The 136,234-nt window shown below is 57.1% G+C and overlaps 12 protein-coding genes across 15 annotated transcripts in view; 8 read left to right on the top strand and 4 right to left on the bottom strand.

Moving 5' to 3' along the window:
• Positions 1-4,382, top strand: part of ANKRD65 (ankyrin repeat domain 65) — a gene marked incomplete at both ends in the record, with an annotated part of 12,182 nt that extends 7,800 nt beyond the window's left edge. Inside the window, 5 exon segments of the mRNA XM_080692709.1 lie at positions 2,470-2,696; positions 2,777-3,311; positions 3,956-4,304; positions 4,307-4,333; positions 4,336-4,382. Of these exon segments, the coding sequence (XP_080548835.1) occupies positions 2,470-2,696; positions 2,777-3,311; positions 3,956-4,304; positions 4,307-4,333; positions 4,336-4,382 (1,185 nt within the window).
• A 3,006-nt stretch (positions 4,383-7,388) lies between these two features.
• Positions 7,389-11,755, top strand: MRPL20 (mitochondrial ribosomal protein L20; the record flags this gene model as incomplete). Its single annotated transcript, XM_080691038.1, has 4 exons — positions 7,389-7,475; positions 7,553-7,663; positions 8,715-8,792; positions 11,582-11,755. The coding sequence occupies 4 exons, from the start codon at positions 7,389-7,391 to the stop codon at positions 11,753-11,755; spliced, it is 450 nt and encodes a 149-aa protein (XP_080547164.1).
• Positions 11,756-15,401: 3,646 nt separating this feature from the next.
• On the top strand, positions 15,402-26,083 carry CCNL2 (cyclin L2; the record flags this gene model as incomplete). 2 transcript variants are annotated; one of them, XM_080690994.1, is made up of 11 exons in its annotated part: positions 15,402-15,692; positions 16,085-16,159; positions 16,373-16,482; positions 17,511-17,631; positions 21,067-21,131; positions 23,668-23,767; positions 23,923-24,027; positions 24,115-24,256; positions 25,243-25,351; positions 25,440-25,526; positions 25,744-26,083. In XM_080690994.1, 11 exons carry the CDS (start codon positions 15,402-15,404, stop codon positions 26,081-26,083), a joined length of 1,545 nt encoding a protein of 514 aa, XP_080547120.1. The 2 variants fall into 2 exon arrangements, with proteins under 2 accessions (XP_080547120.1, XP_080547119.1); XM_080690993.1 differs by having other exon boundaries at positions 25,723-26,083.
• Positions 26,084-35,090: 9,007 nt separating this feature from the next.
• AURKAIP1 (aurora kinase A interacting protein 1) lies at positions 35,091-37,059 on the top strand (the record flags this gene model as incomplete). The annotated part of the gene is made up of 3 exons (XM_080693148.1): positions 35,091-35,142; positions 35,434-35,879; positions 36,958-37,059. 3 exons carry the CDS (start codon positions 35,091-35,093, stop codon positions 37,057-37,059), a joined length of 600 nt encoding a protein of 199 aa, XP_080549274.1.
• Positions 37,060-59,090: 22,031 nt separating this feature from the next.
• MXRA8 (matrix remodeling associated 8) lies at positions 59,091-63,267 on the top strand (the record flags this gene model as incomplete). Its single annotated transcript, XM_080692708.1, has 13 exons — positions 59,091-59,197; positions 59,478-59,577; positions 59,726-59,771; positions 59,931-60,059; positions 60,120-60,140; positions 60,261-60,563; positions 60,639-60,740; positions 61,187-61,669; positions 62,474-62,632; positions 62,717-62,756; positions 62,824-62,900; positions 62,974-63,054; positions 63,242-63,267. 13 exons carry the CDS (start codon positions 59,091-59,093, stop codon positions 63,265-63,267), a joined length of 1,674 nt encoding a protein of 557 aa, XP_080548834.1.
• Positions 63,268-67,229: 3,962 nt separating this feature from the next.
• On the top strand, positions 67,230-77,654 carry DVL1 (dishevelled segment polarity protein 1; the record flags this gene model as incomplete). 2 transcript variants are annotated; one of them, XM_080690754.1, is made up of 15 exons in its annotated part: positions 67,230-67,399; positions 72,820-72,889; positions 73,089-73,210; positions 73,363-73,466; positions 73,714-73,852; positions 73,940-74,033; positions 74,106-74,175; positions 74,255-74,394; positions 74,475-74,551; positions 74,730-74,797; positions 74,934-75,011; positions 75,460-75,591; positions 75,662-75,829; positions 75,900-76,106; positions 77,278-77,654. In XM_080690754.1, 15 exons carry the CDS (start codon positions 67,230-67,232, stop codon positions 77,652-77,654), a joined length of 2,016 nt encoding a protein of 671 aa, XP_080546880.1. The 2 variants fall into 2 exon arrangements, with proteins under 2 accessions (XP_080546880.1, XP_080546879.1); XM_080690753.1 differs by having other exon boundaries at positions 74,934-75,083.
• A 1,559-nt stretch (positions 77,655-79,213) lies between these two features.
• On the bottom strand, positions 79,214-82,423 carry TAS1R3 (taste 1 receptor member 3; the record flags this gene model as incomplete). The annotated part of the gene is made up of 6 exons (XM_080692707.1): positions 79,214-80,193; positions 80,376-80,496; positions 80,614-80,817; positions 80,939-81,742; positions 81,826-82,126; positions 82,233-82,423. The coding sequence occupies 6 exons, from the start codon at positions 82,421-82,423 to the stop codon at positions 79,214-79,216; spliced, it is 2,601 nt and encodes an 866-aa protein (XP_080548833.1).
• A 3,300-nt stretch (positions 82,424-85,723) lies between these two features.
• Positions 85,724-86,590, bottom strand: CPTP (ceramide-1-phosphate transfer protein; the record flags this gene model as incomplete). The annotated part of the gene is made up of 2 exons (XM_080692853.1): positions 85,724-86,246; positions 86,469-86,590. The coding sequence occupies 2 exons, from the start codon at positions 86,588-86,590 to the stop codon at positions 85,724-85,726; spliced, it is 645 nt and encodes a 214-aa protein (XP_080548979.1).
• A 3,082-nt stretch (positions 86,591-89,672) lies between these two features.
• INTS11 (integrator complex subunit 11) lies at positions 89,673-99,720 on the top strand (the record flags this gene model as incomplete). 2 transcript variants are annotated; one of them, XM_080690837.1, is made up of 17 exons in its annotated part: positions 89,673-89,700; positions 90,564-90,661; positions 91,018-91,091; positions 92,461-92,689; positions 96,225-96,323; positions 96,397-96,431; positions 96,667-96,805; positions 97,197-97,261; positions 97,753-97,942; positions 98,044-98,127; positions 98,487-98,576; positions 98,654-98,816; positions 98,907-99,014; positions 99,088-99,149; positions 99,231-99,373; positions 99,440-99,569; positions 99,655-99,720. In XM_080690837.1, the coding sequence occupies 17 exons, from the start codon at positions 89,673-89,675 to the stop codon at positions 99,718-99,720; spliced, it is 1,803 nt and encodes a 600-aa protein (XP_080546963.1). The 2 variants fall into 2 exon arrangements, with proteins under 2 accessions (XP_080546963.1, XP_080546964.1); XM_080690838.1 differs by lacking the exons at positions 91,018-91,091; positions 92,461-92,689.
• Positions 99,721-99,798: 78 nt separating this feature from the next.
• PUSL1 (pseudouridine synthase like 1) lies at positions 99,799-102,913 on the bottom strand (the record flags this gene model as incomplete). The annotated part of the gene is made up of 8 exons (XM_080692706.1): positions 99,799-99,830; positions 100,524-100,695; positions 100,780-100,834; positions 101,678-101,848; positions 101,932-102,081; positions 102,245-102,432; positions 102,523-102,580; positions 102,837-102,913. 8 exons carry the CDS (start codon positions 102,911-102,913, stop codon positions 99,799-99,801), a joined length of 903 nt encoding a protein of 300 aa, XP_080548832.1.
• A 677-nt stretch (positions 102,914-103,590) lies between these two features.
• Positions 103,591-114,981, top strand: ACAP3 (ArfGAP with coiled-coil, ankyrin repeat and PH domains 3; the record flags this gene model as incomplete). The annotated part of the gene is made up of 24 exons (XM_080692602.1): positions 103,591-103,637; positions 106,977-107,034; positions 107,412-107,531; positions 107,740-107,793; positions 108,799-108,857; positions 109,397-109,580; positions 109,847-109,891; positions 109,963-110,058; positions 110,134-110,208; positions 110,628-110,639; positions 111,255-111,367; positions 111,451-111,502; positions 111,685-111,785; positions 111,857-111,968; positions 112,208-112,416; positions 112,495-112,564; positions 112,669-112,763; positions 112,837-113,039; positions 113,176-113,283; positions 113,884-113,982; positions 114,059-114,291; positions 114,456-114,565; positions 114,633-114,743; positions 114,834-114,981. The coding sequence occupies 24 exons, from the start codon at positions 103,591-103,593 to the stop codon at positions 114,979-114,981; spliced, it is 2,514 nt and encodes an 837-aa protein (XP_080548728.1).
• Positions 114,982-117,334: 2,353 nt separating this feature from the next.
• On the bottom strand, positions 117,335-130,315 carry SCNN1D (sodium channel epithelial 1 subunit delta; the record flags this gene model as incomplete). The annotated part of the gene is given in 20 exon segments (XM_080692705.1): positions 117,335-117,477; positions 117,577-117,651; positions 118,155-118,389; positions 118,530-118,653; positions 118,655-118,761; positions 118,898-118,952; positions 119,036-119,114; positions 119,206-119,323; positions 119,608-119,706; positions 119,802-119,965; positions 120,052-120,140; positions 120,347-120,537; positions 120,627-120,834; positions 121,392-121,768; positions 122,130-122,254; positions 122,499-122,628; positions 123,298-123,400; positions 129,026-129,555; positions 129,626-129,913; positions 130,274-130,315. Coding segments are annotated over 20 exon segments (3,282 nt in total).
• Positions 130,316-136,234: the final 5,919 nt, after the last annotated feature.

Raw genomic sequence — 136,234 nt, 5'->3', positions numbered from 1 at the left:
CAAGAGAGGAAAAAAAGAGGGAGAGGGAGGGAGAGAGAAAAGAGAGAAGGAGAGGAGAGGGGACAGAGAGAGACTGACAGAAGAGCTACGATGGATTGAGTTTTCCTGTATAGAAATCTTGGGAAAGGCTGAGCAGTGAGCCTGGGCTGCGGTGGGGTACGCGGATACGGGTGCTGGGCAGAGACCGTGGGTCTCCCCGTGCCCACAGCATCTGGCGGGAGGTCTGAGCCGAGCCCCGGCCTCGGGAGGGTGGGGACTGTGGAGTTTTGGGTGTAAAAGCTATTGCCTGTCCATTCGTCTCTTTTTATCGCATCTCCCCTTTCCTTTCATTTTTCTTTTGAAACAGGTCTGGCTAGGTTGCTGAGGGTCTTGGTAAGTTGCTGAGACTGACTTCAAACCTGTTCCTGTCTCAAGGCTCCCAAGTACTGACATTACAGGTATGCCTGTATACTTCAAGGGGGTGGTGGAGGCCTTCCAAAAAATAGAAAAGGAGGCTTGGGGTGTAGCTTGGAGGTAGAATGCCTCTAGATTTGATTCCTAGTAACACACACACACACACACACACACACACACACACACACACACACACACGCACACACACGCCCCCTGCTGGGGAGCACCTGAGCTGAGTGTGCCAGGGCAGATGTGTTACTGGGTGATAGGTTTCCCTACAGCTTTTTCTACTTTTTGGTCTATGTAGTACTGGGGATTGTACCAGCGAACTACAACCCTAGCTGTCTTTTATTTATTTTTGTGGCACAGAGGACTGAAACCAGGGCAGTACTCTGATCTACATCCCTAGCCCTATTTTATTTTTTGCGGGAGTGGGGGGGTAGGTTGCAGTACCGGGGATGGAACCCAGGGGCACTCTACCTCCAAGCTACACGTCCAGCCCTATTTTTTTATTCTTTACTTTGAAACAAGTTCTCACTGAGTTGTGGAGGACCTCTCTAAGTTGCTGAGGCTGGTGGAAAACCTGTGATCCTCCTGTCTCAGCCTCCCAAATACTAGGATTCAAGGAATGTGCCACCACATCCTTATTATTTATGTTACTTGTTTTTAAATTTATTTTGCAGAACTGGGGTGGATCCTGGAGGCATTCTACCTCTGAGCTACACCCCTAGCTCTGTCTTGTGTGTGTGTGTGTGTGTGTGTGTGTGTGTGTGTGTGGTACTGGGGGTAAAACCCAGGGGTATGCTACCTCTGAGCTATGCCCCCAGCCCTATTTTTTATTATTTATTTATTTATTTATTTATTGTCGGTACTGGGGATGGAACCCAGGGGCATTCGACCTCCGAGCTACACCCCCTGCCCTATTTTTTATTCTTTATTTTGAAACCTGGTCTCTCTGAGTTGCAGAGGGCCTCACTAAGTAGCTGAGGCTGTCTGTGAACCTTGATCCTCCAGTCTCAGCCTCCCAAATGCCGGGATTACAAGCGTGCGCCACCACGCCCGGCTCAGCTCTATTTTTATTATTTATCTTGAAACAGGGTTTCACTGAGTTGCCAAGGGCCTCACTAAGTAGCTGAGGCTGTCCGCAAACCCGGATCCTCCTATCTCAGGCTCCCAAGTACTGGGATTACAGGCGTGCACCATCACACCTGGCTTTTTTTTTTTTTTTTTTTTTTATTCTTTATTTTGAAACAAGTTCTCACTAAATTGTAAAGGGTCTCACTAAGTAGTAGCTGAGGCTGGCTTTTTTACCCTGTGATCCTCCTGTCTCAGCCTCCCATATGCTAGGATTATAAACTCCCAAATGCAAGGTCTCACTAAGTTGCAGAGGCCCTCACTAAGTAGCTGAGGCTGTCCGCAAACCCGGATCCTCCTATCTCAGGCTCCCAAGTACTGGGATTACAAGTGTGTGCCACCACACCCGGCTTATAGTATATTTTTGAAACCTCACAAAATTGCTGAGATTGGCCTTGAACTTGGGATCCTCCTATCTCAGCCTCCCAAGTACTGAGATAACAGGCATTCATCACCACACCTGGCTTCCCCAGAAATGAATATTATAGGGTCATACTGTCTCTTCCTCAGTTCTTGCTTCCTGAGAGAACCATTTCAAACAGAAAGCCCAAACAAGGAACCTAAGAGGCCTACTAGGATGTGGGCACAGTAATAAAAGGGGGCCAAGATAGAGGGAGTTACATCCCTGAGAAAGGCTCAGGTTGTGAGAGTCTGGAAAGGGCTGCTTCCCCAGGATGAGAAATGGCGGGGACCGAAGGAGCTGCGTCCAGAAGGGGGGTCTGAAGCGGCCGGTTCTGGGAGTGGGAAGGGCACGACGTCTCCACGTGCGGACTTGACCTCCGCAGGGCACACAGGGCACACACACAGCTCAGCCTCGCGCACTCAGCCCCCTCCCCAGGGAGGTCCCCGCAGGTGCGCCTGGCGATGCCCCCGAGTCGATTCTCATCTAAAATTAGGTCGGCTGAGTTTCTTCCCTCAGGGGCAGCCACCTGACCCATGCAGGCCCCTGCTGCCCCCGGGGCCGCCAGGCCTGGGCCTGCGGAGCGGGCCCTGGCCGAGGCCGCGGAGCAAGAGCTGCGGTGGACGGAGCTGGGCTCTGAGGTCCCGGGAAGCCCGACGCAGGGGCCGCGGGCCCCCCGGGCCTGGGGGCGGCTGCTCCAGGCCGTGTGGCACGGCCGGGTGGGCGTGGTGCTGCAGCTGCTGCGGCAAGGCGCCGGCGTGGACGAGAGGTGAGCCGGGCGGCGGGCGGGCCTCCCCGGGCGGGCGGGGCGGGCGGGAGGCCGGCCGCGCCCATGCCCGCTCCCCGCAGGGACGCCGCGGGCCGGACGCCGCTGCACCTGGCCGTGCTGCGCGGCCACGCCCCGCTCGTGCACCTGCTGCTGCGGCGCGGGGCGCGCGCGGGCGCGGCGGACCTGGCGGGGCGCACGCCGCTGCACGAGGCCGCCTGGCACGGGCACGCGCGCGTGGCCGAAATGCTGCTGCGGCGCGGGGCCCCGGCGGCGGCGCGCTCGGGCGCGGGCCTGGCGCCGCTGCACTGGGCGGCCGCGCTGGGCCGCACGCTGCTGGTCGAGCGCCTGCTGGCCGCGCCGGGCCCGGGCGCCGAGGCCGCGGATGCCCAGGGCTGGACGGCGGCGCACTGGGCGGCCGCGGGCGGGCGGCTGCCGGTGCTCCAGCTGCTGGCGGCCGGCGGCCGCGGGGACCTGGACGGCGCCCTGCAGGTGGCCGCGGTGGCCGGGAGCAGCGAGGCGCTGCGTCTCCTCCTGGCGTGCGGGGCGCGGGTGGACGCCCAGGACGGCGCAGGGGCCACCGCGCTGAGCCTGGCCGCCAGCCTGGGCCGCTGCCAGGTACGGCCAGCCTCCCCCGCGGTGACTTGGTGGCCGGAGGGGGACACAGGGCCGGGAGCCTCATGGCGGCGCCAGCCCCATCCTGGCGTGGGGTGGGGCGACGCGGGCCCGGAAAGGTGCAGGAGGGAGAGTGACTGTAGTGAACAGACCGAGTGCTGGTCGCTGGTGTTGGCCGTGTACCCTGGGGCCCGGAGAGGACGCCTGGACTCCCCTGGCTGGTGGCCTGCAGCCACAAATGCTGGGCCAGCACTTGGAGCCCCCCCACCCTCAGGCAGCAGAGGAGGGCAGCGGGTGTTGCAAAGGCTTAACTTTGATCCAAGAACCATTAGAGACCCAACAGCGCAGCGCATGGAGAAGGGTGGAGCTGAGGGGTGATGGGCACTCCCAGGAGCCAGGGGCCATCCCAGGTCCAGCCACAGGCCAGTGACCAGGTCTTAGCCCCCGCCCTGGCAGGGCTGCCTTAAATTCTAGTGCAGTTATCAGAGTGGTTGGAAGGCTGAGACAGGAGGACCACAGGTTCAGCAACCCAGATAGACTCTCATTAACCTAGTGAGACCCTGTCAGGCCAAGAAGCCTCCTGGCCCGAGCCCCTCAACCATGAGGGCCAAGGCCAGCCCCTGCCCCCTCTCCCTCTCCTCCTCCAGGACATTGAACTGCTGCTGGGCCAGGGGTCAGACCCAAGCATCAGAGACAGGCACGGCCGCTCCGCGCTGCACAGGGCTGCCGCTGGTGGACATCTGCCTGCTGTCCAGCTGCTGGCAGCCTCCGGGGCTGAGGTGGATGCTCAGGACTCACTGGGCCTCACACCCCTGCATTATGCGGCTCTGGGAGGACACCTGGCCGTTGCCAGCCACCTCCTGGACAGGGGCGCACAGGTCAACACTGCTGGCTGGCTCCACACGACGCCCCTGCACCTCGCAGCAGAGCGTGGCCACAGCCCTACCATGCAGCTTTTGCTGAGCCGAGGAGCCAGCGCCACCCCGACAACACAGTGGGGGAGACGGCCCTGATATCCGAGGGGTCCCACCCTGTGCGCTGCCTGCCCTTGGCGGGGCGCAGAAGCTGGGCTAGGGATGCTGGACCCGGCTGCCCCCCCAACACGCCCAAACTGCCGCCTCCAAGGCCACGGCAGCACAGAAGGAGCTGGGCTCCTCCTTCCCTGGATGAGAACACCTGTCTGGGTGGGGGGAGAGCCACTGAGAGTTTCTGGGGGTGAGGGCTAAGACCTGGTCACTGGCCTGTGGCTGGACCTGGGATGACCCCTGGCTCCTGGAGGTGCCCGTCACCCCCAGCTCCACTCTCTTCCATACGTTTTGCTGAAGATGGAGTCATTACAACAGCTCTGACCAAAATCTGAACGTCTTCCCTTTGTGTGTGTGTGTGTGTTATTGGGGATTGAACCCAGAGACATTCTACCTGGAGCTACACCCTCAGCCCAATATTATTTCTTATTTGAAAACAAGGTCTCACTCACTAGGTTGATGCAAGTCTCACTACTTGCTGAGGCTGTCCTTGAACCTGTGATCCTCCTGTCTCGGTCTCCCATGTAGTACACCACCACACCTGGCTGTATTTGTCTATTTGGCTTCCATCATTTGGCCAAACTAATGACCACAGTTGTTCTCATCTCCCCCTGCACCACACCCGGGCGCTGGACTGCTTGCATCGCTCCTGCAGGCAAGTCGGCTTTCCAGGGACAGCTCCTGTGCAGCGGGCGCAGGGGGTATCAGACCAGCCAGGCTAAGCTGTTTGCTGGCCTTTCCTCTAGAGACCTCGTGAGGCGTGGCCTTCCCTGCATTCCCTCTGCTCCTGACCAAAACCTGGTGCTTCCGTGAGCTACCGTGTGCCGTGGGATGCTCCCATCTCAGAAAAATTAACAACAAAGAAATCTTTCAATGGCATTTGCTTCTCCAGTCTTCACTCTGTCATCTCTGTAAATTCTTTTTTCCCCCCTCAGTACTGAGGATGGAACCCTGGGGCATTCTACTTCCAAGCTACACCCCCCAGACCTATTTTTTTTTGGGGGGGGGTGGTACTGGGATTCTTGGAAGCCATTCTACCTCCGGGCTACACTCCCAGACCTATTTAATTTTTATTTGGAAACGGTCTCTTAGGCCAACGCGGCGGGCTTTGAACCTGAGCAATCCTGTCTCCGCCTCCCAAGCGCAGGGATTACAAGCGTGCGCCACCATGCCCAACCTCAGACCTATTTTTTCTTTATTTTGAAACGGTGTCTCGTTGAGTCGCAAAGAGCCTCACTAAGTAGCTGAGGCTGGCTATGAACTGTGATCCTGTCTCAGCCTTCCAAATGCTGGGATTACAAGTGTGTGCCTCCACTTAATCTTTATTTTTGGAATGGCCTCATTAAGTAGCTAAAGCTGGCTGCAAACTTGTAATCCTCCTGTTTCAGCCTCCCAAATACTGGGATTACAATCCTGTGCCACCACACCCAGTTTATATTATTTGTGGTACTGGGGATTGAACCCAGGGACATTCTGCTTCAAAGCTACACACTACATTCCCCCAAGCTTTTTCTTTTGGAACTGGGGACTGAATCCAGGGGCATTACACCTCTGAACTACACCCCTAGTGCTGTTTTTTATTCTTTATTTTGAAACAGGGTCTAAGTTGTAGAGAGCCTCACTAAGTATCTGAGGCTGGCTGCGAACCTGCGACCCTTTTGTCTCAGCCTCCCAAATAAAGGAATTACAAGTGTGTGCCATCAGACCTGGCTCCACTTCATTATTGTGGCAAATACACACTTCATAAGCCGGGTGTGAGCCTGGTGTGGTAGCGCATGCTTGTAATCCCAGCATTTGGGAGGCTGAAACAGGAAGATCCCTGTTTGCTGCTTAGTGAGGCCCTTTGCAACTCAGTGAGACTTTGTTTCAAAATAAAGAATAAACCTGGCGCAGGTTCGGAGCCAGTTGCCGCTGGCTTAAGAGACCCTGTTTCCAAATTTAAAAAAGTATAAAAATAGGTCTGGGAGTGTAGCCCGGAGGTAGAAGGACTTCCAGAAACCCCAGTACTACTAATAATAATAATAATAATAATAATAATAATAATAATAATAATAATAGGGCATTCAGGAGGCTGATACCAGAGGATCCCGGTTTGCAGATAGCCTTAGCCTTAGCTATGCAGTGAGGCTCGCTGCAACTCAGTGAGACCCTGTTTCAAAATAAAGAATAAAAAACAGGGCAGGGGGTGTAGCTCGGAGGTCAAATCCCCCTGGGTTCCATCCCTAGTGCTGAAAAAGTAAAAATAAACCGGGTGTGGTGTCCGTTGCTTATAATCCCAGTTACTTGGGAGACTGAGGCAGAAGGATCTCAAGTTTCAGGTCACCTTGGGCTACTAAGCAAGAACTTGTCTTAAAAAAAAAGGGCGGGAATGGGTTATATCTCAGTAGTAGGGCGCCCCAGGTTCAATCCTCAGTACAAAAACAAACCCCCTGTGGAGATTCCTCTCCAGGACTTGGGAGAGACCTGAAATAATGACTGGGACAATTGCATCTTATTCTCTAAAACTAAGTTTTTTATACCCTTCTCCAGTTAGGTTAATTATCAAATCAAGTGACAGAGTAAATACCAAAATACAAAGGGGGGTATTAGAGGGTATGTAAATGCTAAGACACAATCATAGGCAAGACAAAGGACCTCTGAGACTTCTCAGGAGCTGTGATTAAGATCAGCCTCCTGCTCCCACTGGTGGGCCTTCGAGGGCCAATTCCGGAGAGCTCAGGAGTCACACCCAGAGTTTTTGGGAGGATGCCACCTTTCTAGAATCTCCTTTAACTCTTTCGGAACCTTTTGCTCCTCGGCCTTCGTCCAGTCCTCCGTCAACCCCCGCACTCCAGAGCCAGCTGCACCCCGCGGGTGGTGGCCAGGCCTCCAGCGAGGACCTGCAGCCCGGTCGCGCTCCCCCCGCCCGGCCCGGGCCCCGCCCACTTCCGCCCGGCCCGGGCCCCGCCCACTTCCGCCCGCGCTCCGCCCCGGAAGTCGCGCGGCGCCCGCGAGGGCCGCAGTGACCGCTGACCCGGAAGCAGTCGGCGCGCCGCTCCGGGCTCCGCGGGTCGCCATGGTCTTCCTCACGACGCGGCTCTGGCTGCGGAACCGCGTCACCGACCGGTACTTTCGGATCCAGGAGGTGCTGAAGCACGCTCGGGTGAGTGCGCCGCCCGGCCGGGGCGCGGGCCGGCAGCCTGCCGGGCCCTCACCCCGCCTTTCCCGCTTCTCCACTAGCACTTTCGGGGGAGGAAGAACCGCTGCTACCGGCTGGCCGTCAGGGCGGTGACCCGAGCCTTCGTGAAGTGCACTCGAGCCCGCAGGCTGAAGAAGCGGACCCTGCGGACCGTAAGCCCCCCCGCCCCGCCGCGCGCTCCCGCCACCCCGTAAGGGGCGGCGTCGCCGAGGCTCTTCCGTGGTGTCTCGAGCCCTAACCCGGACCAGTAGCGCTTTGTAGGTAGCGTCTGAATGAACCAAGGCGGGTTCAAGAAACGAGTTCTGAGCCCTTAAAACCAGAAAGATCAGCCGGGTGTGATGGCGCGCGCTTGTAATCCCAGATCTGGGGAAGCGGAGATAGGAGGATTGCAAGTTCGCCGACAGCCTCAGCTACGTAGTGAAGCCCTCTGCAACTTAATGAGACCCTGTTTCAAATATAGAATTAAAAAAAAAAAAAAGGCTGGCAGAGGGTATAACTCAGAGGTAGAACGCCCCTGGGTTCCATCCCCAGTTCCACACACACCAAAAACTCAGAAAGGTCTTAGCCATAGATTGGGGTCCCGGCACGACAAGCTCCCTGCTCATTTTATGGCTGTGCAGGTTTGGGGTGAGCTTTCCAGACTCTCTCCCCATCCTGATCACATTTGAGGGAAGATGGTACTGCCCCTCAGGACCCTGCCTGAAACTCCATCTGGTCCACTGAGTGTGGAGGTGCTGAGTATACGGGAAGTATTGGGTATTTGGGAAGTGATGGGAGCCGTACAGGAGAGCTGAGGTTCCTAGGTAGGTGGTGTCTCACCTGAGGACTTGTTAGCATTGTACATTCTCAAGTCCCACCCCAACTCCAGAAGTTGTGTATGTGCGCCTTATGGTGCTGGGAATCGATCTCAGGAGTAATCTGCCTCTGAGCTACACTTCCAGCCATATTTTATTTTGAAACAGGGTCTCCCTAAGTTGCTGAGTGCCTCACTAAATTGCCCAGGGTGTCCTTAAAGAACCTGAGATCCTCTTGTTTTAGTGTCCCGAGTGCTGAGATTCCAGGAAAGCACCACCACACCCGACGTACTCTTCTAACTTTTACAAGTACTTTGTAGTTTGCTTAGTGAGAATCTTTTATGGAAAGAAGGTATGGACAGAACACCCAGAATCTGATGTTAAGCCTCTCAATATTTTCCTATTCCAGCTCTGGATTAATCGGATTACAGCTGCCTCCCAGGAACATGGCGTGAAGTACCCAGCATTCATTGTCAACTTAGTTAAGGTACAGTAGAGGTGGGATCGGGTCCTGAGCACCTGCAGAAACCATCCCCTCAAGCATGAGCCAGCCCGGCTCTGCATAGCACATCACTGCAGCCTGATTGGTTTTCCTCTTTTGGGGTGAAGCTCTGGAAGGTTTGGTGGTCTGCCACCTTGTTCTGGTAGCAGAGCATGTGGTACCGAGGCACACAGTACCAAGATGTGAGTCCCATGTTTTTCTGTTGAGGAAAAAAGCTAGAAAATCTTGGCTTTAATTGTAAAGTGTAATTTAGAAGTTTAACAGTGGATGATTTTTTTTTTTTTTTTTTTTTTTTTTGGTGGTACTGGGCATTGAACCTACCTACCTCTGGGCCATACCCCTGGCCTACCTATTTTTTATCCTTTATTTTTCTTCTTCTTTTTTTGGTGGTACTGGGGTTCCTGGAAACCCTTCTACCTCTGGGCTACACTTCCAGACCTATTTTTTATATTTTTATTTGGAAACAGGGTCTCTTAGGCCAGCTGCAAACCTGCGCGATCCTCCTGTCTCCGCCTCCAAAGTGCGAGGGGATTACGCCCGGCACTTAAATTTTTTAAAATTTTGAAACAGGGTCTCTTAAGTCAGCGCGGCTGGGTTCGAACCTGCGCGATCCTCCTGTCTCCGCCTCCCAAGCGCAGGATTACAAGCGTGCGCCACCACGCCTGGCCTTTATCCTTTATTTTGAAACAGGGTCTCACTAAGTTGTGAAGGGCCTCAGTAGCCCAGGCTGTCCTTAAACCTGTAATCCTCTTGTCTCAGTTCCCTGAGTACTGAGATTATAGGTGTGGGCCACAAGGCCTGGCTCCCCCTTTCCTATTCCCTTCCTTCTACACCTGTTTGTCCGACCTTCCTTCCTTTTTTTCTTGGTACTGGGTAGAGGTTAAACCCAGGGCCTTGTGGTAAGCACTCTGCTATTGTCCTTTTATTTTGTTAAATATTGAGGGGTAAGGCATGGTGGTGCACACCTATAATCCCAGTACTTGGGAGGCTGAGACAGGAGGATCATAGGTTCAAGGACAGCTTCAGCAAGTAGTGAGACTTATCAACCTCACAAGATCCTGTTTTGAAATAAAAATATAATGGGGCTGGGAGGGTACCTCTAAGGTAGAATGCCCCTGAGTTGAATCCCCAGTACCTTTTTTTTTTTTTTTTTGAGCCGGGCTTGTTGGCAGATACCTGTAGTCCTAGTACTTTGGAGTCTGAGATAGGAGGATTTCAGGTTTTGAGGACAGCCTCAGCAGCTTAGTGAAACCCTGTTTAAAAACCAAAAATAAGCTGGGTGTGGTGGCGCACACTTGTAATCCCTGTGCTTGGGAGGCTGAGACAGGAGGATTGTGTAGGTTTGAAGCCAGCCTCAGCTACTTAGGCTTTCAGAAACTTAGTGAGACCCTGTTTCCAAATAACATATAAAATAGTTCTGGGAGTATAGCCCGGAGGTAGAAAGCTCCTGTGTTCCACCCCGAGTACCACCAAAAAAAACAAAAAAAGTCAGGTGTGGTGGTGCACGCTTGTAATCCCAGCATTACAAGCTGAGACAGTAGGATTGTGGTTCACGGACAGCCTCAGCTACTTAGTAAGGCCTTTTGCAACTCAGTGAGACCCTGTTTTAAAATAAAGAATTTAAAAAAAAAAATAGGGTTGACGGTGTCGCTCGGAAGTAGAATGCCCCTGGGTTCCATTTCCAGTATGCACCCCCCCAAAAAAAAAAGTGTGTGTGTGTGTGTGTGTGTGTGTGTGTGTGTGTGTGTGTGTGTATATATATGTATGTATGTATAGCTTGGAGCAATACTTAGTACCGCACCCCAATTATTTTTTTCTTTGTGTGTTTGGGGATGAAACCCAGGGGCATTTGACCTCAGAGCTACACCCCCAGCCCTATTTTTTATTCTTTATTTTTGAAACAGGGTCTCACTAAGTTGCAGAGGGCCTCACTGAATAGCTGAGGCTGTCCGCGAACCGTGATCCTCTGGTCTCAGCCTCCCGAATGTTGGGATTACAAGCGTGTGCCACCATGCCCAGCCCAAGCCCTAATTTTTATTCTTTATTTTTTGGGGAGTGGTGGTACTGGGGGTGGAACCCAGGGGTTTTTTACCTTTGGGCTCTACTCCCAGACCTATTATATTTTATTTGGAAACAGGGTCTCACTAAGTTGCTGAAAGCCTAAGTAGCTGAGGCTGGCTTCAAACCTTGCTATCCTCCTGTCTCAGCCTCCCAAGTGCACGGATTACAACTGTGGGCCACCACACCCAGCTTATTCTTTATTTTGAAACCAGGTCTCACTGAGTTGCAAAGGGCCTCATTAAGTAGCTGAGGCTGTCCGTGAACTGCCATTCTCCTGTCTCAGCCTCCCAAATGCTGGGATTACAAGTGTGCGCCACCACGCCAGCTTCTGTTGAAACTTCTAGTTGACTTACAAGGTTGGCCCATGCCAGGAGTCCTAATTGTCCAGGTGATGAGTACTGATCCTAAACAAGATCCTTGGTTCCTCGGGCTGGCTTTGACGCCCAGCCTGCCATCTCCTGATAGCCTCCACAGGTGCTTTCCCTCTCCTTGTCCACATCCTGCTGTGTTTCCCTGGCAGGCTTCTATGGCACTCTCGCTGTTAACAGGCCCTTACCCAGGCCGACTTCCCTGGGGTCAGAGTGCGGGTGGGACTGGGGTGATCCCCAGAGGTCTCAGCTACATTTTTCCAGCCCAGTTCACCATGGGGTCTTTCTGCATGCCACTGAAAGTTTCTGATGCTGACTGCAGGCTCTGATTTTTTCTGTTCCTAGTGCCAAGTGGAGCTCAACAGGAAAGTACTTGCGGATCTGGCCATATATGAACCAAAGACTTTCAAATCTCTGGCTGCTCTGGCTAAACGGAGGCGAGAGGAAGGATTTGCTGCTGCCTTGGGGGATGGGAAGGAGCCTGAGGGCATATTCTCCAGAGTGGTGCGCTACCATTGAGCCGCTGAAGAGGTGGCGTTTTCCTCATGATCTTAACTAAGATAGGAGCAAAGTGATAATTTAGCTGTTTGTAAATCTGGTTTATCATTGTATTTATTTCCCTTTCAGTACCAGGCCTGAAAGGCCCTGTCTTTTCTCAGTGGGATAGTAAAAAAACCCCTGTTATTTAGATCATGCGCATAAAGCTTTGGCAGGGGTCTGTTTGTTGTGTTTTCTGTCATCAGGCAAATATTTTGGGGTGCATTCTGACTTTGAGGTGTCTGCATAGCTGCCATCAGTGGCCACATGGCATGATGGGACAAGAGTCTGGTGGTAGGATGCAGCTAAACATGACACTTCCTTCTGCTAATTGGAGATATGCACCAGACCAATTAACTTTGGGCCCTCTAGCTCCCTGATCCATCCCGTTTCCCACTTCCTACTCATCCTGCCTGGAGTTGACCTCCCATACCATCTCTTTGAGCCCCCTGCCACATCCGATTTTCATTCCCATCTCTGGAGCTCACCTTCAGATATCCCCATTCTGATTTCCACTGCTTGCTTTCTGCTATTGATTCTGTAGTTGATCCCACCAACCCTCAAGCTTGCACCAAAGCCATCCCTCCTGAAAATAGAAGGTAACAGACACTGTGGTCACCAAGGGTTTCACCTTTTTCTCCCTTCCCTCATGTACACCGCTCCAGGAAAGCCTGTGAGGCCCATGACCAGTGGCTGCCTCCTTGCTGGTGACCTCTGGGTTTGTGCAGGTGATGCATGCCTATGGCCCTGGACTGCTTGCCTTGCCGACTCTGGAGGGGTCTCTCTGTTACAGGAGAACCCAAAGAGCACCTGTCTCCCCTCCAGTTTCAGTCACACTGTCCTGTAGTGGGGCTCTTAGGCCACCAGTTGCCTTGGGATCATTTGAGATTCTTCCCTTGGACTCTGCTTACCTCTGGCCTCACATGGCAACAGAGTGGCCACCCATCTCCTAGCAGTCTCTTGGATATGTCTATTTTTGCCCATCCTCACTGTAGATCCAAGTTTCTGGTTCTTATGACATTCCAGACCCTACATGGCCATTCCTCCTGGCTTTTGTCACTGGTTTAAGGATGGCCACTGCATCGTAAGCATTTGGGTTCCAGGGGCTGACCTGTCCTGTGTCCACACACATAAGTGCAGGGCCTGGCTGTGTGTACAAGTGCCCAATGTACACCACTCATCAGTAGTCTACCGAAGAAACAGAGGACACGGGCCCTGTGGTGCAGGGCTGAGCTGCTCTCTACACTTCATCTGAACAAAGACAGGGATGTGGCAAACCCTTGTGGGTTGCACCCAGAGGCTCTACTCTAGCCTAGGTTTCCCCTCCTGGTGGCAGAAGCTTGGGTGCTATGTCCCTAGCTCCAGGACCTGCTCTGACTGGCTAGAGGTAGGAAGGACCCTCTTCTACAACTCTGTCTACCTCAGATTTATACCCCTAGCCCTATTATTTTTGTTTTGGAACAGGGTCTCACTAGGTTGATGAAGTCTCACTACTTTTTTTTTTTTTTTTTGCGGGTTTGGGGATGGAACCCAGGGACATTCGACCTCCGAGCTACATCCCCTGCCCTATTTTTTCTTTATTTTGAAACCGGGTCTCACTGAGTTGCAGAGGGCCTCAGTAAGTAGCTGAGGCTGTCTGTGAACCGCGATCCTCCGGTCTCAGCCTCCCAAATGCTGGGATAAGCGTGCGCCACCACGCCCGACTACGTCTCACTACTTTCTGAGGCTGTTCTCAAGCTTGTGATCCTCCTGTCTCAGCCTCCCAAGTACTAGGACTGCAGGTACACACCACCACACCTGGCCAAAGTAAGTTTTTTGTGGGTTTCCAGAAGAGAAAATTTCAGAGGTGACATCTTGGGGATAAAGATCAGAGGATTTGCCACCGTCTTGCCACAGCGGGCATAGAGAGAAACTGGATCTGAGCTGACACTGTTAGAATTGCGTTTGGGCCAGTCCCAAAAGGCAGCTCACAGCTGGAATCCGGTAAGAGCCAATGGCAGTCTAGATTTGAGTAGGGGCATATCCTACCCCCCTCCTTCCCACCAGTCTCCCTGACGGTCTCGCAGGAGTCATCGTGAAAGCTCAAGATAACAGCCGTGCAGCACAAGGAACTAATACCATACCACGCACACTGGTGCTGAAACGGCCGGCGACGGCCTGAATGGGGGTTCCGTAATGTTTCACAGATGTAGCCTTGTAGGGTCAAGCAGTCCCCTCCACCTTGCCTAGGGCCTCACGCCTAGCTTTCTCGCTCCGGCCCTATCGCACTCGCGATAGGCGCTTAGTAGAAATCGTCGAATGCGACGTTCCGGTGGGTTGTTTTGAAGTGGAAACCTGCGGACTCTGAGGCTCACATTGAAATGGGGGTTTCTTGAGAGCGAAGAATGACCCGCAGACCTCAGGAAGGGGAGTAAAAGGTTTGTTGGAAGCAGCAGGGAATGGGGCAAGGATGGCTGAACACCCCCAAAGGGGCTGGAACTCTGGGTCCAGCAGCTGCCTTCAGGACAATACTTGAGAGTAGCCCAAGCCGAATTGCCTTCAGGTGCAGGCTGCTTTCTTCCGGAGTCCGCAGATCGGGTGTCGGAACTCCGGGGTCCAGTAGCTGCCTTCAGAGACACTACCCAAGTGTCGCCCAAGCCAAGTACCCATCAGTTGCAAACTTTCTCCCCCGAGCCACGTGCCCTCAGAAGCACTCTGCCTTCTCTCAGGGCCAACACGACGAGAGAGAGAGAGAGAGAGAGAGAGAGAGAAGAGAAGAGAAGAGAAGAGAAGAGAAGAGAAGAGAAGAGAGAAGAGAGGAGAACAGCTCCCCAAAAGGGGAGGGAGTCCCAAGCGGGAAGTCCCCCCTTTGCCATCTGACTGGCCGCTTGCAAGTCCGTTTGTGGTTAGGGTGACTTTGAGATTCCAAGGAGAATTTGCATAGGACATTTGCAATTTCTTTGAAGGGTCTCCTTTCAGGAATGCCAGACTTGCTCGGTGGGTTTGTTGATTAGGAAACTCAGGATGGCTTTGTGAAGCTTTGACCTTCTTATCTCTGAGCCTTTAGAGTTTCAGGTATCTGTTGTCTCTCAGGAAACTCAGGATGGCTTTGTGAAGCTCTGGTCTTATCTCTGAGCCTTTGGAGTTTCAGGCATTTGTTGCCCCTCAGGGAACTCAGGAAATTAACTTTTTTCTACCAAGGCCTTTTCCCTATCTGCCTATTTCCTTTCTATCTCCTCAACATCTGCTCCCGAAATTGGAGTCAGCCGTGTAGAGGACAAACTAACCAGGCAGCCGTTCCGACTCAGTTCCCGTCGTCCGGCTGGGGGACCGTCCCTTCCCGGAGCGCCCTCTCCACTCCCCAGCTTCGGAAGTGCGAGTCGCGACCGCCGGCCTCTCGCTTCTCCGGCAGATGCACTTCCGGGTCTGGCCAGGCAGTGGAGAACCCTGGGTAACGAGCCCATTGCGTTCGCGCAGAGTTCCGACGTCGGCGCCTGACGCAGCGCTGACGGGCAGGTAACTCTACCAATAAAGGAGAGGTGGCGGCCGGGAGCAGCCAATGGGGCTGGATGGGGCGGGGCGAGGCGGTGGGGAGCGTCGCGCGGAGCCGCCCTGCCGGGAAGGTCCCGAAAGTAGTCAGCGGCACAAAATGGCGGCGGCGGCGACGGCGGCCGGGACTCCGGGGTCGGCCGTTCCCGCGGCGGCCGCCGCCGGCGCCTCCAGCTCGGGGAGCGCCGCGCCTGGGTCGCAGGGGGTTCTTATTGGAGACAGGCTGTACTCGGGCGTGCTCATCACCTTGGAGAACTGCCTGCTGCCCGACGACAAGCTCCGCTTCACGCCCTCCATGTCGAGCGGCCTCGACACCGACACGGAGACCGGCCTCCGCGTGGTGGGCTGCGAGCTCATCCAGGCGGCCGGTATCCTGCTTCGCTTGCCGCAGGTGAGATTGCGGCCGCGAGCCTCGGAGGTAACCGCCGGCGTGCGGGGCGGGGCCGGGCCTTTGTTGGCGGGCCTGGCCTGCGCCGCCCCGGCCGCCCCAGGCCCAGCCTCGCCCGGGCTGCGCTGCCACCCGTACCGGACCTCCACCGCCACGGAGCCCGGTCGCAGCCCCCGCCCCGGACCCCATTCTGCCGGGAGCCACAGATCCCTGGCCCCCAGCCCCAGCCAGGTCGCGCAGCCCCCCAGCGGCGGGGACTAGGACACAGAAAGCGGACTCTGGGGACAAAAAAGAATGCATTTTGGGTCCTGTAGGGAGCCCCACGAAACTTGGTGACTTTCAGCTGCGAAAGTATTGAGTTTGCATTCAAAACTGATGGAAACTCTCATCTCTAGGTGGCCATGGCTACGGGGCAGGTGTTGTTCCAGCGGTTCTTTTACACCAAGTCTTTTGTGAAACATTCCATGGAGGTAAGTCGTCCTTCGTTTTCTCCCAGGAAAAGGTGCCTGAGCGGAAACGTGGCCTGCTCTTCCTCTTCCCTGGGCTGGCTGTCATGGGCGGCTGGGAAGTCTCTGTGCTGTGCTGTCTCCCATAGGCTTCAGACGTCCCCTTGCTCCACGCTTATCATCCTTGGGGGGCCCTTGGGATGGGCACAAACCTGTGTGGAAATGCTTCCGTTTCAGCACGTGTCAATGGCCTGTGTGCACCTGGCCTCCAAGATAGAAGAAGCGCCACGTCGAATCCGGGATGTCATCAACGTGTTTCATCGCCTTCGACATCTGAGAGAGAAAAAGTGAGTCTCATCAGAGCAGTCATGTCTGTGGCGGTCACACTGTTGTAGTGCAGAGCTCCACGTGAGGGTGTGATCTTGTGGATGCTTATGCATGTTCCCATGAGCTGGGCTGCTCCGGGTTCTGTCTTGTGAGTGGAGGACCTGCACTCAGCGAGGAAAAGGACAGCTCCCGTCCTGCTGGCTCATTGGTCTCTTGTCTCCTGTGGTTCTCTTCCTGAGTGCTCCAGGAACTCAGCCTTATCACTGTCAACATCTGGGCTGGATAATTCTTTGTTAGGGAGATTGTCCTATCTGCTATAGGTTTGAGACCCTGTTTCAAAACAAAGAGTTAAACTGGGTGTGATGGCGCACACTTGTAATCCCTGCACTTGGGAGGCTAAGACAGGAGGATCACGCAGGTTCGAAGCCAGCCTCTGCTGGCTTAAGAGACCCTGTTTCCAAATAAAATATAAAATAGGCCTGGGAGTGTAGCCTGGAGGTAGAAGGTCCCTGGGTTCCATCCCCAGTACCAAAAAAAGAAAAAAATTAGGTCCTACACAACATGTGGCGACGCTGTTTCAAAATAAAAAAATAGGAGCTGGGAGCCAGGCATGGTGGCACACACTTGTAATCCCAGTATTTGGGAGGCTGATACTGTAGGATTGCGGTTCACAGACAGCCTCAGCTACTTAGGTCCTCTGCAACTTAGTGAGACCCTGTTTCAAAATAAAGAATAATACATAGGGCAGGGGCTGTAGCTTAGAGGTCAAATGCCCCTGGGTTCCATCCCCAGACCCACAAAAAGAAAATAAAAAAATAGGGCCAAGAGTGTATCTCAGACTTACAGGCTCCTGGACTCAATCCCCAGGACCAAAAAACAAATTAAAAAAAAAAAAAAAGAGGGAGGGAGAGCGAGAGAGAGAAGGAACTAAGCCTCGTGGCCCTGTGTGTGTGGTGGTGTGCGTAGGCGTTCTCTAGGTGGTCGTAGTGGGATTGGAAAGGCCCTGTGTTGTCTGGCCCTTATGTGAACAGGTGGTTTGTCCTGATAGGAAACCTGTGCCTCTGCTCCTGGATCAAGATTACGTTAATTTGAAGAATCAGATCATAAAGGCGGAAAGACGGGTTCTCAAAGAGCTGGGCTTCTGTGTCCATGTAAAGCACCCTCACAAGGTGAGTGTGCCAGACTTTGTCTCTGGAGAGCGCTGTGTCTCTGACGCGCTATTCCCGTCTGCTACTGTGATCTCAAAGTACTCCTTCATGCGTTTGCCTTCTTGTGCTATTAATTTTACTCACTTCATTTTTTTTAAATTGTGGAATTAAACCCAGGGAGATTTTACCTTTGAGTTATACCTTCCAACACTTTCATTTTGAACCATGGTCTCTCTGAGTTTATGAGGCTGGCCTCGAACCTGTAATCATCCTGTCTCAACTTCCCAAGAACTTTTTAGTCAGTGTGTGTGTGTGTTACTGGGAGGTGAACCCATGGGCATTCTACAGACCTCTGAGTTACACCCCAAGCCCTGTTTTTTATTTTGAAACGGCCTCACTAAGTAGCTGAGGATGGCTGGAGACCTGCAATTCTCTCGTCTCAGCCTTCCAAATACTGGAATTAGAAGTTTGCACCACCATTCTCAGAGTAGTCATATTTTTACAGAATTAGAATCTTTTAGGTTTCAACTTTCAGAAATAGTGGTGATCAAAGTCACCTCAGGCCGGGCGTGGTGGTGCATGCTTGTAATCCCTACGCTTGGGAGGTGGAGACAGGAGGATTGCGCTGGTTTGAAGCCAGCTGTGCTGGCTTAAGAGACCCTGTTTCCAAATAAAAATATAAAAATAGGTCTGGGAGTGTAACCCAGAGGTAGAAGGGCCTCCAGGAACCCCAGTACCACCAAAAAATAAAAAAATAAAAAAACAAAGTCACCTTAGGCCGGGCATGGTGGCACACACCTGTAATCCCAGCATTCAGGAGGCTGAGATAGGATCGTGGTTCATGGACAGCTTCAGCTACTTTTTTTGTGTGTGTTGGGGGGGTACTGGGGGTAAAACCCAGGGGCTTTTCTACCTCCAGTCTGCACTCCCAGAACTATTTCATACTTTATTTGGAAACAGGGTCTCACTAAGTTGCTGAGATCCTCACTGAGTAGCTGGGGCTGGCTTCGAACTTGTGCGATCCTCCTGTTTCAGCCTCCCAAGAGTGGGGATTACAAGTGTGTGCCACCACGCCTGGCTCCAGCTTCAGCTACTTTAGGAAGAGCTTCACTTTCCCTGTGGGAGAATGGGAAGATTCTAAACCCTTTTCCTTGAACATATGAACTGAAGCAGTTTTCAGAATGCATTTGTTAATTATGAGCATGCTGCTATAGTTTAAATTTACTCAAGGTATTGTGGGCATCTCATGTGCCATACATAAACAAACAAAAAGCCTGCCTGGCTTGGTGGTGCAGGCTTGTAGTCCCAGGATTTGGGAGGCTGAGACAGGAAAATCACAGGTTTGTGGCCAGACTCAGCTACTTGGTAAGGCTCTCCACAAGTTAGTGAGATCTTGTTTCAAAATAAAGAATAAATAGCCGGGCATGGTGACACACGCTTGTAATCCCCGCGCTTGGGAGGCTGAAACAGGAGGATCACACAGGTTTGAGGCCAGCCTCAGCTATTTAGTGAGGCTCTTATCAACTTAGACTCTGTTTCAAAATAAAGAATAAGCCAGGCGTGGTGGCGCACGCTGTAATCCCCACGCTTGGGAGGCGGAGACAGGAGGATTGCGCAGGTTCAAAGCCAGCCTCGCTGGCTTAGAGACCCTGTTTTCAAATAAAAATATAGGTCTGGGAGTGTAGCCCAGAGGTAGAAGGGTTTCCAGGAACCCCAGTACCGCCAAAATAATAATAATAATAATAATAATAATAATAATAATAATAATAATAATATAAAAATAGGGCAGAGGGTGTAGCTTGGAGGTAAAATGCCCCTGGATTCCATCCCTAGACCCGCAAAAAAAAAAAAAAAAATAGTGCTAGGGGTGTACTTTGAAGGTAGAATACTCATGGGTTCGATCCCTAATACTCCAGAAATAAAAATAAAAGCTGGACGTGTAGGCACACACTTGCAATCCCAGTAAATGGGAGGATGAGACAGGAGGATTGCACAGGTTCCAAGCCATCCTCAGCTACTTAGGCTCTCAGCAACTTAGTGAGACCCTGTTTTCAAACAAAATATTAAATAGGTCTGGAACTGTAGCCCAGAGGTAAAAAGCCCCTGGGTCATCCCCAGTAACATAATAAATAAATGAATAAGTACATGAATTTATTAATTAAATGAAAACAGAGCCAGGTGTGGTGGTACAGATTTGCCCTCCCAGCATGTGGGAGGCTAAGACAGGAGGATCGCAGTTCAAGGACAGCCTCAGCTACTTGGGCCCTTTGCTACCCAGTGAGACCTGTTTCAAAATAAAGAATAAAAAATAGGGTTGGGCATGTAGCTCGCAGGTAGAATGCCCCTGGGTTCAATTCCCAGTACTGGGGGGAAAATATCGTTTAAAAAGATTATTGTTAAGACAGGCATAGTGACACGCCTGTATCCTAGTACTTGGGAGGCCGAGACAAGAGGATCACAGGTTTGAGAACAGCTTCTGCAAGTAAGAAGAGTCTCAGTTGCGCTAGTGAGACCCTGTTTTCAAATAAAAGTAAAATTATGGCTGGGGGTGGAGCTCCAAGGTAGCATACCCCTCAGTTCATTCCCCAGTACTGCAAAAAAAAAAAAAAAAAAAAAAAAGATTTTTCTTGCTGGATGTGGTAAAATATACCTGTTATCCCAATACTTGCACTCAGCAGCTTTGTGAAAGGCTTTCAGCAACTTGGTAAGCCCTTGTTCCCAAATTAAAAATTAAAATAGGGATAGGTGTAGCTTGGAGGTAGAAGGGCATTGAATTTAATCCCCAGTACCACAAAAGAAATAAATACTGTTTATACTTTTGTCTTTTTTTTTTTTTTTTTTTTTGATACTGGAGATGGAACCCAGAGGCATTCTACCTCCAAGCTACATCCCCAGCCCCCCTGTTTTTATTTTGAAACAGAGTCTCACTGAGCTGCAAAGTCTCACTAAGTAGCTGAGGCTGGCCGTGAACCGTGATCCTCCTGTCTCAGCCTCTCAGAATGCCGGGATCACAAGCGTGTATCACCACGCCCAGCTTTTCTCTCTCCTTTTTATTGATGGATATCTTTATAGCTTCTCTCTTGCTTCTTGATTCTCTGGGGTTTATTCAGATTCTTGGTAAATTTCCCACCAAAGATTTAAGTGCTTTTCTTCACATACTGAGAGCATAAGCTGGCCTGTTCTGCATAAGGTTAGGGCAGGCTGACCTCACTGGTAGAAGAGGTATTGGTGATGAAAATGCAAACAGGCCACCTGAGGAGCGCGGCCTTCCACACGGGGTGCAGCCTTTCCTCTTGTGCACGTATGCTTCCTGACTGCCAAGCTCCCCACCGTGGAACGAGACCAGGAGCCATCCCTGGGATCTAGCATGAGAGTCTTGCTGCGTGGATACCCACAAGATCTGAGTTACTTCCTCTCAAAGTCCTGGGTAATAACTTTCCAACCCATATCTTCCAGATAATCGTTATGTACCTGCAGGTGTTGGAGTGTGAGCGTAACCAACACCTGGTCCAGACGGCATGGTGAGTTGACCTTCCTTGTTTCATGAGAACAGCAAGGGCAGTGCAGGGTGTATTACTTAAGGCAGCTGGGTGCGGGTAGTCGGTCCCATGACCTGGTTGTGGGCTGTAGTGGTCCAGTGCCCAGTGAGTGAGCTGCCAAGTAAATGCTGGCAGCCTCCCCAAGTGACAGGCACTGGTGTGACGGTAGGTGGCCATCTCGCCCCTGGATCCCTGTGTCCCCCAGCTCCAGAAGAGCAGTCATGGGCTTCCCAGGAGCTGTTGACTGAGCACAGGGAAGTTGCAGGCAAAAGGTCTTCTGTTTCCTGAGGGAGAGAGTGGGATGAGGTTGTGATGATATAGGCATATGCTAGTAGTAAAGCCTGAAGTAAGAGTCGTGTGCGGGATATTCCTATGCCCTCTGCCCCACAAGTTAAGTCTGTAGGGTCATATTGCTGACTGAATTGTCTGGTGCTGTGACTGCTTCGCAGAGAACCCATTTTGACTTTTCTTTTCTGTACTCTTTCAATCAAAGGGTAGCCTCTGAGGGTAAGTGACTAAGACTTCTCCTCTGCTGTCCAAGCGCTTTGGTGCAGGGACAGCGGCCGTCTCCAGCCAACCCAGTGCAGGCTCTCCACCGAAGGCTGGCTCTAGACTGGTGGTATGCGCACCATAGTGTAGTCATGGCCAACTGCTGCTGGTGGTTCTCTGACGATTGTGCTTCTTGTTGCTCCTGTCGTGCTTTGGTAATTGTATCTATTAGAGTTGATAACTGTCTTGACTTGGATTTTGTTCCTTTTAAACTGCTGTACTTGTACAATAAAGATGCAATACCTTTCTCTAAAAACCTAGGGAAGCCATAAGAACTGAGAGACAGATTGGCTGATGGGAATTCAGGCTGTTGGTATGGGAATATGTCATATTTCTTGAAGTCCTGACTTTGCTCTCTTCAGCAGCTAAGCTGGACTCATTCCAGTACAGGTGTGCATCTTTAAAATACTCCTTGGACACTTGTTAAAATAAAGTAACTTGAGCCGGGCGTGGTGGCACATGCCTGTAATCCCAGTACTTGGGAGGCTAAGACAGGAGGATCGCAGGTTTTAAGACATTCTCAGCAACTTAGCGAGATTCTCAATAACCTAGCGAGACCCTGTTTCAAAACAAAAAATAAAAGGGGGCTGAGGGGTGTAGTTAAGAGGTAGAATGCCTCTGGTACCCTAGTACCACACACACACACCAAAAAAAAAAAAAAAAAAAAATATATATATATATATATATATGTATGTATGTATTATAACATTTGAAATATAGCGTTAAGTTTATGTTTTAAGAATTTCATTTGTTTTTTAACTTAAAGTTTAATGGACTAGTGTTATCACTGTTTGAATACTGAAAATATTTTACTAGAAACAAAAAAGTTACTAAAGATTATGTTTACCAAAGTTTGAACTGTTTATCCCCAAAGTTGCAGTTGCTCCTGGGACATGAGACTTTGCCACCACACTAGCTTCCCTCTTGCTGACTGGGGCAAGTGCTCCCAGATGGCTTTGAGCAGTGCCTTCTCCAGGGCATATGCAGGCAAAGGTGCCAGGGGCTGGGCAGCTGACTCCAGGGCCTGCCACCTGCCAACACTGGGTGTGTCTGCAATGAATGTAATCTTGTCAACTGTTTTCTCATGGAATTACTTGTTTTTGCAATATTGATAAAGCTATTATGAGGTTTGAACATAAACTATAAATCAAAGAAATATATCTAAAGGAAAACATTGAAATATAGCCTGTTTTTAACCTTTTAACTTTTTAAAGATGCAAAGTTTTGTAGTCATGTCTCTTCTAAAGTATGATAAAGCCTTAAAAATGTACTTGCTGTGATGAGACTTTCAGTATTTGTTACCTGTCTGATTCTATGAATGTTCGTTTTAAGACTCCTTGTTGAAATGGGACAGTTTGGAAACATTCTTTGATAAGCCCAAGAAGAAGACTCCCTTGGGAACGGGCCTCTGCATGACGCCGCATGCACCTGAACTGCACCGAGGACCTTTCCCTTTTGCAAGTGGGCTCCCTCATGGAAGCTGCGGCTCGGTCACCCAGAGAAGACCAGGCTGCAAGATCTCTTCGTGGACAAGGAAGAGGGGGATAGCTGGTCTCGAGCCACAAGGCTTCGTGCTCAGTCCGTTCATTTGAGTTTGCATGTTTCTCTGCACTATGGATTTTGAGCATTTAGATTTCTTTAATCAAGTACATTTTAACCACTACGTAGTGTTTTCTTTCTGAGGCATTGTGCTTTGCATGATAGCAGGCCAGAAGGCGAGGGAAAAGTCAAGTTAAAGTTGGTTCTCGTTCATAGCAACCATATTTTCTGACATTCAGCCAGCTTTTTCCCCCTAGTAATTTCTCCTTCTGTCCTATACTCAGAAAGAGCAGCTAGAATGTTCCTTCATTAACTCCTGGGTTCACAGGACTGCCCTAGTGGTAGGTGGTTTAGAGGAGTAGTGACCTTGTCGTGCGCACGGTGCCGGGATGGCCTGGCACGCTGCAATTCCTCTTGCACTTGGTCCTAGGAACTACATGAACGACAGCCTTCGCACAGATGTCTTCGTGCGGTTCCAGCCTGAGAGCATCGCCTGTGCCTGCATCTACCTCGCTGCCCGGACGCTGGAGGTCAGTGTGCTGCCCTGTGCGCCCAGAGACTTGTCCCCTCTCTTCCCACCTCTTCCTCTGTGCCCAAGCTCTTGGTCTTCAGTTGCCTTGAGTCTTCTTTGCCTTGAGATCGTTAAGATAAGAAAAATGTAACCTGGTGGTGTTTGTATTCACAGATCCCTTTGCCCAATCGTCCCCATTGGTTTCTTTTGTTTGGAGCAACTGAAGAAGAAATTAAAGAAATCTGCCTAAAGATCCTGCAGCTTTATACACGGAAAAAGGTTCTTCTGTGTGTTTTCGTATAATGTGCATTTGTGTTTGGTCAGAAGCAATTGGTTCTGAATAGGTGGTTGCTGCTGGCTTTTTAGGCTGACCTGACACTCCTGGAAAGTGAAGTGGAAAAGAGGAAGCAGGCCATGGAAGAGGCAAAGGCCTACGCCAAGGGCCTGGTGCCAGGGGCTGCGCCGGTCCTGGATAGTACTGCAGGGTTCTCACCTGCCCCCAAGCTGGGTGAGTGTCAGGGCTGGAGTCTGCTGTCCAGGGGTGGAGGTGGCGACTCTAGCTTCACCTTGGGCGTGCTCCAGCCCTCCAGATTTCTCTTAGAATTGAGCTTGCAGGAGTTCTGGGCCTGAAAGATTTTGTCTTCATATTCTTTTGTGTGGGTGGGGGGTGGGTACTGGAGGTTGAACCCAGGGACACTCTACCTCCAGGCTACATCCCTAGCTCTATTTTCTATTCTGTGTATTGAAACGGGCTCACTGAATTGTAAAGGGCCTACTAAGTAGCTGAGGCTGTCTGTGAACCCATGATCCTCCTGTCCCAGCCTCCTGAATGCTGGGATTACAAGCATGCACCACTAATACCCAGCTTTTATTTTTTCATTTTGAACAAGGGTCCTAAGTTGCTGAGATTCTGAGTTTCTGAGGCCGGCCTCAAACCTGTCAACATCCTTCTGTCTTAGCTCTCAGGTAGCCTGGGCAGATTTTCTGAAATATGTTTGTTTACCTGCCCAGTTAGCTGGTCATTTGATGACAATTTTATAATCCAGTACAGTAGATCATATTGTTAGATTCCAGCGGTAAGTGTGATGTTTATCACACAGACCCTGAGGAAAAATTACCTAGACAAAGAGCCTTTCTCTATTTTTGGTGCAAGTGTAGGTTCTGATTCCCAGGCTGGACTTTAAAATTAGTGTGTGCTGGGTGTGGTGGCACATGCTTGTAATCCCAGCGCTTGGGAGGCTGAGACAGGAGGATCGCACAGGTTCGAAGCCAGCCTCAGCTACTTAGTGAGGCTCTCAGCAACTTAGACCCTGTTTCCAAATAAAGTATAAAAAAGGTCTGGGAGTGTAACTCGGAGGTAGAAAAGCCTCTGGGTTACAAAAAAAAAATTAGCGTGTCTCCGTCAGCCCCATACAGGTGGCTGTATCTTCCTCTGCTCATGAGATTTTTGCTGGAACAGTTCTCACTGTTGGTTTTAACATCTTGATTGGGTAGAATCCCCCAAAGAATGCAAAGGGAACAAGCCTTCCCCGCTGTCTCTGAAGAATGCCAGGAGAAAAGCAGAGAGCATGAAGAAAGCTAAGGCTGACAGCCCTGTGAATGGGTGAGACCGAGTTGCCCCAGCGGCCGGAGGGTGGCGCTGGTGGGAGACGCACGCTTCAGCTCTGTAACATTTTCGCTTGCCTTCGCAGCTTGCCAAAGGCACGAGAGAGCCGGAGCCGGAGCCGAGAGCAGAGCTACTCCAGGTCCCCGTCGAGGTCGGCTTCTCCGAAGCGGAGGTGGGTGCCTGGGCTTGGTGTGGGTCCGAGGGTGGGGGCGTCCCCAGGGTGGCAGGAGGTGATGTGGCTGCCCCTCACGACAGTGGCTCTTACCCTAAGGTTTCTTGTTTCTCCAAACCCGGAGGTTGCACCTCTGTCAGCCCCTCTGGGTGTGTCGCAGCCCGGCTGGGCCAGGCAGGCACACGTGTGGTCCCAGGTGTGCTGTCCTTCCTCACAGAAAAAGCGACAGCGGCTCTGCATCCGGTGGCTCCAAGTCGCAGAGCCGCTCCCGGAGCCGGAGCGACTCACCACCACGACAGGCACACCGCGGCACTGCCTCCAAAGGCTCCCGGAACACCAAGGAGGGCAGGTACCCCTCCCAGAAGCCCCGCAAGTCTCGGAGCCGGAGCTCATCCCGCTCTCGAAGCCGCTCACGGGAGCGGGCAGGTAGTTCTGGAAAATACAAGAAGAAGAGTCATTACTACAGAGACCAGCGGCGAGAGCGCTCAAGGTCATATGAGCGCTCAGGCCATCGCTATGAGCGGGACCACCCCGGACACAGCAGGCATCGCAGGTGAGGAGGGTCTCCAGCCACTGTGGCCTCAGACCCTTCCAGGGGGCCTCCAGGAGCTGCCCTTGGACTCTGCGCAGGCACCTTGGCTCAAGTGGCCCCGTGGCTACGATTCCTTTCCGGAATGTTTTCTGGCTGGACCATGAGTGCATCTGGACCTGGAGTTGAGGGGATGGCTCCTTGTTGCCCTGGGGCAGCCTGGGGCATGGCGCACCTGTCCCAGGTGAAAGCCGTCTCAGCCGCAGCTCTGCGGACTGCACGATGGGAAAGCAGAGGCACACATCCCTGTCGGTGTGGCTTGGTGCTATTGACAAGCTGTCCCTTCGCTCCCCTACTGATAATTACGTTAAGCCAAGAAAGATGATTTTTAGAACCTTTGCCTATATTAGGTTGTACTTATGTACATATTTTGCAGTGTTTCACAATGAGAAAATGGCCTTAATAGCCCCTTATTCTCTATCCACGTTGTAAATAAACATGTGTTTAATACAAGTGAAAGCTATATATGAAAACTCAGAACTTGAATTCTGCCAACTTAAAACTTGTGTAAAGAATTCTGATTCTTAAAATGTGAGGTATTTAGGCCTGTGTTGAAAGCCGTATATTTTTATGTGCGCGATGCTGAGTGCAGGCCACCAGCTTCCCAATAGAGGTTTCCTATATATACATTTTATGTGGTTGAATAAACACAATTCTTTTCTCAGGACTTACGGGATGTTAGAGGCTTTGTGGGTTGTTCTTGTAGCACTTGAACTGTGCCCAGCTGGCTCCGCCGTCTAGGGGCGTCTGTGCGGGTGGCTGCTCCCTGCCCTCACTGGCGCGGTTCGACTTGGTGTTGCGCTCCCTCCCGCCTGCCTATAACCACTGGCTTCTTCCAGAGATGAAAGGCTGCTGGGGGGCCGGGAGGACGCTGTAGCAGAGGTATGTAGACAGCAAGTGATGCCGGAATGTTCTTGAGCTGGAAGAGTGACTTGTTGCAGTTTTTCATGTCTTAGAAAAGTTTTAATTTGAACACATTAATTAAAACATTTTATAAGCCAGGCGTGGTGGCACACGCTTGTAATCCCAGCATTTGGGAGGCTGAGACAGGAGGATTGTGGTTCGCAGCCAGCCTCAGCTAATTAGGCCCTTTGTAATTCAGAACCTGTTTCAAAATAAAAATTTAAAAATAGGGCTGGGGCTGTAGCTTGGAGATAGAATGCCCCTGGATTCCATCCCCAGTACTACAGAAAATTTTTTTATAGCTGGTGGGGTGGTGCATGCCCATAATCTCAGTAGTTAGGAGGTTGAGACAGGAGGATTGCAGGTTCGAGGACAGCCTTAGCAAGTAGTCAGACTTTAATCAACCTACCGAGGCCTGTTTCAAAAAGAAAAATCAGGCTGGGGGTGTAGCTGGGAGGTAGAATGCCCCTGGGTTCCATCCCCAGTACAATAGAAAATACATATTTTATAAATAAATTTGCAAACTCTATAAAATGACATGCTGTAACAATAAAGATATTACCAAAAATAGCACTAAGCCTGACATGGTGGCATAAGCCTATAATCCTAGTACTTAGGCTAAGACAGGCTCACAGGTTCAAGGCCAACCTCAGAACATAGTGTAGCCCTCTGATTCAGACCCTGTTTCAAAATAAAGAATAAAAAAGGTGCCAGGCATTGTGGTGCATGTTTGTAATCCCAGTACTTGTGAGGCTGAGAAAGGATCACAGGTTGGCTGACAGCCTTAGCTGCTTAGTGAGGCCGTTTGCAACTTAGTGAGACCCTGTTTCCAAATAAAATATGAAAAAATAGTTCTGAAGTTGGGTGTGGTGGTGCACGCTTGTAATCCCAGTACTTGGGAGGCTGACACAAGAGGATTGTGCAGGTTCGAAGCCAGCCTCTCCTACTTAGTAAGGGAGGCTTTCAGCAGTGTAGTGAGACCCTATTTCCACATAAAATATAAAATAGGTCTGGCAGTATGCCAGAGGTAGAAAGCCCCTGGGTTCCACTCCCAGTACTTGAGGCTGAGACAGAAGGATCGCAGGTTCACCAACAGCCTCAGCTATGTAAGTGAGGCTCTCTGCAACTTAGTGAGACCTTGTTTCAAAAATAAAGAATAGCCGGGTGTGGTGGCACATGCTTGTAATCCTAGCATTTGAGAGGCTGAGATAGGAGGATCGCTGTTTGCAGACAGCCTCAGCTACTACTTCGGCCCTTTGCAACTCAGTGAGACTCTGTTTCAAAATAAAAAATAGGGCTGCTGATGTAGCCCGAAGGTAGAATGGGTTCCAGCCCCAGTATTGCCAAAAAAAAAAAAAAAGAAAAGAAAATGTAGGGCTGGGGGTATAGCTCAGAGGTAGAATGCCCCTGGGTTCTATCCCCAGAGTCACAAAAATTTAATAATAAGGCTTGCAGTACATTTCAGAGGCAGAATGTCCCTGGATTATTACAAACAAAAAGAGAGCTATAGGCATCCTACGTAAAAATACGTTATACATCACACAGCCTCTCTTTGTGCAAAGTTTAAGAGAATGCTGTGTAAGGCAAATCACATTGATTTTGTAGGACTGACAGCTGAACTTGGGGTGGGGCTAGCTAGGAGCACGGGGCACCAGCTGTGGGCCAGCTCCACGCTCAGCTGTACTGGCACGGGGCTCATGGCCCAGGCCAAGCTGACCCCTAATGAGACTGACCATACGGTGGTGCACCTCAGCCGACAAGGGTTGTGGGCTCTGGCCTGCCTGTGGGAGTTGGCTCAGCTCCCTCATTCTGAGGAGGATCCGTGCAGCATGGGGTACAGGGACCTCGGCTGCTGTGTCTGTTCATACACTGGCCATTCAAGACCTGGCTTGGCCACGGGTGTACTGGGGTATGCTGGTTCGGCAGGGTGTGTAAAGGCTCAGAGAGTGGCCCTGTGGCCACACAACCACGTCTGATGAGCCACTGTCTGCCCATCACTGTTTACAGTACTCAGCCTTAGGGCGTGAGTAAGTGAACAACAAGGAAGCCTACTCCTGCGATCCCAGTACTTGGGAGGCTGAGACAGGAAGACCACAGGTTCAAGGACAGCCTTAGCAGTAGTGAGAGCAACCCAGGGAGACTCTTTCCAAAACAAAAAATAAAAGGCTGGGGCTGTAGCTCAGAAGTAGAACGCCCCTGGTCTCAATCCCTAATACACACAGAAAAAAAGAAAGTGATAAGTATTTCTCTTAACTATTAAATATGGCTGTGAGCCTGTAGTACCATTATCTGGGAGGCTGAGACAGGATAAGTAGGTTCAAAGCTCCTCCTGTCCCAGCCTCCCAAGTACTGAGATTACAAGCATGTTCCACCACACCTGGCCCTATCTTTATTTATTTATTTTATTTTAATTTTTTGCGGGTGTGGGGATGGAGCCCAGGTACATTCGACCTCTGAGTTGCACCCCCAGCCCTATTTTTTATTCTTTATTTTGAAACCGGGTCTGAGTTGCAAGGGGCCTAAGTAGCTGAGGCTGTCCCCGAACCACGATCCTCCTGTCTCAACCTCCTGAATGCTGGGATTACAAGCGTGCGTCACCACGCCTGGCCCTATTTTATTTTTCATTCAGGAAAAAAGTCTTAAGGTGCTAAGGTGATGGTGCTGCAAGCTTCACTGAGTTGCTGAGGCTGGTTTTGAACCTGTGACCCTGTGGGGTTATAGGCATGTACCACCACATCTGTATTTTTGGTATTTTGGTACTGGGGATGGAACCCAGGGGCACTCTACCTTTGAGGTACACTCCCAGCCCTATTTTTTTATTCTTTATTTTGAAACAGAGTCTGGCTAAGTTACTGCACGTTGACCTTGAATGCACACTCCTGTCTCAGCCTCCCAAGTTCTGGAATTACAGGTGTGTCCCACCAAACCTGGATAAAAATTTTCAAAACCCAACAGACAGCTCTATCATGCTGAGATCTGACAATAAGCTGGCTCCAGCTCCCATGCTAGGCCCAGACAAGTGGGTGCCCTGCCTCATTCCTGCTGTCTGTGGCCTCAGACTCCAGGCTGCAGCTAAGTTTATATTGTCCTCACCTTCAACCCAGAGATGTAAAAGTTCTGTGTGTGTGTGTGTGTGTGTGTGTGTGTGTGTGTGTGTGTTATTGAGAATTGAACCCAGGGGCAATATACCTCTGAGCTGCAACAATTTTCTTTTATTCTTGTTTTTTTCTTTTTTGTGGTACTGGGGGTGAAACCCAGGGGGTTTTCTACCTCTGGGCTACACTCCCAGACCAATTTTATACCTTTTTTGGAAACAGGGTCTCACTAAGTTGCTGAGGGCCTCACTAAGTAGCCAAGGCTGGCTTTGAACCTGTGCGATCCTCCTGTCTCAGCCTCCCAAACGCTGGGATTACAAGGGTGCGCCACCACGCCCAGCTATTCATTTTGAAACAGGATCTCAGTAAGTTGTAAAGGGCCTCACTAAGTAGTAGCTGAGGCTGTCTGTGAACCATGATCCTTCTGTCTCAGCCTCCCAAATGCTGGAATTACAAGCGTGCGCCACCATGCCCAGTTCATTTCTAAACTTTTTGAAGAAAATCTTTTGTGGTGGCAAATGAGTATTTTGGGGGGAACAAATATATACGATAGTTGTGTTTGATTGAGAGACTGGAGGTTTCCTTCAGGCTCAGAGGTAGAATGCCGCTAGGGTCAATCCCCAGTACCACAAAAAACAATGAGTCAAGATGGGTATGGTGGCGCATGCTTGCAATGCCAGTACTTGGAAGGCTGAGACAACAGGATCGCAGGTTCACGACCAGCTTCAGCTGCTTAGGCCCTCTGCAACTTAGATCCTGTTTCAAAATAAAAATAAAAGGCGGGGAGCTGGGAGTATAGCTTGGAGGTAGAATGCCCTTGGGTTCAAACCCCAGTACTGTCAAAACAAAACAATTGCAGGGGAGCCCTGCTTGGTGGTACATGCATTTGGGAGGTTGAGAGAGAAGGATCACAGTTTGCAGACAGCCTCAGCTACTTAGTGAGGCCCTCTGCAACTCAATGAGACCCTGTTTCAAAATAAAGAATAAAAAATTGTGCAGGGGGTGTAGCTCGAAGGTCTGGGTTCCATCCCCAGACCCGCAAAAAAAAAAAACACCACCAACAACTGCAGGGCGTGGTGGCGCACTCTTGTAATCCCAGCATTTGGGAGGCCAACCCAGAGGATTGGGGTTTGCAGGCAGCTCGGCTACTTCATGAGGCCCTTCGCAACTCAGTGAGACCCTGTTTCAAATAAAGAATACATAGCTGGGCCTGGTGGCGCACGCTTGTAATCCCTGGGTTTGGAAGGCTGAGACAGGAGGATCAAGCAGGTTTGAAGCCAGCCTCAGATGGCTTAAGAGACCCTGTTTCTAAATAAAATATAAAATAGGTCTGGGAGTGTAGCCCGGAGGTAGAAGGCCCCTCCCTGGGTTCCATCCCCAGTACCACGGGAAAAAAAAAAAAATTCAAATAAATACAAAATAGAGCTGGGGGCGTGGCTCGGAACTGTGTTCCATCCCCCAGGACCGCAAACAGAACAAAACAAAAGAGAGCCAAAAAAAGCAGCTGTGAGTCAGCTGGTGTGGTGGGGCCTGCCTGTAATCCCAGTTGTTTTCTTTTCAGGTCTGGGGAGGGAATCCAGGGGCATTCGACCTCCGCTACATCCTTTGCCCAATTTTTTATTCTTTATTTTGAGACAGGGTCTCACTGAGTAGCTGAGGCTGTCGCAAACCGCGATCCTCCAGTCTCAGCCTTCCCAATGCTGGGATTACAAGAGTGCGCCACCATGCCCGGCTATAATCCCAGTTCTTGGGAGACTAAGACAGGAGGATTGCAAGTTCGAATCTGACCTCAGCAAATTAGGCTCTCAGCAATTTAGTGAGGCCCTGCTAAGTAAAACAGTCAGGGGCTGTAACTCAGAGGCAGAGTGACCCTATCAATCCCCACCTGAAAAACAAAACAAAACAGCCCTAGAGCCCACTTGCATGGATTTCCTGCCATTCAGGAGGCTGAGGCAGAAGGCTCTCAAAATCAGGCCGCACGCTTGTAATCCCGGCGCTTGGGAGGCTGAGACAGGAGGATCGCACAGGTTCGAAGCCAGCCTCAGCTACTGAGTGAGGCTCTCAGCAACTTAGTGAGACCCTGTTTCCAAATAAAGTATAGGTGTGGGAGTATAGCCCGGAGGTAGAAAGCCTCTGGGTTCCACCCCAGTACCACCAAAAAAAAAAAAAAAAGATCTTGTCTCAAAATAGAAAAGGCTAAACTGGGGGCACACGCTTTGTAAGCCCAGCATTTCGGAGGCAGAGGCAGGAGGGTGGTTCGCAGACAGCCTCAGCTACTTGGGTCCTTTGCAACTCAGTGAGACCCTGTTTCAAAATAAAGAATACAAAATGTGCTCATGTTGGAAAATTGCTTTGTTCTTAAATTTCCAAAATGTACAAAGTAGTCAGGGCCGGGGTGCCCCCTGGGAGGGGAGGCAGCTGTTACAGTGCGGAGCCCCCCTCTCTGCCTTTCCTCCTAACGATTAACGTTATGGTTTGGGAGAATATGGTTGTGGGGAAACTGTTCCCCAGGGACCCCTGCTAGGGTCCTGGACACACTTTCCCCCAACCCGTAACAAAACCCCAAACTACCAAAAACAGAAAAACCGTGGGTTCTTGTCCTAAGCTAAAAATAAATATGCATAACTTGGACAGTTGTTGAAGATTTAAAGAAGTTTATTAAAAAGATAGAAATACAGAAAGTAGTTACAGCCCCATGCCAAAATGGCATGAGGGGGAGGGTGGCCCGGGGCCAACTCACCACTCCCAAGGTACAGCATGTGGACCGGACTTTTTATACCCATGACCTCCATCTTGTTTATGTAATTCTGAGTAGTGAACCTCCCTGTAAGGTACCTCCCCCAGCAAGATGTGGCAAGGTGTCTCCTTTCATGAAGGTTGACCCCTTCTACCATCTTAGCTGGCTTATCATGAAGATCTGTCTTTAGATAGAGAAAGGCCTAGTTCTCCTCTCCTGTTGACGTGTTAATTACTTTTAGGTATGTTAATTTACATTGGAATAGTTGCCTGCTTTTAGGCAGAAACCAAGTCCTTGCACAGATTTGCCCTTCACCCAATTTTTGAAATATATTAATAATCCTAGCTTTCTCAAATCTTCCTAGGCCATTCCCAATACTGGTACAATTAACCTATAGTAAAAGCCTCAGGGTCAACTGAAGTCTTAGCCCTAAAACTACATAGAGGCAACCGGTGCCTCTGTTTACCTCCTCTCCTCTGTGACCAGGCCGGGTGTAGGAAAGGTAAACTCCATGCGCCGCTCAAAGCACCCCTAGCTGATGAGCAACCAACGCTGCCCGGTACAATAGAGGCGAAGGCCAGGTAGATTCTTGGCCCCTGCACTTAGTGAGCGGCTGTCTTGGAGGCAAAGAGCCCATTGTCTTGGTAATGGAGATCCCTTCCATCCCAGCCAGCAGGCCTTTCTTGTGGAGAGGGGTGGCACCTTGGTAACCAGTCCCCCGCAGAGGCTGCTTTTGATCTTTTCCTAGGCACACAGTCAGAGCCTGTTTTGAAACGCTCTGCATTAGATGCAAGAACTCCATCACTTAGGTGAAGGAGAGGAGAGAAGGAAGCTGTCAAGCCAAGGGCTCCAGCGGCCCTGGGACTGTTGGAGCGCACCCTGGCTCTGCCCAAGCACACCCAAAAAACTGGCGACTCTGGTGTCTGAGTGGCAGGGGCACCGACTGCGTCTCCGTCACCTTTTGTGTATGTGTGCGTGTGGGGACACTGGAGATTGAGCCCAGGGGTATTCTACCTCTGAGGTACACCCCCAGCCCTACTTCCTTATTTCTGTTCTTTATTTTGAAACAGGGTCTCACTAGGTTGTGGAGGGGATCACAAACTAGCTGAGACTGCCCTCGAACCTGAAATCCTCTCATCTCAGCCTCCAAAGTACTGAGGTTAAAGTACTGAGGTTATAAACATCCCCACAACTAATTTTTTTTTCTTTTTTTTGTGGTACTGGGGGTGGAACCCAGAAGCTTTCTACCGCCGGGCTATACTCCCAGACCTGTTTTTATATTTTATCTGGAAACAGGGTTGCCGAGAGCCTCACTAAGTAGCTGAGCCTGGCTTCGAAACTGCGCGATCCTCCTGTCTCGGCCTCCCTCCCAAGTGCGGGGATTACAAGCGTGCGCCCCCACACCCGGCGCGCCCCGCTAATTTTTTTGTTTTGAGCCAGTGTCTCGCTAGGTTGTGGAGGGCCTCACTAAGTCACAGGAGCCACCCGTCTGCCGTTCCCGCCTCCTTAGAGAGCCTGGAGCGAAGAGTCAGGGAGATCCGGCCCTGCCGCCCAACACCGGATTCCGCAGGATCCTTGTCTTTCGTGTCCCAAACGCGAAGAGGAGCAGCCCGGGCACCTCGGTCGCGCGGACGTAGCCAATTGGCTCGCTGGCCTCCAGCTCCGCCCGAGGGGTCCGCACTCGCTAGCCCAGATCCGGGCGGGGCTGCGCGTGCGCAGTGGAGACGGTGGGACTACCGGAAGTGACGTTTCCTAGCTTCCGCTCGGTCAAGGCCGTGCGCATGCGCGAGGCGGGGCGGCCCGGGGACCGGAAGCTGCTGCTCTTTGGATCCCTCCGGGACCGTTTTAGGGACGGACCGGAAGTGCTCAGGGGGCGGCGTAGTGGTCAGTTCGAGGCGCGGGGGTCTGACAGCCTGGGGCGGCGTGTGCTGCGGGGTGGGGTGGGACGGCCGTGCCGGGCCGCGCTCCCGGGCTTGGGGTCCTCCGTGCCAGCGCGACGTGTCGGCTGCCCGGCGCTGGGGCTCGGGCGCCCCGGGAGGGAGAGCGGCCGTGGGAGTCGCGTTGCTCCTCGGGGGAAGGCGGGGTTTGACCTGCCTCGGGCGTTGGAGGGAGGAATGGCGTTTGAAGCCCTCCTCTCCTGGCGGGATGCGGGGATCGCGCGGCCTGGCCGGCCCCCTGACCTCAGTGCGCATGTGTGTTCTTAGCTCCTGAGCACCTGGGGCCGTCGCCTGCCGCAGACCATGTTCCTGCTGCGCCTGACTTCGCAGCTGGTCAGGGCTGTCCCCTTGGCAGGTGAGAGGCCCCGAGGGCGGGACACTTCTGGGTTAGGAATGTGAGTCTCCGCGGCCCGGCCCACCGCAGCTGTGTGGTGTTTCGCTGCTGAGGGCCGGGACCAGACCACACACTTCTGTGAACTTTCGAGTCTCACGAAGGGAACATGTGGGCGTGAGAACATTGTAGAGGTACTGGCCAGAAATACGGGGCAGGTCATTTTCCTCTGGGAGGACTTGCTGCCCAGGCTTTGGTAGTGGCGGTGCACATTTTTATTTACTAGCGGTGACTGTGCCCTCTTGTTTCATGCAGGTAGCATTTGGCCCCGGCCTATCTTGGGGGTGCTGGGCAGCCATGTCTGCCGACCCCCATACAGCTTACAGCCAGCAGGCCCTAGTAGGGCTGCCTCCTTTCCTGGAAAGGGGGCCCAGCTGGAGCTTGAGGAATTGTTGGTTCCCAGGAAGATGGCCATCAGTCCCCTGGAGAGCTGGCTGACTGCCCGCTACCTGACGCCCAGACAGGATTCTGGGGCTTCAGCTACTGCGGCTCCAGCTCAATTCTACGAGTGTCCACCTAGCCAGGTGGAGGAGGGAGCCAAGCAGGTGGGCGAGGGGATCTGGAACACACCCCAAATACAGTGCAAAAATGTGCTGAAGATCCGCCGGCGGAAGATGAACCACCACAAGTACCGCAAACTGGTCAAGAGGACGCGGTTCTTGCGGCGGAAGGTTCGAGAGGGTCGCCTAAAACGGAAGCAGGTGAGTATTCCCTTGGGCCCTGAGAGACAGAGTCATTGAGAATGGATGGCTTTTTCAAAAATTATTTGGCCTGGAGCCGGGCGTGGTGACGCTCACACAGGGAGGCGGAGAGAGGAGAGAGAGGAGGATCGGGCAAGTTTAGAAACCCTGTTTTCAATTTTTTTTTTTTTTTTTTAGGTCTGGGGATGGAACCCAGGGGCATTTGACCTCCGAGCCACATCCCCTGCCCTTTTTTTTATTCTTTATTTTGAAACCAGGACTCACTGAGTTGCAAAGGGGCTAAGTAGCTGAGGCTGTCCACGAACCACAATCCTCCAGTTTCGGCCTCCCAAATAGTGGGATTACAAGTGTGTGCCACCACGCTCAGCTCCTGTTTCAAAAAAAAAAAAAAAAATATATATATATATATATATATTAAGTCTGGGAGTGTAGCCTGGAGGTAGAAGGGTTTCCAGGAACCCCAGTACCACACACACACACACACACACACACACACACACACACACATTATTTGGGCTGGGCCTGCTGGTGCACTCTTGTAATCCCACCATTTGAGAGGCTGTGACAGGAGGATCACAAATTCCCAGCCAGCCTTAGCTACTACTTAGTGAGGCTCTTTGCAATTCATTGAGACCCTATTTCAAAATAAAGAGTAAAGCTGGGTGTAGTGGCAGCATTCAGGAGGCAGAGACCAGATGATCGCGGTTCTCGGAACAGCTTCAGCTACTTAGTGAGGCCCTCTGCAACTTAGTGAGACCCTGTCTCAAAATAAAGAATTAAAAATAGGGCTGGGGATCCCAGCATTTGGGAGGCTGAGACCGGAGGATTGAGGTTCGTGGACAGCCTCAGCTACTTAGGCCCTTTGCAACTCAGTGAGACCCTGTTTCAAAATAAAGAATAAAAAATAGGGCAGGGGCTATAGCTCGGAGGTTGAATGCCCCTGGGTTCCATCCCCAGACCCCGAAAAAAAAAAAAAATAGGGCTGGGGGTTTAGTCGGAGGTACAATGCCTCTGGGTTTCATTCCCAGTATTGCCAAAAAAAAAAATTATTTGTTGGTCACTCACTGTGCTCTTGCAGATCAAGTTTGAGAGAGACCTGAGACGCATCTGGCTGAAGGCAGGCCTGAAGGAAGCCCCTGAGGGCTGGCAGACCCCAAAGATCTACGTGAGGAACAAATGAGCCTCATCCATCTCTCCATTCCCCCCCCCCCCCCCGCTTCATTGTTGCTGGTGAACCTTTGTAATAAACGTCGGGAGGACTCCCTTTCCCAGTCAGGCCTGGAGCCTCTTTTGCCTGATATGAACTATCAGGAGGTAGAGACCACTGCCAGTCTGTCTGTTGTAGGATCCCAAAGCCTCCAGGTTGCAGATTGGCTACTCCTGCCCCATCTGCCCTCGCTGTCTGCCGGAGCCAACCGACAAAAGTATGGGTTCTGAGTAGAGGTGTGAGGATGAAGAATTCAACTCTATGAATTTGATTCTCAGGATATTTAATTTATCCTAACATGGGGGCCTCCAGCCTACTATCTCTACTGGCCGACCCCTGCTCCTGGGTCAATATCTCTACTGGTCGACAACTGCTCCTGGGTCAGTGTTCTCTATCGGGCTGACGCTGGGTTTGTTTTTCTGAGATATTTATACAGTTACGGGTCATTCAACATCCTCATGAAGCCAGGCGTGGTGGCGCACGCTTGTAATCCCAGCATTCGGGAGGCTGAGACCAGAGGATCGCGGTTTGCGGACAGCCTCAGCTACTTAGTGAGGCCCTCTGCAACTCAGTGAGACCCGGTTTCAAAATAAAGGAAAAAAAAAAACATAGGGCAGGGGGTGTAGCTCGGATGTCAATGCCCCTGGGTTCCATCCCCAGACCCGTGCAAAAAAAAAAAACAACAAAAAAACCAACATCCTCATGCTGCCACCACCAGAATATAATAAAGACCAATCCAAAGCACATATATTACAGATAGGTTAATCAGTACCCTCATGCCATCACCATCTGATAGTCTCCCAGACCTTTTACTTTGAACTTTCCATAACCCAAACCTTGTTGACTCTGGGTGAAAGACAGTCAGCTGAGTCAGAAATACTCTTTTAGGGAAAAGCCTTAATGGCTCCCCACAACTGTCCACCCTGCCTGCTGGGTCTGTGGGAATTACAGCCTCTCCAAATAAATATGCCGAACATCCTCAGGGTTGGGGAGATTGCTTAATGTATACAAAGATGGCAGAGTGCCAAGCCAGGCATGGTGGCGCATGCTTGTAATCCCAGCATCTGGGAGGCTGAGACAAGAGGTTCATGGTTCGCAGACAGCCTCAGCTAGTACCTAGGGAGGCCCTTTACAACTCAGTGAGACACTGTTTCCGAATAAAAAAATAGGGCTGGGAGCTGGGCATGGTGGCGCAAGTTTGTAATCCCTGCGCTTGGGAAGCTGAGACAGGATCGCGCAGGTTCGAAGCCAGCCTTAGCTACTTGGGCTCTCAGCAACTTAGTGAGACCCTCTTTCCAAATAAAATATAAAAATAGGCCTGGGAGTGTAGCCCAGAGGTAGAAAGGCTCTGGGTTCCACCCCCAGTACCACAAAAAATAAAAAATAATAAAAAGTAGGGCTGGGGGTGTAGCTCAGAAGTAGAATGCACCTGGGTTCCAGGTTCCATCCCCAGTACTACAAAAAAATAAAAAAGATAGCAGAGTGCCTCAAGACAGATTGGTGGGGGGGGATGAACAGGTTTGTGTTTTTTTTTTTTTTTTCCTTGTTTGGTTTTTTGTTGTTTTGTAGTACCAGAGATTGAACCAAGGGGCATTCTTTCTCTGAGCTACATCCCCAGCCCTAGTTTTTATTTTTATTTTATTTTTTGTGTGTGGTACTGGGAATGGAATCCTGTAGCCATATTTTATTTTATTTTGAAACAGTCTAAGTTGCAGATGACCTCAATAAGTTGCTGAGGCTGTTCGAGAACCTGTGTCCTCCTGTCTCAGTCTCCCAAGTACTGGGATTAAAGCGTGTGCCCCCACGACCAGCTCTATTTTTTATTCTTTACTTTGAAACAGATTCTCACTACGTTGTGAAGAGCCTCACCAAGCTGATGCTGGCTGGAAACCCGCGATCCTCCTGTTTGAGCCTCCTAAGTACTGGGATTACAAGTGTGTGCCACCATATGCGTCTTGAATAGATTGCCTTTTGTGAATGGAGGTCAGGCTCCTGGGGAGGCAAGAAATGCCTCCGTTTCCTTGGAGATGGCAGTTGTGCCCTGCAGCCCTCTGAGCTGTCCTGCCTGGACGCAGGGCCGGACATTGGCTTGGCTGTTGGCCTTCCCAGGTGTGTCTGGCTGGGAACCTGGCCTCTCGTAGGCTCCTCAGCAAGTATCCTTGGTAGGATGGGGCTGAGAGGAAAGGGGACCTGGAGGACCCCTGAGCTGCATCCGCACGGAGGAGGCATGGAGCAGCGGGATGGGTCAGAGTGCCCAGATACTGTGGGCCTTCTCATCAGCCTTACCCCCTGAGCCCTGGCATCCGAGTGAGGCATTGGCACACAGGCATCCCTCTTTCCTGGGCTGTGGACTGAGGGCCTCAGGCTGCAGCCTTCTCCATTCTCTCTCTGTGTCTGGACTGGGCCACCTCTTGCCAGGACTGTCAGGACTTCTTGATTTTTGGCAGAGACATGTCTGGGGCTTGGGCTTAAGTGCTTGCAAACTCTGGTCTCAAGAGGCATGAGCGCTGGGCGTGGTGGGCACGCTTGTCATCCCAGCATTCGGGAGGTTGAGACGAGGATCGCGGTTCACAGATGGCCTCAGCTGCTTAGGCCCTCTGCAACTTGAGACCCTGTCTCAAAGAATTAAAAAAATAGGACGGGGGTGGAGCTTGGAGGTTTAATGCACCTGGGTTCCATCCCCAGAACCGCAAAAATAAAGTATGAGGAGAGCCAGGTGGGGTGGCACATGCTTGTAATCCCAGTACTTGGGAGGCTGAGACAGGAGGATGCGGGTTCACAGCTAGCTTCAGCTACCATAGCTTGGAGGTAGAATGCCCCTGGGTTCAATCTCCCAACCACACACATACACACACACACACACACACACACACACACACACAATGAGCTTGAGCAGCCCCCTGAAGTTTCTAGGGGAAAACAAATGTGCATATAACCCCACATTACTCCAGGAGCCGGGTGGACCCTGTCCTGTACATGTGACCAGGGATAAATAGATTTCCAAACAGCAAGGTCAATCCAGGACGGCGTCTGGCAGCCCTGGGCTTTGAAGAGGATGAGGTGCACTGGCCTGGGAGGCTTGAGGACCTGTGGGTAGTGTGCTACCTTGGTGACCACAAGGGGGCAGCAGCTGGACTCCTGGCAGCCACTAGAGCTGGGCTGAGGACCAGAACAGCTGGCAGGAAGCTCCCTGCTGGACCCCAGCAGGGGTCACTGGCACCCTTCCTGGGCCTGGCTTTTCACTCTGTGAATGGGGCTGGGGTCCTGGGGCATGGGGATCAGCAGTAGAGCCTCCCCTGGGCAAAGCGAGGCATGCCTCTCAGAGCCAAGCCTGGCCAGCCGAGCCTTCTGGCACACTCTGCCTGTCACTGGTGCTCCTGGCTGCCGCCCATCGTTGCTGAGCAGCTGCTCCTGGTATTTCCTTCTAGCCCTGCCACAGAAGCTGCCCTGTGGCTCACCCCACCCTTCCCTGGTGTGGGAAGAGAAGTGGGGTGCTGAGTTGAGCTGTCTGGAGCCTGAGCCTCAAGCTTGGCAGGTTGGCCGCTGTGGGAGTGGCAGGCCCAGCCCCTGCACTAGCCGTCTCTATACCACCATGCGGGCTGCCATGGACCGGAGCAGGCTCCAGGAGGCCATCCCGGGCTTACAACCCTCCGGGGCAGTTGCTCTTAGCTGGGCCTCCAGTCACATCTGGAGGCATTTTTGGTTGTCACCATGGGGAATAGAGCCCAGGAACTCTGCCGAATCCCTAGAAGACACGGGATACTCTTCCACAAAGTGGACCCCAAATGTCCCTAGTACTACGAGTGGGAGCTCTGCTCACAGGTAGCCTTGCTGGGTCAACACCTGGGCCAGTCCAGTCCCACTTAGCTGCCACCCTGGCCTGGAGCAGGGCCAGGGCTGCAGAGCTCGCTCTGCCTGTGGCTTGGAAGCCCTTGTGTTCTGGCCATAGACTCAATAGACAATTTGGGGGTTTTATTTTTATCTCTGCAGCTCCTCCCTGGCCAAGAGAGGCTGTCTTCTGTTCCCTGTGGGGCCTTCACCCCCGCCCAGGCTTGTGTGACGTGTGGCCCCTTCTCCCTGCTGGCTTCTCTGATCTGGGGAGAGGCCAGGTGGGGGCTGGCTGGGCAGGCTGTGTGAAAGTCTGGCTCTGAATGGCCCCCAGTAGTCGTAGCAGTAGGCGGGCATGGGATCCAGCAGGGCTGGTGAGGGTGACTTGGGGAGACTCAGCACAGGGCTGGGAGCCAGCATCTGCCACAATAGTGGCACATCTCCATGGCTCCGCGCACACCCACCCTGTATGGCCAGTGGCTAGTGAGTACTGCCTGGCTGCAGTGCGGTGCTCCCCCGTCCTCCCCTCCTGGAGCCGCCAGAGGGCAAGACACCAGTGTAGAGGCCTCATCCCGCCCTCTGGAGCCTACAGCTGGAGGGGACGGCGGAGCCTGGGAGAAAGTGAAGGATGCTGACCTGGGAGGTGGGAGCCGGAAGGACAGCACTGCTCCTAGCACAGCGGGGGCCCTGCCTGGGTTCTGAGCCTCTCCTGACCTGCCGGGCAGCCCCAACATGGGGTGCCTCGGCAGGGTCACTTCAGAGCTGGGGTGGGGGCTGGGCATACCCCACACCACGGCACAGCTGCCCTGGCAGGGCTCTGGGAGCTCCTGCCTCCCAGTATGGCTACCTCAGTTAAATCTTGTTCCCTCAGACTCACCCTCTGGACACCCTGTCTCTGTGCAGGCCCACCCGGGCTGCCCTGGCCTCTCCCTGCTCATGGGCCCTGGTCCTCAGGCACCTGTCTCTGGGTACTTTGTTTCCTGAAGTCACATCTGATGGCAGTGTGGTGAGGTATGTTGTGTGTTAATGGCAGTGGAGCTGTCTGTGGTGGCCCGAGACAGGCAGGATGGTGGCAGGGTCAAGGCCACCCTGGGCAACTTAGATTAGACCCCGTTTCTTTTTTATTTATTTTTGTTTATGGTACTGGGGATGAAATCCAGGACTACATCCCCAGCCCTAGTTTTTATTCTTGATTTTAAAACAGGATCTCACTACCGGAGCCAGCCAGCAAAATTACGGGTTCTGAAGAAAGGCAGAGGATGAAGAGGATGAAGAATTCAACTCTTAGAATTTGATTCAAAGAATATTTAATTCTAATGTGGGGGGACTGCCAGCCTACTATCTCTACTGGCCGAGCCCTGCTTCTGGGTCAACGTCTCTACTGGTCGACCTACTGGCCAATGCCTACTTCTGGGTCAATATCATCTCTCCTGGCCTCTCCACTCCTGGGGTATTTATACAGTTACAGGTCAACCAACATCCTCGTGCTGTCACCACCAGAATACAATAGAGACCAATCCAAAGCACATACATTACAGGTAGGTTAATCGGTACCCTCGTGCCATCACCACCTGATCTTCTCCCAGACCTTTTACTTTGAACTTTCCATGACCCCAAACCTTGTTGACTCTGGGCAAAGGACTTTCAGCTGAGTCAGAAATACTCTTTTAGGGGAAAACCTTAATGGCTTCCCACATCTCACTAAGTTGCGGAGGGCCTCCCTAAGTAGCTGAGGCTGTCTGCGAACTGTGATCCTTCTGTCTCAGCCTCCCGAATGCTGGGATTACAAGCGTGCGCCACCAGGCCCAGCTTCGATTCTTTTTTTTCTCCTCCTTTGTCCTCCTCCTCCTCCTCCTCCTCCTCCTCCTCCTCCTCCTCCTCCTCCTCCTCCTCTCTTTTATTGTACTGGATATTGAACCCAGGGGCATTTCAACCTCTGAGCTACACCCTCAGCTCTATTTATTTATTTGTTTATTTATTTATATTTTTATTTTCTTGTGGTACTGAAGATTGAACTCAGGGACATTCTACCTCTGAGCGACACCCCTAGCCCTATTTAGTTATTTATTTTTGTGGTACTGGTGATGGAACCCAGGGGCATTCTACTGCTGAGCTACACCCCCAGCCCTTTTAACTTATTATTTATTTATTTATTTAATTTTTTATTTTTTAGTGGTACTGGGAGTGGAACCCAGAGGCTTTCTACCTCCGGGCTATACTCCCAGACCTTTTTTTATATTTTATTTGGAAACAGGGTCTCACTAAGTTGCTGAAAGCCTCACTAAGTAGCTGAGGCTGGCTTCAAACCTATGTGATCCTCCTGTCTCAACCTCCCAAGCGCGGGGATTACAAGCGTGCGCCACCACGCCTGGCTATTTTTATTTTCTTGTGGTACTGGTGATGGAACCCAGGGGCATTCTACCGCTGAGTTATACCCCCAGCCCCTTTTTTTTTTTGCAGTACTGGGGATAGAACCCAGGAACATTGTACCTCTGAGCTACATGCCCAGCCCTATTTTTTAGTCTCTTTATTGTTGAAACAGGGTCTCACTGAGTCGGCCTCCCAAGTACTGGGATGGCAAGTGTGCGCCACCACGCCTGGCTACGACTCCATATTTTAACCACCTCATCATAGTTTTGAGTGTTCTGTGTGCATGAAGCCCTCCTGGGGAGGGAAAACAAAGGAGTGCAGGGCCTTTTTAGGACTGGACTGTGCTCCGGGGCCATGCTCCCCACTAGTGAGCACCTCACACTCAGGTGCGGAGACTACAGTGTGTCTGACGCTGGCTGTATTTGTCGTACTAGGGATGGAACTCAGGGCTTCTACCTTGGTGCTATACCCCCAAACTGACTTTATTTTTTATTTGATAAACAGGGTTTGGCTCAGTTTCTGAGAGCCTTAATAAGTTGCTTAAGCTGGCTGCAAACCTGCAATTCTCTGGTCTCAGCCTACCAAGTACTGGGATTACAAGTGTGCATTACCACTCCTGACATTTTTTTTTCCTGTGTGTGTGGTACTGGATTTAAACCCAGAGACATTCGACCTCCAAGCCACACCCCTTGCCCTATTTTTTATTCTTTATTTAGAAACTGGTCTCACTGAGTTGTGGAGGGTCTCACTAAGTAGCTGAGGCTGTCTGCGAACCATGATCCTCCAGTCTCAGCCTCCTGAATACTTGGATTACAAGTGCTGCCACACGGCTTTTTTTTTCTTTTTCTTTTTCTTTGGTGGTACTGGGGTTCCTGGAAACCCTTCTACCTCCGGGTTACACTCCCAGACCTATTTTGTATTTTTTATTTGGAAATAGGGTCTTGCTAGGTTGATGAGAGTCTCGTTACTTGCTGAGGCTGGTCTCAAACCTGAGATTACAGATGTGAGCCACCAGGCCCATTTTTGTCTGTCAGTCCAGTCACTCCTGTAGGTGGGTAACAGGGCTGACATGAGCTCACTTGTCATTCCAGTGACATTTAAGACCCTGTTTCTTTTCTTTCTTCTCTTTTCTCTTTCTTTCTTTCTTTCTTTTTTTTGTGGTACTGGGTGGAACCCAGAGGCTTTCTACCTCCGGACTATACTCCCAGACCCATTTTATATTTTATTTGGAAACAGGGTCTCATTAAGTTGCTGAGAGCCTCACTAAGTAGCTGAGGCTGGCTTTGAACCTGTGCGATCCTCCTGTCTCAGCCTCCCAAGCGCGGGGATACAAGCGTGCGCCATCACACCCGGCTTTTTTTTTTTTTTTTTGAGGTGGGGATGGAACCCAGGGGCATTCTACCTCCAAGCGACATCCCCAGTCATATTTTTATTTATTTATTTATTTATTTATTTATTTATTTATTTATTTATTTATTTTATTTTTAGTGGTACTGGATGTGGAACCCAGAGGCTTTCTACCTCTGGGTTATACTCCCAGACTTATTTTATATTATATTTTATTTTTTATTTTTTTGTGAGTTTGGGGATGGAACCCAGGGACATTCGACCTCTGAGCTATACCCCCTGCCTTATTTGTTATTCTTTTTTTGAAACAGGGTTTCACTAAATTGCAGAGGGCCTCACTAAGTAGCCGAGGCTGGCTTCAAACCTGCACGATTCTCTTGCCTCAGCCTCCCAAGCGCAGGGATTACAAGCGTGCGCCACCACGCCTGCCTCCAGTCCTTTTTTTTTTTTTTTCGGGTTTGGGGATGGAAACCAGGGGCATTCTATCTTCGAGCTACACCCCCTGCCCTATTTTTTATTCTTTATTTTGAAACAGGGTCTCACTAAATTGCAGAGAGCCTCACTAATTAGCTGAGGCTGTCCGCAAACCGCAATCCTCCAGTCTTAGCCTCCCAAATGCTGGGATTACAAGCGTGCACCACCATGCCCGGTTTCTATTTTATATTTTATTTGGAAACAGGGTCTCACTAAGTTGTTGAGAGCCTCACTAAGTAGCTGAGGCTGGCTTTGAACCTGCGTGATTCTCCCGTCTCAGCCTCCCAAGTGCAGGGATTACAAGCATGAGCCACCACACCAGGAGCATTCTATCTCCGAGCTACACTTCCAATCCTATTTTTTATTCTTTATTTTGAAACAGGGTCTCACTAAATTGCGAGGGCCTCACTAAGTAGCTGAGGCTGTCCGGGAATCGTAATCCTCTGGTCTCAGCTTCCCAAATGCTGGGATTACAAGCATGCACCACCATGCCCAGCTAAGTCCCTGTTTCAAAATAATAAATCAAGCCAGGCCTAGTGGTGCACGCTTGAAATCCCAGCATTCAGGAGGCTGTGACTGAGGATCATGGTTCATGGATAGCCTCAGCTACTTAGTGAGGCCTTCTGCCACTTAGTGAGACCTCAAAAGTAAAGAATAAAAAGTAGAGCTGGGGGCATAGCTTGGAGGTAGAATGCCCCTGGGTTCTAGCCCCAGTACCGCAAAAAAAAAAAAAATAAAAAAAAAAAATAAATAAATAAATAAATAAATTAAAAGGGTAGCCAGGCATGGAGCCACATGCTTGCAATCTCAGTACTCAGGAGGCTAAGACAGGAGAATCTCGTGTTCACGGCCAGTTTCAGCTACTTAAGCCCTCCTCAACTTAGTGGGACCCTATTTCAAAATAAAGAATAAAAAATAGGGCTGCAGGTGTAGCTCAGAGGTAGAATGCCCCTGGGTTCAAAGCCTAGTACTGAAAAAGAGATCAAAAGGGCAAAGTGTGGTGGCACATGCCTATAATCCAAGTACTTGGGAGGCTAAGGCAGGATGATCACAGGTTTGAGGCCAGCCTCAGCTACTTACTGAGACCCTCAGCAACTTAGCAGATTCTGTTTCCAAATTAAAAAGAGAAGGGGGCCAGGGATGTCGCTCAGAGGCAGGATGTCTTTGGGTTCAATCCCCGTAAATAACACATACTTAGCCTGGTGGCATACACCTCTGATTTTAGTACTTGGGAGGCTGAGACAGGAGGATGGTGATTTAAGACAAGCCTGAGCAACTTAGCATGACCTTGTTTCAAAATAAATAAGATGGGCCAGCTGAGCGTGGTGGCGCACGCTTGTAATCCAGGCATTTAGGAGGCTGGGACAAGAGGATCGAGCTTCGAGGACCGCCTCTGCTACTTAGTGAGGCCTTTTGCAACTCAGTGAGACCCTGTTTCTAAATAAAGAGGTAGAATACCCATGGGTTCAATCCCTAGTACCACGCACATAAAAAAAGAGAAGAAGAAGAAGAAGAAGAAGAAGAAGAGGAGGAGGAGGAGGAGGAGGAGGAGGAGGAGGAGGAGGAGGAGGAGGAGGAGGAGGAGATAGAGCTAGGATAGCCAGGCATGGTGGTGCACGCTCCTAATCCCCGTGCTTGGGCGGCGGAAGCAGAGACAGGAGGATCGCGCAGGTTCGAAGCCAGCTGCGCTGGCTTAAGAGACCCTGTTTCCAAAAAAAAAAAAGTATAAAATAGGTCTGGGAGTGAAGCCTGGAGGTAAAAGTGCTTCCAGCAACCCCAGTACCACCATAAAAAAAAAAAAAAGTAGGGCTAGGAGTGTATCTCTGAGATAGAATGCCCCTGGATTCAATCTCCAGTACTGGGGAAAAAAAAAAATAGGGCTGTAAGTGTAGCTCAGAGGTAGATTCTCTTGGGTTCAATCTCCAGTACCACACACACAACAATAATAAATAAAAATAAATAGGGCTGTGGGCAAAACTTGGTGGTAGAATGCCTCTGGGTTCTATCTCCAGTATCACAAATGAATAATGAAATAAATTAGTAGATTATTAGAGACAACACACACATTTTTCTGTTGTGATAGAAGACGGTCAGAAGCCGGGTGTGGTGGTGCACGCTTATAGTCCCCGCGCTTGGGAGGCTGAGACAGGAGGATCACACAGGTTCAAAGCCAGCCTCAGCTACTTAGTGAGGCTCTCAGCAACCCAGTGAGACCCTGTTTCCAAATAAAGTATAAAATAGGTCTGTGAGTATAGCCTGGAGGTAGAAAAGCCCCTGGGCTCCACCCCCAGTACCACCAAAAGATAAAAGTACTTTTAGAAGACGGTCAGAGGAGGCGGCAGCCAGAGGCTGAGCTCCAGGCCAGGAGGAGGCCGTGTGCGCCGGCCGCAGACCTGCACAGACAGGCCAAACCCAGCACCAGCCGTGCTGAGCCAAGGCAGTAGGACTCTTGGTCCCGATTTCTTGACATTTTATCAGGATAAAAGGGTTAGCTGGTCCATGAAATGATGCTTGCATATCTTTACTATTTTATTTTTTCTTTTCCTGGTCCTAGGGATTGAACTCCGGGGCATTCCACCTCTGAGATACATCCCAACCCTATTTATGTATTTGTTTATTGCTAGGGATTGAACGCAGGGTCATTCTACCTCCGAACTACACTCCCAGCCCTATTTTTTTTATTTTGGAAACAGGATCTCGCTAATTTGGAGAAGGCCTCACTAAATAGCTGAGGCTGTCCACAAACCGTGATCCTCCTGTCTCAGCCTCCCAGATGCTGGGATTACAAGTGTGCACCACCACGCTTGGCTGTCTTATTTATTTATTTATTTATTTATTTATTTATTTATTTATTTATTTATGCAGGTCTGGGATGGAACCCAAGAGCATTTGACCTCTGAGGTACACCCCCTGCCCTATTTTTTTATTTTTTGTGGTACTGGGGTAGAACCCAGGAGCTTTCCTACCTCTGGGCTATACTCCCAGACCTATTTTTTAGTATTTTATTTGGAAACAGGGTCTCACTAAGTTTCTGAGAGCTTCACTAAAATAGCTGAGGCTGGCTTCGAACCTGTGCAATCCTCCTGTCTTTGCCTCCCAAGCGCAGGGATTACAAGCGTGCACCACCACGCCTGGCTATTTTTTATTTTAAAACAGGGTCTCACTAAGTCGCAGGATGCCTCACTAAGTAGCTGAGGCTGTCCGCGAACCGTGAGAATTTTGGTCTCAGCCTCTCAAATGCTGGGATTACAAGTGTAAACCACCAGGCCTGGCCTTCAGCCCTATTTTTTTTTAACTATTATTGTTGTTGTTGTTGTTATTTTGTGGTTATGGGGATGGAGCCCAGGAACACTCTACCTCAAAGCCACACACTCCCCAACTTTCTTTTTTCTTTTTTCTTTTTTTTTTTTTCAGTACTGGGGATGGAACCCAGGGACATTCCACCTCCAAGCTACAACCCCTGCCCTATGTTTTTAGTCTTTGTTTATTTATTTATTTTTTTGAGGGTCTGGGAATGGAAACCAGGGGCATTCAACCTCTGAGCTAAACCCCCTGTCCTCCTAATATATATATATATATATATATATATATATATATATATATATATATATATATATATAGTTATTGGTGCTTTCTAGTCAAACATCACAATGAAATACAAGACTTGTGAGGATATACAAGCACACATCACCCAATTAGCCTTTATCCAATCCCCATTCCATTCCCTCCCCCTCCCTCGATCCCATGCTTGATTTAGTGATTAACTTTGATATATTTGTTTATGTACATCATGCGTTTTAAAGAGATTCAGTCTTCCCCCATCCCCTCCCCTCTGATTGGTCACCTTAATTGCTTCTCCATAGGGCCCTTTCTTCAACTAGATCTCCTATTACCCATTTCTTCCTAGTTTTTGCATATTAGGGAAAGCATCTGATTTTTTTTCTGTGATATTTCTGTGTTCACCTCATTGCAAGTTCCGATCCCACTCTTGAAGGCCCCAGCACCGGCCTGGCCACCTGGCAGACTCTGATCCCTGCCTTGCTGTCTCCAGCACCGGCCTTGCCTCATGGCAGGATCCAATCCTACCCTCGGAGGCCCCAGCACCGGCCTTGCCTTAAGGCAAGCTCCTATCCCAGCCTTGCTGGCTCCACCTATGGCCTCACTGCATGGCAGGCTCTGATCCTGGCCTTCTTGGCACCGGTACCAGCCTCACCCCTTGGCAGGGTCCGGTCCTGGCCTCGGAAGCCTCAGCCCCCATCTTGCCTCACGTCCCTGCCCAATTTTTTATTCTTTATTTTGGTGGTACTGGGGGTGGAACCCAGAGGCTTTCTACCTCCGGGATATACTCCCAGACCTTTTTTTATATTTTTTTTTGGAAACAAGGTCTCATTAAGTTGCTGAAAGCCTCACTAAGTAGCTGAGGCTGGCTTTAAACCCGTGCGATCCTCCTGTCTCAGCCTCCCAAGTGCGGGGATTACAAGTGTGCACCACCACGCCCGGCGTTTTTATTCTTTATTTTGAAACAGGGTCTCACTAAGTTGCGGAGGGCCTCACTAAGTAGCTGAGGCTGGCCGCAAACCGCAATCCTCTCAGCCTCCCGAATGCTGGGATTACAAGTGTGTGCCACCATGCCAGGTATAGTCTTTATATTTTTTGAAACAGTGTCTCACTGAGTTGCAAAGGGCCTTGTTAAGTAGCCGAGGCTTTCCACAAACTAAAATCCTTAGGTCTTGGGTGTATTCATTTTGAGTCACCCCTCCATGCCAGTCTGGTATGAAGCTGTATTGCTATTTTCTGTATTTCTAATAAACTTCTTTAAATCTTCAAAAAATAAAATAAAATCCTTAGGTCTTCACCTCCTGAATGATAAGATTACAAGAGTGCACCACCATGCCTGGATTATCCTTCATTTTGAAACAGGGTTTCACTAAGTAGCTGAGGTTGGTGGTGAACTTGTGATCCTATTGTCTCAGGTCCCAGCCTCCTAAATACTGAGTTCACAAGCGTGGGCCACCATATCTGGCTTTTTTTTTTTTCAGTACCAGGGATTGAACCCGGGGACATTCTACATCTAAGCTATACTCCCAGCCCTATTTATTTATTTATTTATTTATTTATTTATTTATTTATTGGTGGGACTGGGCATGGAACCCATGCGTTTTCAGCCTCTGGGCTACACTCCTAGACCAATTTTATATTTTATTTGGAAACAGGCCTCACTAAGTTGCTGTGAGCCTCACTAAGAAGCTGAGGCTGGCTTTGAACCTGTACAATCCTCCTGTCTCAGCCTCCCAAGCACTGGGATTACAAGCATGTGCCACCATGCCCAATTTATTCTTTTTCTTTTTTATTAAATTAAATTAATTAATTATTTATTTTTGGTGGTACTGGGGGTTCCTGGAAACCCTTCTACCTCTTGGCTACACTCCTAGACTTATTTTATTTGGAAACAGGGTCTCCTAAGCCAGCGAGGCTGGCTTCGAACCAGTGTCATCATCCTGTCTCCGCCTCCCAAGCACGGGGATTACAAACGTGCGCCACCACACCTGGCTTATTCTTTATTTTTGAAACAGGGTCTCATTAAGTTACGGAGTGTCTCACTAAGTAGCTGAGGCTGTCCGTGAACCAGGATCCTCCAGTCTCAGCCTCCTGAATGCTGGGATTACAAGCATGTGCCACTTCCTGCTCCTATTTTTTATTATTATTATATTTATTTATTTTTGCAGTACTGGGAATGGAACCCAGGGGGATTCTACCTCTGAGCTACACCCCCAGCCCTATCTTTTAATTCTTTTTTTTTTTTTGTGGTATTGGGGTCCCTGGAAGCCCTTCTACCTCCGGGCTACACTCCCAGACCTATTTTTACATTTTTATTTGGAAACAGGGTCTCCTAAGCCAGCGCTCACAGCTGGCTTCGAACCTGCGTGATCCTCCTGTCTCTGCCTCCCAAGCGCGGGGATTACAAGCGTGCGCCACCATGCCCGGCTCTTTTTATTCTTTATTTTTGATACAGGGTCTCACTGAGTTGCAAAAGGCCTCACCAAGTAGCTGCAGCTGTCTGCAAACCGGGATCCTCCTGTTTCAGCCTCCCAAATGCTGGGATTACAAGCGTGCACCACCACGCCTGTCTTGTCTTTTCCTTCCTTCCTTCCTTCCTTCCTTCCTTCCTTCCTTCCTTCTTTTTTTTTTTTTGGGGGGGGGGTCTAAGAATGGAACCCGGGGCATTCAACCTTCGAGCTACACCCCCTGCCCTATTTTTTATTTTTATTTTTTTTGTGGGTCTGGGGATGGAACCCAAGGACATTTGACCTCCGAGCTACACCCCCTGCCCTATTTTTTATTCTTTATTTTTGAAACTGGGTCTCACTGAGTTGCAGAGGGCCTCACTTAGTAGCTGAGGCTGTCCACGAACCGTGATCCTCCAGTCTCAGCCTCCTGAATGCTGGGATTACAAGCATGAACCACCACGCCCCACTTATTCTTTATTTTGAAACAGGGTCTCACTGAGTTGTGGAGGGCCTCACTAAGTAGCTGAGGCTGGCTGCGAACCTGTGATCCTCCTGTCTCTGCCTCCCAAGTACTGGGATCACAGGCATGCCTCACCACACCCAGCTCACATCTGGCTTTTAAGATCCTTTTTATAGCCAGAGGCAAATACCACTGAGGCATGTACTTGCTTGGCTGGATGGACTGAGGACAGCCTCCATGGATGACTGCAGGGGCCTGAGCAAGCCGCCTTCTGGGAGAGGAGGCCATCTGTAGTCTTTTATTTATTTTATTTTTTATTTTTCCTTGAGGTTCTGGGGATGGAACCTGTTAAGTAAAATAAAAAATATGTGAGTATGGCGGAGTGTGAAAAACACGAGAGAGGTCCGGTACACGTGGCATGTAAAGTTTTAATGGCACAGCTCTCCCGGGGATCGGGGCGAGGCACCGTGGGGCCCGCGCGTCTGTCCGAAGCTAGAGGAGGCGGGCTCTCCTTTTCAAGGTATGCATCTCGCGAGATGGGGGTTTACTCGCGGGAACGCCCAATTCTCGCGGGTTTTGGCCCCCCCTTGCCCATGCAGAGGTCATGTGATGCAAAGTCACCCGAGTGCAGGACCCAACTTATCATCCCGGCCTTTTGATGGTAGGGATAAAAGATGACGATTGGACCCTCTAGCAACTTCCTGCTGTCAAGGGGCGTCGTCAGGGGCCCCAGGCCGAGAGAAGTCGGAGTCGCAGGAAGTGGGCAGGTGGGTGCATAGCTGCAGTGAGAATTGGAGGTTACCCTGGACAGCTTAGTGATGTGCGTTTGAGGAGGCTTGAACAGGTGAGGGCTATTAAAGAAAAAAAAAAATCGTGAGATTTAGCAGGCGACCAAAAAGGAGACTGGCTTACTCACTATCCTGGGCTGGCAAAGCAGGATGGAGGTTGAGGAATCCAGGAGCCGTCAGTCTTCAGCCAGGCTGAGTAGGGCCAGCGGTGGGGCCTGGTCTGGAAAGGTGGTCCCCCTGTGCTGAGGCACCTGGGGCTCACCTTTTTTCAAGGGCACTGTTCCAGTGGCCCTCCTGGACACACTACAGGCACAGTCTGATTAGTGGGCGTGGTTTGCCCCACTTCAGGCAGGCTCCTGGAGGTAGTCGTTTGTCGTTGCTGTCCTCCACCCCTAGGTGGTGCTCCAGAGGGCTGAGCCGCCACCGCCAGCCAAAGGACAGCTACCAGGGATCTGCCTTTTGGCAAAGTCGGAGTGTATGTTCCATCTCCGCTTGTTTCTCTCTGGAATTAAAATTTTAGATAACATGTTAAGGTTCTGTCAGCCATGCTACACTCACAAAGAGTGCATCTCGGGGTGGGTACCCGGCAAGAATGGCAACGCGGACTCCCCACGGGCGGCCAGAGGGTGTCACCTCGGCCCCAGCCCTGGCGTTTTCCGCAGCACCTAGGGTGCCTGAGCGGGCCGGAGAGGGAGCCAGAAGCTGAGCGTGTTTAGGACCGTGTGGAGCTGGTCAGAAGGCTGCCCAGCAAAATTGCAGTCTGGCACGGGCCAAGATGGCGACTGTGACGTCACCAGGCAGCAACTGCACGCCATCACAAAATGGCAGCTGGCGGGAAAATAAATGGCAGCTGATGGGGGAGAGCATTTGGAGGGATACCAGACCGCTTAGAAAAGTTCCTAACTGTTCCTGGGCCACCGCAACCCATTTCCCAACTCGTATCAAGGCAGACAGGCTCTCAAGGCATCTGCTAGTTTAAAGGTTCGACTTCTCATAATTGGTTCATGGGTAGAAACAAAGAACAGGAAATGGGCGTCCCCGATCTCCCTGCTCAATTGTTCGGAAACAGAGGTTAAGAGATCGGGAAGGACATCTCCATCCCTTCTCAAAACCGGAGGATGACCTGGTCATCCTGGTCCCAGTGGACCGGGGGACAGTGGGTCACCAAGCGCTTGGATTTTGGGATCCCAGTGGACCGGAAGACCAACATCCGGAATCCGCTAACCAAGGGAAGGAGAGGCAGCTTACCGGAGTGAAGCATTGATGGCCTGGCATCTGGCGCAGGCTGGATCAACCGGTGGCACGCAGGCGGTATGGCTTGCCGGGCCTGCGGCATGGAGACAAAATGGCTTCCAGGCGTGTGCCAGACGCTGAGGCTGGGCCCCGAGGAGCACCGCCAGTGAGCCTGGCTCGGGGCGGGCAGAACGGAGTGGCAACAGCAAGTGAAGCTGCACCTGACGCAGGTGGCTGTGGCGGACACCGAGGCTGGCTGTGTGCTGCCCAATGAGCCTGGCTCGGGGCAGGCGGAGCAAACCGGCCAGAGGTCCTGGTGGTGACCGGAGCGCTGAGCTGGAATGGCGGTTTTAGGAGGTCCAAGTGGCAGGCAAAGGTCCTGGCCCGTCGGCAAGCGGAGCCGGCGCCAGCAACCCCCAAGTAGCCTGGCTTTGTGTGGGTAGGCAGCCAGCAGAGTCTGCACGTCCCGGCGGTGGTGGCCGCGGCGGTCGCGGTGGCAGTGGACGATGGCCGCCGGCTCTCTGGAAGAGAGCGCGTGGGTGGGAAAAGATGGCCACCGGCTCTCGGCAGAGCCGGGGGCAGGAAGAAGGCCGCCAGCTCTCCCAGAGAGCATGGGGTTGGGGAAGAAGGCTTACAGTCTGGGCAGGCATGGGGCGGCAGTGGCGGGAGCAACGCCTGCAAGCAGAGCGCTGGTGTGGGACCTCGCAGTCTGGGGCTCAAAAAGAGAGTAAAAATAAAAAGAGAAAAAAGAAAAAGAAAACAAGAAAAAAAAAGGGGAGGGACCCAAGAGTTCTCCCAGTTCAGCACCAAATGTTAAGTAAAATAAAAAATTATGTGAGTAAAATAAAAAAATATGTGACTACGGAGGAGTGTGAAAAACACGAAAGAGGTCCGGTACACATGGCATGTAAAGTTTTAATGGCACGGCTCTCCCGGGGATCGGGGCGAGGCACCGTGGGGCCCGCGCGCCTTTCCGAAGCTAGAGGACACAGGCCCTCCTTTTCAAGGTATGCATCTCGCGAGATGGGGGTTTACTCGCAGGAACGCCCAATTCTCGTAGGGGTTTCGGTCCCCCTTGCCTGTGCAGAGATCATGTGATGCAAAGTCACCCGAGTGCAGGACCCAATTTATCAGAACCCAGGGGCATTCTACCTCTCAGCTACACCCCCAGCCCTATTTTTCAGTCCTTTTTATATTTGAAACAGGGTCTCACTGAGTTGCAAAAGGGCCTCATTAAGTAGCAGCGGAGGCTGTCCACGAACTGGTATCCTCTGGTCTCTGCCTCCCGAATGCTGGGTTTACAAGTGTGTGCCACCACGCCTGGCCCTTCTGTAGTTTTTTTTTTTTTTTTTTTTTTTTTTTTTTGGTGGTACTGGGGTTCCTGGAAACCCTTCTACCTCAGGGCTACGCTCCCAGACCTATTTTTTATATATATTTTTATTTGGAAACAGGGTTTCCTAAGCCAGCGAGGCTGGCTTCAAACCTGCGCTATCCTCCTGTCTCTGCCTCCCAAGCGTGAGGAAGCGTGCACCTCCACGCCCGGCTGCAATTGTAGTTTTGAATCTGACATCTCACTGCATGGGTTGTCTCTCAGTTCTCTCACCAGGTCACCAACTCATGGCTGTTCCCTGTAAGCAGAAGAGCCTTTGTAGACACAACCTGCGTCTGGGGTATAGCCAGGTCTTTGGACAGGGCTCTGCAGCACGCCCACCTGTTGGTGTGGGGAATGGTAATGTGGAAAGCCATCCAGACCCTGGAAGAAGGACCAACACTCACACAAGTGACAGCTTTGAGGAAGCAGGTCAGAGCCTGCAGGACAGTGGGCTCAGGGGCTGGGGACTTAGCACACACGAGGCCTTGGGTTCCATCCCCAGCACCGCAAAACAGAAACAAGACAATCCATGGGTGGATGGTGATGCTGGCGGTCTGGGATGTGGCTGCACCACCTGGCTTCGGCCTCAAGGGTGTGATGGTCCACATGGTTCCTACTGAAACCCAGACAGACGCTCTGGCTCAGCCAATCCTCAACATAAGACCAAGGACTGGTGGACTGGTGAGCCTGCAGCTTTTGCCCCCTTCGGGCAGGGGGCAGTTCTCTGTTGCCAAGTGACAAAGCACGCGTCCCTCACACTCCTGCCAGCAGGGTCTTCTCAGGGTCCCGCCAGGTGGGGCCAGCTGTCCTGAGGGTCCTCTGCCACTGCGTTGACTTGCAGCACAGGGTTCCTGCAGCTCTGGGTGGGGGTCCAGTCTCTTCCTAGCCGCAGCCGGGACCACCCTCCCTAAGGCCAGCCTCAGGTCCTGCCCGAGCTCGCTCTTGGCAGCTGCTCCTCTCAGGCCAAGCGGGCAGCTCTCTGCATCTGCTGTGCCAGAGCCCAGCTAGTTGCCAAGCAGGACCATGCGATCTTGGTACCCAGCAGGCCTCAGGGAGGGGCTCGCAGGACGTGCACTTCCGTGGCCAGGAGAGCTGGGTGTTTGGTGGGGCTGTCTTCCTCGAGCGTCCACAAAGTCCCAGCAGCTCTGAGCTGAGCATCAGTGTTCTGTCAGCCGGTCCTGGCGCCAGGTCTCAGGCCGGACATGGTGGCACACGCCTGTGATCCCAGTACTTGGGAGGCTGAGATAGGATTGAAGGTTTGAAGCCAGTCTCAGCAACTTAGTGAGGCTCTCAACAACTTAGCAAGATCTTGTTTTCAAATAAAAAATAAAATAAAGCCGGGTGTGGTGGTGCATGCTTGTAATACCCGCGCTCGGGAGGCGGAGACAGGAGGATAGCGCAGGTTCGAAGCCAGCGGCTCTGGCTTAAGAGACCCTGTTTCCAAATTTAAAAAGATGTAAAAATGGGTCTGGGAGTGTAGCCTGGAAGTAGAAGGGCTTTCAGGAACCCCAGTACTACCAATAAATAAATAAATAAATAAATAAAATAAAGCTTAGGGCATAGCCCAGAGGTAGAAGGCTCCTCGTTTCCACCCCCAGTACCACAAAAACAAAACCAAACAAAATAAAAGAAAGAAAAAAAAACCCTTAAAAGACTAGCACACAGCTTGTGAACTTGGTGCTTGGTAAGTACTAGCTGAATAAAGAACCAATATGTGTCTTTTTATTTACTTTTAACTATCTTTTTTTTGTGTGTGTGTGGTACTGGGGGTGGAACCCAGGGGCTTTTCTACCTCTGGGCTATACTCCCAGACCTATTTTATACTTTATTTGGAAACAAGGTCTCACTAAGTTGCTGAGAGCCTCACTAAGTAGCTGAGGCTGGCTTTGAAACTTTGTGATCCTCCTGTCTCAGCCTCCCAAGCGCTGGGATTACAAGCTTGTGCTGCCTTTAACTATCTTCTTTTGGTTATCACATATTTATTTATTAGTGCTGGGTATGGAACCCACGACCTTCAGCAAGCTAGGGAGGCCTGCTGCCAGGCCCCGCCCCCACCCCGTGTGGGTGTCTGAGTCAACAGTGCGAGTGAGCCCGGTCTGTGCAGGAGTCTGGGTGCTGCTGTGTTCCTCGTGGGACCATCAAAAGAGAAGGAAAGAAACAGACTGAGTGTGGAGTGTTAAGTGTTTGAATGTTAGAGTATGTGTGCACAGCGAGTCTGGCTGGGTCTCTGTGCCTGTGGTTTTTCTCCCGATGAGCAGGGCTGCCTGGAATGTCCGAGTCACCAGCAATAGGAGCCAATGTCCATCCTTGGCTCTGGACCAGTGTGCAGGCTGACCCCTCCTCCACCCGCCCTGGAAGAGGAGGGGGCCTCTGGTGTGGCTGGGGGTGTGGCCAGCTGTGTTTTGTTCTGGCCAGTCTTCTTCCTGCCAGGAGGAAGATGCCAGGTGGGTTGGGCTACAAGACAGGCTGCGACTCACCGCAAGGAAGCTGCCCAGGGCCACCAGGGGCCTACAGGCTGGCCCAGGAAGCCGCAGGAGGGGCTGAAGCCTTTGGCTAGGGAGGGTGGGGTGGCTGGTTCTGCTGTCACCTGGGCTGCTTCCTGCTGAGGATGGGAGCAGTGGGCCGTTGCCATCTCTACTCCCCTGACCTGAAGCAGGGAGGCCTGGGCTGCAGGGCAGAGGGCCGCTCCCATGAGCCCCCTCCAGAGTTGACCCTCTGAGGCTTCAGCCCCTGGCTTGCTCAGCCCTGGCTTGAGGCTTGCAGCTGGGCAGTTAGGTTCTGTAGCCTGAGGGGCTCTGAGCCCAGGGGCCCTTCAGGGAGTGGGAGGGCCCCAAAGGGGATGGGTGTGAAACACCTCCTCCCAGCTCCTGGCTCCCTCCAGCTGCCCACCTGGTGCCAGACCCCCTCCCAGCCTCAGGGGGAGGAGGTCGGCCCTGGGCCTCCGCTGCCCCTCCATCACTGCCTGGATGTTCTCCCTCTGTGGGGAAAAACAGACTGTGATGGAGACCCTGAGGGAGGCCACAGCCCTAATGGGAACCAGTTAGAAAAACAGGGGGAGAGGCGGTGCTCCAGGACGCGGGGCGGGCCTTGTTTTTCCAGAATGAAAGGTCGGGAGAATTCCAGTTTGGGAAGAGGCCCTGCCAGGGCCTGGGCACTGCAAAGAGGTGTCCCTTAGGTCCTGGGGCTTCTTGTGCCCACCTGGCCTGTCTGTCCTCTCTCCGTCCCCCTGTTCCCTCGCCCGCAAAGCTGGTGGGGAGACTTGTCTGAGCTCCTGGGGACAGGGTGGAGCTGGGGGGAGGCCTCGCCCGGGGAGCCTAGGATGCACAGAGGGTTTCTGTGGTTGTTTTGATTCTTTTTTCCCCCTGCTTTTGTCTTGAGGTTTGCTTAACTAGCAGGAGTGGGGCTGTACACAGTGAGTGGTCTGTTATTTCACATCTGTTTATGTTATTTTGTAAGTTTTCCCAGGGCTTCAAATTTGTGCCTTCAGATGAGGGGGCACTCCCTGTTGCCCAGGGTGTGGGGTCCCTCAGAGCACAGAACCCTGTCTGGGTTCAGGGACTCCAGGCTCCGGGCTGCCCAGGGCCAGGGGGGAGCCGAGGTGGCCCACCCCTGCCTCAGAGCCTGGGGCCCCCCTGCTCAGGCTCCCTGGCTGGCTCCTCCAGGCCTTAAGGGCACTGGGCCCAGGGCCCACAGTGCCACCCCAAAGGGAGAGCTTGCCAAGGCCATCCTCAACGGAGGGCCACCTGTGCAGGGGCCAGCAGGCGGGAGACCCAGCTCCTCGGATGGGGATAATGCCAGAGAAGGGGCACGGCCTCACTCGGACTCTGCAGCAGCCCGGGAAGTGCCTCTGGCACCACTGACACCCCTTGCCTCGGGGGTCCCTACACTCAACCCTTCCCCAGGGCTGAGCAGCTAGGGAAGGGCGGCCTGGGGCAGGGTGGCCGCCAAACCCTCAGCTCCTCCCCTCCCGGCCAGCCAAGGAGGGGGCCGCCGGGGCCGAGGGGAGGGAGTGGGCGGGGCGCACCGGGCCCAGGGCTCCTCTGTCGCGGGTGCTGGGGCCGCTGTTTTTCTTGAGAGTCAGAGCTGGAGTGAGACAAAGCGGCCAAGCCGGGCTGGCAGGCGGCATGGCGCTCCCGCCTCGAGTCCTGCTGTGGAAGCTTGTGCTCCTGCAGAGTGAGTGCCAGGGCCGGGTGTGGGGGCTGGCAACTCCAGCTCAGTCCAAGCTGCCTAGGTGGGGTTGGGGGTGGGCGCCCCACCAGGGAAGGGGACGCGGCTGGGGCTCATGGGAGGGTATGATCCTGCAGGGCTTCTCCTGAGGGATGCTGGAGCCCAGCCGCCCAGAAGGTGGGGGCTGTGGCCGCGGGGTGCCTCTGCGGGGGTCCTTCTGAGCCCCACTCACGGTTGAGCTCTAGGGTCAGCCCCTCGGGGTCCTTACTTCTTCCGGATGTGGGGAGCGGGTCTGAGGAGACCTGAGAACTGCCGGGCTAGTGGGGTCTGTGCTGCCCCTCCAGGGCCCCTGGCCCCGCCCTGGCTGGCCTGCTGACCCGGCACATTCCTCGCGGAGGCTGCAGCACTGAGCCACTTCTTGGCAGCAGGAACTTGGGCCTGTGGGTGGGGAGGGGCTCACTCCCGTGTCCATTCCTGGGCTCCAGGCCCCTGATCTTGGGGAGGGCTGACTGGGCTCTGTGTCTTGGCTGTGTGGTCCGAGGGCCTCAGGACCCTCAGGACTCGTGGGGTGACCCTTGTGTGCCACCTCCAGATGAGGATGGGCATGAGGTACAAGCCAGGCAGTGGTGGCCGCGGTGGTGAGCGTGTGCCCAGGGCTGGCCTACATGGAGTTGAATCCTGACCCCTTTCACTCCCTGGGACCCGGACTTCTCACTGCCAAGGGCAGGAACTGTCTCCACCCCCAAGCGGGGTGAGAGGAAGGGTCCAGGGGGCTGAGAGGTGCCTGTCTATGCCAGCTGCAGGAGCCTCCACCGTGTCCCGCCCTCTCCACCGTGTCCCCCTCTATGGGTTACACGAGGGCGTGCGGCAAGGACCCAGCCCAGGACTGCAGGAGGGACCTGGGGGCCCAAGGCTGGCCCAGCTGGGTGGGTGGGGGCTGGCACCTGGAGGTGCCCTCTCCTCAGCCTTACTCCTTTTCCTTCCAGGCGCCGCTGTCCTGTCCTCAGGTTAGTGACCACCTCCCCCTCCCAGCTGTGGGGCCAGTCTTCCTCCCACCTCCCACCTTATGGGTGCCACAGACTCCTGTCCCTCGGTCTAGCCCCCACTGACTCCCCCTTCTCCACCAGGGTTCCCCGGGGGGCCAACAGCCGGCAGCTCGGTGGTGTCTGAATCCACGGTGAGCTGGGCAGCCGGCGCCCAGGCGGTGCTGCGCTGCCAGAGCCCGCGCATGGTGTGGACTCAGGACCGGCTGCACGACCGCCAGCGCGTGCTCCACTGGGACCTGAGCGGCCGCCCGGGCGTCCCCGCGCGACGGCTGGTGGACATGTACTCGGCGGGCGAGCAGCGCGTGTATGAGCCGCGGGACCAAGGCCGCCTCCTGCTGTCGCCCTCGGCCTTCCACGACGGCAACTTCTCGCTGCTCATCCGCGGTGCGCGGGCGGCGGGCGGCGGGGCAGGGCGGGGGCCGGGAGGGGCCGCGGGCTCACGGCGGTTCTCTCGGGCAGCCGTGGAGGACGGCGACGAGGGGCTGTACACCTGCAACCTGCACCACCACTACTGCCACCTGTACGAGAGCCTGGCCGTGCGCCTCGAGGTCACCGACGACCGTGAGTGCGCGCGCCCGGCCGCCCGGCGGGGACCTCCCTGCGCCGCCGGGGGCCGCCGGCCGCCTCTTCCTCCCTCCACCCCTCCCCTGCCGCCCCGCCGGCGCTGACCGCCCTCCCTCCCTCCCTCCCTCTCCCTCCTCCCCCTCTCTTCCTCCTCCCTCCCTCCCTCCCTCCGACCTCACTCCCTCCGTCCCCCTCCGTCCTCCCCCTCCCTCCCTCCCCCCTCCGTCCTCACTCCCTCCGACGTTCCCCTCCGTCCTCCCCCCTCCGTCCTCCCCCTCCCTCCCTGCCTCCGTCCCCCTCCCTCCGTCGTCCCCCTCCGTCCTCCCCCCTCCCCCCTCCGTCCTCCCTCCCCCCCTCCCTCCGTCCCCCTCCCTCCCTCCGTCCTCCCCCTCCCTCCCCCCCCTCCGTCCTCACTCCCTCGTCCCCCTCCGTCCTCCCCGCAGCCCGGGCGGCGCGCGCCTACTGGGACGGCGAGAAGGAGGTGCTGTCGGTGCGGCGCGGGGCGCCGGCGCTGCTGACCTGCGTGAACCGCGCGCACGTGTGGACCGAGCGGCTCCTGGAGGAGGCGCAGCAGGTGGCGCACTGGGACCGGCAGCCGCCCGGCGTGCCGCACGACCGCGCCGACCGCCTGCTGGACCTGTACGCCTCCGGCGAGCGCCGCGCCTACGGGCCGCCGCTCCTGGCCGCGCGCGTGGCCGTGGGCGCCGACGCCTTCGCGCGCGGGGACTTCTCGCTGCGCATCGACCCGCTGGAGCCGGCCGACGAGGGCACCTACTCCTGCCACCTGCACCACCACTACTGCGGCCTGCACGAGCGGCGCGTCTTCCACCTGCGGGTCACGGCGCCCGCCGCGCCCGCCGCGCCCGGGAACGGCTCGGGCCCGGGCTCAGGTGGGGGCCGGGCGCAGGTGGGGGGGCCGGGCCCAGGTGAGGGGGGGCCGGGCCCAGGTGGGAGGGGCTCGGGCCCAGGTGGAGGGGGCCGGGCCCAGGTGGGGGGGCCGGGCCCAGGTGAGGGGGGGCCGGGCCCAGGTGGGGGGGCCAGGCTCAGTTGATGGGGGCCAGGCCCAGGTGGGGGGCCCGGGCCCAGGTGGGGGGGCCCAGGCCCAGGTGGGGGGACCCGTGCCCAGGTGGGAGGGGCTCGGGCCCAGGTGGAGGGGGCCGGGCCCAGGTGGGGGGGCCGGGCCCAGGTGAGGGGGGGCCGGGCCCAGGTGGGAGGGGCTCGGGCCCAGGTGGAGGGGGCCGGGCCCAGGTGGGGGGGCCAGGCTCAGTTGATGGGGGCCAGGCCCAGGTGGGGGGCCCGGGCCCAGGTGGGGGGGCCCAGGCCCAGGTGGGGGGACCCGGGCCCAGGTGGGAGGGGCTCGGGCCCAGGTGAGGGAGGGCCGGGCCCAGGTGAGGGGGGGCCGGGCCCAGGTGAGGGGGGGCCGGGCCCAGGTGGGGGGGCCGGGCCCAGGTGAGGGGGGGCCAGGCCCAGGTGGGGGGCCCAGGCTCAGTTGATGGGGGCCAGGCCCAGGTGGGGGGGCCAGGCCCAGGTGGGGGGGCCAGGCACAGTTGACGGGGGCCAGGCCCAGGTGGGGGGGCCGGGCTCAGGTGGGGGGGCCGGGCTCAGGTGGGGGGACCCAGGCTCAGGTGGGGGGCCCAGGCTCAGGTGGGGAGAGCCAGGCCCAGGTGGGGGCCCAGGCCCAGGTGGGGGGGGCTGGCTGCTCCCTGACATGCCCCCCACCCCCCCTGCAGACCCCACGCTGGCGCGAGGCCACAATGTCATCAATGTCATCGTCCCCGAGGGCCGGGCCCACTTCTTCCAGCAGCTGGGCTATGTGCTGGCCACGCTGCTGCTCTTCATCCTCCTGCTCATCACCGTGGTCCTGGCCGCCCGCCAGCGCCGCTGTGGAGGTGAGGTGGGGAGGCCGTGCCACCCCAGCGCGGGGTCATCCTGGGGAAAGCCCACACTCCCCCAACACCAGCCTCTCCCTGCAGGCTACCAGTACGCTGACAAGAGGTCGGAGAAGTCGAAAGGGTGAGTGCCCCCTCCTGGCCCCCCAGCCCGAGCCCGGCCCATGCCCCTAACCTCCCACCCCCTTCAGGAAGGATGTGAACTTGGCCGAGTTTGCTGTGGCCACAGGGGACCAGGCGCCGTACAGGAGCGAGGACATCCAGCTAGGTAGGGGCTGGGACAGGCCTGGGCTGGGAAGGTAAACCTGTCAGGGGGCCTCACCTTGCCCTCCCCATGCCAGATTACAAAAACAACATCCTCAAGGAGAGGGCTGAGCTGGCCCACTGCCCGCTGCCCGCCAAGAACGTGGACGTGGACAAAGGTGAGCACTGTACGGGGGGCCTGCCACGCCTCAGCCTGCGTCAGCAGGACCCCATTCGGCCCACTGGCAGGATCCTGCCGCCTGGCTCAGAAGTCCCTGGGAACTTGACAGTTGAGTCCCTGTCTGCTCTGAGTTTCCCACTGGGATGGAGAAGCAGTGCAGACACAGCTCTTCCTTTGACTTCCAGAGTTCAGGAAGGAATACTGCAAATAAAGGGACCCTGGGCTCCTGGCTGGGCCAGCAGCTCTGCCTCAGAAGACGTCCCCTGACCCTCATGTGCTCACCGGGCTCCTTCCAGCGGCTGGTCCCGCTCTCCTGGAACTTGGCTGGACTGGCACAGAGTGGCTGCCTGCACTCCCTCTACCAGGAGCCACCCTTATCCTCTTACGGGAGCTCCTAGGGACTCTGCCCAGTGTGGCTGCCACCTTGCACACTGGTGGCCCTGCCCAGTTGATGTCCACCAGCCCTCAGGCACTCCTGGCCTCTGCCTGCTAGGAGTAGGAAGACTCAGGGGCTCGGTGAGGGCTGCCACTCCCTCCCTGGCAGGGCCTTTCCCGGTTGCTGGCTGCCATCCGAGCTTGGCAGGGACTGAGCATCTGCTCTCCTGGGTCCACTGGGGCTGCCCCTTGCTCCCTTCTCTGCTCTGTACCCCTTTCTCCAGCTCGTCTTCCATCCATGAGGTGCTCGACAGTCACTGGGTTCCATGTGACTTTGCTTTGTGTTACTGGGGATTGAGCCCAGGGGTGCTCTTCCTCTGAGCCCCACCCTGAGCCCCCTTTGTTAAGACAGGGCTTTGCTAAGTCACTGAGCACTGCCTCCCAAGTACTGGAATTACAGGCGTGTTACCACTGCACCCAGCTTCCATGTGGCTTTAATCCTGACACCCCTCCCTGGGCTGGAGTCTGGGGCCACATTTGACTTTGGTTTGGGCTGGGGACGGGGCTGGGGGTGGTGAAGATGGTTCTGGTGGCTCACGCTGCCGTGTCGGATACCCACCTGTGCTCCTGTTGGGAGAATTGCATGTCACAATAAAGGCCACATCTTAACTTTTAGACCTGGCCCAGGTGTGCCTCCAAAACCCCCCTTCCAACTCCTTGAGGAAGCTGAGCCCTGGGAACCTGAGCGCTCTCCTAACCCTCATCTGGAGCTCCACTGCTTCCCCTGTCTTCTAAGTGGGGAAGGTCTGGGTTCTCCTAACAACAGCAGACACTGGAGGTGGTTCGCCGTTGCTGGTGGCAGAAGGAATTTCAGTTCTCTTGAGCGTTTATTTATTCATTTATTATTTATCTATTTATTTATTTATTTTTGCAGTACCGGGGATGGAACCCAGGGGCATTGTACCTCCGATCTACACTCCCAGCCCTATTTTTATTTATTTATTTATTTTGTGTGTGGGGGTCTGGGGATGGAACTCAGGGGCATTAGACCCCCGAGCTCTACACCCACCCCATGCCCTATTTTGCTTTTTTTTTTTTTTTTTTTTTTTAGTTTGAAACAGGGTTCACTAAATTGCAGAGGGCATTACTAAGTAGCTGAGGCTGTTCATGAATCGCGATCCTCTGGTCTCAGCCTGCACCACCACACCTGACTTTCTGAGCATTTATTTGGACATGGTGTGGGGGAGCAGATGAGGACAGAGGGGTGACTGTGAGTCAGGGAGTCCTGTCTTCTTGTCTTCTTTTTTTTTTTTTTTTTTTGCAGTACCTGGGATGGAACCCAGGGGCACTGTACCTTTGAGCTACACCCCCAGACCTAGTTTTTAGTCTTTTTATTTTTATTTATTTATTTATTTATTTATTTATTTATTTATTTATTTTTTGGTGGTACTGGGGGTGGAACCCAGAGGCTTTCTACCTCTGGGCTATACTCCCAGACCTTTTGTAATATTTTATTTGGAAACAGGGTCTCACTAAGTTGCTGAGAGCCTCACTCAGTAGCTGAGGCTGGCTTCGAACCTGCGCGATCCTCCTGTCTCAGCCTCCCAAGCGCGGGGATTACAAGCGTGCACCACCATGCCCGGCATAGTCTTTTTATTTTTGAAACAGGGTCTCACTGAGGGCCCCACTAAGAAGCTGAGGCTGTCCGCAAACTGAGATCCTCCGGTCTTTGCCTCAAGTGTTGGGATTACAAGCATGCGCCCCCACGCCTGAGGAGTCCTGTCTTCTGATGAGCCGATGCTAAAATGGGCCAAAAGGAGGAAGCGGGGGAAGCAAGGCTCCCTGGGGTGCAGTAGCTGGACAGAGCAGGGAGGAGGTTCTGGAAGAAGAGCCCAGGCTGCAGGGCCTGGCCGCCTGGGCTTTGTGCTAGTCCCTCCGGCTCAGTCACTAGCCAGGAACTACCTGCGTGTTCTTGGCACAAGCGCGGGATGAGGATGGGGGCTCGGATGAGAGTGGGCACAGGCCCGTCCCCCACTCTGGCCCCTCCAGTGCCTCCCAGGACCATGGGGACGGGATGTGTGGCAGTTGCCCACAGGACTCAGTGTGAAGGTGGGTGCTGCTTGAAGAGGTGAGGCTTGCTTGACAGGCACCTCCTCCCCAGCCCCTGGCCACATGGCACTGGATAAGGTCCCTCCTGTAAGAACATCTGACCACATATCCTCCCCTCCTGGGTTCCTGGCAGGAACCCAGCCTACCCACTCAGCGTCAGCACCAGGATCAGCCAGGCCTCTGGCTGGCAGCCCTGTCCTACGACTTGGGCGAGGCATCAGGTGGACCCAGAAGGCCCCTGTCCTCAGACCCTCCTGTTGTGAGGGTCCTCAGTTCCTGCCTATTGTGCAGTCCTTGGTGTCTGGCCTGAGGGGCTCTCAGCAGGGACTGGCTTCCTCATTCCTTTGGAACCAGCAGAGAGTCCCTGTAGGGCCAGACACTTCAAGGTTCTCCCGCCTGGTGTCCTCTGGGGAAACAGGCCTGAGAGGAGAGGGCCTGTCTGCAGGCACAGGCGGCTAGTGGCCAGCAACTCTAGGAGTGGGTGGCCGCGGCGTGGCCAGTAGGCTCAGCTGACTTGGGCGGCCTCCCTCCGCTGGTACCCAGGGACGTCCGCTCAATCTTTGGGCTCTCCAGCAGTGTGAGGCCTTCTCTTGCCCAGTACCGGGAGATGGCCATAACCTGGCCGATGGGAGAGCCCCAGGCTGCAAGGGGCGCCGGGTAGCTCTTCCCCCACCACTCCAGCTGTATCCTAGGACCTCCCCCAGCTCTGGCCACACTCCTTCCAGCGGCCTTCCTCCTGGAGGGGGGCAGGGAGAGCCTTCCGCCCAGCAGAGCGGCAAGCGGCGGGATCCCTCTTAACTTGAGGGGCGCCCAGGGTCGCCCTCGCCCTGCGAAGGTACAGCGGTTCCATACACAGGGTCAGGACAGCATTTCTCAGGCTGAGCCGCCACTGTGGCACCGCGCCTGGAGTCTCTGTGCACACCCGCGTGCGTCCCACCCGAGCTCTCTACCCGCGCAGGCATCGCGCTCACTTGGCCCGAGTTATCCGGAGCTTCCGTGGTACCCACAGTGGGCACACAGCACGGGCGCCGGGTGCAAAGTTACCCATTCGCTGGCCGGGAGCCAGACTCGATGTGCTCAGCTTCCGGCGGCAGCCTGCAGCCCGCCGTGGCGAGCGCGCGTCTCTGGAGTCTGGGCACCCAGCACCCCAGAGTCCTCGGGAGAGCGCGGAGAGCCGGGCCGGCCAGCGCCGCTCCCGCGCCGCTCGGGGCTCCGGGGCGGGGCTGGCCGGGGCGGGGCCTTCCCCTGACAGCTCGGGGCGCGACGCGCAGGTGGGAGGAGCTTCCCAGGGGCTGCCCGCCGGCCGGGCGCGCGCCGGCCCAGGCCCCGCCCACCGCCGCGTGCGCACGCGCGGCCCGCCCCGCCGCGGGCCGGTGACGTCAGCCGGCTCTCGGGCGCCCCCGCGGGCCGCGCGCTGGCGGCGGCGGTGTGGAGCGGCGCGGCCCGAGGGGGCGGCGGGCAGCGGCGGCCCTGCGAGCTGCGTCCGTCGCGCCCTCTCCCGGGCGGCGGCGGATGGGCGGCCGCGGGCCGCGGGGCGGCGGCCGGGGCGCGGGCGGGAGCCGGGGGCGCGCGGGGGCCGCGGGGCGGCCGGGCGGGGCGCGGGCCGGCGGGCGGGGCGCGCGCCCCGAGTCCGAGTCCGAGCCGCGGGCCGGGCCCTGAGCGCCGCGCGGCCCACGCCGTCGCCGCGCCATGGCGGAGACCAAGATCATCTACCACATGGACGAGGAGGAGACGCCGTACCTGGTCAAGCTGCCCGTGGCCCCTGAGCGCGTCACGCTGGCCGACTTCAAGAACGTGCTCAGTAACCGGCCCGTGCACGCCTACAAATTCTTCTTCAAGTCCATGGACCAGGACTTCGGGTCAGTGGGCCGCGCGGCCTGGGCGGGCGCAGGAGGACACCTGTCCGCGCCAGACAGGGCGTGGGATCCGGGCTGTCAGCGCCTGGGCGCCTGGGACCCGGCCGCGCCTCCTGCCGCTGGTGGGCAGGGCCGGGGTCTGCGCGGCACCTCGGCGGCCCTCGCAGGTGTGTGCACCCACCTCTGTGCCGAGCCGGGGACGCGGGCTCGGACTGCCGGCCGGCGGGGAGCCCCGGAGGATGGACAGGCTGGGCCCTGACTTCCTGACCGCCTCCCTGAGCCCCAGTCGGAGCTCCTGGTCCTGTCAGGCCCGGAGCCCAGGCTGGAGGGCTGGGAACCGGGAGCTCAGGGCTGGCCTGGTGGGCGATTGGTTCAGGGGCTGGGAGCGGGGGAGTGTCAAGCAGGGAGGAGTGGGGCAAACTGGTCCTAGCACCCAGTGGGTCCCCTAGATGGGATGGGGGAAGTGGGGTGGGTGGGACAGGGAAAACTATCTGGCCGTTGGGGGCTCACAGAAGTTTCTGGCGCTTAGACCCCTCCTGGTTCCCTTCCCCAAGGTCTCCATGACAGGGCAGAGGTCAAGGGCCCCCTTGCTCTGCCCCGAGGTTACGGGCTGTGGGGCCTGGGTCCCTCCATAGCCACACAGATCTTGTATTCCTGGCGATCAGGTGGTCTACTGGCCTGAGCCAGCATCTCAGACCTGTAGAAGGGACGTCCCGCTCATGTTGAGCAGGGCCTCTGGGACAGGGAGCAGGAGGCGGCTGTGCGCTAGGGCCTGACCCGTATAGCCACAGTAACCTGAGTCCCTGCTCAGCAGCACAGTGGGGGGGTAACCCAGGCCCCATGGGCCAAGCAGGTGTGCCAGGCGCCCTCAGGCAAGCAGTGCCCTTGTGTGTGGCCACATCTTGGGACTTTGACATTGAGGCCATTTCCTGGATTCTGTGGCTGCATGGCCTTGGGCAGCCCCGGTCAGCCCGATGTGGACTGCTCTGCAGCTCTTGGGGTTAAGGGTCATTGGACAACTGGACCCTCTTGCCCTTCCAGCTCCCATCACCAGGGAGAAGAGGGATGATGGGCATCCTTGGGAGTCTGGAGAAAGTGCTCCTGCCACCTGAGGTTGGGGCTTCTGGGTGCTCTGGGTCTGGCCTGCCTTCCTCCTCTGGCTGGGTGCTCTCTCCCCATCTCCTTAACTCCTTGGGGCCTGGATGTCTCCGTATGGGCAGTGTGGAAGGGGGCTTCGGTTTTTACCTTAGTTTACTACTCTGACAAAATCGCCAAAGTTGTAGATACTCTTCCGGATGTCTCGCCACCAGGGAGTGTGTGGCTGGGAGCATGCCTGGCCCCCAGATTGTCACCTGCAGCCGTGCTTGGGGGCTCCTGACTCACTGGCAGCTGCCTAGGAGTAGAGACAGCCCGGCTCCCTGTGCGCCCTGGCGACTGCACCTTGCTGGGTGGACTTGGAGGACTTCACGTGTCCTGACTGAAGAGGGGATGGGCAGATCTGGGTCTTCTCAGGGAGACTTGGGAGTGGCCAGAGTATGGGACAGGCAGCAGGTAGAGCTTCAAAGCAAAGCTTGGAGACCTCAGGTACCTGGGAAGGTTGAGACGGGGGTAGGTCCAGGCTGGGCTGGACGGGCAGTTGAAAGACACTTGAGCAGACAGGACAGGCCTCACCTCCTTTCTTCCCTGTACTTTGATGTCCTGGAGGCCTCAGGAGCCTGGAAAAGGACCCCCTTTAGCTGTGGCCTTCTCCTCCCTGCGGCTACAAGTCCTTACAGAGGCTGTAAGTCTGGGTCTCCTGCCATGAACACTGTGTGTCAGGCCGGATTCCTTCAGCCTCTGCTCCAGACCACAGCTGGCCCCTTGGTGAGGAGCACAGCCTACCCTGGGCTGGGCCCGCTTTCCACAGGCACCTTTGGCCAAGTGGGTGAAGGGCCCCTCACATTCCCCCTTTGTTCATGTAGGTCATGTTTTTGTTTTTTTTGTAGTGCTGGGGATGGAACCCAGGGGTATGCTGCCTTCAAGCTACCACCTGCCCCCAGCCTGATTTTTTATTCTTTATTTTGAAACAGTGTCTCACTGAATTACAGAGAGCCTCACTAAATTGAGATTGGCCATGAACCTGCGATCCTCCTGTCTCAGCCTCCAAAATACTGGGATTCCGCCCGGCTGGGTCATGTTGTTTCTGACCCAGGGTTTGGGGCAGGTCCTCTGGCAGGCCCCACAGAAGTGCCCATGTTGGGTCTGGTAATTATCAATGCAGGATGGGAGCTGAAGCAGACATGTAGGGTACTGGTACTTAGTTCTTGTGGCTGAGGGCACTGATGCAGACTTGTTGGCTTGCAGGTCAGTTGATCCTGACCCGGGGACTGGGTGCCTGGACCGAGGTCTCCCCTGTGGCACAGGGGTTCCCAAAAGTTCCTGGTGCCAGTGGGGATGCATGGGGACTTCTGGCCAGCTGAGCTGAGCTGGCCCAGGCTACCCAGGTGCCATCTCGACCCTTCCTCACCATGCCACCGGGTCAGTGACGCAGCCCCTTTGTGCCCACGGGTCCCAGGCGTGGGGAGTCCAGATAATTGTAGTGTTCTCCTGGCTGTGGGACACTGAGGCCCGTGCCTGGGGAAGGACTCACCACCCCTGATGGGCCGGTGGCCCAGTGCCAGCTCAGGAGCTGGGTACAGGTGCCTGCCAGGTGCTGCTAGTGCACACCAAAGTCGAGTGGGAGCCTGACCTGCGGGGGCTCCACACCTCTGCCTGTGCCAGCTCATTCTGCCCACTTTCTGCTGGGGAGGGAGCCTGGCCTGGAGAGTACTGCAGCCCAGGGCCCTTCTGGGCCAGTCCGCGAGTCTACTGGGCTTCAAGGACTCTGCCTTAGAACGGATTCCTTCCTTGGTGGGTTGTGGGGGTGGCAGGCGGAGTCCTCAGTGCAACCATGAGTTTGAGGTTAACCAGGATCTCCTTAGGAATTTTGAGGTTGGGGGAAATGCTGGCAGGGGGTGCCCTGAGTGGTCACCCTGCCCAAAAGTCAGGGAGGCTACTTCTGAAACAGTGGTCCACCCCAGAGTCTGGCTGTAGGAGGCTGGGCTCTGGCCTTCAACCTCCACTCCTCATCCCTGTTAGGCTCCTGGGAGGTTGTGCTGGCAGCTGTGGGCAGTGTCACACAGCCCAGCTGGGTCTACTCTTGCCCTCTGCCCTGGGGCTCTGGCACCTGCCACTGTCTAGCTGGGGTGGAGAGGGCCAGGCTCTCACTGGGACGGGGTAGGTTGATACCCAGAGAAGGCAGGACTTGGGTCCCTCAGGCTGGGGAGAGCAGGGGAGCAGCCATGGGGCATCCCTGGTCACCTCGAGGTCCTATCTGTGTTGGCAGTGGCATGGGGCCACTCTGAACATTGGGTGGGGGGAGCCAGGCTCTGTGCTGTGGTGCTAGGGTTGCTCCTCTGTTCCCTATGGGTGAGTCAGACAGGGTTGGGGCCTGGGTGCGGCAGGAGAGAGGCTGCCTGGGCTATGTTGGGAGGTGGGGACTTGCACCCCTGGGCTCATCAGCTGCTGTGGGCAGAGTCCCAGGGTCCCTGAGGGCTCCCCAGCCCACTCCTGGCAGTCATTCCCCGTGTGTTGGTGGTGACAGCCCTTCGTGTGGTCTTCTTGGCCCCTGCCTGGTGTGGGCTTGCAGCCTCTTCTAGGGTGTGGCTTTGGAGTGGGAACAGAAGGCACAGGAACGTCCTAGAGATGGCTCTGACTGTCCAGCTCACTGGCCTGGGGCCTTCGGGGAACCTAGAGGGCAGGTGGGGTGTGCCCTTCTGTGTGGACCGCCTCTGCCGTCGCCTTTGTCCAGGGCCTTTTCCTGGTGGGGATGGAGGGCCAGCTCTGCATACTTCTGCCCAGGACGGGCTGGACTGCGGCCTCCCAGTCTGGTGGGACTGGAGCGGCAGCGGGGAGGCCCTGCCTGGCCTCAAGCCCACTGGGCCACGAGGCTGCTTCCTGCCAGGTGCACGTCCAGGCCCAGCTCTGTCTCCCAGCTCCTGTTTCTCTGCTGGGCCAAGTCCCGGGTGTGGAAAATCCCGCTGTGCTTGGCAGGGCTAAGTGCCAGAGGGTGGGGTATCTAGGCCCCGGAGGCTGCATTTGGGGTGTGTGGGCCACAGTCGCTGCCAGCCACCCTCCCCAATCCCTGACCCCAGGTCATCTTTGAACCCTGACTGGGGCATCTAACTTCCTTCCCAGTTTGAGGTCCCTGACCCTTTGTACCCTGCTTGGTGCCTTCTCCTCCTCCCCCATCCCAGGCCACCTGACTGGGAGCAGCATTAGGACAGACCTAGAGGGCTGGTGGGGTGCACCCTTCTTGTGGGTGGAGCCCGTCTGCCATCGCCTTTGTCCAGGGCCTCTTCCTGGGCGGGCGGTGGGCCAGCTCTGGCCTCCTTCCCAGTTTGAGCTCCCTAACCCTTCATACCCTGCTTGGTGCCTTCTCCCCCTCCCCTGTTCCAGTCCACCAGGGCTGGACATGGGTGTGTGAGTGTGTCCATGGCTTGACTGACTTTGTCCCTGGATGCTGTCTGGTCTTGGGGTTGGTAGGGTCAAGGACCCTGAGAGTTGGGCAGGTCTAGCACCTAACGTCTGTTTGTTGTCCTGGTGGGCAGATGGGCTGCACTTTGGGCCTGTGTGTCTTCTCTGCCAACCAGATGTATGTGGCAAGGGTCTGACCCCCCTTACCTTGCCAAGGCCAGCTGTGGCCAGGCTTTGCTCCAGGCTGCGGGATGCAGCCTCATATGGGCAAGGACCCCGTGGCTCAGGAGAGTGAGGTCCTGCGGGAAGGGGCTGCATAGGAACCTCCAGGTGGACCCCAGGTGGGGGTGCAGTGTGAGCAGCTTGGACCTGCTCCTCCAGGTATCAGCCTCAGGTGTGATTGCAGGCGGCGTTGGTGGAAGGGTTCTTCTGGAAAGGGCCATGGGCGGAGCTGTGTGGTGCATGGTGGACTCTGGTGAGGGGCAGAGAAGAACTGAGGTGGAGCCCTGGGCACCTGGATGGACAGAGCTGCCGCCCCGAGGCAGGGAGGCTGGGCAGCGCCCCGGAGGAGTTCTGAGTGCTGCAGGGCCTACGCAGAGGTTGAGGGAGCCCAGGAAAGGCGCAAGGTTGGAGATGGCCGGGAATGGCGACAAGGGCCAGGGACAGGCATGGAGGCCGAGAGGCCAGGCCCTCCCCAGAATCCCTTGCCCGTCTGTGCACATTCCCTTGAGGCTGGAAGCCGACACTGGCCGTCAGTGGGTTGACCCTCCACAGCGTCCACGCCACTGTCCAGTGCTGGAGGGGGCTGGGGCCAATGAGGGGAGACAGGCTGTCTAAGAAGAGGACGTGCTGGTTGGGGTACCCAGATATGCAATCTGTAGCTTGAGGCTGCAGGCCTGTGCAGGGTCTCATGCTCCTCCTGCCCGCAGGGTGGTGAAAGAGGAGATCTTTGATGACAACGCCAAGCTGCCCTGCTTCAACGGCCGTGTGGTCTCCTGGGTGAGCATGCGGTGGGCCACTGGGAAGCCCCGGGGGGCTCTGTGCCGCCCAGGGGGGCTCAGGTGGGACAGGAGTTGGGATTTTTCCCGGGGGAGGCACTGGGCATAGGACTGGGCCCTGGCAGGCTGAGTCCTCACTCAGCCTGGGGAACCTGGCTAAGAGACAAGCCAGGTGTGCTGAGTCCTCTTTCTCTTCACAGCTGGTCCTGGCTGAAGGTGCTCACTCAGATGTGGGGTCCCAGGGCACTGACTGCCACACAGACCTGCCCCCGCCCCTCGAGCGGATGGGGGGCATCGGGGACTCCCGGCCCCCCTCCTTCCAGTAAGGACTTGGGCTAAGCCCTGCCTCCTGCGCCTGCTGCCTGGTGCCCACCTGGGAGAGGGGCTGTGAGCAGGGGAGAGGCCCACTGTGGGGAGGGAGAGGAAGGCATCTGAAGCTCAGAGCCTGAGCTGCCCGTCTCCCCGTCTGCGCAGCCCAAATGCAGCCAGCAGCCGTGATGGCATGGACAACGAGACCGGCACGGAGTCCTTGGTCAGCCACCGGCGGGAGCGAGCCCGCCGCCGAAACCGTGAGGATGGTACTGTGGCTGCAGTGGCCCAGTCCTGGACCCCAGACCTCCCTGGAACCCTGTGGTGTGCCCAAGTCCCTGTCAGGACCCCATAGTGCCCCTACCCCATGGAGGCCCCTGGGGAGACCCAGGCCTGTGGAGCCCACTGCCAGACCACCCTACCAGCTCCCAGCCTGCGGGCGCCGGACGTTGAGCATACTGCCCTGGCCCTGCCACCTCCGGCCCCTGGTCAGCTCCTGCCTTGTGCCTCTCACAGCCACCCGGACCAACGGACACCCCAGGGGTGACCGGCGGCGGGACCTGGGGCTGCCCCCGGACAGCACCTCCACCGCGTTGAGCAGTGAGCTGGAGTCCAGCAGCTTTGTCGACTCGGACGAGGAGGACAACACGAGCAGGTATGGTGGCCGGTGCATGTGTTGGGAGCTGTGGCCAGGCTGGCTGCTCTACCCGTGGCCCCTGACCTCTGAGCCTGCCCCCTCCAGGCTGAGCAGCTCCACGGAGCAGAGCACCTCATCCCGCCTCATTCGGAAGCACAAGCGCAGGCGGCGGAAGCAGCGCCTGCGGCAGGCAGACAGGGTAGGCAGCGGCAGGTGGGCTTGGGTCCCCTGCGCAGGCGCTGGCGCAGCCCCTCACTCGGCCCCTCTGCAGGCCTCCTCCTTCAGCAGCATCACCGACTCCACCATGTCCCTGAACATCATCACCGTCACGCTCAACATGGGTGAGGCCCCAGGCTACAGGTGCGATGGGCTGGGGCCTGGGTCTGGGGAATGGTGGTGTGCTCACAGCCCCTCCCACAGAGAGGCACCACTTCCTGGGCATCAGCATCGTGGGCCAGAGCAATGACCGGGGAGATGGTGGCATCTACATCGGCTCCATCATGAAGGGCGGTGCTGTGGCTGCCGATGGCCGCATCGAGCCAGGCGACATGCTGCTGCAGGTGGGGCACGGAGCATGGGAGCTGTGGGGCCGAGGCAGCTCCCACGCCTCCGAGCTGACCTGTAACCCCAAACCCCCCAGGTGAATGATGTCAACTTTGAGAACATGAGCAATGATGATGCCGTGCGGGTGCTGCGGGAGATCGTGTCCCAGACGGGGTGAGGGGTCACGAGGGTGGGGGGACTGCGGGGGAGGGGAGGGAAGGGGCCTGTGGGGGAGGGACGGGTGGGGTGAAGGGAGGCCAGAGGCAGGGAGGGGCTGTGGGGGAGGGGAAGGGGCCTGTTTGGGAGGGGAGGACTGTGGAGCCTCACCCCATGACCTGCTGCTCACTCGCAGGCCCATCAGCCTTACTGTGGCCAAGTGCTGGGACCCGACCCCCCGGAGCTACTTCACCATCCCGCGGGGTGAGTGACCTGCAGGTGGGAGAGGGAGTGGAGAGGGAGGGGTGCCAGAGCCCGCCTGAAGGCCTCTCTTCTGCTCTGTGCCCTGCCTTCCCGACCCTGCCCATCTGTCTGTTGCTGTGCATTCGGTGGCTGCCAGCTGACCCCGTGCGGCCCATCGACCCTGCCGCCTGGCTGTCCCACACGGCGGCGCTGACGGGCGCCCTGCCACGCTATGGTACGAGCCCTTGCTCCAGCGCCATCACCCGCACCAGCTCCTCCTCACTAACCAGCTCGGTGCCCGGCGCACGTAAGTGGCAGCTCCCGAGAGCCCCGCAGGAAACCGAGGCCGGGCCCTGGCGCTCTCACCGCTGTCACCAGGCCCACCCTCGCTGTGCCCGCTCCCAGCCCTGGCCCTGAGGTGTGGAGGGCCGTGCCGGGGCGTGGGCAGGAGGTCTGTGGGCCCTACTCTGCTTTTCTGCCACTAACACTACTAACAGCCCTGAGCTCAAGGGGAGGGGTGCGCGGGAGGGGCCAGGAGCTGACGAGGGGCGCCTGGAGGGTGGTGGAGGTCCGCTGCCTGCCCCACTGCTGTGCCCTCCTGACTCCGCGGGTCCTCCCGTGGCCTGGGCTCCCTGGAGGCGGCCCTGCCGTGGCCGGCCCGGGCTGAGGGCTGTGCCTTGCAGAGTTGGAGGAGGCACCGCTGAGCGTGAAGAGCGACATGAGCTCCGTGGTGCGGGTCATGCAGCTGCCGGACTCGGGGCTGGAGATCCGGGACCGCATGTGGCTCAAGATCACCATCGCCAACGCCGTCATCGGTGAGGCCCACGGGTGAGGGCCGCGGCCGGTGGCCCGGAGCCGCTGGTCTGACTCCTGTTGTGCGGCCAGGAGCGGACGTGGTAGACTGGCTGTACGCGCACGTGGAAGGCTTCAAGGAACGGCGGGAGGCAAGGAAGTACGCCAGCAGCATGCTGAAGCACGGCTTCCTGCGGCACACCGTCAACAAGATCACCTTTTCTGAGCAGTGCTACTACGTCTTTGGGGACCTGTGCAGCAGTGCGTGTTGGGCCGTGGGTGGGGGTGCCAGGGGCCTTCAACCCGCCCTTACCCCCTTCTCTCCTGCCAGATCTGGCGGCCCTGAACCTCAACAGTGGCTCCAGTGGAGCCTCAGATCAGGATGCCCTGGCCCCCCTGCCCCACCCGACTGCACCCTGGCCCCTGGGGCAGGGCTACCCCTACCAGTACCCGGGGCCGCCGCCCTGCTTCCCGCCTGCCTACCAGGACCCTGGCTTCAGCTACGGCAGTGGCAGTGCCGGCAGCCAGCAGAGTGAAGGTAAGAGCTGGCCGGGATGCTCCCCGCCGCCTGGCTGTGCCACCCTGCCGCCGCCTCCCCGCGTGCTCCTGCTGTGTGCTTGGGCCTGGTGGGCTCTGTCCTGGGACCCAGCATGGGGGGGCAGAAGAGCCCGAAGCAGGGATGTGCCCGGGTTTGGGGACTTAGGGAACCTGTAGGCCTTGGTGGGCATGCCTTGTGCAGACGAGCCAGTGTTCAGGCGTGGCGGAGGCCAGAGGCCAGGAGATAACTGCAGTGGGCAGGGAGGGGTGACAGGCCATGAAGCAGGGTTGTTCTCTGGGCCCCAGGGCATGGGAGGACGGAGCCCACTCCTCCTGCACCTGCCAGGTGTGAACTGTGCTACCTGGGGGAGTGGAGAGCGGGGAGGACGGGGTCCCTGATGCTCAGTGGGCACCGAGAGGCCAGCGGCCATGCCTGCAGGTCTGAGGAGAGCGCAGGCAGCTAGCCCGAGGACCCAGAGGAGGGCTGGAGGGTGGTGGTGCCCTAGGGGAAGCTGTTGGGTTTCTGGGGGCCCTGGACAGGCTCTCGAGCCCACCCAAGCCCACCCCGGCCACGGTCAGGCCTCGCTGGCAGCTGCTGTGAGCGCCGGGCCTGCTGTGTAACTCGTGCTATTCCTTGCTTTGTGCTGAGCAAGCCTTAGACTGAAGGACTAGCGGAGTGGACCCTCGGGCCCGGTAAGCCAGGCCCCCTCCGGCGTCCCTCTCGATGTGTCCCCAGCCAGCCTGTGGCTCGGGTTCCCACCGCTTCTTGGGAGCCTGGGACAGGGGTTGAGCCGATGAGTCGGTCAAGGTCCAGGGGCTGGGTGGACAGTGGGCCTTGGTGGGGAGCTCAGGCTGAGTGGTGCACTAGCACCCAGGCCCTTTGCTGTGCCTGGGTTCCTCAGCTGCTGGACCAGCCCGCGGTTGGGCGTTGGGTGAGGTGTGGGGCACCAGCTGGTGCCGTGCCCCTGTTGTCTGCCATGCTCCCTTGCCTCTGCGGCTGCTCCTGCTTCCTGGGGTGGGGGCAGCCCTGCCCTGCATCTGCATGGCTGCCCCACACTGCACCTGCGGAGGCCCCCAGTCCTGCCCCTGGCTGCCTGGGGGCAGTTGGGGGACCCAGAAGGGGCCAGGCCTGCTGCTGACCCTGCTGTCCCTCGCTCTCCTCTCGCCCTCAGGAAGCAAAAGCAGTGGGTCCGCCCGGAGCAGCCGTCGGGCCCCTGGCCGAGAAAAGGAGCGCCGGGCGGCTGGAGCCGGGGGCAGCGGCAGCGAGTCCGACCACACGGTGCAGAGTGGGCTGGGTGGTGCCAGTTGGCGGGAGCGTCCGGTCAGCCAGCTCAGCCGTGGCAGCAGCCCACGCAGCCAGGCCTCAGCTGCCGCCCCAGGGCTCCCCCCACCACATCCCCTGGCGAAGGCCTACACAGTAGTGGGCGGGCCCCCAGGGGGACCACCTGTCCGGGAGCTGGCTGCTGTGCCCCCAGAATTGACAGGCAGCCGTCAGTCCTTCCAGAAGGCCATGGGGAACCCTTGTGAGTTCTTCGTGGACATCATGTAGCTGGCGGCCAGTGCCTTTAGCCTGCCATGGTGGGGGAGCAGGCCGGCCGGCCAGCTGTGGGCCCGAGCCAGTGGGTGGTGGGAGCAGGCTAGAGGTAATGGTCTGACCACAGCCACAGTGCTGTGATCTGGACTTGCAGACCCCCATGGGGAGACCATCTCTGTCCTTGGGCAGATCTGGCCTGATCCTTGGCGTGATCCTCAGGGACCCTCTGCCCCCTCCTGTGGAGGTGACCTCCCTCTAGGGTGAGGAAGGCTGTTGAGCCCCATGCTGCCCCTGCTTTCTGGGAGCTGTGCACAAGACCCAGCCTGAACAGGGCCACCCCTGCCACTACCATAGGCCTTGCCCACCTGGACCCAGGTGGGCTGCCTTGAGGGGTGGCACCGAGCCCCCAGGCCCCTCTGGCTGCCCATAGTGTGATCTAACTTATTTATTTATTGCCGGCCTGCCTGCTTTGGGGAGTGGCAGTTGGTCATCTGTCCCTGTTCCTGCCCAGGTGGGCAGTCCGCATGTCCCCCTCTCCTCCTGGGACCCAGAGAGAGCATGGGGACACGGGCATGTGTGGAGGCCGGCCGCTGGGGAGCCTCGGGGCAGGATGCCCTGCGCCTCGCCTTGGCTGGTGGAAGGAGGGGATGTGGCTGAAGTGGAAGGCGTCAGTGTGCACGACTGCTGCAGGCCGGGGCCTGGGCGGGCACCTGCCTGGCCCATCCTCGGGGTCACCCGCCCCAATGCTGCTGCCTTCCTGGCACATTGGGCCCCATTCTTCTGCGCTGTAGATACCGTGTCAAAGTCGAGCATCTGGGTAGTTCACATAGAGCTGCTTCTGTGTAAATGCTATTTTAAACACTAAAAAGCATTTAATTTTATGGGACTGGTGTGTGGCCTGTGTCCCTTCTCCCCGGGTGGGCTGCCTCAAGATTCAGGCCTTAGGATGGCGGATCTGAAGCTGGCCCTGGATCTGACTGCAGTCCTGCTCAGCCCTGGGGCTCTGTCCTCGGTGCTGGCAGGCAGCAGCGTTCTGTCCTTGGTGCTGGCTCTAGACTCTAGGGGTCCTGGCGCTGGCCGTGGTGCTGACCCCCACCTCTGCCTGGGCGCTGTCCACAGTGCTGGCAGTGGGCACGATCCCCCTCCTAGTGTGGCCTGGGCCAGAAAGAGAGGAGCCCTGCCCCCAGCAGGGCTTGATTTGCTGGCCCTGCTGGCCCAGGTTCCAGCTGGTGCCTAGCCTCCCGTTCCTGCTGTGCCTGCCAGGATGAGCCTCATGCTGGGCGTGGCCTCACAGCGCTGCCCTTTGAGGCCAGGGCTTTCCTGAGGTCACAGTGTGGGCTCCTTCTGGGGCAGCGGGGCCTAGCCACCTGATCAGGCCTTGGTTGAGGCTCAACAGGGTCAAGGACAGAGCTTGCCTCTGAGGCCCTGGGCTGAGGTCACAGGGCTCCTCCTGCTCACTGCACTAGGGGCCAGGGTCAGCAGGTAATGTGGGGTTAGGGATGGAGGGTCTTCATGGGGGCACGGTCTGGGAAAGCTGGGGGGATCTCTACTAGGGGTGCTTTCATGGGGTAAGGTCACTGGGTCAGGGGTCCCTCATTGTTTCCCCGAGTCCCCTCCTGGCCCCTGCTGCCATCCCTAGCTGTGACATCTCTGGTACTCCCTCCCAGGAAGAACTCAGGGGTGTTGAGCTCTGGCTTCCACAGGAGCAGGTAGCACTTGGGCAGGTAAACAGTGGCCAGGATGCTCAGGACGCAGAGGAGGATGGCGCCCATGTGCACGGCAGGCTGGTAGGCCATCGGCACGTTGGTGAGGAGGGGCACAAAGGAGACCCAGGTGATGAAGTAAGCCAGCGTGGCAAAGGTGAGGCCACGGGCTCCATTGTAGCGGCCAGGCCGGCTCTGCACCAGGAAGGTACCCAGGAAGCAGAGGAAGGCCAGCGTGGCGTTGGCAACATGCACCAGGCCCAGGCTGACCAAGGAGCGCATGGAGCAGTGCACCAGTGCCTCTGTGGGCAGCACCCGCCAGTCCATCACCACCTCTGAAGGGAAGGCTGCCAGGTACCAGGCACACAGTGCCGCTTCCACCAGAATGGCCAGCAGCACCACCAGCCAGGCCCAGGGCCCTCGCAGGCGGCTGCGCAGCCAGGCTGCCCAGCTGGGCGGCAGTTCCGACTCCACAAAGGTCTCAGCTGCCTGCAGGAAAAGTGTGCTCAGGCAGCCTGTGAGTGGGAGATGGGCTAGCGGCTGCTGGGCCAGGCAGCTGATGGGGCCTGGCTGGCCTGGGAACAGGAGGACGCTGAGGCAGACGAGGCTCAGGCAGGCCAGGCCAAAGCAGGCCAATGGCCCACCTGAGGCCTGAATCAGTGGGCTGTCCCAGTGCTGGACAAAGAGCCCCAGGGCGGCCAGCACCAGGCTCAGCGCCAGGCCCAGCAGCAGGAGCAGCAGCAGTATGGCGGGCTCCCCCCATGCCAGGAACCTGGGCTTGCGGGGGAAGCAGCGGGTGCTCCGCTCTGGGGACCACTGGTTCTGGTCACACTTGCTACAGGTGAGGTCGTCTGCAGGAGGGGAAGAGAAAAGGGATCTGGGGGCTGGTGCTGGGGCTTTGTCGCGTGGCCCTGTTATGGGCTCTGGCCCGAGTGCTGGCCTTAGAGCCAGGGTTTGCAGGCGCCCTCCCCAGGCAGCAGGTTTTTTTCCCCCTACCCCCGCTGCGCAGACCCTTGCAAGGAAGGCGGCTCACCTGGGCTCTGGCGGTAGCTGCCGGCCTCACAGTCCACACAGTCATAGCAGCAAGAGTGGAAGCCCTTTACACGGCGCACCTGGCCCTCTGTGCACTGCCGGGAGCACTGGGATACCGGCACCTGGCGCGGCGCTCGGTGTGACTCTGCTCATGGGGCACATCCCAAGACACCCCTCCCCCAAGGCAGTGCCCGGCCACAGGGCTTCTGTGAGGCTGGGCCCACGGGTTTTGCACTCACCTGATTGCCCTGTGTGTGCCAGTACATCCGTGAGGGCTGTAGCCAAAGGCTCCCGTTGAAGGTGCCCACGGTCTGCAGCTTGGGCAGTGGTCTCTGCCACACCCACATCTTCAGGTCGTACTCCATGTTCACCGTTCCGCTGTTGTCAAACTGCAGCGTCAGGCCTCGAGCGCGGAAGCTCATGTTGTACATCTTCTCCAGGAGCTGGGAGTGGGAGTAGGGGTGGGGCAGGGCTGACCTGGGAGCCACCTCCAGCCAAGCTGGGCTTTGGCTCTTCCTGGAAGCCCGGTGCTCCTGCAGGAGGCAGCTAAAACCCCACCCTCACCTGCCAGGGCCGCACAGGCTCCTGAGTGGGGCAGCTGGAAGCATTGCACTGCAGGGTGTGGTGGAGGGCCTGGGCCACGCTGTACACAGCTGCGTAGGTGGCAAAAATCTGGTGGTGTAGCTGCCCAGCCGACAGGTTCTGCAGCAGCCCAGTTGACAGATTCCGCAGAGTGATCTGGTCACACTGTGGGCAGCGTGGCCCCACCACCTGCGCCTCCAGGTCTGGCTCGGCATGCTGCGAGGCACAGAAGGCTGGGTCAGCAGCCAAGGCCAGGCGGGTCTCCACGTAGCTAGAGAATTCAGGCAGCGGGGTGCCCCGCTGCAGAAAGCCTAGCACGGTGCCCACTTTGGCAATGTTGGGTAGCGTCATGACTCGGTCTGAGGTCAGCCAGGCCTCACTGGCCACCCACACCTTGCGTGAGAGGTTGTGGAGGATGCTGTACCAGAAGAGGGCGCGGGCAGCTTGGGAGGAGGCGAACAGCACCACCACCTGCACGCTGCTGTGGTTCAGCTGCCTCAGCACCTCCAGCACCTTGTCCATCTGCTGACCTTCACCCTTGGACAGCGGGACCAGGCCTTCGTGTGCTATGCAGATGCCCTGTGCGTTGGCCAAGCTTGAGAAGATGCTCAGACCCTCCCGGCCATACTCGTCCTCGCTGCCCAAGGCGGCCACCCAGTTCCAGCTGAAGTTCCTCAGGAGGTTCACAATGGCCTCCAGCTGCACCCGGTCACTGGGCACTGTGCGGAAGAAGGACGGGAAGGTCTCCCGCTTGCTCAGCCGGTCCATGCTGGCGCCGTAGCTGACCTGCAGTGGCCGAGAGACGCCTCCTGATGTGAGGGCTCCCATGAGCAGTGCCGACTGAGGGGACACAAGGACAGTGGACTTACCTGTGGCATGAGGAAGAAACCAAAGAACTTGCCCGTGATAAGGGCGAGCTCCGACGAGTGGGGCCCGATGACCGCCAGCACACGGGGCTGGTACTGTGTGTAGTTGCAGTAGGCGGCGATGCTGCGGCTGCCTGCCTTGGCCAGGAACATGAGGCTGGGCTTCATGGTGGCCATGGGCTCTGAGCATGTGTCGAAGAGGTCGTAGCCCAGGCGCAGCCCAGGCAGCAAGGTGGACCTGTTGTTGACCTCCTCCACGGCCATCTTCATGGCCATCGCGAGGAACAGGCCAAGGGGCGAGAAACTGGAGACACACGGGGTCTCAGGTGGCTGCCGCTTTATCTCCAGGCCCAGAGCACCGCAGACCTGAGCACACCCACCCAAGGCACCCTCCCCAAAGGCCCCCGTACTTGGTGCATATGAGGCTGTGGGGCCGTGTCCTGTGGCGGAGGCCGTCCTCGTCGGCCAAGCTCAAGGGGAAGAGCCCACCCAGCACGTAGTCCCCTTGCATCCTGAGCTGCTGTGACAGGCACAGCGAGGCCCCCGTCCCAACACTCAGGAGAGCCACCAGGCCGAGGCCCAGCACAGCCAGGCCTGGCATGGCGAGCCTGTGCATGGTGAGCGGCAGCTTCCAGCAGAGGCAAGTGGGTGAGCTGGTCGGAGCCCCAGGTGTAGTGAGTGCAGGGGGGTGGGGGTGATTTGCTTAGCAAAACCAGTGCCATGCTCATCTGTCACACCCGGGGGCGATCATGCCCTCAATATGCCAAGTCCCGAAGGACTTTTATCCTGATGTGACTGCCAGGCTTTCTAGCCATAGTGACCTGGCAGGCAGGCTCTAAGTGGCCACTGACCAAGGCCTTGCCTGTACCAAGCCCCTTCAGCACCCCAACACACACTCCTGGAGAAGCTGGCAGACTGGAGGAGAGGAGGAAGCAGAAGGGTGTCTGGGCCTTGGCATGGGGGAGGCAAAGGGTGCTGTGACCTGGGGGCTTCTCATTGGCATAGAAACCCCTCTCCAGCCCTGGCTTCCAATTCAAGGTAGTGCTGTCAGGAGTTGGGGGCTATAGGAGTGGACCTCCAGGCCTGCAGATGAGCCTCTGCCTGGGGTGGGGCCCTGTGTGGGGACGGGGACTGTGGCTGACTGCCTAGCCTGCCTGCCTGGGCTGTCTGGGAGCAGGAAGACCCCTTGAGGGTCCCAGCTATTCCTCTGCCAGGGGTCTGATACAAGGAAGCTGTGGGATCCTGTGCCCCTTCAGCTGGCCCTTGGCCCAGCCACTCCTGCTTTGGTGGCCCTGAAGGTGCCTCCTGGGGACAGCTCAGCTGGACCTGAAGGAAGGCTTCATGCAAACATGGGAGGAAGGGCCCTAATCAAATAGGCTGGCGTGGCCGTCAGGGCCAGGTGTGGGCCTGCACATGGCGGGGCAGGCAGTCCCAGCCTCTGCCCGGCTCCAACCTGCCTCTCAGCCAGCACTGGGGTGGGGCTTTGGGCCGTCAGCCCTAGCTAGGGCCCACCAGGCATTGAGGAGCAGTGGGACCTGGCTTTGGCCTCTTCTCTGCTGGCCGGTGAGGGGCTTCTGCCACCAACAGGCACTCCACGCCATGATCCCAGGCCATCCCCTCTCCTGTCCATTGTGGTCATTAGCCTTGCTGTGTTCCCTGGTACCTGGCAGCTGTGTGGCCCCAGGGGCCCCTAAGGTTAGGGCGGGTGCTAGGAGGACCCTGTACAATATGCATCCTCTTCCCTCCTGTCCAGTTTGCTGCCCTTGCTGAGAGTAGCCCCCTCTTTGGCCCTGGCCTGGGCAGACCTTTCTCTTATTTTATTTTTGGTGGTATTGGGGGTGGAACCCAGAGGCTTTCTACCTCCAGGCTATACTCCTAGACCTATTTTATATTTTATTTGGAAACAGGATCTAAGTTGCTGAGAGCCTCACTAAGTAGCCGAGGCTGGCTTTGAACCTGTGTGATCCTCCTGTCTCAGCCTCCCAAGTTCTGGGATTACAAGTATGTGCCACCACGCCTGGAGATATCTCTCTCTTTCTCTCTCTCTTTTTTGGTGGTACTGGGGGTGGGACCCAGAGGCTTTCTATACTCCCAGACCCATTTTATATTTTATTTGGAAACAGGGTCTCACTAAGTAGCTGAGGCTGGCTTCGAACTTGCAGGATCCTCCTGTCTCAGCCTCCCAAGCACGGGGATTACAAGTGTGCGCCACCATGCCCGGCCTCTTTCTCTTTTTTTTAAGGTCTGAGGATTGAACCCAGAATTCTACGTCTGGGCTAAATCCCCAGCCACCTTTTTTTGCGGTACTTGGTGGGCATTCTACCTCCAAGCTATACCCCCATCCCTATTTTTTATTCTTTATTTTGAAATAGGGCCTCACTGAGTTGCAAAGGGCTTAAGTAGCTGAGACTGTCTATGAATCCCAAATGTTAGGATTACAAGTGTGTGCCACCACACCCAGCTCCAATTTTATTTTTTATTTTGAAACAGGGTCTAAGTTGCAGATGGCCTAAGTGCTGAGGCTGGCTGTGAACCTGCGTACTGAGATTACGGGTGTGCACCAGCACACCTGGTTGGACAGGGTTCTCTTGTCTCAGCGTGTGGCTGCACTCAGACCTGCCCTGCAGCCCAGCCTCAGCTAGGTGACTCTCACCTGCGAAATGAGGCTGACCTCACATCATCAGGTGAGGCCAAACCACAGCCTGCAGGGTGGGCACAGCCAGTGCCCTGTGCTGGCCACCATCTCGGGTGCGCCGTGAGCCCTTTGTGCTGGGGAGCATGTGCCTCAACCCTTTTCCCAAGTCAAGTCCCTTCCCACCCTTGCTGTATACCCCATGTTCCTCCCCAAGGAACCAGGCACCTGGTGTATCCCGGTGCGCCCATCCCAGAGTGGGATACCTAGTCCCGTAAGCCATTTATTTATGTTGGACAATTTTACATACATCAGCTTTCAAGGGACCAGGCATTCCCTGAAGCGTGCATTACACACTTTGTTGCTTTGCAGAGGCTGTCCCTGTGGGTCTGTCCTGGGCTTCCTGTCCAGCCAGCAGAAGAGGCCAGATAGTGGCTGGGCCTGTCGGTTAAGCAAGGGGGTTCAGCCCCTCCTGAGATCTGTGGCACCTGCCTCAGCACCACGGGGACAGCAGCAGCCCAGGGGAGGGGACCTGCCCGGTCCTCACTGGGTGCCGACGGGGCAGGGCGAGGCCTGGCTTGGACAGCAGTGGTGAGCTCCCAGGGCTTCAGGGTGTGTGGTGTGCCCTGCAACAGCACCCCTGCAGGAGGCAGTGAGTGGACACCTGTAGGGGCCATGAAGAGGACTGTCCTGCGAGCAGAACAGGCCTTCTGAGACCTTCTGGGGAGACTTGACTCTGGGCTTCTGTTCCCAAGGGCATGAGGGCCCCTAGCCTGCTCAGCACCAGAGAGGGTCACGAGGAGACAAGTGAGGGGCGGGGAGAGTTCACGGTGCCTGACCTGCCCAGGGATGGCCAGCTGGGTGTGAAGGGGATGGAGACTCCTGAGCCTGGGACCAGCATCGGGAAGGGTATACCCAGGCTGGATACACTGGATACCCTGGAGGTGTGGTCAGCTGACTGCACGCACGCTGGCGGGCGAGCTCTGGGGCTGCTGCCTACACACAGTCCCATCCCGCCGTCCCCACCTTCTGCTCTCAGTGGGGCCTAACCGAGGACGTGTGTAGCCAAGGCTGGGGCAAAGTGTCCGCACAGGGTGCCCCTTGCTGGCCAGGAGGACGGCTTTCGTGGCCTCATCTGGGCCGCTGCCCACCTCTCCTGACAGCCAGGGGCTCCCCACAGGCTCAGCTTGCAGGCATGGTGGCACCCAGCAAGCTCTGTTGTGGAAGGGTGTGCCCCAGGCTGCCTGAGCCGAGTCACGGTACTGGCCACTAGGGCAGGTCCAGCAGAGAGTTCTCAGCATACAGCTTCTGGGAGATGTTGTACACGTGCTCGATGAAGGGCAAGGCTTCGCCCAGCATCTCCACGGCCTGCTCGGGGGACCCCACATTCATAGCCTCGAGGAAGACCTTGCGTGTGGGTAGGGCGCAGAAGGCTACAATGACAGCCTGCCGCACGAGCCAGGGGTGGTAGGCGGCCAGCGAGGCGTTGTAGGAGTCGGTGCAGAGTGTGGCCGTGCGTGCGTCCTCGGGGCTGGTGCGCAGGCTCTCCAGGAACAGCTGCAGCCAGCGCAGGGCGCGGTGCAGGCGCAGCACAGTCCGGCAGCCTGAGCTGGGGTGGCGGGAGCGGCGGTCCAGGTCTACCAAATTGCTGCCCACCTCATAGGCCACCATGGACTGCAGGCTCCTGTAGTGCTCACGCTCAGGGCTGCTGCGCAGGCGCTCCATGATCTGCAGCTTGGAGACCACATCTTTGGAAATGAAGGAAAAAATGGCGCCCAGGCTGTTGAGAAACCTGTGTAGGGAAATAGAAGCTTGAGGCTCAACCCGGGCCGCAGGTAGCTTCCCATGTTGCAGGGACCTGACCCCCAGTCTGCTGGGTACAGATCTCCTGGAGGCGGAGGCAGAAGACTGGGCGGGCATAGCTTGCCAGCTTGCCCCACTGTGCCCTGGCACTAGGAGGGACGTGGGTATGACGTGGACTCTGGCACTGTGGCGGCGGCCCCTACGCACATACCTGACCAGCCCCTTCCACCCGGCGATGTAGTGGTCCAGCAGCACCTCCTCCTGCTCACTGAGACACTGCTTGAAACTGACCAGCACAACCTTCAAGTTGAATTCTGTCTCCAGGTCGCCCATTTTCCAACACGAACTGAAACAGTTGCACACGTCGAGCCTTTGGGTTGTCTTCCTGGGTCGGCTCACTCAGCGGCTCACTTCCTCCAGAGAGGTGGGAGATGGAGGAGCAGTTGAAAGACATAGCTTGGGGTTCTGACTGTGCCTGCTGACGCCCCACCAGAGGCCCCATCCCCGCCACTGAGCTCTCTCCTTGGGAGCCGCGAGCTTGCAGACACACTGACCTGGCCCTGCAGCGTTTCTCCCGGGTACCCCATGCCCACAGCTTTGGCATGGCCCTCCTTGGCATTCAGCCAGCGGGTCAGCTGCTGGCCTTGGGCTCCTGGCTGCACATGGTCTGCAGCAGGCCCCTCTGTCGAGGCTTCTTGCATGAATGCTGTGTGTTCCCACAGGCTGGAGAAACCTTTCTAAGGGCAGAGCCCTGTCCAGAACTCTGGCGACCTGGAGCCCCGCCCTGTCAGCACAAAATTCCCACGGGGGGTCAGAGCCTCACGAATACGGGGACTCCGAGAGTGGGGCATTCTCATAGTAGGTTAGAGGGAGACACGCACTGTGGGAATGGGTGAGCATATGGGAGGGTGGCTCCCCTTCTTGCTCAGAGCTGCATCCCTGAGGCTAGAGCAGAAGCAGCGGGCTGGTATTTCAACAGGTAGACGCCAGCCTTCACTCCTGCTGTTAAAACTGTATACACCCCCACAGAAAGTGGCTGGGCCAAAGGTCTTAACACAGAAGACTGCCACAGTCCCTACCCCAACTCCAGGGAATATTCTGGAAGGGGTGCAGGAGAGGCCTCCAGGTGGGAATGGGCTCTGGATTCTGCTTGCGTTCTTTCTTTTTTGTGGCTGGGGATTAAAGAGGGCCACTCTACCTTTGAGCTACATCTCCAGTCCTAGTTTTTCATGTGGAAGCAAGGACTCTAAGTTTCTGAGAGCCTCACTATGTTGCTGAGGCTGGCTTGGACCCTGAAATCCTGCTTCAGCCTCCTAAGTACTGGGGATTAGAGGCACGTGCCACCACACCTGGCTTCTGCTTGCATTCTTTTTTTTTTTTTTTTTTTTTGAGGGTCTGGGATGGAACCCAGGAGCATTTGACCTCCGAGCTACACCTTCTGCCCTATTTTTTATTCTTTATTTTGAAACTGGGTCTCACTGAGTTGCAGAGGCCTCACTAAGTAGCTGAGGCTGTCCGCGAACCGTGATCCTCCAGGTCTCAGCCTCCCAAATGATGGGATTACAAGCGTGCGCCACCATGACCAACTTGCATCCTTTTTTGGGGGGGGGGGTCTGGAGGTGGAACCCAGGGGCATTTGGCCTCCGAGTTACACCCCCTGCCCTATTTTTTTTATTCTTTATTTTGAAACCGAGTCTCACTGAGTTGCAGAAGGCCTAACTAAGTAGCTGAGGCTGTCCGCGAACCGCGATCCTTGGGTCTCAGCCTTCTGAATGCTGGGATTACAAGTGTGTGCCACCACGCCCAGTTTGCATTCTTTATTTTTTTATTTTTGGTGGTACCGGGGATTGAACCCAGAGGCATCCTACATTCAAGCTACATCCCTAGCCCTATTTTTATTTTGAAACAGAGTCTCACTACGTTGTTGAGAATCTCACTTCTTGCTGAGGCTGTCCTTGAACCTGTGACCCTCCTGTCTCAGCCTCTCAAGTACTGGGATTACAGGCACACACCAGCACACCAGGCTCCTAGCTCTGCTTGCATTCTTACCCACAAACACTCTGGTGCCCACCCTTTGGGTGGGAGCCTCCAAACACCCCAGCCCCACCTTCCTGGGTGCCAAAGGGCCTCAGCCTTGGCATTCAGGGTGGACACTGTGGGGCAGCTCTGATGGGCCCTGGCTGCATCTCACCTTTGTCCAAGATGAACGTTCACCTGGCTGGGGCTGGGGGTTCCTGTGTCCTTTGGACCCCAGAAGACAGGCTTAGGACACCTGGATCCCCTTCTGCTCACACCACCCTATGACTCGGCCTTCATCTCTGGGGAAAATGAGCTGCACTTCCTGCCCTGCCCATGGTCTAGGGTGCCGGAGCCGTGGTGCTGTCCAGTGGGGCCCAGGCCCTGCAGGCTCCACGGGTTGAGTTGCATGCTTGACCCAGGGCGTAGCCCTTGGAGGTGGGTCCTCCCACGCTTCAGAAAGACTGGCTTTCTGACCTGAAGTCTTCCAGCACGTCCCTCCCCTCTCTCAGGGCCTGTGTGCTGTCCACAGAGCAGATGGCCTCGGAGACCCCACGGGTTTATTCTTGACCACCTATATTCTGCGGGCTTGGCCTTTTTGCCTAGAACCGGAGTCAGCAGACAAGGAGTTAGCCAGGAGCTTCTAGGAGCTGTCTGAGCGCGAGCTGAGAACAGGAAGGGCAGCCTGCCAGCTCCCGGAAGGTGGTGCAGGGCACCTCTAAGCCTGCCGCAGAAAAGGCTGGGCGGGGGGAGAAGCTGGACGTCGGGCAGGACAGGAGCCCACGTTGGCACCCAGCCTGGAGGGCGGGTCAAGGTGCTGTCCAGGGAATCCTGTAAGTCTCACCTGGGATGCTGTCCGGTGGCGCCGGGCTGGCGGGTCTCTGCTCCAGCTCGGGGCCGCGGCAGAAGTCAGCGATGGGGAGGGCTGGCTGCAACCGCAGGTCGGCGCAGAGCTGGTGCCAGGTCCTCGCCGCCCGGCCAGCACCGCGTCTACCAGTTAGGAGCCGGAGGCTCTGCTGCAGTTGGGCAGGTGCCGCGGGGCGCTCCGCCCCGCCCCTCCAACCCGCCCTCCGCAGGCCGTCCTATCAGGTGCCGCGGTGCGCTCCTCCCCGTCCCTCAGTCCCGCCCCTCGCAGGCAGTCCTATCAGGTGCCGCGGCGCGCTCCTCTTCGCCCCCTCCCTCCTCCGGCCGTCCAATCAGAACTCGGCGCTTCAGCCCTTGTTTCCGGCGAGCGCACCGGAAGCTGGGCTGCCGAGGTTGCGCCTGCGCAGTGCGGCGCGTGGGCTAGCGGGTCTCGGTTCCGGGTTCGCGGGCGAGTGTCGGCTGCTTTCCCCGCAGGCAGAGCGCGCCAGTCCCGGGAGCACAGAGGAGACCGGGCCCGGGGCCGCCGGCTCAGACGATGCCCGAGATCAGAGTCACGCCCCTGGGTGAGTCGGAGCAGCCGAGGGCACAAGGCGTTTTGCCCTGGCCCAGCTCCCCAGCATCTTGCGCTCCAGCGCTCTCCTTCGCCCGGATCAGTGGGGGTCGCCGCCGTCCCCGAGCTGTCCGACTCCGGGATCGCGAGCGGCCGCCCTCCTTGTTCTCCTCCTCTCTTTGGCTTGCTGTCCTGTCTGGGAGGTCAGTCTCTGTTTTCAGGATCCCAGACAGTAAACCCAGCATGAGACCACCTGGGGCTCAGGTGGTTGCGAGGTTGAGTGGTTCCTGAGCAGGTGCTGCCCGCGTGCGAGCTGGGCAGTGGGGTTGTGTCCAGCCACAGGCTCTGCGGCTCTGCGTTCTGGCGTGGGTTCTCTGTGGGTTCCTCTGTCAGCCTGTTTTCCCCTCTTTCTCCGTGGACTGTTGCTTCACACCCCCCCCCAGCACCCACCACTGCATCCCCCCTCACCTGGCTCTCTGCCCACCTCCATCATTTGCTGCTGGACGCTGGGTTACCTGTGATCAACCCTCACCAGCCGGGTTAGCTGTGATCAACCCTCAGTTTGGACCTTGGCTCGTCTGGTCTCTGCAACATTAAGTATCTGCAGCAGGAGTGGTGGTGCACACCTCTAGTCCCAGTATTTGGGAGGCTGAGACAGCAGGCAAGGCATGGTGGGAGGGGCCTGGTGGCTCAGCGCTTTGCCCGGGATGCCTTTCCCTGCCTGTAAGTGGAGGTGGCTGTGCTTCCAGCCCACTCGTGTCCTGTGTCATTTCCTGGCCCACTGGCCCGCAGACCACAAAGGGCAGTACTTGCAGGAGTAGGAAGGGGGCTTGGGGAAGGCAGCTTGGCCACGTCTGTCTGCCCTCCCTTGAACAGGGGCTGGTCAGGACGTGGGGCGCAGCTGCATCCTGGTCTCCATCGCGGGCAAGAACGTCATGCTGGACTGCGGGATGCACATGGGCTACAATGACGATGTGAGTCCTCCCACCTGCTCCTGGTAGCCACGGGCCTGGGTAGCCGGGAAGTGGCGGCTGTGCCTGGCCAGCTGTGCCCACCCAGGCCGGGGGTGGGGGGGGCTTAGTGAGCCCCTGTCGAGGCATTCTACACGAGAGCCCAGCAGGGTCCTGGGGGCTCCGGGAGACCCTGGGCGAGGGGACCTCAGCCAGCAGCTGGACCCTTCCAGGAGGCAGGGCAGCTCGGGGTGTGGGTGTGGCCCACCGGGACGGTTGTGTCCAGACCCGTTCCTGGACTCCTCCCCAGGTGCCCGCTGTCTGCTGTGCCCAGAGGCCAGGCCAGCCTGCTGCATCTGACCTTCCCTTTGACTCCTCAGAGACGCTTTCCTGACTTCTCCTACATCACCCAGAATGGCCGGCTGACTGACTTCCTGGACTGTGTGATCATCAGGTGGGGGTCTTGCAGTCCTTCCTCCCCCTGCCTCATCTGAGGTGACAAGCCACGGTGTGTGGCCCCCGCCCGGGCCATGTGCCTCTGCTGTCTCAGGAGCACCGAGTCCACTGGCGGTGGGTCACCTGGGGCTGAGCCTGGGGCACCTCCGTCCCCTCCTCCTGCTCCCGCACCGTCACCTCGGCCAGTGTGCAGGCGTGTCCAGGGCCCAGCTCTGAGGCCTCCCCGCTGGCCGTGGCCCTCTGGCCCTGTCTGGCCCTTCGAGCATCCTTAGGCTGAAGCGGCAGCGGCCTCTCTTCGGCGGGGTCCTCGGCTACTGGCCACAGGCAGAGGTGGGGCTCCCCCCTGCCCCCGTAGGCTGCCCTCAGCTGCCTGTGTTCCTGCACAATGCCGCTGCCTGAGACACCTTTATCGGTTTGTTTACTTGTTTTTGTTTGTTTGTGGGTCTGGGGATGGAACCCAGGGGCATTTGACCTCTGAGCTACCTCCCTTGCCCTATTTTTTATTCTTTAGTTTGAAACAGAGTCTCACTAAGTTGCGGAGGGCCTCACTAGCTGAGGCTGGCCATGAGCCACGATCCTCCTGTCTCAGCCTCCCGAAGGCTGGATGACAAGCGCGCCCGCCGCGCCCGGCTCCATTTGTTTGCTTTCTTGCCGAGGTTTTTTTTCAGTACTGGGGATGGAACCCAGGGGCATTCTACCTCTAAGCTGCACCCCCAGAACTATTATTTTTTTCTTTTTGTGGTATATGGGGATGGAACACACGGGCTTTCTATCTCAGGGCTACTACTCCCAGACCTATTTTATATTTTATTTGGAAACAGGGTCTCACTAAGTGGCTGAGAGCCTCACTCAGTAGCTGAGGCTGGCTTCGAACCTGCGCGATCCTCCTGTCTCAGCCTCCCAAGCGCAGGGATTACAAGTGTGTGCCACCACGCCTGGCCCCAGCCCCATTTTTTGTTTTTTATTTTGAGACATGGTCTTAGTTATGGAGGGCCTAAGAAGCTGAGGCTGGCCACAAACCTGTGATCCTCTTGTCTCAGCCTCCCAAGTACTGGGATTACAAGCACACACCACCACACCTGGCCTTTGCAGAGCATTTAGACTGCATATTTGGGAAGATAGATTGGATTTTGCTCATTCCTGGTGTTTTAGTGAGGAGTGGCGGGACCCACGGAGCTGGCGTGGGGGCCTGGGGGCGGCCCAGCAGACTGCTGCCGCATCCCCTTAGCCACTTCCACCTGGACCACTGTGGAGCCGGCGTGGGGGCTGGGGGCCGGGGCTGACTGCTGCCGCATCCCACCTGGACCACTGTGGAGCCGGCGTGGGGGCTGGGGGCGGCCCAGCTGACTGCTGCCGCATCCCTCCAGCCACTTCCACCTGGACCACTGTGGAGCGCTACCCTACTTCAGTGAGATGGTGGGCTATGATGGACCCATCTACATGACCCACCCCACCCAGGCCATCTGCCCCATCCTGCTGGAGGACTACCGCAAGATCGCAGTGGACAAGAAAGGCGAGGCCAACTTCTTCACCTCTCAGATGATCAAAGACTGCATGAAGAAGGTGGTGGCGGTCCACCTGCACCAGACGGTCCAGGTCAGGTACCCGCCGCGCACAGCTGCCTGGGCCTCTGGGTCTGCTCCGCGTGGTGGGAGGCCCAGGGCCTCTGGGTTCAGGCCACCCCTAGGGCTATCAGACGGCAGCAGGGGGTGAGCTGGAGGGTCCAGCCAGGGTGTGGCATTTAGCCCTGGAGGAGTGCATACTGCATACCACATACGTGCGCACCCACGTGTGTACGTGAGCCCCCCCACCCCCGCTCTGCCCAAGTGGCTTTGAAGAAGCCCCCCCCCTTACACTGGTGCCCCCAAGCACACTGGGCTGTGGGCAGTGTGTCACACGCTGCTGGGTCTCCTGGTATGTCCGCTGGGTGGGGAGGCGGGGACCAGGTGAGGTAGGCAAGCCCTGGGGGCCATGCGGGCTGTGGTGACGTGGGGCTGGGGAAGAGGTGAGGATTCTAGACGTGCCAGTGATGGGCGGCTCCTGCAGGCCTCCTCACAGAGTTGGGACTCTGTTCCCTTTGCAGCCCCCCCCCCCCTGTTTTGTTTTATATATTTTGAAACTATGTTACTAGGTACATATGTGTTTTGGTTCATTTTCTCTTTCTGATTGAGCCCTGGCAACAGGCCCAGCAGGAAGGATGAAAAGAAGTCAAGGCTTGTCTTTATCTTAAAGGCCTCTTACCACCCACCCCTTTTTGTTAGTGTTGGCATGATGTATCTTTTTCTGTTTTTTTTTTTTTTTTTTTTTTTTTTTGGTGGTACCGGGGGTGGAACCCAGAGGCTTTCTACTTCCGGGCTATGCTCCCAGACCTATTTTATATTTTATTTGGAAACAGGGTCTAAGTTGCTGAGGCTGGCTTCGAACCTGTGCGATTCTCCTGTCTCAGCCTCCCAAGCGTGGGCCACCACGCCCGGCTTTTTATTTTTTACTTTTAACCTTTTTTCTTTTTTGAGGAATTGAGGATGGAACCCAGGGGCATTCTACCATTGAATACAGCCTCAGCCTTGATTGATTGATTGATTTACTTATTGATTTACCCATTTTTGCGGTACCGGGGATGGAACCCAGGGCGCCGTACCTCAGATCTAACCCCCAGCCCTATTTCTTAGGCTTTTCATTTCTAAAACAGGGTCTCACTGAGTTGTGAAGGGCCTCACTAAGTAGCTGAGGCTGTATGCGCACTGTGATCCTCTGGTCTCTGTCTCCTGAATGCTGGGATTATAAGCGTGCACCACCACGCCTGGCTTTAAGTATTTATGCCTTTATTTATTTAATTTATTAAGTACTGGGCATTGAACCTAGGGGTGTTCTACCTCTGAGATAGACCCTCAGCCCTTTATTTATTTATTTAAGTGTGTGATGCTGGGGGTTGAACCCCGGGCCATTTTACCTCCAAGCTATACATCAGCCCTATTTTATTTTTTATTTGGAAACAGAGTCTTGCTAAGTTGCTGAGAGCCTCACTGAATTACTGAGGCTGGCTTTGAACCTGCGATCCTACACATGTACTGGGTTTACATGTGTGTGTCACCACACCTGGCTGGTTTTTTTTATTTTGAAACAGGGTCTTGCTAAGTTGAGAGCCTCACTAAGTTGCTGTGGCTGATCTCAAACCTGTACCCAGCTTTTTGTGCCTGTGTGTGTGTGTGTGTGTGTGTGTGTGTGTGTGTGTGTGTGTGTGAGAGAGTGTTACTGGGGATTGATCCCAGGAGTGCTCTACCTCTGAGCTACACCAAGTTTTGGAGGGCATAAGCTGCTGAGGCTGACTGTGAACCTCAGATCCTCCTACCTTAGCCTCCCAAGTACTGGGATTATAAGCGCGCACCACCATGCCTAGGTGTGTGTGTGTGTGTGTGTGTGTGTGTGTGTGTGTGAGAGAGACAGAGAGATAGAGATAGAGAGAGAGAGAGAGAGAGAGAGAGAGAGAGAGAGAGATAGATATTAGGGGTGAATCCAAGAGTGTCCTGCCTCTGAGCTGTGCCTGTCTTAGCCTCCCAAGAATTGGGGTTACCGTCCTGAGCCCCACGCCTAGCGCTGCTGCTCGTCTCGTTCCTGTACTGTTGGACAGGTTTTGCCCAGGCAGCTGTGGGCCTGCAGCCTTCCCTTGGCACTGGGCTGGCAGTGTGCGAGGGACCCACTCACTGTCTCCTTGGCTGCGCAGCGCCCACCCGATGGGCTCTGCGGCTTGCCGTCTTCTGTCCTCACTGGCCGCTGCTCTGCTGCGCTCAGTAGCTGGGCATTAGACCCTCACTCTGGACCCTCTGCCCTGTCTTTTTGGGTTTCGTGCTGAACATCTCCTCTTCTCTGTTTTTTTTTTTCTTTTTTCGGTACTGGGGATGGAATGCAGGGACATTCTACCTCTGAGCTACACCTTCAGCACTGTTTTTTATTCTTTATTTTGAAACAGGGTCTCACTGAGTTGCAAAGGCCTAAGTAGTAGCTGAGGCTGTCTGCGAACCGCGATCCTCCTGTCTCGGCCTCCCGAGTGCTGGGATTCTACAAGCGTGCGTCACCATGTCCAGCTCGTTCTGTTTGGTTTTTTTGTTAAATTCATCCACTGAGTTCTTCATTTGGCGTAGAATCCCCACTTTTGTGGTTTCTTGGGTTTTGCCCATATTCTTAGTCCTGCCTTTCTCTGAACATCCTCACAGATCATATAAAGACATGTGGAAACTGAGTTTTGCGGGGGGTACTAGTGATTGAACCCAAGGGCATTCTACCTCCAAGCTATACTCCCAGCCCTTTTTTTTTTTTTTTTTTTTCAGTATTAGGGATGGAATCCAGGGGTATTCTACCTTCAAGCAATACCCCGGCCCTATTTTTTAGTCTTTATTTATATTTATTTATTTATTTATTTATTTATTTATTTATTTATTTATTTTTGATGGTCCTGGGGATAGAACCCTTCTACCTCCGGGCTATACTCTCAGACCTATTTTATACTTTTTATTTGGAAACAGTGTCTCTTAAGCCAGAGAGGCTGGCTTCGAACCTGCGCAATCCTGTCTCCGCCTCCCTAGTGCAGGGATTACAAGTGTGCGCCACCACGCCCGGCTTTTTTTTTTTTTTTTTGGTGGTACTGGGGTTCCTGGAAACCCTTCTACCTCCGGGCTATACTCCCAGACCTATTTTATACTTTTTATTTGGAAACAGTGTCTCTTAAGCCAGAGAGGCTGGCTTCAAACCTGCGCAATCCTCCTGTCTCCGCCTCCCAAGCACGGGGATTACAAGCGTGCGCCACCATGCCCGGCTTTTTTTTTTCTTTGAAACAGGGTCTTGCTAGGTGGATGAGCGTCTCACTACTTGCTGAGGCTGTCTTTGAGCCTTTGATCCTCCTGTCTCAGCCCCCTCAAGTACTGGGATTATAGGTGTGCACAATGCTCAGCTGGAAACCGGCGTCAGGAGACCTGAGACTTGTCTCATCTGCGCTCTGTGTTGCATCGCCTCTGTGGCCACTTTGGTTGAGACAAGCCTTGTACATTCAAAGTGGGAGCCGAAGGAGGCTTGGCTGCACCGACTTGCACGGTGCCTGGCCTGCAGCTGTGGCCTGAGCTGAGTGCCCCCTCCGCAGGTGGATGATGAGCTGGAGATCAAAGCCTACTACGCCGGCCACGTGCTGGGGGCAGCCATGTTCCAGATTAAAGTGGGCTCAGAGTCCGTGGTCTACACGGTCAGTGCCAGGACTGGTATGAGGTGGGGCTGCTGGGGGGAGGTACCCTCCTCACTGCCACCTTCTTTGCCAGGGTGACTATAACATGACCCCAGACCGGCACTTGGGGTAAGTGGGCCCCTCACCCCGTGGGGTTCTGCTGGGGCTTGGAGACCTGTGGGGGTGCCAGGCCCCTGAGTGGCTAGCATGGGGGTCCCTGCCCTGGGAGCTCAGAGGCGGGAAGGCACAGGCCAGACGCCCCTCCTGAGTGTGGAAGGGGTCTATGGAGGGCTGGGTGTGCTTGGTCATCCCTGGTCCCGCAGCGTGGGCACAGTCCACCACCAGCCACACCTGCCTGTTACAGGGCTGCCTGGATCGACAAGTGCCGGCCCAACCTGCTCATCACAGAGTCCACCTACGCCACCACCATCCGCGACTCCAAGCGCTGCCGGGAGCGAGACTTCCTGAAGAAAGTCCACGAGACTGTGGAGCGTGGTGGGAAGGTAGCAGCTGCCTTGGGGTACCCGGGGCGTGTCTGCCGGTCAGTGACTGGGCCTGACATGGGGGGCACTTGTTCAGCCTGGAGGAGGGACGCTGAAGAGCCCTCCCTGGGAGCCGGGTACCATTTGAAGAGCTGGCCAGAGCATCCTCAAGGGCCCTGCTGTCTCCACGTGTGGTTGGGAACAGGACTTTGGCCCGGGGAGGTGGCTGGGGTCCACACAGGCTGCCAGCACAGGGTGCCCTGCCGTGCTGTCTCAGTGGACTCTGGGCGCACTAGCAGAGGCAGTCTTACAGTAACTGTCCACAGAGCTGGGCGCGGCCAGCAGCTTGCCACTCGCTGTGCTCAAGGTGGGTAGCACAGCCGGGGATCCTGAGCCCGCCCCCCTCCCTCAGGTGCTGATCCCTGTGTTTGCACTGGGCCGTGCTCAGGAGCTCTGCATCCTGCTGGAGACCTTCTGGTAGGTGCGGGCAGGACAGTGTTTGGGGAGCCCTGCCAAGGGGCAGCGCAGGAGGAGGAGGCACTATGCGAGGCAGAACCAACAAGGCAGGGCGTGGGCTTTGGAAGCCAAGGTGGTACTGACAGCCGGTGGGTACAGCCGCACCTCGTGCCAGTGGTGGCTTGGCCCTGCCCCCTGGGTGGGTGGAGATGCCATGTGCCTAGAGACCATGACATCATGTCAGCCTGCTGGCCAGCTGTGGTAGGGTTTGTGGTCCAACCCTGAGCCTTCAACACAAATGGGCCCCTTTGCCAGCCCGTGTTGCATAGGGGACCCAGGCCAAGGGCATTGGCCATGGGGTTTTCAGGGTGGAGAGAACAGAGGGTCTAATCCCTCACTGGACTAGACTCTGCCCAGGCCGGGCTGTGGTGCCGCCTGGCAGAGGGCGTGGGAGTGATGTGGCCTAAGTGGAGCCGGGAAGTACCCCCACTCTGGTGCCCGTGGGCCCACAGGGAGCGCATGAACCTCAAAGTGCCCATCTACTTCTCCACGGGCCTCACGGAGAAAGCCAACCACTACTACAAGCTCTTTATCACCTGGACCAACCAGAAGATCCGGAAGACCTTTGTTCAGAGGAACATGTTCGAGTTCAAGCACATTAAAGCCTTCGACAGGGCATTTGCTGATAACCCTGGCCCCATGGTAAGACCCTGGAAGTGACCGCCTGACACAAGGTCCCTTGTTGGGGCTGGTGGCCAGGCTGGACCAAGGCCTGCCTCCTGACCTCCCCATCTGTCCTGCAGGTCGTGTTTGCAACACCCGGGATGCTGCATGCGGGCCAGTCCCTGCAGATCTTTCGGAAATGGGCAGGAAATGAGAAGAACATGGTGAGGCCCCGGCAGTGCCTCTGCTGGAGGGCAAGGGCCAGGCCTGTCCACCTCCTGTCCCTGAGCTGCCATGGACAGTCCTATACTGGCTGAGGACACTGCCGCTGGTGGGGTGGGAGTGGGTGGCCAACCCTGGCAGCCCAGACTCACTTAGCTTGTGTGTCAGACAGGGAGTCCCTGGCCTCCTGAGCAGCCGTTGTGAGGGCAGGCGCCTTGCCCAGCTCCCAAGGCGGCAGCAGGGTTCAGAGTGGAAGGCAGGGGTGAAGTGGCCCCCCAGGGTTCAGGTGGGGGTCCCAGGAGGAGGCCACTGGCATGTCCAGCCTGGGGGTCACGTGGCTGAGCTCCATCCCTGCCCGCAGGTCATCATGCCTGGCTACTGTGTGCAGGGCACCGTGGGCCACAAGATCCTCAGTGGGCAGCGCAAGCTGGAAATGGAAGGGCGGCAGGTGGTGAGTGCCCACCCTCGCCCATGGGCGGGAGGCTCCAGGCTGCCCGCAGGTGGTAACTGTCTGCCTGGCCACTGCAGCTGGAGGTTCGGATGCAGGTGGAGTACATGTCATTCAGCGCGCACGCTGATGCCAAGGGCATCATGCAGCTGGTAGGCCAGGCGGAGCCCGAGAGCGTGCTGCTGGTGCACGGCGAAGCCAAGAAGATGGAGTTCCTGAGGCAGAAGATCGAGCAGGAATTCCGTAGGTGGTGGGACGCCAGGCGGGGCTGCCCACGGGATGGGTGCAGCGGAGCCGTCCAGGCCCTACCGATGCTCTCTGTGTACCCTCCAGGGGTCAGCTGCTACATGCCAGCCAACGGCGAAACAGTGACACTGCCCACGAGCCCCAGCATCCCCGTAGGCATCTCCCTGGGGCTGCTGAAGCGGGAGATGGCGCAGGGTACGAGGGACGGGGCCCGGGCTGGGGTGGCTGGTAAGGAGGCCTGTGCTGACAGCTGCCACCCCTCCCACAGGGCTGCTGCCTGGGGCTAAGAGGCCCCGGCTGTTGCACGGCACCCTCATCATGAAGGACAGCGTGAGTGTGGGTGGTGGTGGCGGTCGCCCGCGGTGCCAAGGGGCAGCACATGTGTTTGCCTGACCAGCCCTTGCCCCACAGAGCTTCCGGCTGGTGTCCTCCGAGCAAGCCCTCAAGGAGCTGGGCCTGGCTGAGCACCAGCTGCGCTTCACCTGCCGCGTGCACCTGCAGGACACACGCAAGGAGCAAGAAACCGCCCTGCGCGTCTACAGCCACCTCAAAAGGTGTGCCCTGGCCCTGCCTCTCCACCTGGAAGCAAGGCAGCTGACTTAACTGTGCCTCCCCCACAGCACCCTGAAGGACCACTGCGTGCAGCACCTCCCTGATGGCTCAGTGACCGTGGAGTCCATCCTCATCCAGGCTGCAGCCCACTCAGAGGACCCAGGCACCAAGGTGCTCCTGGTCTCTTGGACCTACCAGGTAAGGGTGGTGTGGAATCCGCCGTGCCGCATCAAGATGGTGGGCTCGGCTCCTGGGCAGGGATGACTGTCCTCTCGCCTTGCAGGACGAGGAGCTGGGGAGCTTCCTGACAGCGCTGCTCAAGAAGGGCCTCCCTCAGGCCCCCAGCTGACACGCTGACCATCCAGGCCTCCGCCTCTGCCTTTCGCCGGCAGGAGGAGCTGCATCTCCACACCAAGACTCCATGTGACTAGAGCCCATGGTTGGGCCACAGCCCCTGTCCTGGGACAAGACCAGAGTCACAGGCCAACCTGAGTGGATGTTTCTGGCAATAAATAGACCTCTCCACTTTTTATTCCTACTCCAGGGCTTGGGGGGGGGTGCTCCTGAGAGGGCAGAGCTGGACTCGCTGGCTGCTCACACCTGACTCCTGCACCTTAACCCAGGCCAGCCTCCTCCGGGGCAGAGAAGGGGTGTCCAGGGTGGCAGGGACTATGGGCTGAAGGGAAGCAGAATGCCAGGCAGACTCCTGCAGCCCCAGGTGGTGCTGGACCAGGCCGTGTTGAGTGTAGAGAATGTAGGACTAGGTCTGACGGCCAGGCCTAGGGTCCTGTGGCCATCCCCACCTCAGCTGGGTATCCAGAGCTGTCCATATTTCCAGCCGGGTCTAGCAGCGTGCAGGAGCTAGAACCTGTGAACAGACCTAGGTCAGCCTGGGGCTGGGATCAGCTAGGAGCTCCTCCACTACTGGGATCTTGCTCAGTGGGTCTGAGAAGGGACAGCTTGCTCCAGGCCTGGGTCACTGACCCCGGCTGGCAGTCTTTGGCCAGCCCAGCTACCCTTCTGGTACCCTGGCTTTCCCCTGGGTGCCCGGGTTCCGTCTCTTGAACAGGAGTTTCAAGTGCTACCAAGAGCTCCAACCCCAGTGAGGACCCAGCTTCAGGGGAGACCCTCCCCTCACCTGCCACCTCTTACCGAGGTCCCTGAGGCCCCCATACAGTACTGATTTCAGGAATAAGCCGCGGGCGGGGGCAACACGAGCTTGGTGCTTGCCCAGGGGGTCCTGGCTCTCCAGAATCAACTTCACCTGGGTGGGCGTCAAAGCTCCCAGCCCCACGGCCACCAGCACAGCTGTCATCCTTCGTACCTGCAACCAACCCGGAGCTGAGGCTGCCATGCCGCCTGTGCACCCCACCCCCACCGCACCCACAGGAGGACACAGGAAGCCCACCTGTCGGTACAGGAACGACTGGCTTTCAAACTCCAGGCTCCAGAAGCGCAGCTGCCTAGGGGCACACCATGAGTGAAGTCCAGGGCACCCCTAGCCACTTGCTCGCCGGTGAGGCGGAGCAAGGCAAGGGCTGGGGGCCGACTCCCAGGCTGGGACTCCCAGGCTTAGCCAGCCGGTGCTCCCCCTCCCCATCCAGGAAGGCCAAGGGCAGAAGTCAGGAGCAGTTAGAGCTGGGTGTGGTGTGCCCGCCTGTAATCCAGTACTTGGGAGGCTCAGACAGGAGGATCACAGGTTTGAGGACAGCTTCAGCAAGTAGTGAGACTTATCAACCTAGTGAGACTCCGCTTCAGAACAAGCAGCTACAGCCCATGTGAGGGAAACTGTAGTGTGCAGGGGAAGGGCTGACTGGCCTGCCACGCCCTCACCAAACAAGCCACCAGGACCAAGGCCCTGAGGAGGGAGCGCAGCCAGCTCATCGCCAAGAGCCAGGATCAGCCGGGGCTGGCCCCATTCGGGAGGTTCTAGAGTTCAGCGCTGCCACCTGGCAGGAAACCGGCTTGGGGCAGTGGAACCCTTCCCCTCCCAGGCTGGGCCGGAACCACCAGCCACAGTAAAACCCATTCAGTGGCAGCCAAAGCCCCATCCTCTGGGAAGGGCAGGGGTCCTCTGAGAAAGACCGCATTTTCCGACTTCTGCTTCAGCCTGGCATAGACCCAGCCTGGGGGGGCACAGCTCAGGCTCACGGCTGGCTGGCCCACACCCTCCAGCTGGCCAGCATACCCCCCCAGACCCCGCAGACGCCCAGCACAGCAGGCCCTGTGCCAACCTGCCTTTGCTGGGGGAGGTCCTGGTGCCCTCCTGACCAGGGCCAGCACCCCGAGGCAGGGCCACCCCTCACCTGCTCTCCTGGGGGAGGACGAAGGGGCTGGCTGAGCCAGGGGACACCGAGACTCGGCGTAGTGTGCGCACTGAGCTAGCCGCTGGGCTGCCAGCCGACTGGAAGGCGCTGAAGTCGTGTGTCCCAAGGAGGTGGCCGGCAGCCTCCTGCATGGCAGCCACATCCAGGCAGCTGCAGGAGCCAGGGGAGGAGTGAGGAGAGAGGCCTGGCCAGGTGGGCCCGTGACCACCTCCCCACTCCCACACCACACTCACTCTGCCCGCAGAGCCCAGCACAGATTCCGTTCAAACACGGGCAGCCCGTCAGGCCAGGGACAGCCAGTCACCAGGCGGTACAGATAGGTCCTGGAGGTGGCTGAGTGTCGAGCATGGAAGTCACCGGGCACTCGGAAGGCCTGCAGTATCCTGGGGAGTAGGTCAGGCTCAGAAGAGGAGGCTGGCCCTGCCCACCTGTCCGGCGCTCGTTGGTATCTGCCCAGACACCCAGTTTGGACCTCCAGCCTCCACCCGCAGTGGACCGGCACAGGAGAGGGCAGAGCACAGGGCCATGCTCGGGTCCTGGGCTCACCTGATGCCTCGGTGCTTCAGGTTCCTGTTGAGGACCTGGGCCACCACCTCGGGAGAGAAGGGCGGCTGGCCTGCGCGGCGCTGGACGTCCAGGTGCGCCGCGTTGCTCAGGGCGTGGACTCCCGCGTCGGTGCGGCTGGAGATGGTGAGCTTGACCGGCTCCACCGAGTTGAGGCGCTCTGCGGCCTCCTACGGCGACAAGGCGACGGGCGGGCCGTGACCTTCCCCGCGGGCGCGCGTCCCGGGGGTCGCCGCCCTCCCCGTGGGGTGGGGCCTCACCTCCAGGTAGTTCTGCACCCCGACGGCACACTGGGCGCCCCTGACAGCTGCGACCCCGCTGCGGGCAGAGCGGCGGGGTTACGGGGCAGCACCCGCCAGGGCCACCCTGCCCGCCCGGTCTCGGCCGTGCGTTCGGCCCGGCCCGCCCCTCTCTGAGGCCAAACAAAGCCTTTCCGAGCCCCCAGTCGGCGTCCGCGCCCCGGACATCCGCCAGCCCGAGAGCCCGGGGTGTAGCCCCCGCGCGCGCCCTCCCGGGCCACTGGCTTCCGCGCCGCTGGCCGGCGGCGGTCGGCCGGGGTGAGCAGAGCGCGTACTTAAAGCCGGTGCCCCAGTACTGGAAGAACACGAGGTAGCGCGCCCGCCCCGAGCCCGCGGCGCCCGCAGGACCCATGGCGCGCTGCCGGCGGCACCCCACGTGGCCTCCCGCCTCCGGCCACGCCCACGGCGCCTGCGCAGCGGCCGCCGGGGGCGGGGCCGGGCCTAGGGAGCGGGTGTAAAGTGCCACCCCGAGCGCGGCCCGACGGCGCCCAGCGGGCTCGCAGCCGCCCGCGGCCCGCGCCCCCGCCCGCGGCCTGCCTGCCTTCGCCCGCTCGTCGCCACTCCGCCCCGCCGCCGCCGTCCTCCGGGGCGTGTCCGTCCTCCGCGTTCCAGCCAAGTCCCACCAATTGTGGTTTCTGCAAACGCCCCGAGTTGCGCAAGGCCGGGATGGCTAGAGCGGGCGGAGCCCGCGCCCTCCGCGTTCCTGGGCCGGGCCGGCCGCCTCTGAAGCCCGACCGCCGCGGCCCCGCGCCCCCCGCCCCGGCCGCCCCGGACGCAGGCCGCGCGTTCGGCGACGCCCCCCGACGGGGCCGCGGCGCGCGGCGGCTCGGCGGCGCTCCCCGGCGGTGACCGCGGGAGGCGCGCGCGGCGGACTTGGGCGACGCTCCCCGGCGGTGACAGGCGGGGCGGGGCGGGCGCGGCGGCCTCATTCCGGGGCGGGCGGGCGGGCGCCGAGCGCGGGCGGCCGGCCGGGGGTGCCGCTCGGCGCGCCGCTGTCCTCGGTTCAGGGAGCGCCGCGCCGCCGCAGCCATGACGGTGGAGTTCGAGGAGTGCATCAAGGACTCGCCGCGCTTCAGGTGCGCCCCGGCCGGGGCGGGGGCGGCGGGCAGCCTTTGTGCGGGCGGCGGCGGCGGTGCCCGGCGTCGTGACCGCGCCGCGCCCCCCGGGGACTGGCGAAGACCCCGCCTCGGACAAAGCCAGGGCCCCGCCCCGCCCCCGCCCCGGGGGACCGGAACAAAAGATGCCCCTGTGCGGGGCACCTCGCGGGGATGGCGCCCCGCGGGCTGCCGGGCCCTCAGCAGCGGTGTCCAGCTGGACAGTTGTGGGCACGGCCACCCACAGGACGGTCCGCCCCCGCTTTGTGTCTGCATCTCTGCACGGTGGCCACCTGCACCGCCTGAGCCCCTCCCGCCCGCCCTGCAGACCAGCTCTGGCTCCAGGGGTCTGCCCCAGGTCTCTCTTGACCCAGAGCAGTGCCTGGTGCTGGCAACTGGAGCTACTTTAAGACCTGGGGTCAGCCGCCGGCTCGGGAGAAGGGTGGTCTGAGTCGTGGCAGGGCCTGGAGGGACGAGGGCTGCACACGGTGGTGGGGAGGCTGTGTGTCCACCCCTGGGTGTGTATGTCCCTCATCATTCCTAGGCATACAGACAGGCATGCACAGCTGCACGAACCACATGTTCATAGACGTGTACACAAGTGTGCATCTGCTTCACTGGTGGGGTGACATTTGGCAAACAGTAACGGAGCACCTCCCATGTGCCGTGTGCAAGTGTGCACCTTCGTGAGGCCACCTACTTCTGCACATGCGTGTGTGGTGTGCATGTGCAAACTCTGCCACTCTGCTCCTCTGAGATGCCAGCCCATGTACACGAACATGTGTGGGAGTGAGCTGCATGAGACATGTGTGCTTCGTGCATTCACATAGGCTGTGATGGGTGCATGTGTGTGCCGGTTCATGTCCTGTTTGCTATGCTGCTAGACATGCGTGTGTGTGTCCCGGTCCTGGGTGCATATGTCTGTGCATGTGTGTGCGCCATATCCCCAAGAGCATGCATGCATGTTTGTGCATGAGCATGCCATGCCTCTGCAGGTGTGTGCTTGGTGATGAGATGCATGCATGCTAGGTCTCTGGGGGCCTGCCTCAGCACCCCTTGAACCAGGCCCTTGCAAAACCACCTCACAAGGGAATCAGCAAGGACACAGCATCAAGGCCCGAGGGAGGGAGGGAGGGAGGGAGGGTTGGCCCCACAGAGGCCCCAGCCCTGGGCACAGGGGTGGGGGAGATCTTTTGTGTTCTCCCGTCTTCTGTTGCTGACTGATGTAGCGAGGGTGTCTGGGCAACTCAAGCACCCACACTCCTGGACCTGGGCTGTGGGAGAGGTGTGGCCAGGGCCTCTGCTGGGGCATGGTCCAGGCTGAGGCACCCAACTTTGGCCTGGCCTCTTACTTAGAAGTCTAGCTCCTCCTCCTTGTGGAGGGATCGAATGCGGGCACCAGAACCCCATTTGACCCCAGGCCTTCCCTCCCACAACCAGCCTGTTGGACCTGTGGGCCGCAGTAGGTGGAGGCTGACTAGGCTTGGCAGTGCTTCTCCAGCAGGGAGGTGCCTGGAGTGTGCCCATGGGGCTGGGCTGGGGCTGAGGCTGCCTACCTGCACAGAAGCCTGGCTCGGTGGGCTTGGGTGGGCCAGGATTCAACTGGGGCGCGAGGGGCCTCCGTCCATCCACTGGCTTTCAGGTGTCCTGAGGCTGGAACTCCTCTTCCTGGCTGCTGCTGGGGCGGGGCTGGCAGGAGTATGTGGAAGTGATGTGCAGCCTGGTCCCCATACTGGAGGGGTCCTGCTTGGGAGCTGGGGAGAGGCATTGACAGCCTTAGAAACGCCTCCTAGTCCCAGGACATTGTGGGTGGGGGTCGGGGTAGCCTGGGGAAGGGGAGCTGCCAGGCTGAGTCCAGGCACTTCCCTGGGTGGGGCTTCAGGCGCTGAGTCACGCTTCGGTGGCTGGCGGTGGAGGGGCTTGCTCCGCACCCTCCCAGTGGCTGGAGCTGGAAGTGGGGGCCTCAAGTCCTGGGATGAGGGTGGGAGAGCTGAGTAGCTCCCAGGACAGGATGCTGGCCTTTCGAGCCTCTGCTGAGCACCCACTGTGTCTGCTGAGCACATTTGTCAAATTGTGGCACAGCCCCGCCCTCACCGCCTGGAGACTCCAGGCCGGGCTGAGAGCTGAGTGCTGAGGGCGTCGCTCCTCACTCCTGGGTGCAGCTGTCTGGGCTGGCTGGTCAGCTTCAGGGAGCCAGGCAGAGCTGCAGCACTCTCCTGGGCTAAGGATCCCATCTGTGTCCTGGAGCCCTGGAGCTAATGGTCAGGGTCCTGGGCGGTGAGCCTTCTGTGGTCACTTCACCTCCTGGAGGGCTGGGCTCGCGGCAGGCTGTGGGGCAGCGGTCCAAGCAAACACTGCAGCTTCAGTTTCTCTGCCCCCTCCCTGTTCCGGCTCCGGGGTCCCCCTTAGCCCCTCGAGAAGGAGCAGGGGCTGCTCAGAAAGGAGCTAATGTCTTGCCAGCATGGGTAGCCAAGACCTGGAGCAGCCTGGCTACTTGAGTCCCAGCTCCTAATTAAGGTCACACCAGGCCACACCCCACGTGAGCCTCAGGCCCTGTCCCCAAACCCTGGAACCTGCCCCTCTCCCTGCTTATCCTGGGGCTGGGGCAACAGGGCTGAGGGGCTGCTAGACCCAGGTGGCCTCCCCTGTGTTGGACCCCCACCCAAGACCTGTGCCTGGAAACCTACCCCTGGCCTGTCCCTCATCCCAGGCAGGCCAGATGGGCCCAGTTTACCAGCTGAGCCGGCTGTGTGGGGTGGGGGCTGCTGGGATCCTGGCCCTGTTTCCTGTTCCCGGAGGGGGGCTGTCACGTGCCTGATCCATCTGCCTCTGGCTTCCGGGATTCTCCCTGGCTTCTCCCGGTGATGTCATTCATTAACTCTTCCCACCCCAAGGCAGCCCCGTTGCCAGGCTGCCCTGCTGGGAGTGACCAGCCCACCTCTGCCTCTGGGTGGACTGTGCTGATTGGAGGCTGGGTCCATAGGCACCGGGCTAGGGCTGTCTCTACAGTAGGGGCAGTGGAGCAAGGGATCCAGATGGGTCCTGGCTAACTCAGCCTCAAAGAAGAAGCCCTGACACCTGCTGTCCTCAGGGGCTGAGGCCTCAGCTGATCTCTTTCCCCGAGCAGAGCAAGGTCCCAGCCCAACAAGGTCTCTTCTGGCCTGGGGTGCTGTAAAACTGTTGGATCAGGGTCCCAGTCCTGTCTCCTCAGGGCCAGTGTTAGCCTCTCTCCCTCAGATTCCTGGAGGCCCCTCCCACAGCAGACCCCCTGGTTAGCACAGCTGGCTGCAGGGCAGTCTCAGCCACTTGGTCTTCTTGCAGGGCGACCATCGATGAGGTAGAAACTGATGTGGTCGAGATCGAGGCCAAGCTGGACAAGGTGAGGGATGGGCCTGGGCACATGGAGGGCCCGGTGTTGCCCAATCCCATAGACTCAGGATGGCTGGATGGCAGCACTTGTCCTCCGGGACTTAGAGATTCATGCACACCTGCTGCGCGTGAGCACTGCTGTGGCCTGCACTGGGCCTGGGTCTGCCCGGTGACCCCTGCATGTGACCCTGCAGGGCCGCTCGTCACACCCCGGCCCTGAGTCCCCTGCTCAAGGTTCCCGTGGCCTGCCCGGCTCCCGCTCCAGAGCCGAGGCCCGGCTGGCACCACTCTCCCCTCCCAGACTCTGGCCAGGCCTCCAGGTGGCACATGTCGCTGGCTTGGAGAAGGTGCTAGTCCTCTCCATGCCCCTCCCCGTTCCCCCTGCAGCTCGTCAAGCTGTGCAGTGGCATGATTGAAGCTGGCAAGGCCTACGTCACCACCAGCAGGCTCTTTGTGAGCGGTGTGCGCGACCTGTCCCAGCAGTGCCAGGGCGACACTGTCATCTCGGTGAGGGGCCAGCTGGCCTTTGACTTCCAGGTGGGGTTGGGGCAGGGTGCAGCCCTTTGAGGATATCCAGGCCCATGAGCGGTGGGTGTGTGCACTTTGATTCAGGTGCGGCCCCACACCCAGTAGGCAGGGAGGAGGTGCCACCCCCACTTGGGTCTGGCCAGATGGCTGTGGCCCCATCAGCATGACTTCCTCTGCCTCTCCCCAGGAATGTCTACAGAGGTTCGGAGACAGCCTGCAAGAGATGGTCAACTACCACACGGTGAGCCCTGTGGCAGAGGTCCCAGGGCCTCGCTGACCTGCCCCTGGCTCCCCAGGGCCTTGCCTAGTCTGGGACAGCTGGCTTGCTCTCGGGCCGCCGAGCAGGTGGCCCCTGGTGTCAGAGGCCGAGTCCTGCTGCAGTCTATGTGGGTGGCAGCCACCCCGTGTCTGTGAGTCAGTGGGGTGTGGGGCATCCTGGGAGCCCTGATGTATCCCCGGCACGGAACAGATTGAATCCGAGGGCCATAGGCAGTGGAGTCTTGAGTTGGGGAAACCTTGGGAGTTCATGCAGGATGCCCCGCTGGGCAGGACTCTCCGTGCCAGGCTGACCCATTTGTGGGTGACTGGTACTCACTGTGCCAATGTGGATAGACGCACGGGACAGGCGGAGGCACATGGGGGCGCGGCCTGGGAACTGGAGCCCAGACTAAACAAGGGCCGCCACCCCTTCCCGAGAAGCCCAGAAGTAAACCAGCGCATCCTGCTCATGTCTCATCCTGCTGCATGGCTGTCCCTCTGCCCCTGCTGTGACCCAGCTTTCCTCCACGTGGGGGGTCTGATTCTGAGTGCTGCGGGGAGGCCCTGAAGCCCACCTAGCTCCTCACAGGTGCCTCACCCACTCCCCAGGCCCTGCCCTGCAGGAGTTCTGGGCTCTGATGGAAGCCGCCAGCCCCGTGGTGGGCTTAAGCCATCCATACAGGCACTGTGGGGCAGGAGCCATCTGAGGCCGTGTGTCCTCTCCACTGTCTGAGAGCCAGGTGGAGAGGCAGGCAGGTGCTTACAGGCATCAGCTCTGAGCGCCAAACCAGTCTGGGACTGTATCCTAACCCCAAGAGGCTAGTTCCAGGTGTGGTACAGGCCCTGTGGGCAGCATCCTCTGCAGGGATCTGGGCCCAAGCAGGGTTGGGCGAGGGGCAGGGTTCCCCTGCTTTTCACCTGCAGGGTGGATGGAGCATTATCTCTGGGGTCCTATGAGTACAGTAAGCACCTCTGCCTTTGCCTCCAGATCCTGTTTGACCAGGCTCAGAGATCTGTGCGGCAGCAGCTCCACAACTTTGTCAAAGAGTGAGTATTTCAACCCCTCCCCAGGTTCCCTGGCCCCCAAGGCCACCCGTACTGGGGGGGGGGGGGCTGAGGCCTTGCTCCATCTCCAGGTGGAAGAGCACCAGGTGTCCGCCCTTTGGCAGGGCAGAGGCCCGGGCCATGGAGCAGGGCATGTAGCAGGAGGGGCGAGGCGAAGGGAGAAGGCTGGGTGGAGGAAGCAGGGTCCACTCAGCCCGGTGAGTGGGTGGGTTGCTGGAGACCCCAGGGACATGTCAGGCTAATGTTGGGTGTGTGAGACAGGCAAGGCTGGGAGCCTAGGCTGGATGGATCCTGAGAGTCAGGCAGTGAGGGTCCCCGCAGGTCTTGGGGGAGGGAGGAGAGTGGGGGGAATGTAGGCCCCAGGGGTGGGTGGAGGCCGGGGTGGGAAGGCAGGAAGGGAGGCCCTGCCCAGGGGCAGTGGAAAGGCATTCTGTGAAGGTGGGAGAGCCCAGGGCTTCTGGGGGCCCAGCATGCACCCTTCTTTGACCTCCGACCCCTGACCTGACACTACCGGCACCCAGGGATGTGCGGAAGTTCAAGGAGACCAAGAAGCAGTTTGACAAGGTGCGGGAGGACATGGAGCTCTCCCTGGCGAGGAATGCCCAGGCCCCGAGGCACCGGCCCCACGAGGTGGAGGAGGCCACTGGCGCCCTCACCCTCACCCGGAAGTGCTTCCGCCACCTGGCGCTGGACTATGTGCTCCAGGTCAGCATGGGGTAGGGAAGGTGTCGGCCCCTGGAATGGGGGGTGCCAAGGCAGTGAGGTGCGGATGAACTGTGGGGTGGGAATTCCTGGTGTGGTCAGGGCATGGGAAGGACTCTGCGGTCAGGGAGGATAAGTCTGCATGGTGCAGGGAGCCGAAGACAACGGACGGGGTCTTGGAACCAAGAGCAGCCCCAGTGGACCCTCTGGCGAGGCGCAGGCCGTGGCTCCCTGGAGCTGAGACCCGCCCGTTTGTCCTCCTCTGGCAGATTAACGTCCTCCAGGCCAAGAAGAAGTTTGAGATCTTGGATTCTGTGAGTGCTTGTGGGGGTGCCCGAGTGCTGCCTGCAGCGGGCAGCCCTCACCTGCCCCACCTTTCCTGCAGATGTTGTCCTTCATGCACGCCCAGCACAGCTTCTTCCAGCAGGGCTACAGCCTCCTGCACCAGCTGGATCCCTACATGAAGAAGCTGGCTGCTGAGGTAGGCCTGGAGGGTGGGCCCCTGGGCGGGGCCTCCAGAGGGCTCTGCTGCCTACCTGATGCCCCTGCCCCACAGCTGGACCAACTGGTGATTGACTCTGCGGTGGAAAAGCGGGAGATGGAGCGCAAGCACGCCGCCATCCAGCAGCGGGTGAGCCCGGCGGCCCAGCCCCTGGCACGGTGGGGGGTTGTCCCCTCTTCTCACCAGGCTCCACACCCACTCTGTTGGGCTGAGGCTGCTTCCCTCTGGAGTGAGCAGCCAGAGGGAGGGGTCCCCATCTTTAGGGGCCTCAACACAGTGGGGTGGGTGCTGCACGAAGCTGCTGGAGCTGGGACCCAGACGTGCCTCCTTAGAGGCCACGGTCAGCTCTCCATGCCATTGCTGGTCCTTCTGAGGCCTTGGCACATCTGCTGCCCGATGGCCGTGGACACCATCTGGGCAGAGGCTTGCTTATTCCCTTTTAGGACTGGAAGGCTCCAGGCGCTTGGGGGGGCGGGGCTGCGGGTGGGAGTTGGGGCCATCACTCACTGGCTCTCTCTCCCTCTCACCCTGTCCTGGGCTACCCTCAGACGCTCCTGCAGGTGAGAGAAGTCCCCCTGGGTGTGGGGGTTGTGGTGGGGGAGAGCCAGGCCCGCCCCTCCCTCCGGCGCTTCAGCACCAAGGACACCTCCCACCCACTGTGGAGCTCAGGCTGCACAGGGACTGAGGGCCTGTCTGGCAACAGGATGCTGGCTTAACTGGGCCCCGCCCCCACCCCACCCCACCCGCGGCAGCAGCGGCAGCTGTGTCTGCCTTGCCTGCCCCCGCTCAGCCTGAGAGCAGGTGGCCAGATCTCTCCTCCCGCTGGCTGGCCTGCTGGATGGACACAGGACACGCAGGACGCCCGAGGCTCTGGATCCTGAATGGAGCTCTGTCAGGCAGCTGGAGCCAGCCCAGCTGGCGACCTGCACGGGGACACAGGATGCAGGGGGCAGCTTCCTTCCTGACTGCAGCTCCCTTGTCCCTGCAGGCCAGGGTGGGGCCCGGGCACCGGCCACTGTGGGTGCCAGAGGTCTGCCCAGGGCCTTGGGGGCCGGCTGGGGCGGCAGTTGCTGTGTTGAGCAGAGGGGCTGCTGAGCCCATGCCTTACCTCAGCTGTCAGTCTGGTTGGGCCGGGGAGGGTGGCCGCTCCCCCAGGGTGGGTCTGTCTTCCTCAGGACTTCTCCTATGATGAGTCAAAAGTGGAGTTTGATGTGGATGCACCCAGTGGCGTGGTGATGGAGGGTTACCTCTTCAAGAGGGCCAGCAACGCTTTCAAGACGTGGAACCGGTGAGGGCCTTCTTCAGGCTGGGCCTGGCACAGAGTGGACAGGGGCTGACCCTGCCTGACCCCCACCCCATCTACCTCCCCAGGCGCTGGTTTTCCATCCAGAACAGCCAGCTGGTCTACCAGAAGAAGCTCAAGGTGCGCGGGGAGGGGTCACTGGCGGCTAGACCCTCAGCCTGGACTAGGGTGGGCCGGCCAGTGGGGGCTGGCACAGGGCCAACGTCAATGATGGACTCGGGAAGAGGAGGTTGGGTCTGTAAGGCGAAGGGGAAGACGAGTGGGCAGGGCATGAGCGTGGGGCATGGTGGTGCCGCCCACAGGACGCACTGACGGTGGTGGTGGATGACCTCCGCCTGTGCTCCGTGAAACCCTGTGAGGACATCGAGCGGAGGTTCTGCTTCGAGGTCGTGTCGCCCACCAAGTGAGGAGGCCCGGCCCAGGGCAGGGTGGGGGCGCCCCTGCCCACCCAGCCTGACCAGCCCCTCCCCGCAGGAGCTGCATGCTGCAGGCAGACTCCGAGAAGCTGCGGCAGGCCTGGGTCCAGGCTGTGCAGGCCAGCATCGCCTCTGCCTACCGTGAGAGCCCAGACAGCTGCTATAGCGAGGTGTGGCCCTCCCTGCCCTCCACACACCACACACGTGTGCATGCCTGTGCGCCTGTAAGGCGGCTCATGCACGCCGCGCGGGTGCATGTGTACACACTGTTTGTATGTGAGTGTGCACACCTGCGCACTACAAGACTGTGCCGGAGGGCCCAGGCCTGTGGTGGCCCCTGGCTGGGGAGGAGGGGCCTGGGGAGAGTCGTGCTGGAGCTCCTGAAGGCTGAATGTCCCCTCATCCCCAGAGGCTGGACCGCACAGCGTCCCCATCCACGAGTAGCATCGACTCCACCACGGACTCCCGGGAGCGTGGGGCCAAGGGTGAGAGCGTGCTGCAGCGGGTGCAGAGCGTGGCTGGCAACAGCCAGTGCGGCGACTGCGGCCAGCCGGACCCTCGCTGGGCCAGCATCAACCTGGGTGTGCTGCTGTGCATCGAGTGCTCGGGCATCCACAGGTGGCCTCTCTGACTCCGGTGGGTGGGTGGAGGCTGGGGTGGAGCCCCACCCTGACCACCCTGCCCCCTTGCTCCCAGGAGCCTGGGTGTCCACTGCTCCAAGGTGCGATCCCTGACCTTGGACTCCTGGGAGCCCGAGCTGCTAAAGGTGTGTGTGGGGGGCTCCTGAAAGCCCCCAGGCACAGGGAGCGGGTGGGTGGGAGCAGGGCTCTTGGAGCTGGAAATGACAGCCACACCCTCTGCTCCTGCCAGCTGATGTGTGAGCTTGGAAACAGCACCGTGAACCAGATCTACGAGGCCCAGTGTGAGGGCTCCGGCAGCAGGAAGCCCACAGCCAGCAGCCCCAGGTGAGGGGGCGCAGCACACCATGCTGGGGAGCCCTCACTTGTGAACGCAGCCTCATGTTTGCCCCGGGTCCAGGCAGGACAAAGAGGCCTGGATCAAGGACAAATACGTGGAAAAGAAGTTTCTGCGGAAACTGCCCACAGCACCAACGCGGGATGCCCCGCGCCGCTGGCGGACGCAGAAGTCCCCGCGCCCCCAGAGTTCCCCCCGCGCCCCTGCCGCCCGCCGCAAGGTCCGGCTTGAGCCCGTCCTGCCGTCCGTCGCAGCTCTGTCCTCAGGTGGGGGTCTGAGTCCCAGAGCTCTGGATGTCCTGGTAGGGGTGGGCTGGAGGCCTGACCCCCCGCCTGGCCTGGGGTGCCCCCGTGCTGGATGTCAGATGCTCATCTAATCACGGGCCTACTCCCACCCCCACAGCAGGCACTTTGGAACGCAAGTTCCGCCGGGACTCCCTCTTCTGCCCAGATGAGCTAGATTCCCTCTTCTCTTACTTCGATGCGGGGGCTGCTGGGGCTGGTCCACGCAGTAAGTGCTGGGAGGCTTCCTCCCCAGCTCCCCCAAGGGGCTGCCACCCCCAGCCAGGCAGGGCTCCCCTGGAGAGTGGGCAAGTGTGGAGGGAAGGGCAGGAAGGACAGAGGTTCCATGCAAGAGCCAATGGACTGGGGTGGGAGGACTTGGGCTTCAGCAGGGCTAAGACTGGAAGAGCGTCTCGGGGGCTGGGGGGGGGTGTTGGCCGCAGACAGGGCAACTGAGGCCAGGATTGTCAAGAGTGATGGGCTGACCCCTTGTGTGGGCAGGGGTGTGCACAGTGTGCTGATGGGCTGAGGAGGGAGGCCGCGGCAGTAGAGGGCGCTGTAGCGCCCGCCCCAAACCTGAGGCTGGCCTACAGCTCCTCCCTCCTGCCTGGTAGGTGTCTCTGGTGGACACCTCTGAGTGGCCATGCTTCGCAGCGCTAGGGCCAGCCCTCCCCAGTCCCTCCGAGCCCTTGCTTGGCTTTTCTCTCCTTTCCCCGTGACCTCAGCAGGGCCCTTCTCTGTCCCCTGGGAAGGGCTGAGGCCAGCCCCTCCTCTGCACTCTGGGAGGGGCAGGGGCCACCAGCTCAGGCCCCTCGCGGTGGTCCTGCAGGTCTGAGCAGTGACAGCGGCCTGGGGGGCAGCTCTGACGGCAGTTCCGACGTTCTGGCCTTCGGCGCGGGCTCCGTGGTGGACAGCGTCACTGAGGAGGGTGAGTCCCCCCCCACACACTCGGTGCAGCCCTCGCCCCACTCAGGGGTTGTCCCTGACCCTTCCTCTCGCCGCAGAGGGTGCAGAGTCGGAGGAGTCCAGCGGAGAGGTGGACGGGGAAGCCGAGGCCGAGGCCGAGGCCTGGGGCCTGGCAGATGTGCGGGAGCTGCACCCGGGGCTACTGGCACACCGCGCAGCGCGCAGCCGCGACCTCCCCGCGCTGGCCGCGGCGCTGGCCCACGGGGCCGAGGTCAACTGGGCTGATGCGGAGGACGAGGGCAAGACTCCGCTGGTGCAGGCCGTGCTGGGGGTGAGCGTGGCACAGGGCTGCGCGCAGGACACAGCCGCGCACAAGCGCGTGCGTGCGCTCCTCAGCGAAGCCTGGGTCGGTACAGGATGGGCGTGCCCGGAGTTGGGGCTCAGGGGCCCTGCAGGGGCCATTCTTGGCCAAGTCTGAGCCTCCTGACTCCGCAGGGCTCTCTGATCGTCTGTGAGTTCCTTCTGCAAAACGGAGCGGACGTGAACCAAAGAGACAGCCGGGGCCGGGCGCCCCTGCACCACGCCACGCTGCTGGGCCGCACTGGGTGAGTCCCGCATCTCCGCCCGCCCCGCCCCGTGGCTGGCCCGCCTCGACACGCCCCTCCACCCCAGCCAGGTCTGCCTGTTCCTGAAGCGGGGTGCCGACCTGCACGCCCTGGACCACGAGCAGCAGGACCCGCTGACCATCGCGGTGCAGGCTGCCAACGCCGACATAGTCACGCTGTGAGCGTCCCGCAGGGACGGGCGGGGCCTCCGCGGGTGGGGGCGGCCCGGCAGGCGGGTGGGCCCTCATTCCCTCTGCCCCTCCCCCAGGCTCCGCCTGGCGCGCATGGCTGAGGAGATGCGCGAGGCTGAGGCCCCCCCAGGCCAGCCAGGCCCCCTGGCGGGCAGCAGCCCCACAGAACTGCAGTACCGCCGGTGCCTCCAGGAGTTCATCGGCCTCCACCTGGAAGAGAGCTAGGGCCGCGCAGGCCGGGCAGCCTGGGACCCCGCCCCGGCCCCGGCCCCGCCCGGCCCGGCGCCTGCATGTCCCTGAAGACCCTGCCCCCCTCACCCCTGCCTTGCCACAGCCCTGCCTGCGAGGACCGCGGGCCATCCCTACAGTCCCAGGGCCCGCGCTGCGGGAGCCCCGCGGGCCTGCTCTTCCTCCTGGTGGCCCAGGCTCCCCTGATGGGAGAGAGGGGCTCCAGCACTGAGTCCTGAAGCCCCGTGCTCTGGGGGGCGCTGCATCATCCCTGCCCCTCATCCCACTTGGGGGCCCTCAGACTTCAGGCGGCCCCTTCTTCAAGGGCCTGGGTTGCCAAGGTTCTAAACCACTCGAGGCCCACGTCACCTGTGCCCCTGTGCCCTCAGGGCCTGTCACCTCGTGCCCCACCTTAACTGCCCCAGAACACTGACCTGCTAGCTGGGTCCTCCTCCACACCCCAGAGCCCCTCCTCTAGCCTGGGGCTGGTGGCTGGCCGCCAGCACCTTCCCGGGCAGGAATGGTGGCCCATCCAGGGAACCAACCCAAGTACCTCACTTAGTGGCCCCAGTGGGCAGGTGGGGCTTTGGCCTGGGCCCTCTGCCCTGACTGGACGCAGGCGTCCCAAGGCCATGTGGCTGGCCACGAAGGGCCCTGGTGCCAGACAGCTCCAGACCGTCCCGCCTCCTCCAGAGGCGCCATCTCTGGTACTCGGCCCGGAGCCCGTGCAGGACCGACTGGCACCTTCCACCCCGCACCGATGTTGTTAGCCGCCGAGCAGATTTCTACACCCACCTTCTTCTGTCTGCGTCTTTTCTCCGTGGACCCTCGAGGACCACCCTGACTTCGGCTCTGCCTGCCGCTGGGGGGAGGCCCCATAGCTCTGCCCTGCCCTTCCTCTGTTGGCCTTGCCCTTGGGCTGGACCCTCTGATGGGTTCAGGAGCCCCTACCCAATTTGGGGGGCCGCCAATGCCTTTGAATTCCCCTTTTCTGAAGGAGCCTCAGGACAGAGGCTGAGTCCTGGGGCAACTTTGGGTCCTTGGTCAGGCCAAGGCCAGTTGGCTGGTCACTATGCAAATGTTGCCCAGGGAGACTCCATGGGTGGCAAGGTGGGCACTGGACCAGGCCCCTGAACCCCCGCCCGCTGGCTGTGGACCTGAAGAGCAGAACTAGCTCCTTCCTCCCTGCTTGAGCTCTGCCCACCGCCCACTCTGCCATCGTCAGACTGGCAGGCCCCTGACCCTCCTGACCACTCAGTTAATAAACTTCTGCCGCTTGCACCCACCTCCCATTGCTGGCTCACCTACCTTGTTGCTTTGCCACAGCTGGGGGGTTGTCTGGATTCTCTGCCCTCCCCGAGGGGCAGCCCCGGGTGGGGTCCTGCCACAAATACCTCTACAAGAGGGCAGACTCGGAGAAGCTGCCAGGGCTGTGATGGAGCAGGGCTTACTTTGCGAAAACACTCCTGATGCCCCAGCTCCTCTTTTTTTAACATGAGATTTTACTTTTTTTGTTGTTGTTGTTGTTCATTCTTAAAAACTTTTTGAGCTGGTCATGGTGGCACACGCTTGTAATCACCGTGTGTGGGAGGCTGAGACAGGAGGATCGCACAGGTTCAAAGCCAGCCTCAGCTACTCAGTGAGGCTCTCAGCAAATTAGTGAGACCCTGTTTCCAAATAAAGTATAAAATAGGTCTGGGAGTGTAGCCTGGAGGTAGAAAAGCCCCTGGGTTCCATCCCCAGTACCACACACACAAACTTTTTGGCAGTACTGGAGATAGAATCCTGGGGTGCTCTACCATTAAGCTACATGTCTGGTACCCCCCCTTCTGGGGCATTTTACCTTTAAGTTACACCCCCAGCCCCATTTTATTTTTATTTAGAAATGGTCTCACTCAGTTGATGAGAGTCTCACTACTTGCTGAGGCTGTTCTTGAACCTGCGATCCTGTCTCAGCCTCTCAAGTACTGGGATTAGAGCATGTTCCGCCACACCTGGATCCCAGTCCTTTTTTATTTTTATTTTATTTATTTATTTAATTTTTTTGCGGGTCTGGGGATGGAACCCAGGGGCATTCGACCTCTGAGCTATACCTCCTGCCCTATTTTTTATTCTTTATTTTGAAACCGGGTCTCACTGAGTTGCAGAGGGCCTCACTAAGTAGCTGAGGCTGTCTGCGAACCGCGATTGTCAGGCCTCAGCCTCTTGAATGCTGGGATGACAAGCGTGCGCCACCACGCCCAGTTTCCCAGTCCTTTTTTAACTTCTTATTTTGAGATAGGGTCTTCTAAGTTGCTGAAGCTGGCCTTGAACTTACCATCTTCTTGCTTCAGCCCCCAAGTAGCTGGGGTTACAGGCACTTGGCCCCTCGACTTTCCTCTGGCCTCAGTGGTGAACACAGAAGTAGGTAGCCCACTGGGATGGTGTCCCCTGGCCCCTGCACTGCAGCCGCTGTGGTCTCCTCCAAGGTGGAGTTGGGGTGCAGGGTGAGGTCTGCAGCTCACCCCAGCATGGTAATCGGAGAGACGCATTCATGCACTGACTACCAGGTGGAATCACTGCCTTTATTGCAAAGCAGCTGAGGCCACAGACCTTTGGGTTTGCCGCCCTGCTTGACCAGGGGCCGCCCAGTGCTGAGCAGGCTCTGCTGAACACAGGCAGGCACACCTACACTCAGGTGTAGACAGAAGTGCGGCCATACCCAGAAATACAGATATGACGCCAAGCAGACACAGCACCATGTGTGAGCACCCCTGTCCCACCCGCAAACACGCACAGACACAGTCACACCTACAACTCTAGGGTCCAGAGAGTGGGAGCACGCCTTTTTCCTGTCTTGGACCTCCCTGACCCCAGGACACAACAGAGTAGAATGACTGGGAGAAGAGAAGCCCTGGTGCCTGCCTGGTCATGCGGCTTCCTGCGCCCTTGGGTGGCCAGAGGAGGCCCTGTGGGGGCTAGTATGGCCCATTTTGGACAGCCAGGGAATTCCACTGTTGCGACAGCCCCCGGGGTGAGGCCGGGGGGTCAGATGACCCCAGCAGGCTGGTTCACGTGTCAGGTGTCTCAAGGGGCTGGACCTCAGCCTGTCTCTGCCACCAGGACCCCTTCCAGGGCTCTGGGCAATGTCTGTGATTGGTGAGACCCTGCCCGGCCCCCTGGGTCCCCACCAGCATGCCTGCAGGTGCTGGGCGCCTGGCTGGCCCCTGGAGTGGGATGGGACAGCCCCGAGGCAGTGCTGGCTTCTCGCTGGGAAACTTGTGCTCTGCAGAGCCAGCGGAAGCCAAGCAGGAGGGCCAGGGCCATGGCGTCCAGCAGCAGCTCCAGCAGCTCCAGGACAGAGAGGACCGATGAGCCAAACCACAGGCTCCAGAGGCTGCCCATGGCTGAGAGCAGCTGCGGAATCTGCGGGCCGGCGGCAGTGAGGGGGGTGTCCCACACCTGGCACCCTGTGCTCAGGCTTGCCCACCGCGGCCACCGGTGGGAGTGGCCAGCTGCTGACCCCGCCCCTCCCCAGTCCAGCCCAGGAGCCTCCAGGGACTCACAGAGTACACGGGTGCCTCGTCTGCCATTCGGTAGTTGAGCTCCTGGTAGAAGATGTTCACCTTGGCCACACTGCTCCTGGGGTGGGGACAGAGGTGTGAGGGCTGGCCCCAGGACCCGGGACACCCCAGGCAGGGGAGGGCCAGCCCACCTGCGGCCAGGGCTCCGCCTCCCGGTCTGGCTCCGCCTCTGGCTCTGTGGGCTCCACTCTCCAAGCACAGCCAGGATCCAGTCCTGCAGAGAAGGCTGGCACGTTTATGCTCCCGTCTCCAGCGGCCCGGCACCTCAGGGTGGGGTGGGGGACGGTACAGAGCAGGGACCACAGGACACCAGCTGGGCCCACCCCGACCCCTCCCGCGCAGGGACTCACAGCCGACTTGGAAGGCCACCTGGAGGTCCCGGCGGAGAACTTGTACAAAGACTCCCTGGAAGAGACAGGGCTGCATCATGCCCAGCAGCACAACCTAGGGCCACGGCCCCTGACCCTTAACTCATCACCCCCACTCACCTGCAGGGCCTGGGGCAGAGGGAGAAGCAGGGGAGCCGGTGGGTTTCCAGGTCCTGGCGGAGGCGGTAGAAGCAATGGCCTATAGGGATGTCGGGGGCACTGTTAGGAGCATCCGTGCGGGACCCTGGGGAATGCCGGCAGCAACCCTCATGGAGGAGGGCAGGGCTCACCCCAGGCCGGGTGTCGCTCATGGCTGCAGTACTGGGCCCCCACCGGCAGGGGGTAGAGGTAGTAGCCACAGGAGCAGGTCTCCACCATCAGTTTCTGGAAGCAGGACACCAGGCAAGCCTGGGGGGCAGCAGGGACAGGAATTGGGGCCCTGCATGCGCAATGGCCAACTTGCGCTCGGACGATTACCCAGGGGCATTCTACCTCTGAGCTACACCCCCAGCCCCGTTTTTGTCTTTATTTTGAAACAGGGTCTCACTGAGTTGTAAAGGGCCTCATTAAATAGTAGCTGAGGCCGTCCACGAACCACGCGCGATCCTCCTGTCTCAGCCTCCCAAATGCTGAGCTTACAAACGTGCGCCACCCCGGGCTAGCGTTCGTAGGATTTTATCGCAAAGACTCACCTGCATGGTGTAAGAGGTGTTGTACAGCAACGGCACCTGCACCGTCTCGGAGCTCTCAGTGCAGCGGCCGTAGGGGCTCCCGAGCCTGCGCAACTGGTCCTGGAAGGAGGGGCTTCAGTCCTACCAGCCCGCCCCACCACGCCCCGCCCCGCCCCGCCCCCAGCCTGCGTGGGGCAGGTCTGGCGTCTGCCTACCTCTCTGATGCCGATGGTGGTCTCAGTCCCAGGCCGGATGCTGAAGCCCAGGTGCTCCAGGAAGGGTGTGTGGTTGTGCCCATGAACCATGACCTTGATCCCGGCCTCGGTGGAGAGCAGAGGCAGGTGATCCTGCTGCTCAGCCCTGAGGACCAAGCTGATCCCTGGGGAGGTGGAAAGGGAGGTGTGAGGCCCCTTCCTCTCCTGCCCCACCGGCACATCCAGGCGGCCACCAGAGGCTGACACTCACCATGGGTGATGCCCGGGCGCCGCGCAGCCCACACGCCCTTAAAGGTGTAGCAACTGCCATAGGTGGGATGATGGAACTTCTGAAAATGCCTGGAACGGACCGGAGGCCACACTCAGACCACATTCCTACCATCACAAGGCATATGATGAGGTCCTGGCCCGCCTCCTCTGTGCAGGGAGCTGTTTGCAGCCGGCCTCAGGCAGCTGGCTCCTGGTGTCTGGCCAGATGGATGCCAGGGTAGCCATGCTCCGCTGGGGGGGCAGAGGGCGCAGCCCACCATCCCCGCCCCACTCACCGGTGCTGGCAGTCCTTGCCGTCATAGCGGCAAGATAAGATGAAGTGGCCACCACAGCTTTGGTGGCTGTCCTCCCAGGTGGCGGGCAGCAGGGCCAGGATGTCCATGTAGTGGAAGCGGTACCACTCTCGGGCAGCCGTGATGCCTGATGAGTAGGCCCGGTAGAAACAGTCTGCGCCGGTGATGTTACACTGGGAGGGGTGGGGTCTGCTCAGCCACAGCCCCGCCCCGCTGCCCAGGCCAGGCCTTGGGGGACAGAGTGCCCAGGGCCCCTCCTCACCAGTCTGAAGCCCACTTGGTGCTGGCCGCCCAGGTGCCTCAGCCGCTGCAGACGGATGCTGCGGTCCAACTGGAAGGGGGGCTCAGGGCTGGGGACACGGGCAAAGGGGGCATCCCTGTCTTTGCTGAGGTTGAAATTGTACAGGGAATGGATATTCTCTTCAGCAAATGCGTCCAGGGCCTCCAGATGGCGGTGGATGGGGCTTGGCCTGTGAGCAGGGCCAGACAGGGGGCACACTGAGTCAGAGATATGGCTCCAGGGCCACCCACATCAGTCACCCGGGGCATTCCTGGAGAGACCCACCCCAGTGGGTGGTCAGCCTCAGTGTCCTCAGCCCTGCTGTGCTCGGGACCCAGGAAAGGTGTCTGAAGTGAGAGCTGGACTTGGTGCTCTGTGGCTACAGAATTGAGAGCAGCCCCCAGCCCGGCCCACCCCCAGGCACCCCTCCTCCTGACACGCTCCCAGGCTGTCCCCAGGCTCCTGTCACATCCCCACCCGGTCTGCCACCGGCCCTTCCCCTGGGGAGCCTTGAGACTGCCCTTCTGGAAGGCCCCTCTTCTCCCTGACCCTGGGCCTCCAATGCCTGGACTTCCTCCAGGGAGGCCCTGAGAGACGAGAGGACCCGGCTGGGCACGGGGCTGGGAGAGCACTGATCTGTGGCCAGGCTTTGCGAGGCAGAGAGGCTTCAACTGAGACCAGGCCCAGAGAGGCGTGCGTCCCAGGCCACTGAGGTGAGGCGTTGGGAGGCTTGCACCCAGCCCTCACCGGTGTGGGTTCATGTCGCACAGGGTGACTGACGGAAAGAACTTGCGCTCCGAGTGCACTGACACGGCCATGATGGTGGGGTAGCGCCAATACTGCTCCAGGAGGAGCCCCAGCTGCCAGTAGAGGGCCCCCAAGGCAGCCAGGAACAGCAGCCCCCAGGACGCCTTCTTGAGCCGGTTGGGGCTGGAGCAGACGAGACGGATGGTGCCATGGATGGTGGCGTTGGTGCAGAAGAAGGTCAGCAGCTCCCTGAAGGAGGCAGGCAACTCCACCAGCCTTTCCCTGCGTGCCCGCTCGCACAGTGCCAGGGGTGGCTGGCTCTGGGGGGGCATCCGGGTCCCAGGCTCTGTGTTAGCGGCTTGGGCCATGGCTTCAGCCTGTGTGCCAGAAGCAAGCCTCAGCAGGCTGCTGCCTGCCACCCGTGCTGCTCCCTGCCCAGCCCAGCCCAGCCCAGCTGCAGCCCGGCTGGGGCTCTCCCCCACCCAGGGCCTGGGAGACTCCCATTCTCTGTCCCTGGGAATACCCGGGACAGTTGTGTCCCTTGGTCACAATGGCACAGCCCAGCCTGCTCTGACAGGCTCTGAGCCACTGTACAAGACCCTGGAGGACTTTCCACACTGTCCCCATTTTGGCCTGAATTTCTGAACCTTCCTGAGCCTGGGGAGCAGCTTGCTGGGCTCCAGTCCCCTCCCACTGCCCAGGCCTGGGTGGGCATCTGGCCTGGGCTCTGCTGCAGACTGGGCGCTGGAGCAGGGCAGCCAGCTTCTGCAGGGCTGGAGGCAGGGGTTCTCGCGGGCCTGAGGTTCTTTGCTCGGCTTTACGACCTCCCGACTGCTGGTGGTGGACCACGCCGGCCCATTTTCCTGCCTGGTCCATACATATACAGCGAAGGCCAACATGCCAGGCTCAGACCTGGGCATCCCATAGAGCTTGTGCCTGGACACATGCCGTCAAAGGCTTCCACCCAAGGAGCCGCCCCCACAGTGCCCTCCGCTGCCAGCCAGCAGACCCAAGGTCTGACCTGCCCACCTGCCATGGAGGGGTCCCTGCCCCAACCCCCAGGAGCCAAATGTGGGGAGTGGAGCCCAGGTCAAGCGCCCCTGTTACCTGGAGGCTGGGCCTTCCCCGTGCTGGTGTCCCTGCCAGGACGTGGTGTGCTGCCAGGGTGGTGACGCTCCAGCAGGTCACAGTGGGAAGTGACCCAAGGCTGGCTGGGCAGCTCCTCTTTAACAGGCTGCTGGGTGTGGGCAGGGGAGGGCACAGACAGCAAGGGTGGCCACACCTGCTTTGGACTGGAAGGAGAAATCTTTTTTTTTTTCTTTTTGTGGGTCTGGGGATGGAACCCAGGGGCATTTGACCTCTGAGCTACACCCCCTGCCCTATTTTGTTCTCTTTATTTTGAAACAGGGTCTCACTAAGTTGCAGAGGGCCTCACTAAGTAGCTGAAGTGGCTGCGAACCGCGATCCTCCTCCATGGGCCACCATGTCCGGCTCTGGAAGCAGAATCCTTGGGGGAGCAGAGATGTGGGAGCCCTTGGCTGGGCATCTGCCGGGCTCCACCTCCAGCCTGACTACAGGTGTTTTCGGCTCAGGGACACTGGGTGGGGCCTGCATCCCAGATGGATCACAGGTGTTCCTGGGGCAGGTCGGCAGCCACTGTGGTACTAACTGTGAGGACGTCCTGGGGCCTGTGTGTGCCGGCAGGAGCAGGGGTTCACCTTCTCTGGCCATTCTGAGCTGCCAGTTCACCTGCTAAGGCCACGTGCCCACCCGGAAAGCACAGTGCATGTCAAGTCCACAGCACACACTCAGGGCCCAAATCACAGCGGGGCACTCAAGGCAGGGTAACAGGGGCCCTGTCTCTACTGGGGGACCCTGCATGTTCCCAGGGTGAGCCTGCCCTCACCTCGCCATTCCAAATGACGAGTTCCCCAGTCTGGCTCCAGGGCGGGGGACTCCCCGGCAGGCTTTCGGTTCCTGACACCCCACCACGAATCAGCGCTGAGGACCTGGGTCGGCATGAGGGACTGAGTACAGCCGGTGGAACCATGAGGAAGAGTGAGATCATGAGCCCGGGGGTCTGGAAGGAAACAGCAGCCGCTGGTGACAGCCCAGGAGAGGGAAGTCATGCTGGGGAAGAGCTGGTCCTGGGCCTGCCCGGGCCTGATGCGCATCACAGCTCTGTCACCTACAGGCTGTGTGGTGGCTTTGCCCAAATTACTCAACCTCTCTGTGCCTGCTTCCTCAAGTGCAAACTAGGGCTGGGGTGTCTCTTCCAGCCCAAGGCTTGGAGCGGGGTCTGGCTGATGTGGCTGGTACCGGGCACCCGCACTTGCCAGGGGCTCGGGTGTCCCAGGCGCCCACATCCGACCCATGTTACTCTGGGGGGTCTGTGAGTGGTGGCGTTGCCGTGGGGGTTAGGGCCCTCTGGGCCACGAACATGAGCAGGCTGTGGCTTCAGCAGTTTGGGGCTGCGGAAGGAAGCTGGGCTGTTGGCAAGGCATGTTTCCTTGCCCCGTGCCCACAGAGTCAGAGCACTCCAGGACAGGATCGCGAGGCCTGCAGCTCGGCCTCCTCATCTCTTCCTGAAGAGCGGTTTCTGAGGGGCCACCTGGAGCGGATGGCAGGAGCGCCTCCTAGGTGAAGCCCGGCTCTCCAGCTGAGAAGGGTGGTTCCTGCACACAAGGTGTGGCCAGGGGGTATGAGGAGGTCCCAGGCACCATTGGCTCCACCTAGCTGCCCACTCCACAGCTATCACCACTGCTAAGTCCATCAACTCTCTCCAGAGAGGGCTGGGCAGGCTAAGGCTTGCTGACCGCCAGTCAAAGGTCACTGGGTGGCTTGAGGCCATGGGGTCTTGCTAGGACCTGCTGGCTGCCTCCATCTCAGCACCTTCTCCCTCCAGGTGTGACCCAGGTGTGCGCAGTGAGCAGGAGCCCGGGGCCGATGCCGGAGGGGATCTCCACCATCTGAGCTGAGTCTCCCTCTGCAGTCTTCCCAGCAGGATGCTCCTAGCACCCCTGGTGCCTCAGTGAGTAAGTTGGCACCTCCATTTTACACAAGGACACACAGGCAGGAGAGTGCTCTGACAGTGGCTGCAGCCCCAGCCCTGGCAGCATCCGTGGCTGCTTCTGGGTGTGCCTGGGACAGCCTGTGCTTGTACCTTCCTGTGGGGTAGTCTCCCTTACATAACTTTCCCCCACCTAAAAATGGTTCTGCCTCCTGGGCATGGTGGCACATACCTGTAATCCCAGTACTTGGGAGGCTAAAACAGGAGGATCACAAGTTTGTGGCCAGCCTCACCTACTTAGTGAGGCTCTCGGGAACTTAAGGAGACCCTGTCTCCAAATAAAAAATAAAATAAGGCTGTGGGTAGCGTTCAGTGGTAGAATACCTCTAGAATCAATCTCCAGCCCTCTGCAACTTAGAGAGACCTTGTTTCAAAATAAAAGAATAAAACTGGGCTAGGGGTGTAACTTGGAGGTAGAATGTCCCATCCCCAGTGCCATAAAAATAAATAAATTAATTTAAATGGCTCAGCTTGCCCAGGGAGCAGGGAGGAGCTCATGCTGCCCTGTTTCCAAGTGGGGCAGTGGAAGGTGGGGCCTGTGGCTAGCAGGAGCAGGAGCAGGCTGGGTTTTCATGACTAACTCTCCATGTCCAGGTCTGGGGCTCAGCTCTGTGGCAGCCGCCTGAACTTGGCCAGGTGTGTCTGTGCCTGCTCCCTGCCAGTAGCCACTATGGACGGATGGGGCTGGGTCTCTGCCATCAACTGGCAATGGTCAGCCACCTTGCTAACCTGCGATTGCTCCTGAGAGGCAGTCTGGGCGAAGGACGCAGACCTGGAGTTTGCAGCCCAGCTCTGCCACACACAGCCAGGTAGCTGGGCAAATCTATAGCTCTGCACTGGGTGATGGCTACCCTAACCCCGCCCTCTGAGCCGGCTTCCCCAGGGGCAGCTGGGGAGCACACCCCAACCCCCACTCAGCCCAGTCCTCAGCTGCCCCTCTGGCCGATCTGTCCGCTTCCGTGTGGAAGGAGGAGGTGGCCAACACTGGGCCTTCCAGTCCAGCCGACCAACTCTAAGTTCTCACCCCGAGGTGAGAATCCCCCACCGGTCACTCCAAGACCAGCTGTGCCCACTGTCAGTACCCTACTGCCATCAGGACTACTTCAGTGTCATAGGGAGGGAGTGGGAGGTCCCCAAAAGAAGGTGGACTTCAAGCTGTGAGGGACCTTGAGGTCAAAGTAAGGAACAGGTTAATTTGTGTGTTTGTGTGGCACTGGGGATTAAACTCAAGGACATTCCACATTTGATCTACACCCCCAGTCCTTTTATTTTTTTTATTTTTTTATTTTTGGTGGTACTGGGGTTCCTGGAAGACCTTCTACCTCCGGCTACACTCCCACAGGTGACACTCCCAGACCTATTTTTATACTGTTTTATGTGGAAACAGGATCTCTTAAGCCAGTGAGGCTGGCTTCGAACCTGCGCGATCCTCTCCGCTTCCCAAGCACGGGGATTACAAGCATGCACCACCACGCCTGGCTTATATGAGTATTTTAGAGACATGATCTAAAAGGGTATTTTTAGTCCTACTTTGTGTTGACTTGACTTTTTTTTTCTGGGTACTGGGGATGGAACCCAGGGGGAGTCTACCTCTGAGCTACACCCCAGCCCTATTTTTTTATTCTTTATTTTGAAACAGGTGTCACTGAGTTGCAAAGGGCCTCACCAAGTAGCAGCTGAGGCTAGCTGTGAACTGTAATCCTCCCGTCTCAGCCTCCCAAATGCTGGGATTACAGGCATGCACAATCATGCCCATTGACGACTTGGCATATTAATCATTACCTTCTAAGGGTTGTTTTCTTGTTTTTGATGAAAAATAATGTATTAATTTCTCCATCTGAAGGTTTCATCATTCTCCTTTGTAAATTTAAACAGTACTTGAGCTGGGAATACAGCTCAGTGGTAGGGCAATTGCCCAACATGCATGAGCCCTGGGTTTGCTCGCAGTGTTGGAAACATCATAGTACCATGCTGGTGCAGCATTGAAGGTTTCATGAATAGTGAGACATACAGATGAAGTGATCAACTTCTAAACATTTAAATCCCAGCCCCTGGGTTCCACCCCCAGCACCACAAAATAAATATAAAATTTAACTCACAGAATTATCTATTTGTTGAGCAAAAAAATGTTCCCCAATCTGTTTTCCTTCAGGTCCAGGTCAGGAAAGAAGTTTTTTTTAGTGTGGTGCTGGCGATTGAACCCAGGGGAATTCTACCTCCGAGCTACACCCCCAGTCAGATTTTTTTTTTTTTTTTTTTTTTGGTGCTAGGGATCCAACCCAGGGCCATTCTACCTCCGAGCTATACCCCCAGCCCTACTTTTATTCTTTATTTTGAAACAGGGGCTCACTGAGTTGCAAAGGGCCTCACTAAGTAGATGAGGTTGTCTGTGAATTCTAATCCTCCTGATTCAGCATCCCAAATGCTGGGATTACAAGCCCATGCCAACACACCTGGCAAGAAAGAAGTTATTTACAAACCTGGAAAAAAAGGCCCAATAATAGGCTTTTTGGTGTGTGGTACTGTTACAATTTAAATGGTGGTGAGGGCTGGGCGTGGTGGCACACGCTTGTAATCCCCGCGCTTGGGGGGCAGAGACAGGAGGACCGCGCAGGTTCAAGGTTCGAAGCCAGCCGCGCGTGCTGGCTTAGGAGACCCTGTTTCAAAAAAAAAAAAAAAAAAGTAAAAAAAAAATAGGTCTGGGAGTGTAGCCCGGAGGTAGAAGGGCTTCCAGGAACCCCAGTACCACGGGGGAAAAAAAAAATGGTGGTGAGGGTTCTTTTTCTTATTCAACTAAAGTTTGTTGAATAGAAAAATTAAAAACGAGTAGGCAGCTTGGTGCAGCTTTAACAAACCTTTATTACAGAGTCAGCAGGAAATAGAGAAGGAAAGAGCAGCACGCTGGCACGCACGCAGGAAAGCCCGGAAATGGACTCGCGCTCCTTTTCAGGACCCCGGCCTTTAAGTTTAGTATTGGTATCTTCTTACCAGCGCTACCAAGGCAATGGCTGGTAGCTTATTCCTTAGCCAGGTGGTGGCTCTTTGCCTCCAAGACAGCCGCTCACTAAGTGCAGGGGCCAAGAATCTACCTGGCCTTCGCCTCTATTGTACCGGGCAGCGTTGGCTGCTCATCAGCTAGGGGTGCTTTGAGCAGCGCATGGAGTTTACCTTTCCTACACCCGGCCTGGTCACAGAGGAGAGGAGGTAAACAGAGGCACCGGTTGCCTCTATGTAGTTTTAGGGCTAAGACTTCAGTTGACCCTGAGGCTTTTACTATAGGTTAATCATTAGGATGAAAGGGCAAAGAGAGAGGGGGGCTCCGCATTGTAACAGCTGTCTCCCCTCCCAGGGGAGCGCCCAGGCCCTGACTACTTTGTACATCTTTGAAATTAACCAAAGCCATTTTCCAATACCGGCACAGTACTGGGGAGTGAACCCAGGAGCGCTCTACCTCTCAGGTAAACCCCCGTCCCAATTTTACTTTCCTTTTCGAAAGGGTTCTCACCAAAGCTGGGCATGGTGGCACACAATTGTAATCTCAGTATTTGGGAGGCTGAAACAGGAAGATCATAGGTTCACAGCCAGTCTCAGCTACTTAGTGAGACCCTGTTTCAAAATAAAGAATAAACAGGGCTGGGGTTGTAGCCCCTGGGGTCCATCCCCAGTACCGCAAAAAAATAAAAAAATAAAAAAATAAAAAAAATAAATAAAAAGTTCTAAGTTGCTGATGGCCTGGTTAAATTGCTGAGGCTGGCTGGCTAGAACTTGCCATCCTCCTGTCTCAGCCTCCCAGGTATTTGGATTACAATCGTGGGCCATCAAACCGGGCTCTAATTTTTTTTTTTTTTTTCGGTTCTGGGGTAGAACCCAGGAGCCTCCAGGCTGGAGGATCGCGGTTTGCGGACAGCCTCAGCTACTTATTATTATTTTTTGGTGGTACTGGGGGTGGAACCCAGAGGCTTTCTACCTCCGGGCTATACTCCCAGACCTTTTAAAAATATTTTGTTTGGAAACAGGGTCTCACTAAGTTGCTGAAAGCCTCACTAAGTAGCTGAGGCTGGCTTCAAACCCGTGTGATCCTCCTGTCTCAGCCTCCCAAGCGCGGGGATTACAAGCGTGCGCCACCACGCCCGGCTGCAGCCTCAGCTACTTAGTGAGGCCCTCTGCAACTCAGTGAGACCGGTTTCAAAATAAAGAATAAAAAATAGGGCAGGGGGTGTAGCTTAGAGGTCGAATGCCCCTGGGTTCCAGCCCCAGACCCGCAAAAGAGAAAAAAAAAGAAAAAAGACTTGGAAGTGGAATTTAAGATGGTTTAAGCCACGTGAAAGTGGACTTTAAGCCATGGGCACTGTTAGTTACTCCGATCCACTGGAATCCTTCCTACCTGCCTGTGTCCTCTCTATTCCCCACCTGCGGACCCTGTGTCAAGCTGTGTCTCCCTCCCCAGGGCCAGGGAGTGGGCCGTGGGAGCGGAGAGCCAGCCTAGGCGCGGTGTCCGCGGGCATAATGACCCTATTCACGGGCTGGTGGCAAGTGCCGTGGGAAATACTGCAACTATTTTTACGAGGCCGCTGTCCCCGCAGCAGGGCGGTCGCTGGCCCGGCCTGTGGCCCTCAGGGGCCCCACAGGGAGGGCGCGTCGGGGCTGGACAGGCGGTGCGGAGGGCTGGCGAGCCCGAGGCGCGGCCACCTGCGGTAGGGACGGGACTAGAGCGGACTCCCCTCCCGCGTCGGTGGCCGGCGGGCAGCCCGCGGTCGTGCCGAGCTGTGGGGTCCCCTGAAACTGGGCTGGCTCCTCGAGAGAGCTGAAGCTCCCTTGGTGGGGACTGTGTACAGGGGAGCGCCTGGGTGGTTCGGGCCCACGGCGGCCACGAACTGTTCCTAGGGCCGCCGAGGGGGACGGTCCTGGGCGAGGGGCGCGGCCCCAGGCGCAGAGCTGCGCGCCATTGCGCACGCGCCGGCCGTTCACCTCGGCCCCGCCCCGCGGCGCGGCCTCCCAGTGCGCACGCGCCGACCGTCCGGTCTCCGCGCCTGCGGTCTGCAGCCTCGCGGGGCGCGGGTGACACAGAGATAGGGGCTCGGTCCTCCGAGCTGCCTAGAGCGGCGGCCGCAGGGCGCTGGGTACCGGAAGCGGAAGTGAGACCAGGGCCCGCCCCGCGAACGACCATCTTGGAAGCTGAGGCGGCGGCAGCGCTGTGGTGGGTTCGGTCGCGGCTCGGTGCGACTCTCCGGCGCGGGCCCCCCTCTTCCGCACCCTGCTCCGGCCTCGACCACGGCGAGCCTGAGCGCGGCGGCGGCCCACCCGCGGCGACGGGGAGAGGTGAGGGTCCTGGGCTGCGCCGGGGCCTCGGGCGCTCGTCCTCCGCCCCGGAGCCGGCCGCGGGGCGCGGGGGACACCGCACCAGCAGCCCCCGTTCGCGCCGCCGCCCGCGGGGCTGCGGCCGGAGGCGGCCCTGCGAACCCGAGGTCGGTTACGGCGGGCCGCCCGGGCGCCGGGCCGGAGAGACCACCGGATAGATTGGGACCTGGCTGACTCCCGGCAGGGTCTCTTGCGGAGACTTCCTGTGGTTGGGACACTTTCGGGTACTTTGAGGAGGAGTCATCACTGATCTTGGTTTGTAAATGTATCCGGGGAGTCTGTGTTGGGTGGGTGGCTCCGGTTGAGCCTGCCACCTCTTCACAACAGTTAGAACCCCAAACTGCTTCATAACTCCCAACAGAAACGAGCGTGCCTATGCTTATGCCCCCGAGGGGTAATAGAACAGAAATTCCGGGCGGTAACAGTCGGTCTTTGGTCTTGGACATGTCCTTACCCTGGCCTCAACTGACTGTCCACATCTGCTAATTACCCACATCATCCCCACTAATGACCTTCTGGCGAATATCACTTAGCAGGTGTGTGATTAAAGTCCAGTACCCATTTTTTTATTTTTATTTTTTTGCGGTACTGTGAATTGAACCCCGGGGAATTTCTACCACCGAGCTCCACTCCTAGACCTATTTTTTATTCCTTATTTTGAAACAGGGTCTCACTAAGTTGCGGAGGCCCTCACTAAGTAGCTGAGGCTGGTCGCGAACCGCGATCCTCCTGTCTCAGACTCCCAAGTACTGGGATTACAAGTTTATGCCACCATGTCCTGCTCATTCCCAACATTTTTATCAGACCTAAATTCAAGATAGAATGTCACCGCCTAGTAGGTGTTGGTACAAGACTCCTTTTCAGTCCCAGTGAGTGAAACTTGGTGTACTATGGCTACAAAAGAAAGGAACTTAGCTGAGTGTGGTGATGCATGCCTGTAAACCCAGTACTTGGGAGGCTGAGACAGGAAAATCAAGGTTCAAGGACAGCCTCCACAACACAGACTCCCAGCAACCTAGTGAGACTGTTTCAAAACAAAATAAAGAGGGGCTGGGAGTGTAGTTCAGAGTAGAATGCTCTTGTGTTCAATCCCCAATATCACCAAAAAAAAAAAAAAAAAAAGGAACTTAAAGGGTTTCACCTAATTGAAAACTCTGGGACATAGGCTTCAGGCATTTTTAGATCTAGGTGCCTAGGACTTGCAGTCAGTAATCTGTAGTACATGGCACTGCCTGTGTAGTAGCTCCATTCTCAGGCAGGTGTGCATGAGTGGTGGGATGGTCCCCATCAGCCTGGGCTTCCATCCAGCCTGTACAGCAACCTGGGAGGAGAGGCTTCCTGGAAGTACTGTCACATGCCCCTCTGACCAGTCAGGCCAAGGTCGTCTGCCACACTATCACCTGAGTTAAGGTCTGCACTTGCTGTGAGAGATGTTCAAAGGAGAAGGAACAGGGAGCATGGATACTGGTGAGCATGGATCCTTGGTATGATGATGCGGGACTGGAGAGACTGTGGCCTTGGTGATGATTCAGGCTGCTGTCAGTTTGTGTGTTGACACCTTTTTTTTTTTTTTTTTTTGTACTAGGGACTGAACCCAGAGGCATTTTACCTCTGAGCTATACCCCAGCCCTAATAATTTTGAAACAGAGTCTTGCAAAGTTGCCACTGGCCTCATACATGTACCATGCTAGTGATTTTTTACTGTCTACACTCTTCTTCAGTATAATGCACCTATGTGCTCTGTTCCAGGGGGCTTGGTTGGAAGAGAATCTGAAGCACATTACTATATTCACATTTTGATTCCTCTTTGAGGTCCCTCCCCCTTTCCCTGTCCTATTTGGTTGAGGAGAATTGGGAGAAGCAGCTTCCTTGGAAGGCTGTGAGAGTATGACTCTAGTGTGGCAGTGGAGGGTAGTTGGTGAAACTGAGTCATAGTATTTTTTTTTTTTTTTTTAGTACTATAGATTGAACCCACGGGTATTCTACCTCTGAACTACTCTGGACTTTGAGCCTGGCATGATGGCACAGACCTGTAATCTCAGTACTTGGGAGGCTAAAACAGGAGGATTATAGGTTTGCCGCCAGCCTCAGCAACTTAGTGAGGCACTCTACTACTTAGTGAGATTTGTTTCAAAATAAAAGAATAAAATAGGGCTGGGGTGTACCTTGGAGGTAGAATATTTCTGGGTTTCATTTCCAGTAGTACCCCACAAAAAAAGTTGGCTGCCCCTGATCTTGGTTCATGGACAGCCTCAGCTACTTATTGAAGCCCTTTGCAACTCAGTGAGACCCTGTTTCAAAAATAAAAAGACGTGGTGGTGCACGCTTGTGATCCCCACACTTGGGAGGTGGAGACAGGAGAATCGCACAGGTTCGAAGCCAGCCTCGCTGGTTTAAGAGACCTTATTTCCAAATAAAAAATATAAAATAGGTCTGGGAGTGTAGCCTGGAGGTAGAAGGGTTCCATCCCCAGTACCACCAAATAAATAAATAAATAAAATAAAATAAAAATAATAAAAAGACTAAGCTGGGCATGGTGGCGCACGCTTGTAATCCCAGCAATTTGGGAGGCTGAGACTGGAGAATCATGGTTCGTGGGCAGCCTCAGCTACTTAGTGACGCCCTCTGCAACTCAGTGAGACCCTGTTTCAAAATAAAGAATACAAAATTGGGCAGGAGGTGTAGCTCAGAGGTCAAATGCCTCTGGGTTCCATCCTCAGACCTGCAAAAAAAAGACTAGTTGTTTTTGGTAGCACACACTTGTAATCCCAGTATTTGGGAGGCTGAGACAGGAAGATTGCGCAGGTTTGAAGCTAGCCTCAGCTATGTAGTGAGGCCTTCTGAAACTTAGTAAGACCCTGTTTCAAAATAATGAATAAAAAATAGGGTTGAGGATGTAGCTCAGAGGTAGAATAACCCTGGGTTCAATCCCCAGTACTGCAGAAAATAAATAAAATAAATAAAATAAAGCCAAGCGTGATGGCGCATACTTGTAATCCCAGCATTCAGGAGGCTGAGACAGAAGGATCATGGTTCTAAGCCAGCCTCAGCTACTTAGTGAGGCCCTCTGCAACTCAGTGAGACCTGGTTTCAAAATAAAGAATAAAAAATTGGGCAGGGGGTGTAGCTCGGAGGTCGAATGCCCCTGGGTTCCATCCCCAGACCCACCAAAAAAGAAAGAATTAAAAATAGGGCCGAGGGTATAACTCAGAGGTAGAATGCCCTGGGTTCCATTCCCAGTGCCGGGAAAAAAAAAAAGCAGCATAGTAAAAGTGAGCATGGGACTGAAGGTGTTGCTAAGTGGTAGGGTGCACATGGCTGAGTTGCATCCCAGGCCCACACATATACATGTACACACAAAATGAAATAATGAATAAAAACAGTTATGAGAGGGAAGTTTGTCTTGTGACTGATTTGGCAGGACCTACTTTACTCATTTTGTATGGCTTTCTACTGTCATTACGTGCTCAACTTGACCACTTAGCTGAGTCCAAACAGTTGTATTTGAATTATCAAGTGAATTATTTTACACATAATGGAATGTTAACCTCAAGAGTGAACATTTAGGGGGAAAAACATGTCTCTCGTGGATCTGCTTGTGGATTGTTGGGTTTGTCAGTAGGTGCTGGCAAGAGGTGAGCTTGCTGTTGACACAGAGGGTAGTTAGGGACAGTACTGTGTAGAAGCACTCTTCTATGCAAGGCTGTGTGCTGCCCCTGATGCACGTTCCTGGGGAGTCAGTCAGCCGGTCCTGCCCTGCTGAGGCCTGAAAGGCCCCTATGTGGTGTGGGTGGTGGAAGCTGGGGCGAAAGATGGGGGAAGGCATTTGTTTAGGGCAGGTGGGGGGCTTTTGAGGGGCATGGCTTAAATTAGGTGGGAGGGCCTGCGGTGCATTTTCCACCGAGTGGGCTGGGAAGCAGCCATGGAGATTGGTAGGTGGGTCAGGCTGTATCAGGCGTCTTGGGAGGTATGTGCTCTGGCTGGGCTGCTTTAGGGATTGGCAGATGGAGGCACTTGACATTTGTCAGCTTGGCTATGGGAGAATGTGTTTATGTTTGTGTGTTTGTGTTTATGGTACTTGGGATTGAATCCAGATGTGTTCCACTTCTGATTTACATTCCCAGTCCTATTTTTTTATTTTGATCAGGGTCTCAATTGCAAAGGGCTTTCCTAAGTTTCTGCGTCTGGGTATGAACCTGAGGTTCCCCTGTCTCAGCCTCCCAAGTACTAGGATTACAGTGTGTGCCACCATGCCCGGTTAATGGAGGAATCCAGAGGGCTTTTGTGGGAAGTGGATGACCGAGCTGCATTGATTTAAGTGCACAAGATGGACTGAGATGGGGACATACTGGAAATTGTTATGGTTGAAGGGGTAGCATAATGGGGATGGGAAGGAGGTGAGTAGGAATTGCAAGCGTCAGGGACCCCCAGGAAAAGTGGCTGTGCACAGTGGACCTCTAGAAGTCCTGGGGACACAGAATGAGCATATGCTGGGCCCTGGTCTTGGAATTGACACTGGTGGGGAGGCAGACGGTACTCTGTGGCAGTGCCATTCTGCAGAGTATTAGCCAGGCCGCAGGTCAAGAGTCTGGAGACCTCCAGAGAAGACAGACACTGTAGAGGGTGAGGAGCTTGTGGATGTCTGCTGGGAACTGTATGCAAAGGCCCCGGGCTGGGTGGGTTGACCTGACTGGGTGGTCAAGATGGAGATCTCTGGCCTTTTATTATGTGTGTGGTACTGGGAATTGAACCCAGGGGGATTCTACCTCCAAGCTACACCCACAGCCCCCCCACCCCCTTTGCGCACTGGGGATGGAACCCAGGGGCATTCTACTTCCAAGCTACACCCCTGGTCCTATTTTTTTTTGAAACAGGGTCTCACTGAGTAGCAAAGGGCTTCACTAAGTAGCTGAGGCTGTCCACGAACCATGATCCTCTGGTCTCCACTTCCCGAATGCTGGGATCACAAGTGTGTGCCACCACACCCGGTGCCTTTTTATTTTTTGTGTTGAAACAGGGTCTCACTGGGTTGCTGAGAATTTGGCTAAGTACTGGGATTACAGGTGTGCACCATCACACCTGGTTCATTGATCATTATTGGTGTGCACTAAGGTCTAGAGTAATTATTGTTATTAGTATTATCCTCTTCTTGGGGGGGATAGTACTGGGTATTGAATAGGGGACAATTCTTCCTCTGAGCTATACCCCCAGTTCTGTTTGTTTGTTTATTTATTTATTTATTTATTTATTGTGGTACTGGGGATTGACCCCAGGGTCTTTCTACCTCTGAGCTACCCTCCCAACTGTGTGTGTGTGTGTGTGTGTGTGTGTGTGTGTTACTGGAGATTGAACCTAGGGGCATTCTACCTCTAAGCTACATCCCCAGCCCTATTTTTCATTCTTTTTTTTTTTTTTTTGTGGGTCTGAGGATGGAACCCAGGGGAATTCTCCCTCCGAGCTATACCTCCTGCCCTATTTTTTATTCTTTATTTTGAAACACGGTCTCACTGAGTTGCAGAGGGCCTCACTAAGTAGCTGAGGCTGTCTGCGAACTGAGATCCTCTGGTTTCAGCCTCCTAAATGCTGGGATTATAAGTGTGCGCCACCACACCCGGCTTATTCTTTATTTTGAAACAGAATCTCACTAAGTTGCAAAGGATCTTACTAAGTAGGGGCTGACTGAGAACCTGCCATCTTCCTGTCTTAGCCTCCCAAGTACTGGGATTACAAATGTGCCCCACCATACCTAGCCCTCCCAACCCTTTTTTTGTTGTTTGGAAACAGGGTCTCACTAGGTTACTAAGGAGTCTCACCGAGTTGCTGAGACTGGCTTTGAACCTATAATCTTCCTCTCTCTGCTTCCCAAGAACTGGGATTACAGGTATGCACCACCATGTTTGGCCCCTTTTTATTTTTATTTTTTTTGGTGGCACTGGGGGTGGAACCCAGAGGCTTTCTACCTCCGGGCTATACTCCATATACTCCCAGACCTTTTTTTTTTTTTATATAAATATTTTATTTGGAAACAGAGTCTCACTAAGTAGCTGAGGCTGGCTTCGAACCTGTGCGATCCTCCTGTCTCAGCCTCCCAAGTGCGGGGATTAAAAGCGTGTGCCACCACACCCAGCCCCCTTTTTATTTTTTGTTTTGAAACAGTGTCTCCCTAGGTCACTGAAAGTTACTCTGCTGAGGCTGTCCTTGAACCTTCAATCTTCCTGCCTCAGCCTCTCAAGTACTGGGATTATAGGTGTGAGCCACCATGCCCAGATTGAGGTCATTATTATTATTATTATTATTTTTTTCTCCTGTGGGTCTGGGGATGGAACCCAGGGGCATTCGACCTCTGAGCTACACCCCAGCCCTATTTTTTATTTTTTAATTTGAAACAGGGTCTCACTAAGTTGCGGAGGGCCTC

The sequence above is a fragment of the Muscardinus avellanarius genome (genome assembly GCF_963383645.1).
Source record: "Muscardinus avellanarius genome assembly, chromosome: 3".
Classification (NCBI taxonomy): domain Eukaryota; kingdom Metazoa; phylum Chordata; class Mammalia; order Rodentia; family Gliridae; genus Muscardinus; species Muscardinus avellanarius.
The sequence above is the reverse complement of the archived record's forward strand: the minus strand, read 5'-3'. Positions and strand labels throughout refer to the sequence as shown.